Here is a 144,179-nt window from a genome sequence, read left to right as displayed (position 1 = left end):
ATCAACTTCTCAGAGCGCCTGGATATCACAGTCGGTTAAGCGTCCCACTCTTGATTTCAGTTTTGGTCGTGATCTCATGGTTTGTGACTTTGAGCCTCAAGTTGGGCTCCGCGTTGACAGTGCCCAGCATGCTTGGGATTCTTTCTCTCCTCCTCCCCACTCTCTCTCTCAAGCACTGGATCTCTGTCTCTCTCTCTCTCTCTCTCTCTCTCAAAATAATTAATTAATTAGGGGCGCATGGGTGGCTCAGTCAGTTAAATGTCTGACTTCAGCTCAGGTCATGATCTCACAGTCCCTGGGTTCTAGCCCCGCATCTGGCTCTGTGCTGATGGCTAGGAGCCTGGAGCCTGTTTTCAGACTCTGTGTCTCCCTCTCTCTTTGCCCCTCCCTGCTCGCACTCTGTATCTCTCTCTCAAAAATAAACAAACATTAAAAAAAACTTTTTAATTAATTAATTTTAAAAAAGAGTAAAACAGTTTAAAAAAATAAAGTGAATCAACTTCTCTAAGTAAAATATACAGGGTGGCCATAAAGACTGGCAACATAAATAAACATGCATACTAAATAGTTTATTGCTGTTCTATTACAATATGTAATCTGTCCAATATGTTGTTCCTCATCAACAGTGAATACAGTACCTTAAGGGAGCATTTTCATCAATCTCTGCACACGCATCTGTGATGTGTTGCTTTAGATGGCTTGTATATTAGTTTGCTAGGGCTGCTGTAAAAGGATACCACAACTAGGTGGCTTAAACAACATAAATGTACTGTCTCCAGTTTTGGAAGTAGAAGTCTGAAGTTCTGGAGACAGATTAAGGGGTTAGCAGATTTGATTTCTTCTGAGGGCTCTGAAGAGGAATCTATTTCATGCCTCTCTCTGTTCTCGTATTTTGCTGGCTTTCCCTCGCCTGTAGACACATCATTCCTATCTCTGCCTTCATGTCCAGGTGGCATTTTCACTGTGCGTATCTATGTCCAAATTTCCTCTTTTTATATAGACATCAGGTGATTAGAGCCTCACCCCACTCTGCATAACCTCATTTTGACCTAAGTAAGTACATCTATGACAACTCTATTTCTAAAAAAAAAAATCATATTTTTAAGTACTGGGGGTTAAGATTTCAACATATGAATTTGAGAGGGATGCAATTTAACCCATAACAATTGGTATGTCTAATTGTCATTGAAGAAACCTGCACCTTAAGCATATTTCAAAAGAAGCAATCAAGATGTTTCATCTATTTTTTAAAAAATCTATCTTCCTAGTCTTTGTGGCCATCCTGACTAGTGTGGCAGCATTGAGCACAGGCTTCGAATGTGTGGATTTTAATAGTATCTCAAGCACTTATAGGCAATTTAAATTTTGGCAAACCACGTAAGTGTTTTCCGTTTGTTTCCTTATTATAAAATGGGACTAATAATTTATAATTGAACACAGAATTATTGAAAATATTAAAGAAAATAATTTACATATAGCATTTATGACAGTGCTATCATCATTTTAATCATCTTGTCCCAGAAAAATTCCTGATAGAATATACGTTCTGATTCACAGCTATACCCCAAATCCCAATGCCAATTATAGTACCTACAACACAGTCGTGTCCTGTAAAGTCTTTTTGGGATGAATACCTGATTTTTTACTTGACTAATTCATACTGAATTATTGATATTTTCACATATAAACACATACAGACACACACAAAATCTGTTCAATCTAAGAGACTTCTACACACAAATCCTAGGATGTCACTGTTTTATACCAGGAATACTCAAGCATTCACTTAGAAGCCTCTAACACCATTCAAATAGAAACCGTTACTAAACAAACGTAACAGAACAATCAGGGATGAAGTAAATTGCACTTTCTTTTTCAGTAGGCTCACCAGGAAAATAAGAACCATTTTTCTTCCTCCCTCTGTAGAAGAAAAGGAAGATTTTTGTGTTCTAAAGACTTTTTGCTCTTGGATTTAACTAAAAAGAAGTTGGATTATTTTAGAGGCAGAAGGCCTCACAAAGATTAAAGAGAGAGGAGTATTGTAACTTCAGAATGAGATAAGATTCCATGGGACTAGAAAATATTCTGGAAGGAAGCAGTAACCTAATGTCAATAGGCCTGGAATGTTTGGGGACTAAGGCATAAAAACCAAGGCCTTGGAAATGTTATACAAAGTCTGAGAAGCCAAAAATGCATGCTGTCAGCCTCAGAGCCTCCAGCCATCCTATAGGCCATGTAAAACTGACAACAAGTATATTTTGAGGTATATCCCCTCTTAACTCTAAGGGAAGGGAGAATTTAATTTAGAAAAATAAAATCAGTTTGTTTTGGAACAAACATATCTGGAATAACAATGTAACAAATCCAAAGCTACTGCTTGACCGAACCTATTCTGAAACACCATTCTGTTCCCTTTCAAGTTAGATTTACAAGTCAACTGGAAATTTCCAAGGATTCCAGGTTGTCTCTCTTCTGAAAAAAGAGTAAAGAAAAATAAATACTAGGATCTGGTGGTTAGATGGAACACCATCTTGTTTACTAAACTGCAGAATTATAGAAAGATGGCATTCTTCAGCATTTAGAAAAGTGGTTTAATATGTTGCCAAAATATTTGATATAACAGATGGTAAAGCAATGTTCCTTGCTTGGTATATTGGGGATGATTCAGGTAAAAAACAAACAAACAGGAAAGAAAGGAAGGAGAAAAAAGAAAAGAGAAGACAAGAAAAGAAAATCAAAACAAAACAAAACAAAACCCAACTTTGGATGGTACTGGATAAATTCATGATACTAAATGGGAATTTTTGGAAGTAAGAAGATAGATGTTTTTCCATACCAAAAGCAACCATGAAGTGGTAGGGAACCTCTCTCTCAATCTGAAATCTCAGGACAGGATAGGCAACTGGACCAACTGGAAACAGCACACATTTCCTATATTTTTCTATTAACTTCTAAGAGAAGATGAGATATATGCCCTCTTGTGGTAGGGAATAAAAGGGAAAAACGGGGGAAAAGCCTTTAGGAATCTTAATCTATTCAGTAGATTGAATCTGACATTGAGAATTTATAAAATATTTAGACATTCTGTGGGGGGAAATTGTGTTTTATATTAATAACAGAAAAAAATGCTGAATGAATAATGATGTAGAAGAAGAAAGAGGTCAGGGGCACCTGGCTAGCTCAGTTGGTAGTGCATGTGAATCTTGATCTCAGGGTTGTAAATTTGAGCCCCATGTTGGGTGTAGAGATCAGTTAAAAATTAAAAAAAAATCTTGGAAAAGTGTCTATTCATGTCTTCTGCCCATTTCTTCACTGGATTATTTGTTTTTCAGGTGTTGAGTTTGGTAAGTTCTTTACAGATTTTGGATACTAGCCCTTTATCTGATATGTCATTTGCAAATATCTTCTCCCATTCCATTGGTTGTCTTTTAGTTTTGTTGATTGTTTCCTTTGCTGTGCAGAAGCTTTTTATCTTGATGAGGTCCCAATAGTTCATTTTTGCTTCTATTTCCCTTCGGAGACATGTCAAGTAAGAAGTTGCTGTGGCAGAGGTCAACTTGCCTGTTTTCTCCTCTATGATTTTGATGGTTTCCCGTCTCACATTTAGGTCTTTCATTCATTTTGAAGTTATTTTTGTGTATGGTGTAAGAAAGTGGTCCTGGTTCATTCTTCTGCATGTTGCTGTTCAGTTCTCCCAGCACCATTTGCTAAACAGACTGTCTTTTTTCCATCAGATACTCTTTTCTGCTTTATGAAGATTAGTTGGCCATACATTTGTGAGTCCGTTTCTGGGTTCTCTATTCTATTCTATTGGTCTATGTGTCTTTGCCAATACCATAATGTCTTGATGATTACAGCTTTGTAGTACAGGCTAAAGTCTGGGATTGTGATGCCTCTAACTTTGGTTTTCTTTCAACATTACTTTGGTTATTCGGGGTCTTTTCTAGTTCCACACAAATGTTAAGATTGCTTGTTCTATCTCTGTTACGAATGCTGGTGCTATTTTGATTGGGATTACGATGAATGAGTAGATGGCTTGAGCAGTATCGACACTTTAACAATATTTGTTCTTCGATCCAGAAGCATGGAATGTTTTTGCATTTCTTTGTGTCTCCTTCAATTTCTTTCATAAGCTTTCTATAGTTTTCACCATACAGATCTTTACCTCTTTGGTTATATTTATTCCTAGGTATTTTATGGTTCTTGGTGCAACTGTAAATGGGATCTATTCCTTGATATCTCTTTCTGTTGCTTCATTATTGCAACCGATTTCTGTACATTGATTTTATATCCTGTGACTTTGCTGAATTTGTGTATCAGTTCTAGCTGTTTTTTGGTGAAGTCTTTTGGGTTTTCCATGTACAGTATCATGTCATCTGCAAAAAGTGAAAGTTTTACTTCTTCTTTGCCAATTTGGACGCCTTTTATTTCACTATGTTGTCTGATTGCTGAAGCTATGACTTCCAACCCTACATTAAACAACACTGGTGAGAGTGGACATCCCTGTTGTGTTCCCGATCTTAGGAAGAAAGCTCTGTTTTTCCCCACTGAAGATGATACTAGCAGTGGGCCTTTTATATATGGCTTTTATGATGTGAAGTTAATGTTCCTTCTATCCCAACTTTCTTGAGGGTTTTTTTTATTAAGAAAGGATGCTTTATTTTCTCAAATGATTTTTCTGCATCTATTGACAGAATCATATAATTCTTATCCTTTTTTCTATTAATGTGATATATCACATTGATTGATTTGTGAATATTGAACCAGCCCTGCAGCCCAGGAATGAATCCCACTTGATCATGGTGGATAATTCTTTTAATATGCTGTTGAATTCACTTTGCTAGTATCTTGTTGAGAATTTTTACATCCACATTCATCAGGGATATTGGCCTGTAGTTCTCTTTAGTGGGGTCTTTGGTTTGGGAATCAAGGTAATGCTGACTTCATAGAATGTGCGTGAAAACTTTACTTCTGTTTCTATTTTTTGGAACAGCTTGAGAAGAACAGGTATTAACTCTGCTTTAAAGACGCATGAAAAGATGCTCAACATTGCTCATCATCAGGGAAATACAAATCAAAACCACACTGATTTGTCAGAATGGCTAAAATTAACAACTCAAGAGACAACAGATGTTGATGAGGATGTGGAGAAAGGGGAACCCTCTTGAACTGTTGGTGGGAATGCAAACTGGTACAGCCACTCTGGAAAACAGTGTGGAAGTTCCTCAAACAATTAAAAATAGAGTTACCCGGGGCACCTGGGTGGCTCAGTCGGTTACGTGTCCGACTTCGGCTCAGGTCATGATCTCGCGATCTGTGAGTTCGAGCCCCGCGTCGGGCTCTGTGCTGACAGCTCAGAGCCTGGAGCCTGTTTCAGATTCTGTGTCTCCCTCTCTCTCTGACCCTCCCCCCTTCGTGCTGTGTCTCTCTCTGTCTCAAAAATAAACGTTAAAAAAAATTAAAAAAAAAAATAGAGTTACCCTACAACTCAGCAATAGCACTACTAGAAATCTATCCAAAGGATACAGGAGTGAGGATTCATAGGGGCACATGTACCCCAATTTTTATAGCAGCTCTATCAACAATAGCCAAATTATGGAAGGTGCCCAAATGTCCATCAACTGATGAATGGATAAGGAAATTGTGTCTCTGATATTTCAGGAAAGTGCCAGTCACTTTATATACATCTTTGTCATTTAATCCTCTCAACAACTCCACAAAGAGTATAATTTTCCCTATTTTAAAAGAAGAAAAGGAGGCTCTGAGAGGCTGAAGAGCTTGGCCAAGTTTCCCATAGCTAGTAAGTAATACTAGAGCAGAAAACCAGGATTGAAACCTGTGTCCACATTCTTTCCAGAATGAAGTACTGTTGCTTCTTCCTCCTATCTTTCCTAGATGAATAAATAATACCCCTATTCATTCTATTTCCCAAACGAAAAAATTAGTCATTTAGTACTCTTCCTCTTCCATTATGTCTACCTCTTCTTCTCTCCCTCATCGGCCACCAGCTCTTGTCAAGTTTACCATCTCCAGACAGTTCTCATACCCCACCTGTCCTGTCTCCTTCCATTGTAAGTACTGCATCTGACGTGCTCAAATTTGCCTATTAATTACTAACTTGCATTGCTGCCATTGCTCTTTCTTAGAAAGGACCTACTCCCCTTTCTGTTATCAAGGTGATCTCTCTAATACATGCTGTTCCTTTTTTCTGCTTAAGTGGTACATAAACCCTTTCAACTGTTGTGTCCCCAGCCTTGTTCCCAGTCTCACTTCCTGTCCCATAGGACTTCTTACTAGTCCTCCTGCACTACACTCATGATGGTACTTTCAACTCAGATACTCTTCTCCTTATGTCCCCAGGACGTTTCTCAAACATCCTCTCCCCTTGGTAACCTTTCTGAGCCATCTCACCTCTCCCTAAACAGAATTTAGTGTTTCATAATTGGTCAGTTTCTGATACTTTATGCATACTTCTTTTATAGCACTTAACTAATTGTACTATGATTCTTTGTCTCCAAGCTTATTTTTCCTCAAGACTGTGTTATAGGTATTGAGCACAATTATCTTTTATAGGTGCTCAAATTTATTGTGTTTTTAAACAGAAGTTTCAGTTACCATTAAAACGGCAAAAATATCTACACAATCAGCTGGCAAAGAAACTATTAAAAAGAACATTTAATACGGGGTGCCTGGGTGGTTCAGTCACATGAGCGTCCAACTTTGGTTCAGGTCATATCTCATAGCTCATTAAGTTCGAGCCCCACGTCGGATTCTGTGCTGACAGCTCAGAGCCTGGAGCCTGCTTCGGATTGTGTGTCTCCCTCTCTCTCTGCTCCTAACCCACTAGCATTCTGTCTCTGTCTCTCTCAAAAATAAATAGACATTAAAAAAATATTAAAAATAACACTTAATACTGGAGTTTTGAAACAACAAAAATTTATGGTAATTGAAGTGTTATTTAAATAATTGCACATAAATGTCTTTGAATATACTTCCTCACAAAACTATTCAAGAATAACCATCATCTATAAAGACACAAAAAAATAAAGTTCTGATACTTTATTGCGATAGAGGACTAGATATTTCACGAGGTTCTGACCAGTAATTACAAAAGTTTGAAAATTTTATTTTATTTTTATTTTTTTTAAATGTTTTTATTTTTATTTTTGAGACAGAGACAGAGCATGAGCAGGGGAGGGGCAGAGAGAGGGGGAGACACAGAATCTGAAGCGGGCTCCAGGCTCTGAGCTGTCAGCACAGAGCCCGACGCGGGGCTCGAACTCACGGACCGCGAGATCGTGACCTGAGCCGAAGTCGGACGCTCAACCGACTGAGCCGCCGAGGCGCCCCAAAAGTTTGAAAATTTTAAATCAAACTTCTCCTAGAGTGATCCTTTGTAAGGAGTGTGTTAATGAGTCCAACTCATAAACTCTTGTAATAAATCAAATCACATAGTAGCTGGCAGCAGTTCTGTTCTATAGAAAGCACTAAATTGTTTCCTAAGAGAATAAGTATATATTAGATAAAGTATACAAAATACTCCATTAACTTAGACAGACTGCCTATGTACAAAAAGAATAAATTTAATTCCAAAGCAAAAGAAAAATTACTCCATAAAATGTTTTCAATTGTTGTTTAAAACTAATAAAGCATTGAATGCATGCAGTTGTTTCCCTATTTAAAAAAAATTGGCACAGAATTTAAAGACGTTGCTTAATAGGAATGCTTAAATACTCTAACTCAAACAGTAATTGTTTTCTAAACATTAGTTTAAGAAAGAATGCCTCTGCAAATTTTTTCAAGTCTTAAAGTATTTTACAGTCACCAGATCTCCCTCTTTTCCCTTCCCACTGGTCCTGTGGCCAAATTATATTCATGTCAAGACCCAAGAGAAAAGTCCCTCAGTAGCTTTTCCTAGCCCTCCCTGACCTGCATGCGTGAAAGCAGAGTTAATTGCCCCCCACGCAGCAGTTCCATTGCACTTTGTAGACACCATTATTATGGTTGTCGCTTTTGATTATCACGATTTATTTGTGAAGCTTTCTCCTGTTGAACTGACAGCTCCATGCAGACAAGGACCAGTCCTACTGTTAGGTGACAGGAACATAACTAAGAAAAACCTGTTTCAAGAGATCATGGTAGAGCAGCAAATTGGCAGAACATGAATGTATTGCATTGTTCGTTTACTCAGGGAAAAGTTATGACAGTGACTTTATCCTGTCACTGTAGCTTACAACTGTAAAAATCTAAGCATTAAACGAACAGTGGTATCCCAGAAGTATTTGTTGGAAATCATTGAAAACCCTAACACTGAACTCTAGTGCCCTGAAATAAAAGTGCGATGAGGGGAGGGGACATGTTGGAGGAAGCAGGAAAAATACGTCTTTTGCTAATATGCATGCTTAGGAAACATGAGGTATCCTAAAATTTGAATAAACACTGAACTTGTATATGTCCTGAAAAGCTTAGCAACTACAGGATTTCCTTGAAAAAGTATATAGTTGGGTTTAACCTTGAGCTATTTTTCTCACCCTAAGAGAGCTGCAAATGCTTCATATGTCCTTCTGAGAAATAAGTATATGCAACCTTTTCCGTCAATGGGAGGGCACTTAGTTAAGAAAGTGCTAAGATACTGCTGAACTTCTTGGGCTCAACAAAGCAATCAATGCTTTGACTGGTATCTCTTCCCTGGGAAGGAAAAGAAAAGAACCAGATATATATATCTGGCATTCCGAGGTCTCTAAAACCCATCCATCTATATGAGAGTAAAGACCCCTGAAGAAGTCAGAGGCAGCCCCCAGTAGAAGCGACCAAACTGGGGGGCTTTGAAAATAACAAGAGCAAAGATGAACTTCAGAGGATGGGTATAATCTTCCAGAGGCCAAGTGAGTCCTCTAGCAGCTAAGCTTCAGCAGTTGAGAACTGAGCAAGTGGCTGCCAGATCCTAAAAGCACTTTGGGTCTCCAAGCCAGAGGAAAACAGACCTAGAGCTACATGAAATGAGCTTGAGGTAGGTGTTTCAGAGCAGGACTCTGCTTAAATGGGGTTGCCCTGGGACAGCATCTAGCCCCATGAATAGGAATGGCTCCTCTTTGCTTTTCTCTCTTGGAGCTCTCTCTTTAAAGAGACTTTGCAGAAAGGAGTACAAGTCTTTGAAGCTAGTGTGTTTATGGTAAAGTTTAGCTCCTTCTGATGAACTCATGAGAAAGGTAAACAGGTGAATGTATTGGTCAGGATTCTCCAGAGAAAAAGAACCAATAGAATATATATACATATAAAGATATTTATTATAAGGAATTAGCAATGCAATTATAAAAGTGGAGAAGTCCCAAGATCCGTAGTCGCAAACTGGAGTCTCAAGAGAGCTGATGTAAAAGTTTGGGTCAGAGTCTGAAGGCCTGAGAACCAGGCTAGCTGATGGTGTAAGTTCCAGTCTGAGTCTCACTCGAAGGGCATGAAAAGATTGATGTCCCAACTCAAACACAGTCAGGCAAAGAGAGAAAATTCTTCTTTACTCGGCCTTTTCGTTCTCTTCTAGCCTTCAACTATTTGGATGAGACTTACCCACACTGAGAAGAGCAATCTGCTTTATTCAGTCTGCCAATTTAAATGTTGATCTCCTCCAGAAACACCCTCAAAGATACATCGAGAATAGTGTTTAATCAAATATCTGGGTACCCTGTGGCCCAGTCAAGTGGACACACAAGATAAAACAACATAGTGACCTCAAATGGAAAGATGACCAAAGAAACTTTTAGGAGAACCAATCACAGTCCAAGGCCGAACAAAAAAAGACTTCAGATGCTAATGCTGACTATTATAAATATGGTTAACAAAGGCAGTCAAGAGGGCATAGCGGTATTGTACCACTTCTCTGTAACATGAGCAAACTAAAACAACACAAACATGTGAGCTGCTTCTTAGATCTTATCTCAAAATATAAGCAAAAATATTTACATTCCATTTAAGATAAAGTATGTATTAAATGTCTATCAAGAATGCATTGCATTGACTGCCTTGCTGATCATGCTTTCTGTAAAGGACTGTTTTCTTTTTATTTCTTGTAACTTTACTTCTGGGCCATTATAATAGTTCAGGGGCTTACACAATATTTATCTTGGATGAAGTGGCCTAATTTTTGCAAAAATGTATATGTAATACTCTAACCCATCATAAGTACAGAAAATTAGAAGCTTTTGAAACTATTTGAAACCATATATATATATATATATATATATATATATATATATATATAGTTTTTTTTTAAAACTATTGCTTGGATTTTAAAATGAGCTCAAGAGTGATTCTGAGAAAATATCAAAAGTTCAGTCATTTAAGAATGCAACTATCAGTGATTTTATAGTACTTGATAGTCTTCTTATTTAGGAGTTCCAGGCACCAGAATTTGGTCAATTGGCAGTTAACTATACTAATGAAGAGGAGTAATTTTAACAACATAAATAATCTCAAACCATAGAAGATCTAAAGCATACCGTATTTGATTTTAGACATTCTGTATGTTTGAGTTGTTGGGTTTTTTTTCACATCCAGCTTTACTATGTTTCGCTGACACACACCACAGCATTCTTCATGACTATATATCAACTGAACAATGGGAGGAAATTCAGACCCTAAAACCCTACTTAATATTTGGATATTTTAAAAGGAGTCTTAGATAATCCGTGAAGTAAATAAACCTTATGCAGTTAATTTAAAATTGAATATATACAGTAAATCCAGCTTGAGAAAAATGCTGATGGTGACTTTAGTAAACTAAGGCCATGGGAACAGAGGCAAGCAGAAATATTTTCATCCCCTTTACTGTAAGTTTCCTCACTAGCATCTCCCCAATAAGACTCTTATGTACTCTGGTCGACTGCCATGCAAGGTTTTAATGGCAGAAGAGAAGAGGAATTTTTTTTTTTTTTAATAATGACTTAAGGAAAATCCTCTGAGGCCTTTCTTTATTAGGTTCTGAAGACTAGAGGAGGGAAAAAGGAAATTCAATTTTTACATCTAACAATTGAATTTATTTTTATGAACTTTTATAATATATATCCTTACACGTATTTAATTATTTATTAGGAATACCTCTGCTTTGAAGGCTGTTAAATTACACAAAAGTTCTCTTCCTAACCAGCTCCTTCTTTTCCTTCCCATTCTGGCTCCCTTTCATTTTTAGGCTATGATGCTTTCTTTCCCAGGTAACACCCATATGTCTGTCCCTTTTTGCCATGACATTCTTTGAGAAAAATCTCTCATCTGTCAAGTTTTCCTGCTTGATATCTTCCCCCTCCTAAGATTCTCCTTATAACGTCCACATTTTCTGAGGTTGTGCTCCTTGAAGTTTCCTGCAACGGGGGGCTTCTTCTTTAACTCCATTTCAATCTTGGTCCCTCAGTCAACCTCTCAAGAGTCACTTTCCAGATCATACTCTTGTAACTAATGATGAGCTAAAATGAAGAAAGGGAGGCCAGAGAAGTAAAGGAACACAGAAGCAAAAAGACAAATTAACAGCAAGTTTATTCAATACTGGCTCTGCTTCCCAGGGCAAGGGAGCTGGTAATAGGTCGCAACATCCAGAAATCACTTTGACAGTGCAACACTGGTCATGACTGAAAGCCAGGCCCTGTCTGTGCCTGGCGCCAAGTCTGTAGCACCAATTTGTACCTCCCTTTGAGGCCTCTGACTCCTGATATAATCACTGATGTAGGGCGTGCAGTGTCAGCCACAATTCATACCCACATTCACCTTCCAATCCCAGGAACTGGACTACTGACTAGTAATAAAGATTCTTTCTCCCCAAAGATTAAAACTAACTATGCTTAAATAATATTCTATAAAATCTTACTGTTTGGGCTAGAATGAGGCCAATATGAATCAGATGATTTTTAACTTGATGACAACAAAATAATTTAATCTTACCAGTAGTGTCTCTATTTATTTTCAAACTGAAAAAGCTCAAGGAAGAGAAAACAAATTTGGAGCAATAAAGGATTCGGGATTGTGAATTTTTTATTGATGAATCACTATTACTGAGTGTGGTTTTGTATTTCTTAATCTGAAGAGAATTTTGGAGAAGAAAGCAGTGATTAAGAAAAAAACAGATTGCAAAGCAGGCATTGTATCAATGGCAGAATTCCAGGGTGATTGTGAAAAACAACACTGTGACTGATTACAAAGTCAGATTGTTTTTCCATCAAAATTCTCTTTTATGAGATCTGTCAATCAAATAAACTCCATTCATCATTTTAAAGTTAGATGACCTCTAAGAGGTCCTCCAACATTACCCATCTTTTTTATTGCCATCAAATTGTAGTCTTATATGGACAAAATGTAGCCCTCACCCCATCACATAGGGTATAATATTATATAAAATTACTTTTAACAGGATATCCCTAAACTTAGGAAAAAATTTTAAATGTTGACTTATGGAATGTAAAAAGTATGATATTCATGTTTACAAAATGTATAATCCTAAATGTAGAGCATTTAGAAAACACAATATACCATGACTAATCTGAGGGTCTCAAGTTTGCAAGACTTTGGAGATTCCCTTTCCTTTAATATCCAAATATAAATCATTCAACTCTTCATCTTGCATGATTGCAGATATCCATGTCGTTTTCATATTCCTGTTTCTTAATTTTTCAGTCAACCTTGAAGAATACTTGTGCATTCTACTGGCCAATCTTGGGTGTCACTAGTCATTTCTTGCTCTTTCATGAGCCACTTTCATTATTGCTGACCAATTCATAGAATTCACAAACTGATGACATCTATTGGAAGGATGTTGTTACCTTCCCATTAACCCCAGGGAAAAACAAACAAACAAACAAACAAACAGCTACTCTCATGTCATGAGCTCAATACAACTGTGATCAAAAAATTGTCTCATAATTTCTCTCAGCAAAGTTTAATCCAGACACTAGTGATTGATAAAGCTTAAATATAAATTTAAGTATAAATAAAGAAATGAGAATAAGGAAAAAATTAACAACAGATATTATTTGAGCTCCTAAAGTTCATGGGTCATGCCCTTCCATGAGAAGTTCCCTACTTATAATCTCCCTGCTTTTTCCCTTATTCCCCGGGGTGAGCCTTAGACAACAATTCAAGGTCTTTTACTCTGTTTCTCATCATCCCGCAGTGACCCTTATCTCCTGTACCTACCATCCACCAGCCAGCAGAAGCAGAATCAGTTAACCTAACCATCTCTCAGAATTGCCTGCTTTCTCAATGAATACTGCCTTTTCATTAGATAGCATAGCAGTTTTTCTTCTTTGTGCAAACGTCTCCCAACATACTCTGGACTTTGATTTTTCATACTAATAGGGTGATTTTTCTAAACAAAAGGAGAGTCTCCACTCAAAATTGAATCCTGCTTCCTTTCAACCTTCCCTTACCATAGAATTCATAAGTAGTTGTACTTTTAAAAATATGACCTCATTAAAAACTTTATTTATTAAAAATGAATAAAATATGCCTCCACTGCATATATTAAATCACTGCAGTCTATGAAAAAATTCTATTGGGTCTCAAATGTATTAGACATCAATTTTAAAAGGAAGAAGGAAGAGAGGTTGAAATTGAGGGAAAAAGGCAGAGAAAAAGGGAGGGCAATAGTTCTAGGACTGAAAAAGGAAACATAGCCAAGAAGGGACACAGCGTCTTACAAAATACAACTGGGACTTTGGTATCCTAAGTACCATTAGGAAATTTCAGGATATTGTTGTGTGTGTGTGTGTGTGTGTGTGTGTGTGTGTGTGTGTGCATGCATGTGGTTATTTTTGTTGTGGTTATGATATACTAGGCTATACCAAATTCAGTAGAGTGTTACACATACCAGGGAAACCACATTTTTATGTCCTTAACAATTGTAATTTTAAACAAATATAAGAAATTCTCATGAATTTCTGTACAGTGAAATACCAAAAGTATATGAATCCTTCTTCCTTTTTTCTTCTATAGGTTGGAAGCAGAGGAAAGGTCAACAGAAGAGAGAGTCTCTACCCTGATATTCACCAACCCCTTACTCTAGCTTTCTCACTTTAGGGTGTAACTCCAAGGTCATTTCACCAAGTTAACTCTCAATCACTGTTGCCAGAAAATGGGGAATCTGGTCCAGAGTGCCAGAACAAGGCCAAAACAAGCTTGTAGGAGACCTAATTACCTATTTAATCAGCTAAGAAAACAAAGACAGGAGGTGAGAAAGATCATACCCACACTAAAGGAAACACAGAATTTCAATAACCTCCAACATTAAGGAACTAAACTTCTTTATGTTTGCAACACTCCGTCTGTTACCCATGCCTACTCCACCAACCCCATTTCCCGTTCCAGTCACTTTACAGACACTTCACATCTAAATATTTACAAATCAGGAAGAAATAAGGGAAATTTTAATGACTGCTGTATTACGTCAGCAAGGATTCCCCCAATGACTGACACCCAGTGGCAGCAGGAATTCCTATCGCAGAGAGGCACCTGAGGGTTTGGTAAGCCAGGCTTTTAAAAGTTTGAAACAATAAACACAATTTCACCAAAGGCATCTTACTTGGCAGGCCCAGGAACAAACACACACATGACAACAAGGAGATTTAGTTAAAGGTAAGTTTCTTCTTCACAGTGCCACATGATGCTTACAGTCATACATATCATAGAATCCTAGAACTGGGAGGATTGTCCTCCCTAGAACTGCCAATTGTCCGATGAGAAAATGAGTATCAGAGAAGATGTGCCATTTGTGCAAGGCCACCTAAATGACAAGGATTAGAACTAAAACTCGGGCCCTTGGGTTCTCAAGTTAGTACTCTTTTCAATGTACCAATGATCCTCAAAAGTTGGTATAACTGGGGTGCCTGGATGGCTCAGTCAGTAGAGCATGTAACTCTTGATCTTGGGATTGTAAATATAAGCCCCACATTGGGCGCGGAGCCTACTTAAAAAAAAAAAACGTTGATATACCTGAGAATCACCAACAGTGTTCTTTAAAAATACAAGCTCCCAGGTATCACCCTCAGAGCATCCTATTTGGTAGATCAATAGTGGAACCTGGGTATCTGTGTTTCTACTGAGAACCTTTCCCCCGCCCACCCCCCCCCCCCCCCGCACCGTGAGTCACATGCAAGAGGTCTACCCTCTGAGAAAGTGTCCTGTACCATTTGCCTGCTGAAAGAACACCAAATTTGGTTCACCATATTTATACACATTTTTATTATATCCTTGGTTAGCCTCTCTCACATTGTTCCCTTCACCAATAGGCTCATCATTAAGACTGACTTGTCAACAAATAGATGTTTAAACCCGCAATGCATTATACACTCTAGTATTTTGTGTGGGGGTAGGTGTAGAAAGGAGTCTTCCACATCAGGAGATAGTACTTCTTTTAAAGAATTATACAAGTAATCCATGAATACATGTTGATTGAAAATTTTATATAGTACAGGAGAATGTAATTAAAAAGCAAAGTTCTGCCTTTATGCCTTCCCTAATCTCACTCCCCTAACCAAAGCTTTCACTGACAACTACTGGGTGTGTACTCTTCAGATTTTTCTATATATTTACACATATAGATACATAGCTATATATGTCCTTTCTTTCCTTTTGCTTTTGGACAAAAATTCTGCTTATAAAATGATCTCGGCAATTTTTTTCATCATATAGGTGACAGAGGCTATTATCATGAGCTCAGAAGCAATCAAACCTAAGTTAAGGACACGTCAGGATAGGTGACTATTATTGATAATCAGAACATCCACTCTTGATTCTTTTAGAAATGAAGACTTCCTCACCCACCGCCTCAAACACATTTTGTTCAGTAAGTGATATTCCTCAGTCATAAAAAGTATCCGTGAGGGGGGCGCCTGGGTGGCGCAGTCGGTTAAGCGTCCGACTTCAGCCAGGTCACGATCTCGCGGTCCGTGAGTTCGAGCCCCGCGTCGGGCTCTGGGCTGATGGCTCAGAGCCTGGAGCCTGTTTCCGATTCTGTGTCTCCCTCTCTCTCTGCCCCTCCCCCGTTCATGCTCTGTCTCTCTCTGTCCCAAAATTAAATAAACGTTGAAAAAAAAAAAAAGTAAAAAAAAAAAAAGTATCCGTGAGGGTGCTAAAGGAAAAGGAAAGGGCTTGCAGTCACATTGTATAACTCGTGAATACTATTATAGAGTTCGCATGTGAGCACAAGGTGCTAAATTAATTCAGCTCATTGCAAGCCCTGCATGACTGAGAATCTGTTTCTGTGGAAAAGGTTGCATGGGGCAGGGCCAAGGGTGCAGTATGGGATGCTGCTATGCATTTATATAAAACGTACAGCATTGATTTTGCTTTCTCATATTTCAGGCCTCACAATCCAGCTGTCACTTCCATCACCCAACTGAAATGTCTCTTTTTAAGGTCACCCTAAACTCTTAACTGCTCATTCTCTTGACTTTTGCAGCATTTTTTGGTTGATGATTCTTCCTTCTGCAGATTCCCCTTCCTTTCTCTCTCCTCTGGTTCTGGTGAAACTGAGTATTTATTCTCCATCTTTACCAATTCCTCTTAAATATTCATGTACCTCAGAATTCCATCCTAGGAGTGCTTGTATTCTTGCTTTGTACCTTCTAGCAGATGGCACCCATAAAATCCTATAGCCTCAGCAATGACACCCAAACCTGCCTCTATAGCCCCATTTTACACTGAGCTCAGGGGTCATCTTCTTAATAGCATCTGGCAACTCAAACATGGCATGTTTAATAGCAAACTGGTGTCTCCCTCCCCTTCTTTCTACCAAGCCTGCTCCCTCTACCCATGTATTAGTCATACTAAAGATAAAACAATATATCAGTTCCCTGAATTAGAAACTTTTTCATTCTTTGTTCCTTCCTTTACCTTATTCTTCTCTTCAAATCCTATAGATTCAACCTCCAAAAGATTTATTTACTCTATCACCTCCTCTCTGCTCCCACTGCTATCACCCTAGTCCTTATCACCTTCACTTGGACCAAAGTCATGGCTCCCTAGCATGCATCTCTATATGAAATCTCTTTCTTCCTCCGTTCCCAAACATTTTGCACCAAAAATGTTTATGTTTCTGAAACATATAACACATATGTCACTCCTCACTTAATAACGTTAAGTAGTTTCTCAGAGCCTACAGGATACAAATTAAAATTTCTTAAGATACTTTCTAATTCTGCCCCAACCTACATTCCCAGTCTTATCTCTGGTCACAAATAACTTGGCAATTCCCCCCAAATGCCATAAGCTTCCCCATTTATGTTTTTGACCATTTAGTTCCCTCAGCTCAGAGTAACCTCTCTTAAAAACTCCTTTGGCATGTAAAATAAATTATTTTTCCTCAGTAGATCCATGACTGGCAATATCTCTTCACAACCTCCCTAAAGGCACTCACGAGTTTTTCTGTGCTCCTACTTTATATCTACCTCTATCAGGATGCTTATTCTAGCATTCATTCATATATTCTTCCAGCCAGCATGTAAGTAAGCATCCATACAGTATATCACAATAATACATATCATTTCTAAACCCTACTTGCCTTAGCAAACCTGCTAACCTAGAACTCTGTATCAACTCCATCATATAGAACAATGCCTTTACGTAAAAGGTTCTCAGCAAATGTTTAAGAGAATGGATGAATGAATGAAGCATATATTTATACTAAGTAATAGTCCTGCATGGAAATTATGTTCATCTTCTTTCTTATGAAGCTGGCAACTAGAAAGCCACAGCTTTGACCCTATTACCAGCTCTGAACCCTATCCTCAGAATTTGTTCATTCATTATTTTATTTACTCATGAATTCAATAACTATCTAGTACCTACTGTGTACTATGTATGGCTCCATGTGCCAGGAATACAACAGTGAACAACACAGATAAAATCCCTGATATTATGCAATTTATATTCTAGTGGAAAAGAAACAAACTATAGACAAATATAGAAGTAGAATATAAGGCATTCCAGTCAGTGATGAATATTAGGGAGGAAAAGAGAGCTGAAAAGGGGATAGAGAGTATGTGGAGCATGGTTAAAGGTTTGAGGGAGGGCAATTCTAAGTAGAGAAGTCAATAAATGACTTTGGGTAACATAATACAGGCTTGTACTCCAGGGGTGGCTTCTTACGAAATCCAAGGGAAATGGAATACCAAATCTACCTCCCCAGCCCTTCTCAGGAAAGAAACAACAAAAGGAGTTATAAACAGTACATAATGGTATGGTAAACAAAGAAACCTACAACTCACAAAAAGGCCTATAGCACTTCACCATTCTGTGGATTCATAAGGAGCAGGACAGAAATGTTGTTGACCCAGGCATACAACTGTAAGTGCATACCTCTCCTGGGAGAGCCTCTGGGCTCTATGAGAAAGAGAAAGCTTAAAGCCTAGTGGCTTTGGGAGGACACTGTGCTGTCAGTGCAGAGCCTGCTTGGGATTCTCTCTCTCTCTCTCTTTCTGCCCCTCCTACCAATCAAAAGATATAAACAAGAAAAAAGAAAAAATTAAAAAATGGTATGTGTATAGTTAAATATATGAAATTATGTAAAATCATTGGAAGTCGTGGAACTGGAAGCAGTTTGTGGTTGGGTTCTCTGTCTCTTGCGAAGGGGAAAACAAGATATATAAACAAAAATTTTAAATATTAATTTAAAAGTCACCCTGCCCAAGCCTACTGCCCACTTCATTTCTCCTTCCATAACTCTTAACTGTAGGCCACTTCTACTTTTCCATGCTACGAAGCCTGCCTCTACCTGATTAGAGAGTTCAAGTCCTAGACTGTCTCTGATAATGTGCCTGAGCCTCTTCTCCAAAGTCCCAATGTGGGGCTCAAACCCACAAACCACAAGATCATCACCCGAGCTGAAACCAAGAGTTGGACACTCAACTGACTGAGCCACCCAGGCACCCCATTATATATACCATTTTTTTAAATTGTGTCAACAATTTTTATGGTATAAAGCTGATGTGTATCTTTAGAAGACACTGTTTCCACAATTATTTGCATAAGGATATTTAGTACAACTAACAAAAAACATTTGAAAGGAAAGGGAATAGTCTAATGAAATTTTTAGTTTCATTAACAAAATTTAGATCCTTTAAATACCATATTTAATTGTTTTATTGACATTCTGGACTTCTCTGGGCTTCTCTAAACTTCTAATTGGCAGAAATTATCAATGGGGATACCATTACTAAAACTGTACACAAAGGTTAACTCATAAAAAAAATGGTATGCTAGAACAGCTATTTTTAAAAGATTTATTAAGTGATGAAAACTACAGTCATGTCATTTTGGAATTCTTTTTACTATTATTTAGGTTGTAAATTTCTTCTGGAAATAAAATCATTTCACAGATTTTTTTAAAGTTTATTTATTTTGAGAGAGAGAAAGAGAATGTGTGTATGTGCACAAGCTGGGAAGGGGCAGAGAAAGAGGGAGAGAGAGAATTCCAAGCAGGCTCCATGCTATCAGCCCAGAGCCCAATGTGCGGCTGGATCTCACCAAAGATGAGTTCATAACCTGAGCAGAAATCAAGAGTTGGATGCTTAACTGACTGAGCCACCCAGGCGTCCCTCATTCCACATATTTAAACACTGAAACTCATCCTAGAATGTGAGCTAAAGAATATTTTTATAGGGGCGCCTGGGTGGCTCAGTCAGTTGAGCGTCCGACTTCGGCTCAGGTCATTATCTCACAGTTTGTGAGTTTGAGCCCCGCGTCGGGCTCTGTCTGTGCTGACAGATCAGAGCCTGGCGCCTGCTTCAGATTCTGTGTCTCCCTCTCTTTGCTCCTCCCCCCCACTCATGCTCGCTCTCTCTCTTGCTCTCTCTCTCAAAAATAAATAAAGCTTAATAAAGTTAAAAAAATAATATTTTTATAATACCATATTTATGAATGGTGTTACTGGGAATGATAGCTTGCTTTAAGCAAGACAGAACTTAGCGGGTGGGACGGAGGGAGGGAGGGAGGGAGGAAGAGAGCAGCTGAAAGACTTGTAGAAATTATCTCATTTATCTCATTTTTAAAGCTGGTTACAAGCAAGCAACTCACTAGCAGATGGAGAAATGCTTTCCCTCAGTGACTACTTTTACCTTTTCCATACTTGTCAAGCTGTAGGCTTGAGAATGAAGCTTCTAATCAAAAGGAGGAGGCAAAGCCTTACCAATGACCCAGAAACCTATCATGTCTATCCAGGAGAAAGAAGACAGTGACTGCCACATTCTTAGGTTCCTTGCTCACAACTCAAGCGGATACTCCAATTTGCCTCCACCTACCTCTGACCCACCCTCCCGGAGAGGTGAAAGAAAAGAACAAAGGGAGGCCATGGCTCATAAAATTTTCAATAATATAGCCAGCTTTTTCTTGCTGGTGATATTGGTGCATATTACTCAGATGCTTTGCCTGGATTCAGACAACTTCTCATCCAGTCTGTCTGCCTAAGTCCCTGATCCCTGGTCCATTATCCCTGCCTACGTTACAAATCTCTGTGGCAGCACTGGTAGTATGCTGGAGCTGGCCCCATGATGGCTCACGAGAATGGACTGTTTAAATTTCAAAAATTTTGTGAGCCTATTGATCCCATTTTGGTAGTCTGAAATTGGTTGTGGTAGAAACATTTACACCAGGGAAGTTGGTACATGCTACAAATTCTCCTCTCCTCCCCTCAACTCCACACCTGCCTCATGACCCCTTATAACCACTACTAATCCCTTGCCTAGTTTAAACTTGCATGCTGATCCCTGTTTTACCTAATTTCCAGATGCATCATACTTACCCAATACTTTCTGTCTGCAGGTTCATAGTCCTGACTCTTAACTCACCTTGTCTTAGCAAGGCAGTATATTCTGCCAAAAGCTGCCCCATCAGGGGAGACAAATATCCTTCTCATCCAGAGTATTATCTGGTATGATCAGTATGATAGAATACAAGTAAACCCAAGTCTACAGGTGAATTGTACAGTTACTAGCTGTTTAATCCATCCCATTTCTTAAAAGCAACTCTTGTTTCTTGGCATCCCTAATAAAGGCAATGTGATATGCTTAAGAAAGCATCTTTTGGCAAATAGGTGACCATTTCAAAAATGAAAAACTATTAAAGCAGAAAAATTTTTTTCTCGTTCCTTCAAATTCTCCTACACTCTACTGTCACATCATTTGCTTAAAGTATAGATCTTATCATGACATGAAAATGCTCAACAACTTTGATGGTTCCCTCTTGCTTACCAACTGAAATCTAACCGAATAGAGTGTTTGAGATCTGATCTGATATCAGTTTACCACTCCAATTATACTCCAAGTACTGGCCTTCACAGAGTAATGTACCAGTCAAAATTTTCTACAGGCATCTGGCACTTTTAGCCATCTGTTTTTGCACACATAGTTCCCTTCATTTGGAAAATTCTCTTCTCCAAACCCAAACCTAACGTTCAGATTCTATCCTGCCTTAAAATGTCATCTCAAATAGCCTTTTTCCCATTAGACATCCCTGGTCTTCTCAGACACAAGTGATCTATAGGAATGCATTACATATCCATTGAGAGTGATGAGTTGCCCCGCCCAGAAATTCATGTGGGGTGGATTGTGGTTTTATTTTTTATTTTTTTTGGTAACTCTTCACTTTTTTAATAATTATTTTTGTAATTCTTTAAATGTATTTATCATTTCTCTTAGAGTTGCCTGAGTCTTCACTCCTTTATCTGATTTCAAAGTTTCTCCAATTCGTATATATCATCTCCCTACCCACAACCTGTATCATAATGTGGTTCAAACATTTATGTTGAGTAATTGAATGGTGGTAAATCAGGTTAAAAACCACAATTTTTAGCAAGACAGCAGACTGAACATTGCTGCAGCAATAAATTAACATTGGTTACACCTGAATTTTTAAATTAGGCATTATTATTCATTATGGGCATAGATGTATATTAATTGTTCAAGTATCCAGTTTCAAATGCAAACTCATTATAAAAAATATCCCCAAACTACATAATTATGAAAACTGGAAACTGAAATATTCATCATGCCATTCAGTAGAAGCACAAAAATTCTTCCAAGAATTTAATAAAATATCCCATAGATGTTGTACATTTAAGTCTTAAAATTTTCTTTGCATAGCTCTCACATACCTTTTGTTGATTTTTAAAGATTTTTATATTATTTTAGAAACTATTTTCAGGTATATTTAGCATACAAAAGGGACATATTTAATGTGTACAATTTGATAGGTATTAATATATGTGAATACTGATGGATCCATCAGACTAACCAAGGTAATGAACATATTCATCACACCAAAAGTTTCCCATGTACTTTTGTGTCCCTCTTACCCACCCTCCACTGGTATCCCCAGGCAAAAATTGATCTGGTTTTTTGTCACTATAGATTATTTTTCACTTGCTAGAATTTTGAATAATGGAATCATACAGTGTGTACTTTGACTGTATTTATTTGTCTGACTTCTTTCACTCCATATAATTATTTTTATAGAGATTCATCCATGATTTTATGTGTATCAATTGTTGGTTTTATTGATTGTTGAGTAATATTTCATCATATGTATATAAAATGGTTTGTTTATCCATTTACTTATTGGAAATTTGGGTTGTTTCATTATTTGGCTACTACAAAAGAAGCTGTGAACATTTGTAGCCATGTCTTTGTATGGGACATATGCCTTCATTTCTCTGAGGAGTGGAATGACCGAATCATTTGAAAAGTGTATCTTTTAAAAACTTTTTTTCCTGGAACTGTATATGGTTGATAAGGATCTTAAAATTAATATTAAATTTTATATCTCAACAATAAAGAATAATTAGGACTATATAACAATAAGCAAAATTATGTAAAACTCACTTGAAATCCAAAAGTACTAAATCTGGGATTTACTTACACCCCCTTGAATTATTAGCATCTTGCTCCTATTATCAATGGTGATTAAGAATTAAATGTAATTCTACTGAGTTTGAAATCTTCCTAAAGAATTGCACAACTACAAATTACTCCAAAAACTTTCTTAACCATAGAGTCATATCAAGGTCCTGTTAAAAAAAATTCTCTCAATTTTAAAAAAGTCTTCTGAGCACTTCTCCAGACCTACTGAATATCTACAAGGAGGGACTCAGAACATTATAACAAATGTCTTAAGTAATTTAATGATCATATACTGATTTGATATAACCTTCCATTTTTTAATGAGAAAACTGGTCTAGAAAAGCAAAATGGGTACAGCTCATGACAGTCAACTTATTAATGAACATTTCACTGGTTTATGTCATACTTGAAGACAATAGACAGAATAATTCAAGATTCATAATATATTACTTACACAATAAAAACAGATGGCTATTTTATATAGAATGGCAAACAAATGTATTAGATGAGAACACCAATATTATATGAATCACGAAAAAGAAACTAAGTAAAAGTTTGAACTATAGGCAGCATTAAAAAAGCAAACATATTTGAAGAACTTGCCTAAAAATAGTCAAATAAACAAAAATAACTGTTACATCATCTTTTATGACCTGTTTTCAGATGTCCCATATTATCCCTTCTGCTGTGTTCCATTTATTGAGGCAGTCACAGATGCCCACCAAGTTTTAAAGGTGTAGACGGAGGGGGGGGGGGGTAGAAGGCGGAGACACAGGCTCCACCTCTTGACTGAAGGTTGCAAGAGCCTGTGGTATTGGAAATGTCGTTGCTGCCACTTTTGGAAAATTCAATTGAAAACAGCAAGACCCTTGCTGAATGTACTCGGGATGACGTTTAACTCGGTACAACCGCAGATAATTTATTTTAGTCTATATAAACATACCCCAAAATCAGGCTTAATATAGCATGAAATTGTGTTAATCTAAAAGAGAAACTTAGCCAAATGCATTTTTAAAAAGAATGCTTCTAGCATGGTAAGAATATATGATTCTTGCTACTTGTTTGGTTATGTCTAATTAATAAATGGATGCATACTTTTGGTTGTAAATGTGTGAGTGAATACAAGGTAGCTATAACCACAGCCGTCTCTTTGCCTGCTAGTGTGTGCATACGTGTGTATTTATATATGCACACACAGATATATAAAATATCCTACTAAAGCTAATTCAGGAATATCTTTTTTTTTTTTTTTAACTGTTTCTTTTCCAGCAACCTCATTTCCATTTTCTGTTTAAGAGTGCGTGGAAAAAGAGGGATGCCTGGGTGGCTCAGTCGAGCGTCCAACTTTTTGGTTTTTCACTCAGGTTATGATCTCACCCTTCGGGTCCGTTGGCAAGTTAAAGCCCCGCATGGGGCTCCGTGCTGACAACATGGGGCCTGCTTGGGATTCCCTCTCGTTCTCTCTTTCTCTCTTTCTCTCCCTCTGCCCCTCCCCCTCCCACACCGCCCTGTACGCACTCTCTCTCTCTCTCAAAGTAAATTTAAAAACAAGAGTGTGTAGAAGAGCTTAAGACCACTCAGTGGTTGCTCCTACCCATTCAGTAGCTGGAGCAGTGTCGCTGCAGTCTTGAGGGGCAGGCTGGGCGCTGCACTCCAGCAGGGAACCACGGAAGAGGCCAGAGGACACCTGCAGGCCTTCACTCTCTTCTGTGACCTCAGGTTGAGTTACAGTAAATATGGGAGCCGGAGCAGTCCACTCACCCTGAAATTCTTCCTTGGTCATGGTCATTTCAGCAGCGGCCTGCTCTTCCTTTCCAATCCCTTCAGGATCTCTGCAGACACAGAGATCAAACGTGACCTCATACGGGCACCCACGCAAGACCGTGGCGCGCATGCGTAGAACTTCCCACAGCAGTAGCCACCCTATCAGACCCGCAGAGAAAGACGGCAACGTGCACCTGGTGCGAAAGAGAGTCTGTTTTACGGAGCCATGGCGGGCGGGTTAACCTAGGAGGCCACCGTGAGCAGATGGTGCTTAGACCTGGGATCAGTAACCACAGGAAGTCGCGGCTCCCAGGACCTGCCTGGATCTGGTTAGGGAAGGTTCCAGGAGCTACAGGGCCAGCCACAGGAATGGCTTCAGTGGCAGCAACAAACTTCAGGCTCGCTGGCCAGTATTCCTGGGGGCTATGACAGTGACATTGGTCAGGTTTTCAATGGCAACAATGGCACGAACTACCAGCAGAAGCATCTCTCAGGTTCTCTGCAGATTTATGAGATAATTCCACGGCTTTTTTTTTCCCCTTCCCATAATGTACTGGCTGGTGCCACATCAGTGGGTTCCTGCTGCAAGGAAATTGAGCACATCCTCCTCCTTCATTTGCAGGACATTTAGGGCTCCAGACATTGTGAAAATTTCCCTTTAAGTTATGAAGGAAACCCAGACAATGTAATAGGGATCTTCTCTGCATAGCACAGAAAAACGGGAATGTCATTTTTAAAAAAGAAAAGCATTTATATAGTAAAATTAGATTGTGGTCAATTTATATGCAGTGAAAATTTTGTAGAAGAGACACAGAATTCTAGATCTGGAAGAACTCTCAGTTCTTTACAGCTAAAGGTCACTGTTAGGGGCTGAATTGTTTTCCCTCAAAATTCGTATGTTGAAGCCCTAATTTCCAGTAGCTTGAATGTAATTGTGTTTATAGAGAGAACCTTTAAAGACGTAATTAAGCTAAAATGAGGCCAATAGCATGGACCCTAACCCAATCTGACTGCTGCCCTTATAATGAGAAATTTGGACATGCAAAGAGATACCCAGGGCCTGTGTGCACAGAGGGACACCCTTGGGAGGACACAGCAAGAGGGCAGCCATCTGCAAGCCAAGGAGAGGCCATAGAAGAAGCCAGCCCTTCCAGTCTTCAGAACTGTGAGCAAATAGATTTCTGTTGTTGAAGCCACCTAGTCAGTGGTAGTTTGTTATGGCAGCCTGATAAATTAACACAGACACTCAATCTACTATTTAAATGCATGAATGGATTTAGAAATCTCTACTTTTCTAAATATTCTACCAAGAGTTTTCTATATGCAAATTTTAAATAAAATGGGGGGGGGGGAGGAGTCTATTCTTTTTTTAAAACTTCATGTTTCTCTGAATTTCCTTCCTATACATCTGCCCCTCATGCACACATGTCTGAGGTTCTCCAGCCTTGTGTGTTTGGGATCCTTTTATATGTATGTATATTTTTATATGAAATTTATTGGGATCCTTTTATAAAAGACAGTTCTGAGTATATTCAAAGAATGCTATTACCATAATTCTGTAGGAAAAACACAAATGTGGTTTAAGAGGAGAAGTTTTATTATGAAGTCAACTGAAAATTTAAATATCATTTTGGTTATAATTTGTCTTTAAAAAAATGAACAAAGTGCAGTGGTCGGGCCAGAGTATTTGAGACTGGAGTTAATAGCCATGAAAGGCTTTTGTGCTCCTCTGTTATTATAAACACATTGCCCTTTCTGCATGATAATGATGACACTATCACATAATCATTATTTAAACATAAGCTGGCAGGAGAAATAATACTAACAGAAAGAACACCTTAGCTTCAATTAAAGAAGAAAAAGTATATTCATAGTTTTTTTAAAGTTGCAAGTGTTTGTGTCTACTTGTGTAAGCATGTTGGTTTGTGTCTGCATATCTGTGTTAATATATTAATTAGGTGAATAAATTAAGCCATTTATGAGCTGTGTGTCCCTGGATATATTCCTTAATCTAAGCCATTTTTCCCTTATCTATAAAATGGGGTTAATATATCTCCAAAGGATGTTGTTGGGGTACTAAATAAGAAAACATGAGTAAAACTTAGTGGTATGGCTGATACATGCAAGAGATCAATAAATTTAACTATATGCTTTTATTATCATAAAGCTCAGACAGACACTGAATTCCTCAAAGACCTTAGTTATCTTAGGGCCAACAATGTGCCCTAAAGGGTAGACTCTTTATGGTATTATAGGTTGAATTAAATTATTGTAGGTTGGACTGAACTAAAATAGATAGTATATTACATTTACACAATGCTTTATATTTCTGATACTTTCTAGAAGTATTCTAATAGTGCAAAAAAAACCTATCGAACGTTATTTTCCAGAGCAAAATAAATTACATTAAGGAATTTAACTCAGTTTGGGCTTGATTCTTATAAACCCAATGCTTTTAAACGATGTGTGGTAAGTAGTCATGTACTGTAAGCAGACATGTTTCAAAGAAAATTAAATAATTTTGTTGATATTCCAGTTTTCTTTGTTGGTCAAAATATGTTTTCCTTAGCTATTTAAAGTTGATGAATTTGATTTGTGATCTTAAAAAGCTTAAATCTTTGTTTCTGAAAAATGGCAAAACATTTTGCTAATTTTCAAGTTTCAAGGGTCTGAAATCAGGTCAAGGCTCAAAATTGATAGTGGCACGAGTCCACTCAATTTAGCAAAAGTGTGTTCTCTCTGTTCTTCTCTAAATGTTACAGAGAATTCAGTATCTTTTTTTTTTACATTTAAAAAACTGAAACAATAAGCCAAGGATATCAACACATCATGAGCTCATAAGAGGAAAGCCTATTTTAATTATTTTTGTCTTGCTCTTGCTGTTTACCATAACAGAGGATTTCTAGAAAGGTGTGCCATACCCACAGAACAGAGAGACTATAATGTAGTGAGATCACTGGGATGGAATTCAGGAATTCAGAATCCAAGCCTAACTTCCTACTTAAAGTCACATCATCTCTGGTAAGTATTGCTAAATTTCTCTGGATCTCAGCCTTCCTTTCTGGAAAATAAGGGGTATGATATATGTGTGTCCTTCTCTAGGAGGATATGATTATGCTTTGGAAAAAAATGGAGAACACAATTTAAATATGAGAAATTTTTATCTCATATGTCATCTACTATGGCATTCATTTTTTTTTTTTTTTTTGTGAAAGCAAGTTTTGAGTAAGCCAATGCCTATAGACCTTGTATACCTATAGATAGACCTTGTATAAATTTAATAATGTAGTTCTAATATTTACTGCATACCTACTATGCACCATTTATAGCCTGGCTATCATAAACTAGAAATCTGAAAGAAATTACTGTATAATCTTTAAAATGCCACTACTAGGTAGTCATTATTATTCTGGTTTGACAGAACAAAGCCACCAAGGGCATCAGTCCTGTATGTTTGGTCCACATGTATGGGAAAAAGTTCTCTAGTGGGACCAGGGAGCATTATTATTCCCTTTTTAAAGATGGGACTTCTGACACTCAGTAGGGTGATTTGCCCGGAGTCAAAAACAGACGGCTAGTGACAAATACAGACTCCAACACAGACAGATACTGGAAGCTTCATTTAACCTCTGGAGAAAGTGAGGCCCAGAGAGGTTAAAGAATGTGCTCTAAACTTCCCAGGTGGAAAATGGTAGAGCCAGCTTTAAACCCAGGTCTGTTTACTGAAAAGTTAATATTCTTTCCACTAAAAAATGAAACATGTTAGATAAGTGATACGTGCCTCTTCCTTTCATCTAATAAACAGCTGTAAATAAATCATTTTGTGTTTTACAGCGCTCTTGTTCACTTTCCCCTACCTCCTTGGCTACAAAGCCTCTCTCTGCTCGTCCATCTGATTTAGTTGGTCTCCAAAAGTCAAACCTGTGCTATTTTCTTTCCAGAGTGGAAAGCTTATGTAGCATTACACTTTTTTTTTTTTTTTTTTTTTTTTTTTTGCCAGCTCTGCTTATATTGCTAACAGTTCTTAGGATTATCTTCCTTAATGATGCCAGATCTTTGATGCATTAGATTTAGGAGAACTGCTTCAGCATAAGGATGAATTGACAAAAACTCTTTATTGTAGTTCAGATAGGAAAACTTTGTACCATTGCAAATCAAGATTTTAGCCAACCCTCTTTGTTCACAGTGTCCTATGGTGCCAATATCCTTTAGTGAACCTTCTCCCTAGGAAGTCTTCCTTCTTCAAATACCTTCTTTAGATTCACTGTTAGGTGCTTTAATACCTTGGCTACTTTATTTCTGCTCAATGTAAACTTTTTAGTTTCTCCTTTTCTAGTTAGCACCCTTGGAAACCAGATGAAAGACAGCTTCTCACTTTGCACTGATAGTTGATCAAGATAAACTGACAAACACAAAGGTTACAGAGATGATATTGTACAACCTATACTAAGGTCAGGTAACCAGAAACCCAGTAACTGGGATTAGGGTAAAAATCAGCGCAGATAATCTTCGGCTTCCAATGTTTGCCCTGAAAAGACTCAATGCTAACCTAACTAATTCCTTTGGTCTACATAAAAGAACCTTGTTCCGCTTTCAGAGTCCTTCATTGTCATGAAATCAGTCATTTGAACCAGAGTCCTTAAGGACATTTTCCATGCTGAGCGTACTTCTTTGAAAGGTATCTAATTATCCTATAGTCCTGACAGCTACCCAGCATGCCCTAGGATTTTACAAGTTATTTTCCACCTTTTGACCACACAAGAAAACTCTACAGTGTAAATACTGTAGTATCAGACATTAACTTACTTCTTAGTCCCTAAATTCTTCTTTTTAACAGCAAAGAATCATTAACAGATGCAGTAAATCATCATAATTAGAAGGATGGGTTTTTAGAGTCACTCAGGCACAAATTAAATCCAAAATTGGTCATTTTCGAGCTCTGTGACCTTGAGTAGTCACTTAACTCCCTGTGGCTTAATTTCCTAATCTGTGAAACAGGGTAATTGTACCCATCTTTAGCTGGATTTGATCATCTTGATTCTCTTTCTCCAAATAATGGCAATGATTAGCAACACCCTATGCATAGATGGTTTACCAACCAAAAAGTAACAATTGTGTTAGGAGTATTGCGAGGATTGTTGTATAGATTACTATGAAGATTAAATAATATATGCAAAGTACTTAGCATTTGGTAAGTGCTCCATAGATAATCATGAACTGACCTCAAGCCAATTTAATATGCACAGCTTTTAGGTTCTTTGTGGTATATTATGTGGCCACCAGATCATACTGAAAGCGAATTACAAACCAAATTTTGTAACACATATAGACCACTATATTGACAAATAGACACAACTCAGGTCATATAAAATATTCTTTAAAGTTTGATAAAGTCCTAGCTTTTTGTACAGTTAAGTGCTCTCATTAACATCTTGCATGAAATATTTACTCAAGACAAACACGTCATTAGAAATCCTCCCACACCGGTAACTGGAATCAGTCTGTTTACGGCTCAAGTCTCACGCCTCATTTCTACTGCCAAAGGCTTCAGACTTCCTTGAATTCTTATACCTTATTCCTGTCCATGCCTCTAAAGCAATTTTATCCAAACCACGTATCCTGAAGAGCTTTAATTTTACCAGTGAGCCTTTCTTACATTAATGGTGTAAGTCAATAAGCAAACATTTTCCTGCCTATTTTGCCATATAGTATGCTATTAATGAGTGATATCCGACATTCTTATTTCTAACATATTTCCAACATCTATGAATAACGTAAATGTGGATGGTATAGATATAGATAATAGAAGTACTGGCATTGATATCTTCTGGAGCATGTAACTTCTAGTTAGAAAGCTAGCTGGCCAGCCCTGGACTGAAATTCTTAAATAGAATACTTACAGCACCTGGGGGATGCACTTTCAATGATATAACACACACAATATCATCCTACATATTTTAAGGCAAAGGAAAGGTATCATAGAAATAATCAGTCCAATTTAAGCATGCCTTCTTTATAAATGAAAAATAAAGTACATATTTAAAAATCAATTGTTATGACAAAAATCATCTTACTTTTATCTACTGTCTCACACTGTGTCACCTAGAGTTTAGTTTTCAGAATAAGAAAGGTGGTATCTGGGATTTGCCATGAGAGCCTCCATAACATGGAATGGCAGCTTTGAATAGAAACAGAATAAAGCAAAGGAAGGTGGGTGAGGGTGGCTGGTGTATGTGACTAATGATGACAATGTCTAGGGCTTAGTAGCCATTTTAAGGTTGAATCTCTAAATTTTGAAAGCCCTCTCTTTCCTCAAGGCCTCTGAAGCATAGGTTGAAAACTGGTCAAGATCCCCATAACCTCTACAGATAGGGTCATTGCAAACAGTTTCTAATTGAGGGAAAACACAGACAATGAGGTACATTGTGAACAAATGTCTTTTATCCAAACTTGATAAATGGTCTTTGATAAATGGTCTGATGATGCTGAGAGAGACATGAAAAATCTGCTACTTGTCTAATTAAGTTGCACATCCACTAAAAATAAAAAAAAAAAAAAAAAGGAAAAAAAAGTATCTACAATGCTTATTTCAGACTGTGGAACCCACAATAGTAAAGTTTTCTGTTTCCTAGCCAGCTTAATGTCAAACCCATCCTTTATCACCTACCACTCCTTCAAAAAAGAAAGAAAGAAAAAAATTCCAAATATGTGAGTTTCTCCAATATTTCCTGTTTCTAGTTTTTATAGAAAAAGATAGCCAGGGGAGTTGAATTACATCTTGCCATAGAGCTTTGCAAAATAGTATATTTATCTATTTCTCTACACTCTATTAACTGTGCCATTCAAGAGTTGTACAGAAAACACTTGTCAATTAGGAAATAAGTCATGTTCAAAACTTCTCATTTAAGTGATTTGTGAAAGAACACACATTTCAAAAGAAAAATATAAAAAAAAAATATTGCCACAATTGGAGCCATGAATCTCTTTTAAGATCAGATAACTGAAAATGATAGCGTCACTGCCAAAAACACAATGTAAATTAATTTTTCTTATACACATAACAGTTATGAGACACATATGAAAGTCATAACCAGGAAAATTATGCAAAAATGTACAATTAGATGATATATTTTTTAAATGTCATGGAGAAGAGGGATCTCTGGCAAAATATTTCAAGTTGGTAGGTAATATCTCATGGTATTTAAGCATCTAAAATATATATATATTCAGTAGACCCCTATATACATAGAATATGTAGAACACACGTATCATTTAAAAAATCAATTTCAACTTTTCTTCTCTAGAAATCCTTCTCTGAATAATCTTTAAATCATTTGCTTATTAATAATAAATCACTCTTCAAAAAATAAATCACTTTTTTTCATATTTTTAAAGATCATTTATTTCAAGAGAGAGAGAGCACGAGCAGGGGAGGGGCAGAAAGAGAGAAAGAGAAAGAATCCCAAGTAGGCTCCACATTGTTAGTGCAGACACTTGAACTCACGAGCCATGAGATCATGACCTGACTGGAAATCAAGGGTTGGATGCTTAACTGACTGAGCCACCCAGGCGCCCTGATAATAAATCACTCTTTACTATAAACAAAAGTGGAATATTTACTCTTTGATCTTGATTCCTTAGAAGTTGTGCTTTTGGACTAGCCATAAAGTGTTTCATAAGTCAGTTCTGGAGAATGGAGTCTACCCCCTCATTCAAATTAGCCCTTTGTGGCCTCAGTTTCTTCATCTGTAGATTAACTGTGTAAACTACATTTATCAAAATTGCCTTATAGTTTTAAAAACTATGTGTTCACGGGTCGCCTGGGTGGCTCAGTCAGTTGAGTATCTGACTTCGGCTGAGGTCATGATCTCGTGGCTCATGGGTTTGAGCCTTGCGTTGGGCTCTGTGCTGACAGCTCAGAGCCTGGAGCCTGTTTCAGATTCTGTGTCTCCTTCTCTCTTTGCCCCTCCCTTGCTCGCACTTTGTCTCTCTGTCAAAAATAAATAAACATTAAAAAAAAATTAAAAACAATGTGTTCATGAAATAACAGCTTCTGTAATCTCTCAGAATTAGAAAATGACAAGCAAAATGTTGATATAAGTTAATTGAAATAAGTTTTCCTCTCTTATTAAAAAATAAATTTTGAGTCAAAAAATATTTGTTAAACTTTTAGTAGCCAATATAATGACATGAAAACATTGTTAACTTTTATCAAGCCCTATTTCATATTCTGTCCTAAGAATGTTCCATCAAATTCCCACAGCTTACTTTACTCTTTTACTCATCACATTGTGACCAATATCCTTTTCCCTTTCACTGAGTGAGGACTCATGTATTACAAATTAATTTTCCCATTAATTGTAAATGTAATTAAGGTTATAAAGAATGGATGGCACTCTGCTTCAAAGAGGAAGTGTTATTTGAACCAGGATTTGAATGATGAAAAGGAGATTTCAGGCAGAAAATAGGAAAAAAGCTACTCCATGATCAAGGAATAATGTGAACACAGGAACAAAGGTGTCAGAGAAAATGTTAAGTACAACATGGCTAGATGGACAGAAGTGGCTCATACAATAGATGAGTCTAGGGAGCTATAAATATTGTGGCCAAACTGTGAGGAACTTTGGATTTCATTCTCTAGATACTGAGAATCAACATACATTTATAGACAGTGAGGTGATATGACCAGATTATTACAGATGCTACTGAAATGTTGGCACTGAATTTGAAATGAACTGGAAAAAACAAAAACAAGGAGGACCATTGGTGTATCTGTTGAAATAGTTTAAGTGAAATTCTTGAGACTCTGAAGTAGGGCAGTAGATAACAGAAATAGATAATATGTCTTAAAGAAAATTATTAGTCATTTGGAGGTATTCAAAAATATTTGTTAAATTGATTAATGAATAGTACACATGAATAAATGATATGAGTTATCTCCATAAAATTTAACAATTTTAAATATGCCAGGAAATTCCTTCTCTAGGATCCATTGGATTTCTTTTCTCTCGTATTCATAACAGAATGTTTGAATAAGTTTATAACTTTAGAATTTCTTGGGGCACCTGGATGGCTCAGTCAGTTAAGCGTCAGACTCTTGATTTCAGCTCGGGTCATGATCTCATGGTTTGTGGGTTCAAGCCCCGTGCCAGGCTCTGTGCTGACAACATGGAGCCTGCTTGGGATTCTCTCTCTTCCTCTCTGTCCCTCTCCTGCTCGTGTTCTCTCTCTTTGAAAATAAATAAATAAACTTAAAAATATTTCTTGATAATCTCAATTTTTCTTTGAATCATATGGTTAATGGCTTCTTGATTACTTGATAAATGTAGAGAATAATGATCTATCTTTATTATAATTATCTCCATGGAACACTAATTCTTTTATTTTGTCAATTTCAAACTCCATTTGATATATGATCAATTTTTATTGACAACATTAAACAGAACATTCTGAGTTAATATTATAAACATTTCTAGAATTTCACAAGAGTTTAAACAATTTTTTTTATGTTTCATTCATTTTGTGTGTGAGAGAGAGAGAGAGAAGAGAATGGATGAGGGAGTGGCAGAGAGAGAGGGAGACACAGAATACAAAGCAGGCTCCAGGCTCTGAGCCATCAGCACAGAGCCTGATGCCGGGTGGGAACTGCAAGATCATGACCTGAGCTGAAGTGGGACATTTAACCTACTGAGCCACCCAGGTGCCCCAAGAGTTTAAACATTTTTTTTTAACATCCCTCTGATTTGGTATTACCCAGGCTCAACTCTTTTCAGGAATGTAATTATTTACTGTTAATTTTTAAATTGGATCTATGATTCATTTTTAGGCACAGTGTAAAGGGAAAAAATCCAACTACCAATAATTTAAGTATTTAGTATCTTTGGCAATATTTGCTAATCTTTGTTCTATAACCAAGAAAAACAATGAACTAAACAAATGGGTTTGATGATATTCCCTGAATACTAAAAAATAGGGTTACTCAAAGAATACTCCATTAACTGATGCTTTTCATCATTTTTAGGGCTGGTAAAATCATACACCTAGAAGGATAAAGGAGGATTTGCATTTTTGTAGCTTGGCAACTCCACAGGAAAGAGTTGATCTTTCCAATTAACTTTAGCAGCTAAGTCTCACAGTGGATTCTGATTGGTCCACCTGAGGCGATGTATCCCTACCTCACCAATCTGGGGATTGGACAGGCCTGGGTCATAAACTCACCCCTACAGTGGCGTTGCAGATGAGGGAAACAGAGACTTGTGAATTACAATCCATCCTGAAAGACGTGGAATCCATGTGAATTCTACAAAAGAAAGTAGGGTGCTGGTAGCAGAAGAGGAATAGCAAGGTGTGCTGGGCAGACAAAACATGCTTACCATAGTCCACATGCCTGGATTAGATCAACGCTTTTTCTACTTACTGATTGAGGGGCCTTTTAAGAAACTACTTTATCTTGTTGTCCTCAGTTTCCTTATTTATCAAATCGAAAAATTATCTCCCTTACATGATTGTTGTAGGAAGTTAGTGACATAGTATAAGCTAAGAGCCTGGCACAGTCCCTGCCTCAAGCCTGGCATCAGCAACTTAATTAGAACAGAGATTCACTATGTTCTGCTCGCTATACTTGACACTGAAGATAAAAAAATGAGTGAGGACAGTCATAGTCGGTGACTTTAATCAAATAATCATACAGACAAATGTTAAACTGCAGCTACTTTGTAAGTGCTACAGAAGAGAAGGAATTCACACTTGAGTTTATAATAAAAGCAGAGCTGACTAAATCAGAAGTTAAGGAAAGCCTGCCTAAGGAAGAGAATATAGAGGATATTGAATTGAGATCTAATGAGAATGAAAAGTTATTTAGGCAAAGAGGAAAGGGTTGAGCAAAGCGATGCAAGTGGAGTCTAAAGGAAGGAGATATGCAGAGGCTCTGAAAGGGTAAGGAACTATGAGGAACAGAGAGAAGGCCCTTGCCTCTGGAGAGGGGAGCACAAAATGAGTGGACTTTGGAGAGGTAGCAAGGGGCCAAACCCTGGAAGCCATGAAGTCTTTGCTAAGGTATGTACTGCTTTATCCCAAGAGCAATGGAAAGTCACCAAAGAGTTTTCAACAGAGGAAGTTAGTTGCATGATCAAAGAACAATTCTAATCCTTCTCCATTTCTACCTCCCCCAAAGATGGGAATGGATGGAAACCCTCTGGTCCAGCCTGGTCAAACAAAGAGATTTTAGTTTGGGGTGCCATTTTTGTAAAGAAAGGTACTGAAAATAACATGTGTGTCTAACACAGGGCAGTCACAAAATGGTGAATGAACAAGAGATGTTTTACATGCATGAGACAAGATTTACAAGACTTACTTGCTAAATGAAAGTTGTTTCTTAACAACAAGTGTTAAGCTCAAAACCAAAAACTGTTTCCAACAATTAATCAGAAACAGCATGATGGACAAAGTAGCAGTGAAAGAATGCAAGCATAGATGAGATCATCACGGAGAGACTTTCTTCCCAATGTACCGAAGTTTAACTCCCTGAACCCTGTAATGGGAAGCTACTATTTCTACAAGAAAATATTCCCCATGTCTCCTTTTCCACTTGGAGCATAGCCCTGCCTCTTGTTCACTTTTAAGTAGCTCCTAGTTTTCTTCTGCTAAGGGACTGGATACCGGCCTGTGTCTCCTCCAAAGTCCTACCTTAAAGGAAGACCTCCATCTTTCTGGCCCACTTTGGACTACCTCATGAGCTTGATGGAGAATCTTCAAATTTTATACGAGCTCTTCCTAATCTCTTTGAGATATGCTTTTTTATTCTCTTGACCTGATTTCAAATAACATGATTCTACAGCAAAACTGTGATGCAGCAATATGAAGGAAACAAAAAATACAGTTATGGATAAGAAAGTCAGTGATGATATTAATGTAGCTAGGGCCATTGATTGAGCTGTGCAGGTGGGAGGAGGAGACAGAATGGAGAGGGAAAAGAAGGGAAGGAGGGAGGGAGAGAGCGGGTGAGAGTGTACACTATAGGAGATGAATATGAGTACTGAGATGAATGACTTAGTTGAATAATAAAAAAAAAATTGACCTGAATTTATGAAAGTTTTACCCCCTGGGTTCCTTAAACCTGGTCTAATTTATTAGCCTTTCCTTCCTATTGATTTCATAAAATTAATATGGTTAGATTGATGTTTACTGAGCTTTTGTAATTCTACCGACTTCATGATTTTTGTCACGAACACGCTCCTTTAGTACTAGTTATTATTTATTTAATATTATACATTAAACTGTCTTTAAATTGACCCTTCACATTTTTTACTAAGAAACTACTTAGAGTCATCTGATGTGATATATATGTGTATTATATATATACACATTTAAAATGTATACATTTTGATTCATACTCCTCTGATAAAATAAAAATACTAATCTGTGTACCATCCTGGGAACCTTTACAGTTATGCATGTTACACTGTTATACCTATGATTTGAGACAAGGTCATATAGCCTGCAGCACGATCTGAAACAACCTTGCTCATACTCATTTCCATTAGAGTATAATAATACATTTCAGGAGTGTAGATCCTTTAGACATAATATATATGCAAGTGTTTGGAAGATTTTTTGGCATAGCAAAATTACCCCGAAGGGCTGGTTGTGTTAAGATTGGGATTACCAGGGAGGAGTCAACAATTAAATGATTGTCTAGTACTGTCATACTTGCTTCTGTTTTCAGGCTTCTTTCCACTTCTGCTTAAAATGATTTGCAGCACTATTCTGATTGAAAGTGAAAACGATCATTTAATACTGCGAACTTTCCTTGTGTCCTTTTTTTCAAACATTTATTTTCATAATTATGGAGGGGTAAGTAGTCTTCTCAGTGGGAGCTCTAGCCTCCTGGAGCAAAGCACTTGCTGAAGGCTGCATAATGACACACGAAGTTCACATTTCCAAGTCCCCAGAGTCCTTTGCCATTAAGTGAATGCAGTAGTCAGAATAATGACCCCCCAAAGATGTCAAATCCTAATTCCTGGAACTTGTGCATATGTTATGTTACATGGCAAAGGGGAATTAACATTGCAAGGAGTATTAATGTTGTTAATCAGCTAACTTTAAAATAGGAAGATTTTCCTAGAGTATTCTGGTGGACATAATGTAAGCACAAGGTCTTTGGAAGTAGGAGAGTCCAAAGGGAAAGTCAGAGTGGTTTGATGTGAAAACTCAACTCACCTTTACCGATGAAGATGAAGGAGGCTATGAGCCAAAGGATGTGGACAGCTTCTAGAAGCCAAAAAAGGCAAGACAAGGGATTCTCCCCTAGAGCTTCTGTAAGGAATGCAGCATTGCCAACACTTAGCCCAGTGAAATCCATCTTGGACTTCTGACCTTCAACGTGTAAGATAATAAATTTGTGTTGCTTCAAGCCATTAAACTTGTGGTTGTTACAGCATCCGTAGAAAACTAACACAGTGAGCCTCAACTTTTTTAAAAATTTTGTTTAATGTTTATTTATTTTTGAGAGAGAGAGAGAGACAGAGTGTGAGTGGGGGAGGGGCAGAGAGCAAGGGAGACAGAATCTGAAGCAGGCTCCAGGCTGTCAGCACAGAGCCAGACATAGGGCTTGAACTCACAAACTACGAAATCGTGACCTGAGCCAAAGTCAGATCTTAACCAACTGAGCCACCCAGGCACCCTGTGAGCTTCAACTTTTACCTAGTTTCTTGATCTCTAATGGTTATAAGTTTGGCATATTCATTTTTTAACAAAAGGACACTGAACTAATTAATGCAAATTTGGAATCCTCTCATTAAAATACCTAATTCCTAAATTTATACATTATTCTTGTTCCAAAAAACTGTTGGTGTTATGTCTGGTTACCATTTTCTTTTAAAAAATTAATAAAATGCTTTTTAATGGTCTCCAGTTATAAGAACAAATATAGAAGGGTTTTGGAGAGGCAATAAAATATTTGTTCTAAGTATTTTTTTTTAAGGGCTATATAGCCAGAGGGCTCTGGATTCCAATTAACCTGTACAATTTACTAGATGTGGTTTGGGAAAATTGACCTAAGCCTCTGTTTCATCACCTATAAAATGGGAATAAAAATGACAGGACCTACACAATAGGTTTGAGAAAAGATTTAACAAGATAATCTACAAAAAGTCCTTAGCATGGCACCCGGTATATAATTAAGTGCATTACATAATGGTGTTAGCTATTATCACTGTTTTTGCATTATTTTTCCTACTTCAAAACTTTCCCTAACAGCTTTCAAAAAGTACAGCTTTTCAAACACTTGCTATTAGAGACCCGCACATTTAATAATCTATCCCTTCTCTTTTAATGTTAATTTATTTTCTTATGTTTATTTTTTTGATTTCTAAAGAAACAACAGCAAACCATCCTGAAAATAGCATCTCCCTTAGCAATACTTAACCCTGAGTCAACAAATTTTTTTTAATTATAAACATTCATTCACCAAAGAAATTGTTAAAGCAAATAGAAGGTAAGACAATGGCCTGCTACAGATCCCAATTAAGCTTTTTTTAAATTTCCCTAAGGCGGGGCGGGGAGGGGGGTGAATTCTTTGCTAGGCACCCAGCGAACTCCTCTCGAACCGCCTGTGTAAAAGGGGGGCCTCCCAGCTCTCTCCAGCGCGCGTCTATCCCCGGGCGGTGCCAGGTGAGCCCCGGCGGAGCTGAGAGGCCGAGCTGGGACTCGCCGCGCCAGGCACGCGGCGCGAGCGGCGGCTGCAGGTTGTTAAGCTCGCGGAGGGAAGCGCCCTCGCGGCTTCCCTTTGGTGTGCGCCCGCGGCTGCCACGCCAGGGGAAGCGCCTGGCCTGATTTGTTCAACTTCGGGGGCATTCGCTGCGCTCCGGCCTCCCTCCCGGGTCTCCCCGCCGCGCCCCTGCCCCGTCTTGCTTCCCCGGGGCTCCGGAAGGGAAGGAGGCGTGTCCGGAGCAGGCGGGAGGGACCTGTATAAAAGTGCTGGCGGCGCGCCGGCCGGGGCTTCACTCGCCGCCTTGCGCCGGGACTGGGATCGCTGCGGGAAAGCACGGGCCGGGGAGGGGGCGCTGCGCTCGGGCTACCCAATGCGTGGACTATCTGCAGCCGCTGCTCGTGCAATATGCTGGAGCTCCAGAACATCTAAACGGAGTCGCCACACCGCTGCCTGGACTGGATCACAGCGCTGCCTTTCCTTATGAAGAAGACACAAGTGAGTAGGGCGCGCCGGGAGCTTGCCGGGTCTCCCAGGAAATCGCGCCCGGAGCTCGCGGGAGGCCGGCTTGTCTCGGCACCGGCTGCCGGGGCGAGTGGGCTCTGCCCGCCGCACGAGCCAGGAGGGTGCGAGGGAGGCGGGCGTGGCGTGCGCGTCCGAGCGGCTGTGGCTGGGTGAGCCAGAGAGAGTAGGAGTGGGAGCGATGAGAGAGAGCTGGTGTCAAGTTTGGAGCCGCAGCCGTTAAGTTTGGAGCTGTCAGTCGGGAACCGCAGTTCCTGTAAAATGGAAGGATCTGCTCTTTGGCCGGAGAGGTTTTGTTTTTTGTTTTTTGTTTTTTTTTTAAGTTATCACGAGAAGGCATTTCTTTGCACGGGAGATGTTTTCCCGTGGATTCCGGGAGATTGCAAAACAGCTCCCAGCGCACCACGCTCGCTCTCGAACCCAGGTTTTTGTGCAGCCCCCCAAGTGGGCGTGGGGCTTGTGTGGACTCGGGTGCAGCCGCGGGAGCGAAGCCAACGGGAGCTCCTTAGCAGCTGCGCTCGGCGGGGCGGAGAACCTGCCCTGCCCGGCCAGCCCGGGAAACTTCGCTCTGCGAGGCGTTTGCCAGGTTTGCGGCTCTGGGTGAGTTTCCAGAGAGCCACAGATGGGGTAATACCACCACACTGCACCCACCTTCTTCCATTACAGAGAAGGGTTTTTTTTGTTGTTCGTTTGTTTTGTTTTTAATAGGCACCTCTAATGATAGTTATTGAGGTAATTCCCAGTGCTGCTCAATTGTGCATTATACATAAACACTGTGGGTAAAGCACCGCCCAGGGGTACAATTAGACTTTTTTTTTTTCCCCTTGAAGCAAATATTTGACTTATCCCTTGGAAAGGACTGCCGAGGTACTCCCACCCACAGTTCGTTCTGCATTATGGTTCTTACCTCTTCTCCCTTCTCCCCTTAGGAATCTATCTGCGTAACTGCCGCGAGTTGGGTAAAACTGCCCTTTCACCCCCAAGAGGATCTCTCAGAGACTGCACTATCTGAAATATGTCCAAGGGGTGGAAGTGGTGGGGAAAAAAGGAAATTGAGAATTTGTCCACATCCTCAGTTTAGAATGAAGGCATCCGTGAGCAGAAAATGCTTTACTGAATGAGTTGCTTTGTATCCTACTTTAAATTGATATGTAGGCCTGGGAAATGTACACATTCAGAAGGAAGTAGGAAGAATTGAGCTTAGTGCACAGGTGTGGAAAGGTCGGCAGGGGGCGGGGGGAAGGGATGCTGCCTGGCAGAAAGGAGGTTTGTGCAGTCTCCAGGGCAGCCGCCCAAGACTAAGCGGAGCGCGGGTTCCTCTCGAAAGCAGGTTCATAGGCAGAGCATTGAACGCCACCACACCTGAGATCTGCACACTGTGATGTTGAAATGCAAATGTTAAAGACTGACAACAAAAGTTATAATGTAATTATTTGACTTGTACAAGCCTTCTGCTTTGTGGAATGTAAGGGCGGTGGTGGGGCGGGGGGTGAGGACCAATTCCTTGTTATAGTAGCATCTCTTCAGGTGGATAGTAGTGGTGGGATCTGGTGGAGAAACCGTTACCTTCTAGTTCAGAAAGGAAAAAAAAGCCTAAACTTTTCTATTTAAACAACACAGGAGACAGATCAGGTTAATGACCAACACTCCAAAGGGGGAGGATGTACTATCCTGTCACTTTGAGAGTCAGTAGGATTGATGATCCTTGCACCCTTGCTTTGCAAAACAAACGTGAGCTCTGTAATCTCCTTTCTCACTTTGATTAAATGGCTGTGTAAATCGGATTACATGGAATAATTCCATTGAAAACCTGAAAGAGGTCGATCTAGGCTGAAACGCTGTGGCGTCAGTGACTCAGTGCTGCCGACCAGGGACATTTGAGAGGGCTAAATATTTTAGAAATGTGACCTGCTCCAACCAAGTTAAAGTGCAAGCCCTCTGGGGATCTTGCTGATGTTAAAGGGTTTGCAGGCAAAGGAGGGCAGTGCCCTTTGTTGAATGAAGGCATTCATTGCCAGGGATTTGATGACCTTCAAGGTTTCCTTTAAGGATACTTCTAGCAATTCCACATTCTTGCCACTAAAAAAGAAGACACTTGGAAATAGCAGGAAATCGATAAAATAATCCGTGGAAATGGGGGAGGGGAGTTAGATTCTCCTTCATATTGTTAAATTTCCTAATCCAAAAGTTAGAAGTTTTCTGTGCAACTGTATGAGGATGGAGAATAGTATAAGGAAATTAGACATTAATATGTAAGGTCATTTGTTCTGGATCTAATGTTCTTGCCAGGGAGGAATATCTATTAATGCTTAACAGTTTAAATGATCATTTATAAAGATGGCATCGATACCAGAGTTCTAAGGCATATGGTTCTATATGTTTCCGTTACCCAATACCTAAAATGATAATTTATTAATTGTAATAGTTTTAACTTGAATTACAAGCTCTCCAAGAATCCCAGGGACACCAGGCATTCTGGCTTTTCACTCAAACCAAATAAGTGTGGAAATTCCATCAACAACCACTTGGGGTTTGATAAATTATTCTGTCATTTAGCATGTGTGATAAGACTTTAGTATTTGGAAAATAATTACACGGGCAGTAGTCCTTAGGAACAATTGTAACAAATTCAATCAGCCTATAGAAATGAATGCCCTTTGCATTTTTCCTATTTCTGATTGTATTTGTGTGGTTTTTACAGTTTCTGAAGAGAATTGTGGCTCTGGCTTAGAAAGAACATCTATTTCAATGTGTAATCATTTTTTTTTTTTTCAATGTAATGCTCTGTTATACTGGTATATTAAATAACAATTGTGAAGCATATTTGGTAAGGCCAATTAGAAGAGTGCTGTCAGTTTAATGGGCCTGGTGCCATGTTTATCGATGTTGTACTTGTATTTTAGTTTTGAGATGGTTTGTGAGAGTTTTTATGACTGCTGTCAGTTTTAGAAATCGTAACATAGGAAAAATTCATCTTGCAAACAGTGTACAAAGGCCATTTTAGGCACATGTTAGTTCTCTGAAAAGAAACAAATAGAATTCTTGTTAGCTTATGTTATTCCAAAGAAAATAATCCTCTTTTGTTTGTATGAAGTTTGCATCTGGGTGATAATGCAAGTTTATAGAAAATAACATTTATGAAGAGAGCATTTTAAAATTTTGTCTTTAAAATCACTCAATTTGGATTGTGTGCTTTGAATAATTCTAATTTAGATAGCTTTTAATTGATAGATTCTGCCAAGACTTTAAAAGTCAAGTGCTAAGTCAATTACATTTAATATAAAACAAGGAAAGAAACCATATGGAAATCTGAAGGCCTGAGACAAACCAATTAAAATTGCTAAATTTTATGTCTAACTACTGATTTGAAGATAGCAATTGTGAGTCACATTTTTTCTTTAATGATAAGTGGTTGAAATTCTTCCATCACCATAAATAACATTGGAGAAAAAAAAAATCCCTGCCCAAATAGCTAGTCTAAATATTGGAGGATATTTTATTGCGTGGTCCATTGAACCCACTGCTTGTGCCTTCTCCATCCATGTCTGGGGAGTGCCTCAACTATAATGGAAAGATGCTAGGATCTTGCTTTTGAAGACTTAAACTATGATTTCTGTTTTACCACTGGTAAGACAAATGACTTTAGGCAAATGGTTAAACTTCTTAGGATTTCTGTTTTATAATCTGTATGATGATAAACTAGTTATAAAGATTCTTTTCCTGATCATTGTAAAGGGCTAAACAAAATTTTGTATAGGTCTTTATCCCAGTACTGTGACTTCCTATAGTTACAGCCAGAATTTATTATCCCCCAGAAGAGAATTGCCTTGCTGGCAACTTAAAAAACAAAGAAAAACTGGCTATTGCAGCTAAATGATGCTTACCCAACAAAGCAGACAGACGAAAATTTTATAAATTTGGATCTGTGGATTCAGTGCCTCTCATTATACATGGTTATATTTTTATAGACTGTAATTAATACACCTCAAATAGGAATGTGTGAAGACAGAGGCTCTATGTGGCATGAGAGATGCTAAATTCTTTGGAATCTTTCTTTAGGGCTACCTGGGTGGCTCAGTCGGTTAAGCATCCAACTTCAGCCCAGGGCATGATCTTGCAGTCTGTGAGTTCGAGCCCCGCCCGTGTTGGGCTCTGAGCTGACAGTTCAGAGCCTGGAGCCTGCTTTAGATTCTGTGTCTCCCTCTCTGTCCCTCTTCTGCTGTGCATTCTCTCTCTCTCCTCTCTCTCTCTCTTTCCCAAGAGTGAAGCCATAAACATTAAAAAAAATAAAAATAAATTGTTTCTTTTAAAGGTAAACCTGAATGAGGGAATTAGAATTGAAAATAAAAATAGAAACTGGAAGTATTATTACCATATCTGATTCATATCCATATTTCACTTACTTTCTGAGTTCCCCTGGTAGGATTCTGAGAGTTTACTGTAGACTGAATGTACTTGGTCAGCTTCCTATCCTTGATGTTCTTTCTTGCACTTGCTCTCCTGAGGGAGGCCATGCATTCATTTCTGCAGAATGTCTTTACCGGGCAACATGCAGTGACTTTTTTTTTTTTTTTCCATTATGCAAGTTTGTGAGACTTTCCCCCTCCCCCTTTTCTCGATTACCTTAATGTTCCCTTTTGTAAATAAGGGTGTAAAGCATTTGGATATAAATCTGAGGAATGATCTTTTATCTTTGTTTTCTACTACATGAATCATGAGCAGCTGCAGGAGACCCTTTTTTGGTGTTTGTCACCTGCGTAGTTAGACCAATTTATAAAACAAATGGAGGGAACACTGGGATGCTTTTATAATAAATGCTGTTTTCAGTTATTTTGTGTAGACTTTGTCTCATAGAAACCATTGACTATACCCTTACTAATTTGTAGATGCAACAAGATGTTTTTGCCTTTTCACTTAATTATGGGTATACTAAAAACTGTTTACAAGGGCCAGGAGATTGAGAAACTGTCATTTCATCTCTACCTATTTCCTTCTGCGCAGAAAAAAAAGGAGATGGGCGGGGGTGGTGATTTTCTTATAATTAGGCCTCATGGTTCTTTTTTTAAAATCACAATGTGTGTCATCTAAAGAAAGACTGTTCTTTATGTAGCTCTCTTTCTCTTTTGGCTACATTTTACTATGTTTCTAGGCTGCCACATTGACTTGGATATTAGGGGATAGAGTTCTCTTATTAGCCCAGATAGAAGTTGTATGGCTTTGGGAAGGTATTTTAGTCTCTTTGAACGTTGGTTTCCTCAACTGTAAAGTGAGAAAGTAGGACTAGGTGATTTGTTTTTAAGTTTATTTATTTTTATTTTTTGTTTTGAGAGCGAAAGCATGAGCAGGGCAGGGGCAGAGAGGGAAAGGCTGAGAATCCCAAGGAGGCTCCACACTGTCAGTGCAGAGCAGGATATGGGGCTCAAACCCATGAACCAACAGATGATGATCTGAGATGAAATCAAGAGTCAGAGGCTTAACCGACTAAGCCACCCAGGTGCCCAGGACTAGGTGATTTCTAAGTGCCTTCCAGTTCTAAAATTCTCTCTTTCTAAGATCCTAGTAAAATAAAGGTTTGAACCACATGACTTTTGAGCTTTGATTCTGAGATTTATTGTAACCATTGCTTTGGTTTGGTGTGAATACAAATCATAACCATTGGTTTATGATTATGAACTAGCCAATGGGGAGAAATGAAGGTTTAAGTATAGACTGTCCTACTTTTAGCCATTTCACCTACTACATGCAATTTCTCTATAATAATAATAATGGTATTTACGCTTTTCCTGTTTTAGCAATATCCACAGTTGACGGGGTTTTTTTTTCGCTTCTAATCTTTAAATTCTCCAAGTGAAGAAGAATCCTAAGGCAAGGTCAGACAGCCAGAAGAGGTAAATTTACAAAAGGTAATGCAGGCCTCCCAGTATTTATTTGCTTCTCTTTGCTGCCTCTGCAGCCCCCCACATCTGTGTGCAGGGAGTGGAGTAGAAGGAGCATTTAGTGGGCAGAATCAGAGGAATGGGTCCAATGTTCACGCTTGCTCCACTGCCCATCACTGAATCTTAGTAGTCTTGGACAAGTCTTGGGCAAGTCAGGGGCAAGTCATTGGCAGATCATGGGCAAGTCACGGGCAAGTCTCTGAGTGGTAGTAGTATCTGTGCATCTCACTCAGAGTTAATCCTGAGAAGATCATGAAGTGGAGACCTGTAGCTGGAGGCACTGAAGCTGGAAAAAAGAGGGAACAGCCCTTTTGCCGCAGGGAAGAGACCTTTCCTGCGGATAACACTTAGGACACTTGCCACTTGCAGTGGCAGAGTCTCTCCTTGCCCTGGCTTTTTTGCAGTTCTAATGTGGTCTCAGTTTCTGGAACACCTCTCACCTATCTCCTTTCCTTAGCTTTCCTTAAGGACTGATACTAGCTGAGAGTTGGGGCAAGCCCAGTAACAGGCAGTCGGTTTTCCTTAACAGTCAGAAGCCATGACTGTCTTTTTTTCTTATTGTTGGCATGAATTCTCCTATTCTTCTTGTTGACCACATTCTTAGTCAAAGGTCAGTTGGACCTCTCCTCCAGCAAGAGAATGTGGATGCCTCAGAAAATAGAGCCGAGACAATGATGGTAATGCTCTTCTCAAAACGCCCGCAGAGTCAAATGTGCTGCCCATGAAAACAAAGTCAAAATTGAGTGATCCAGACAGTTAAACTAGCAGTTACCTGGATGCGGGAATTCAGTACTTGACTTTGCAGGTTGCCTTGAGGCCTTGAATACTGTGGATTAGAATGTGGTTTTAACAGGGGCAGTTAGGGTGCCTTTTCTGTGTTCCTGGTGCATAGATGGCAGCTCAAAAATCCCGCAGTTGCCTTGCAAAGAATGCCTTGCTCCCGTGGAAAAGAGCGTAAAGGGCGAGAGCGAGAGCAAACCCACCATCCGTGCTCACTTGAAAGAGCAAGCCTCCCTCTGTTTCACCTTTGAGGAAAGGGCATCCCCACTGCATAATAGGCCTCCCCTGTGGACCTGGGAGGAAAGAGCACAGCCCAGAGCAGGGCCTTGTGTTTGTCTATACTATACTATAGTATATATATGGTGTATATATATAGTATAGTATAGTATACTTTGTGTATATTATACACATGCTGTTGCTCTTTGAGGAACAGAAGTTTATCTTCTGAACAAAAGCTCTGTGGGTGCTGAGAACTTTCGCCTCTTTTTCACCTTGACATAAAATCTCTGAAGCCAGTGACCTTTCCATTGAAGTGCCTTGACTAAACTCCAGGACCAAAACTCCTCTCCTAATTGGCTTGTTTCTCCTTAATGCACGCATTTGAATGGTTGTAAACCAGGGCACTGATAGAAATGACAATTTAATAGTAGCTGTCTATTGTGAGGGACTCTCTTCTGCTGAGTTTTCCACTGTTTCCTTGGGGTCCCTTTCTAACGCCCTCCCAGGCAACTGCCTTGTGAAAACACAGATTCCTTGATTTCCAAGAAGAGTGTTGCAGAGAAAGCGGGTTGTGTTATAAAGGTCTTGAACCCCCTCCTGGGATGTGCTGTCCATACGGATGGCCCTCAAAATTTATATTCACTGCGGAACTTCAGATGGGGGGCAGGGTGGAGAGGTTTCATATGAAATGTGATTTTGAAAACCCAAGGATTGCGAAACAAACCTTGGCAGTCACACATCATTATTTATGGTTCTGTGTAAACCTGCAATTTAACGCTTCTGAAACAGTCAACACATTAGGGATTTACGTTTTTCATGACCAACTAAAACCTCCTGTGATTGCTTTAGTTGGGATCTTCTGGTGATTTTAGAAAACTGCTTTATTTATCTGGCCCTGCCCAGACATCTCTGATGTGTTCCATTATGCAGAGGCCTAACACATGTTATTCTATTGTTTGTTAGATAAATTATCACAGTACAGGGGAGTGGCTGGTGTTTTCAGCCTCCAGGTGGTCCAAAGTGGACACCAAAATGCCAAGGATAAAAGAGGAGCTAGAAAACATTCATGAAAAATGAACAGGAGGTTATTAGCATAATGTGTTTAATATTAGATGAAATAAATTCTATGTAGAAAAGCACAGAGCTGCAAAATAGGGTTTATATAATCCTTGTCTTCACAACAATTGTAACAGGCTTGTTTTTTTCATTTTTAAAACTTTTTATTTCTTAACCCCTGCCCAGGAAAATAGTTTTTAAACTTTAGTACGTGTTTGTTTATAATGTTCCATGGCCATAGTGCTGTGTCTTAACATTCAGAAAGTGGGCTTTTCTTCTCCCATTTGAAACTTAGATCTTTTTTTACTTCTGAACGATTCTATGTGCTTTTAAATCCCAAACTGATTTGACCATTGTTTGTACCTCTGTACAAATGTCACACATAAATGATTCATCTTGGGGGAAAATAAAAAGGAAATTTACTGTAGTTAAGTGTTAAATGTTTGACATTTAAATGTGTAGCCATTTTAAATAGCTCCCATCATTGTTTTTTATAAAATCAAATCATCCTGATACTAAGATCATGCCAAAATGACACTTAGTAGAACACTGATCCAAGATTAATTAATTCATAGAATTTTTCTTCTGGGAGGTAGGTGCTGTTTGTTGTTTTTTTTTTTGTTTTGTTTTGTTTTTTCCAAATCCCATTTCACAGATGAGGAAATTAAGATAAGGTCTTTTCTCTGCCAACTCCAAGTGTTGATTGCCAACACTAACACCCAAAGATATTTAGCTGGCACAACCACAGTGCATTCGTGAGGCTAATTCAGTACCTCAAAGATGCATATTCTGTTATAGAAACACTGAATCCAAAAACAATTGCAATTCAGATGTTAAAACAGCTGCCAGTGATACTAATTTGAACAACAAAAATTTCGTGATTCTAGTTCCCTACCCGAGTGGTTTATACTAGATGCTTAATAAATACATATCAAATGTTGTGGAATGAATAGATATCTGATTCAGGTTGTTAGGTACTGATATATTCTTAAGAATTTTTTTTTTGTTTTTTTTTTTAACAGAAGGCAAATTTTAACTACTATATTGAGTCTATTATACAAACACATGTGTTTGGTTGATGACTGGAAGGGTTACTCTGTTCACCATTTACAGCATTAATTTTCAGTATATATGCAATATAATTTACTAACCAAAACTGGAGACCATGCAAGAAAATAGAAAACATTGGATTGAGTTATAGCTCAGATGTGTTATTGGTTCTGCCACTTATTATTTATATGACTTTTAGTGTTTCTCTCTGAACTTTACTTTCCCAATCTTAAAATAACTGCCTATTATACTCCTGAAGAGGTAATGATTAAGTGAGATCATGTCTAAGGGCACAGTGACTTGTACGTACTAAATAATCTTCTGATTCTCTGCTAGAATAGTGAATCACAGAACATTACAGCAAACCCACATGCTATAAGAAATAAATTCATTATTAGCAATACCTGGTTTTGGCTATAGGGCTTGAATGAATAAATGAATTACAATAATCCTTAGAGATTAATTCTTTAACTGCCTTTTTTATATATTTATCTACCTTCTTTAATACTCAAGTACTCTTAGCAAATTCAGCAAAATTCCCCCCCCCCCAATTTTATCTTTTACCTTTCTTCCCTTTCTGAGAAACAGTTGTATAAAATAGGCCAAAAGACAAGCTGGTTAAGAAGAGAGACAGCAGCTAATAGAATATGGAAGTAAGACTAGTTAGTAAGTTAATAGTGTTGATTATGTACCGTGGATGAGGCACCGTGCCACAAACTGCACAGGTGGATCTCATTGGATTCTTGGGGGGGGGGGTGAGAAAATTTAAGGAGATAGTGATGTTTTTTTGAAAAACCAAGGAAACTAAAGTTCAGAGAGATTAAGAAAATTTGCCCAAGATTAAGAGGAAAAAAATGCAAGTAAGTGGAAGAGCTTGGTTTGCAAGACAAGCCTGTTTAATTACAAAGACTAGATTCCTCCTAACCGCTGCAGTAGAATGCACCTGTATTTTAAGTATGTATACACACATGTGATCCAGAGGACTTGTGTGTGTGTGTGTGTGTGTGTGTGTGTGTGTGTGTGTGTGTGTGTAGATTATGCCTTTTAATCTAATGTGGGCAAGACTGAGAGCAGGTGGGGCTGAGTTTCTGCTTAAGTGACCTGCTGCTTTTGACCCAGGAGTATAAATAGTTGTGAAGGCCAACAGGAGCCTCGGCTTGGTCCCCAGCCTCTCCCCCCAGCCCCCGCCCTTGTCTCCTTAGCCATCAGATGCATCCCTCATGTGTTGTAAGGGAGGCCCCTTAGAAACTGTAAAAATGCCTTTTACTTTACAGAATTAAGAAGTACTGCCAAATCCTTGGTGTCTTTCAAAGCAAATGGTTTTTGTTTTTTGTTTTTTGTTTTTTGGCAGAGGGCAGATTTTAAAATATTTTAAAATTGTGTTTCAAAAAACTTCTTGGAGGAACAGGGAGGCTTCAGGGATTACTTTAATCAATTTGCTCTGACCTTCTTCCGTGCTATTTTTGAAGACAGTTTTAAGTGGTTCTGATGATACTAGAAAACTATTTCATAATAATGCCCTTATGCTTATTATGTCTGGCTTTTAAAACTACCAGCCATTTAAGTTGTGACCTTTGCATTGTCATTCTTTGCCCAAGTGCAGGAGTAGTAAAAATTCATTTTCTGCATTGATGTTAGGATTGTTTAAATAAATGACAGTCACAATACCTTTATCAGCTGCATCAGTATGTGACCTAGCAGCACTTTATTGGAAATGAAAGTGTTAACTAGAAGGAATCATTTGAGTACAGGTGAAGGGAACAGAAGAGGGGTGTGATGAACCAAACAGCACCAAGTAGATGGCCTACTTTGGTTGGCTAAGCACATCACCTTGAGCCTCAGTTTCCCCATCTGCCAAACATGGGGACCAATAGTGCATTTACCCAGGGTGGTAATGAAGATTACATGAAATCCACAAAAAGCCCTTAATCCAGTGCCTGGCACATTGGCAATAATACATGTTTGCTGTTATCGTGAGCATTAAAGACGTGGTAAGTTTATCAGTGTCAATGACTTCTGTCTTAAAGTGACTTTAATTGTCAGGTCTCGACTGTCAGAATGAAAGGGAGAGTTGAAGCAGTTCACCCAGATAACTCAGGCTTCAGACTCCCTTTAGTCCTGAATAATTTGATTGTTTTCATTCCCTACTTTAACAAAAACTGAAAAAGAGTTAAATGTGCATGATTTATAATCGCAAGATAGTTTACCTAGGAGCAATTACTTCTTTCTGTCGTGTGCCCAAGGCCACAGAACTAATCCGAGGTAGAGCTGCTTCACAAACCAGCCAGTTCAGAACCAGAGTCTCTATTCCTAAACTCTGTGCTTGGAGCTGGAGGCACGGAGTAGGAGTCCTTCCCCTGAATTGGTGAGTGGTTTCCTACTTTTGCCCGTCCAGAAGGAGAAGTCGTTTTCAGCATCAACAGAAATACAGCCACCTGTCCAGGGAGAATGGGAAGAGCGTTTGCGTTAGAGGACCTAGGCCTTCCCTCCAGCTCTTGACTCCAGCTTGCCAAGGGATCTTATACAAGTTATTTAACTCTGCTTAATCTTTTCTTACCTGGAATTTCCTCCTCCATTTAAAAACCAATTTTTTTTTACATTTTATTTATTTTTGATAGAGAGCATAAGCGGGGGAGGGGCAGAGAGAGAGGGAGACACAGAATCCCAAGCAGGCTCCAGGCTCCAAGCTGTCAGCACAGAGCCTGACGTAGGGCTCGAACTCACAAACCGTGAGATCATGACCTGAGCTGAAGTCGGACACTTAACCGACTGAGCCAAGCAGGTGCCCCAAATTTCCTCCTCCATAAAATAAAATAAGAATACTTAGAGGCTTTCTTCCTCTTTCCTCCCTTTTCCTCCCTCCACCCCCCCTTCTTTTCCTTGTTTCCCCCCCCTTTTTTTTTTTTAACCGAGAAAGAGTATGTTATGTACCTGCTTTGTGATTGTCACTCATGGAATTACACTACTATAAAAAATAATTGTCAGGCTTAACACATATTTTCCTACTATACTGTTAAACACAAAATTATATGTCTGTGGAAAGTGCTTGACTCATTGGCCTCAAAGACACTTGAAGGAGAATGGACTTTGGGGTTAGAAGGAGGCCCAAGTCCTAGCTCTGTTACTCACCAAGACCGTGTGCATGTTGTTAACATTCTTTCTCTAGGCCTTGATGTCCTCATGTGTATAATGGGTTAATATAGGTAATAGTACACAATTGGAAGAATACGAAGATTAAATGACATAATCTATGGAAGTTGGCTGATGTGAAACCGATGTTTGATAAGTGGTAACTCTAATCTTTGGGGCTATACTTTATCAGCAAAGATAAGATCAGTATATGCCAGACTGTGTACTCTGTGAGTTTGTTCCATTTGTGTGATGGCTATAATAATTTAAAATCTGTTGTTGTTAAAAAGCAGAGGTTATGGGTGATGTGGGAAATGGGATTGTGTATGGTAATTGGAGATGAGTAAGGGGTCTGGCTCAGGATCCACATCCTCCTTTGTAACTAAGGATGCTGACATACGTCTTGGCTACTTCACAAGCTGTGTGTGTGTGTGTGTGTGTGTGTGTGTGTGTGTGTGTGTGTGACCATGCTGTTCCACTCAGGGGTCTAGGTCATGTTATTCTAACTCCTGAGTGATTAAAAAATTCAAACTTTCTAAATATACAAATGCTTTGTATTAATGTCTTCCAAAAATGAGCCTCAAACAACCTTATGTGTAGTATGTATTGATAGCTTTGGAGATTCCTAAATCTGGAGTCATCTCTTCAGAAGGATGACCTTGAGTCACAATATTCTGATTTTCTGATTTGTAAAACGAGGTTTACAACAGTTCTAATTCCTCAGATGGTTGTCAGGATCAAATGAGCCAGTACCTGCAATAAATTCTAGGTGCTTTTAAGCAAAGTGTGTTTTTGCTTTCAAAGCTTTTTTAAGTTTTTTTTTAATTTGACTTAATTATTTTGCAAGTACTAAATTTAATAAGTGTGTAGGGATCAATAATTTGGGAGTGTTTTCCTTGTGAATTCAGGTTCTATTTTCCTGAAGGTAATTGTGTTTAGAGTGTGAGGGCTTGATTGTCCAGGTTAATCTTCAAGTAAGTTTGTATCAATCAAACAAGCTACTTTTATCAGTCTGTTACTTCAGGTAAACAAGCATTCCATTCTTTGACGGAACATTAAACTGTTGTGTTCCTTTTGATGGAGTGCTGACTGGTTCAAAGCACTTGTGAAAGAAAACAGCTCCTGTTTCCTGACATTGTATAATCTAAAGAGCCTTTCTAGAGGTTTCTTGACTGAATCTCTTACCATTGCTACCTCGGTGATTAAATTACCAACCTAGAAATGTACGATGTGATTTTGGGGTTCAGTTCAGAGTAGATTTAACAACAACAACAAAAAAAATTGAACCAAGACTGTGAAACCAAGAAGCGAAATTTCTTTTAAATGTTAAGGGGGAAAAAAGTATAAGTGCATTATTTTCAGACCCAGAGGAGAATGGGATGGAACATTGTCACATATTATTTTTGTTAGTGGTCTAGGAGGAGAGTTGGAGTACAAGGGAGCTTAGTTTTGCATCTCGACCCCAAAATTTGTGTCCTGACATTTGAAGGGTTCTGCAGGAATGTCAGAACAAGAATTTGCCCACACAGGAGATCCATGTCCTGAATACAGTTATGTGGTCTTGATATTTTAGTCTTTCCAAGGGTGTCCATTTCATTATCCAACAAAACAAAAGGTGATTTCTGTAGTTTGAAAGAGTCTAGTGCACACAATCTAGAGTGATTAGAGGGAGTCTCGCTGTGTAACTATCCTGGTTTAAAATCCTCCCCTGCCTTTTCATTACCCGCAGGATAAAGTCCAAACCCTCAGCACACTATACAGGGTTCTCTGTTGGCTGTTGCTTATTCCCTCTGCTCCCTGAATGGTAAATTTTATTATGGTGTCATCTGACACTGTAATAAAGGTGTAGTGATGCACCTAGCACACCAGACTTGGTCTTCTGGCCCTGTCAGCCCTTCTCCATCCTCTGAGTTACTTCCTCTTCCAAGAAGCCCTCTGTGATGTTTGTTTGCTCTTATTCTTCATCCGTACTCCCCAGATCTACCCTGTGCTTCCGTAGCATTAAAAAAAAAAAAAAATCACATAGGAGCACCCTGGTGTCTCAGTCGTTTAAATGTCCGACTCTTGATTTCCGTTCAGGTCATGATCTCACGATTCGTGAGTTGGAGCCCCACATCGGGCTCTGCACCAGTAGTGCAAAGCCCGCTTGGTATTCTCTCTCTGTCTCTCTCTGCCCCTCCCCCACTCATGCTATCTCACTCTCAAACAAAACAAAACAAAACCAAAGCAAAAAATCATAGAATGAAAACAATGTTCTGAAATTATCTTCTTACCTGTCTAAGTTGCCTCATGTTCGTATCTCCAGTTAGTGGCCCAGCACCAGAATCTTGGTAAAGATTTTCTGAACCAAACTCTGATCAGATGCCGCATTCTGAGCTTGGATCTGGGTATTTATCATTTTTATGCCTGCTGACCTCAGTTGATATATGGGTTGGCACTAAGGAGAGTGATTTAATTAGGAGGTAAGAACACTTTAGAATAGTACTATTCTGCATTGGTATCAGTAAGAAGTACGTATAGCCATGCAGATAACACTGGCCCACACAAACGTATGTTGTTCAAACATAACTCTGTTTGGAGAGAGAAATGGGCTAGTTGGGCTTGTAGAAGAGAATGGAGACCATGGATTAAAACAGAGAGGAGGGTGGGAAAGTTCTGGCCATCTTTTTTTTTTTTTTTTTAAGTTTATTCATTTTGAGCAAGAAAGCGTGTACACATGAGAAACCGTGTGCACGAAGAGGGGAGGGGCAGACTGAACGGCAGACAGAATCCCAAGCAGGCTCTGCACCGTTGGCAAGGAGCCCGACACAGGGCTTGAACCCATGAACTGTGAGATCATGAACTGAACGGAAATCAAGAGTCAAATGCTTAACTGACTGAGCCACCCAGGCACCCCAAGTTACTGGCCATCCTTAAGGAAATAATGCAATAGGTCGAATATCAGGTGCCAGCAGTGTTGCTAACTAAGATGTATAGAAGGTTTAAGAGCCAGAAAAGATTTGAGGCATAATACTGTTGCTGATGAAAAAAAAAAACAAAAACATGCTTTATCTCCCCTGTCTCCATCTGTGAGAGTGCTACTGTGGATGTTCCTTTTGACAGAAGAGGAATGTGGGCTTGGGGAGGTTGAGCAAGTGACTTCGCATCGTCTATCTAGTCAGTCTACAGACCTGATCTGTTTGCTCCTAAGCCTTTGCTTTGTACTGGTATTTGTCATCTTCTTGCATTGCCTGGATAGCGTGTTTTCCTTGATATATAATACCATTAATAATCATATATAATATAACGAATACGATTGTTGTAAGTAAAGTAGGTTCTTACTCCACAGCTTACCTACATTCAAGATGCTTCCTTTTAGATTTTCTTTTCATAGTTTGTGTTACTTAATAGTTAGCCAGTGCAGTAGACAGAGACAGGGTGTTCTATACATTCTGATACTGATGTGTATAATCCCTATCTGGAAAGTGATAGACAGAAATATGACAATATGCGAAGTATTAGATGGTTCAATTTGAGTGACATTTAAGAATTTAAGACCGATGTGGTTAAGGAATTTAGCAAAAAGTGATGTTTCAGTACTTAAGATCAAAGATCTATTTACATGCAGAGGAAGAAGGTTAGAGGAGGATTAATAAGAGGTGATGTTTTCAAGTTTCATCTGTGATTAGAATACACCATGTTGGTGACTCAGGGAAGTAATAATGCTGCTTTACCATACAGTGCTAGAGTAACAATATAGTATAGGATTCGTATACTTTAAAAAATTCATAAAACTCTTTGGATGCCATGTTTTCGAAGTTCTGAACTTTTTTTTTAAAGTTTACTTTGAGAGAGAGTGTGAGAGGGGCAGAGAGAGAGAGAGAGAGAGAGAGAGAGAGAGAGAAAGAGAATCCCAAGTAGGCTCCGTGCTGTCAGTGTGGAGCCTGATGCTGGGCTCACACTCAGAAACCATGAGATCATGACCTGAGCAGAAATCAAGAGTCAGATGCTCAATTGACTGAGGCCACCCAGGCGCCCCAAAGTTCTGAAATTTTGAAGTTAGGCAACCTTGTAGCATGGTCTATCTTTTTTTCTTAATCAGGTAAGCTCCATTTGGGGTGTAGAACTAAAATGTTAACATTTCTGGAACCCATAAAACTTCTCAGATATTAAATAATTATTACCTCAAAAAGAGCAAAGTCTACCTCCTGCCCTGATTGGAAAATGAAAGCTCCAAAAAGTACCATAAATGAGAAGAGGAGATAACCTACAAAAATGAAACCATGAAGTAGATGTGCATAATTATCTGTGCGGATTTGGCACCTAAATCATAGAGCAGCTGAAGCATATCTTTTAAATTTCACTTAACTGGAGGTGCTGCCCACACAGGCCTCTCTCCACGTCCCGAGGAAGTAGATCCCCATTCTCCCAGCTATGGTGAGAGAGCCTCTGTGCTACCCAGGCAGTCCCCCTGTTTACATTTATTCCCCCCCAGCTTCCTTTAATTCCTCAGCAAAGCAGCTGCTTTGAAAAGAAACTCTCGCCCCCGCCCCCCCCCCCCCAAGGATTATCTTGCATGGCTACCCACTCACCCTCTTTCCTGACTCAAGAAGAAAGTTCGTTTTTTGTTTTTTGTTTTTTTCCTCCCGGACTTAGAGTAAGAACTTGAGGGTTTTAAAGTACATTTTTCATCTTCTTCTTTTGTTTTTTTAAACCAGGGAATATTATCAAGTAAGCTTCCAAGTCCAACTTGAGAATTTCAGAACACAAAATAGTTTACATCTACTTTGAAGACTGTTAACTCAGAATCTTTTTAAAAATTTTAAAAACCTGTGATGCCTGTACTGGTATCCTGATACACTGTAAAAGCTCGGCCTTTTAATTTCTGTTGTTAAGTCTTCTTTCTGTACTGAATTTGGAGTCTTCTCCTCCATAAGTGATATCATGGAGAATGCTAAGTATAACTTCATGAATATCATGGTGAAAAATTGGAATAAAAGGGCTGACCACTTACTATTGCATTTTCCTACTGTTAGGCATGACTGAAGCCTATGGGAGTGGGGCGGAGAGTGTCATTTGAGTTGGTGCATGAGTTTTCCAGCATGCTGTTTTATTTCTTGCATACAAGTCAAGGGAGAGGGGAGCAGTTAAAGTATGCCTGTGTTACTCTCTTGAAGAAAAGGGAGCTTTTTATATCTTCAGTCATACTAGGAATAGGTCTGGATGACAAAAAAAATAATAATAGCTCTAAGAGCTTGTTTTTGCCTGCTGTAGTAGGTCTCTAGGGATGACCTAGAGATAAGTCAACCCATGCTTTGGGAAGAGATAAGATTCGCATTTAAAAGCTTAACCTGTGTCATGCCTTCTGAACATATCTGCTCCCAAGTGAAGTCCTAGTCTCTGCAAGTGTTCCCAGTGCAAAAGCACCATGAGTAATTTTTTTTTTTTTTTTATTGACTGCTTGAGAAATCTTGATGGATTGCAGCTCACTGGGGAGACAGGGAGAAATTTACAGTTGTTGTATTCTGAATTCTAAATGAAGTGCAGAATTGTAGGATTCTCAGAGATTTCCCCTGAACTTATCATAGGAAAGTGTCTGCATTCCAGATCTGTGGGGTTTTTATTGTTGTTTTTGTTTTAATATGCTCCTGTTGGGTCAATAAAGGAAAGTAACTCCAAAATTATACTTAATCCAGGTTCTTTAGAAAGGGAATTCTGAGGGGGGTGCCTGGATAGCTCAGTCGGTTGGGCATCCATCTTGATTTCGGCTTGGGTCTTGATCTCCTGGTTTGTGGGATCGAGCCCCGCATCAGGCTCCATGTGCTGACTGTGCAAAGCTTGCTTAGGATTCTCTTTATCCCTCTCTGTCTCTGCCCCTCCCTTGCTTATGCTGTATGTATGTGCACACTTTCTGTCTCTCAAAATAAACTTAAAAAAAAAAAAAGAATTCTGAGGATTTTACAGGCACGTCAGCACCTTGGCTTAATATTGTGCTTTGGCCACATCTGCCAGGAAAGGCATTTTCTAGTAGTTCCTTATTCATTAGTTGTTTCTGTAGCATTTACTGTAAGGCACTGTGCTAGAGGCTAGAAATACTGTAGTGAAAAAAATCACCTCATTGCTGTGCTTCATGGAGCTTACAGTCTACCCCTGGTTTTATATCCCAATTTACTATTTTCATGGAGCTAGAAAAGTACTTAAAGGTACAGAGATAATGGTTAGAAGTTCAAACCAAAAAGCAGTTAGCTAATGTCACACTTTGAATAATTAAGAGAATGTGGAATATTACTTATACATGTCATTAGGATTTAGCACTCACCGGACCCTCGAGTGAGAAGTAGGACAATGGTTTATGGCCTACTGATGAGCAAAACTCTTCTGTTTGTCCTGTGTTCGTTCATTTAAAAAATATTCACGAGAGGCTTCCCAGTGCTCGTCACGGCTCTATCCATTCTGGACAAAATGGTGAGACACCGCAAACACTGGCCGGTGGTGCTCAGACCCCAGTGCAAGAGACAGATTATAAGCAAAACTGGTGGATGATGTTGCAATTCAGTTGTGTGAATCTGGACACTGGCTGCTGAGAATTGAAGCCTGCGTTATCCAGACTTCATCTGTACCCCAGTTCGTAAACCCGCGTTTGCACTCTAAGCATCATGGTCTGTCCCGTATAAGAGAAGGTTTGCGTTTTGTGGATACTTCAGTAGCAAGTTGCACCGTGTGCAACGCACACATAAGGAGCCTGTGCTGTGAGTGAGGAGCAGCTCCAGGTGCTGGAGGTAAGAGTGAAAAGCAAGAACAATAGACTTCTCATCTTCACACCATTGACATGCTTGTCAGTAGGGACAGGTGATAAACAAGTAAACTAACTGGGTAAGCAGGAGAACTTTCTGATGAAAAGTGATTCTGTGGAAATAAAACTGTGATAGGAGAAGGTTTGGAGCTGCTGAAGACAGGTCACCTTGGGAAGGTTTCTCTGAGCAGGTGGTATTTGAACTGAATCCTGAGTGACGAGAAGGACTTGCCTTTGCAGAGCCCAAGAAGAGAAAGCTCCCGGCAGTGAGTGCAAAGGGCTTATGGCAGGAATACATTTCAGGTGTTTCCGGAACAAAAAGGAGGCCAGTGGGGTTGTGGTGAGTATGGTGGGGAGAGAGGGCATGCTAAGATGGGAACATGGAGGTAGGCAAGTTTATGTTAAATAGAGCCTTTTAGGCCTTGGTCAGCAGCTCACATGTTGTTGTAAATGGAACGGAAAGGTATGCAGAGATTCGAAGCAAGCAGTGAGTACCGTCGTGTATTCCCAAAGGGCCACACTGTTGTAAGTAGCAAGCGTGAAAGCAGAGAAGGCTATTTAGAGGCCTTTGAAGGCTTCTGGGCAAGCGTGGAGACTGTACTGTAGCCGTACAAGATGAGACGGAGAGAAGTGAATGTTGCAAGATTTATTTTGCTGGTAGAACTAACAGGGCATAAGAGACTGGATATGGAAATAGGGGAAGAATCAAGGATGGTGCCCAGAGTTTTGGCTTGAAGTTTGGAAATAACATTATCCAGGATGCTTGTTCTAAGTGTTGTTGTTAACAATGGTAACTTTTACAGGGGTGTGCCTCCTGTCCGGTACCATACCAAGTGCTTTGCATATTAGTCCTCAACAGGCCTGGAAAGTAGGTTCTATTAGGCCCATGGTACAGGTAAGAAGACTAAAGCACAGAAAGATAAACTTTCCATAGGCCACAAGGCAGGTCAGTGGCAGAGTGGGGATTCAAAGTTGGGCAGTCTGATTTTAAAATTTGTTTATTTATAGAGTGGGGAAGGGGCACTTTATATTTATTTATAGAGAGGGAGAGACACCAAGCAGTCTCCATGCTCAGTGGAGAGACTGATGCGGGGCTTGACCCCATGACATGAGATCATGACCTGAGCCGAAGTCAAGGCTCGGTCACCCACTTAACTGGGCCACGTAGGTGCCCCTTGGTAGTCTGAATCACTGTCCCCCAGGCCCTACTCCACACTGCTTCTCTGTGCATGAGTACACACATTCTGTTTTCGAAAGCGGTCTTGAATTTATTTATTGCTGAAGCTCAAGCTGACTTTTGAAACTCTGTTGTTTAGGTTAACATTCACCCATGGCCCAAACAGTTCAGCCTCACTTTTACACCAGGTCAAGATGGCCACCTGCTTTGGGAGAGCTGATCCAAATCCAAACTCAGGGCAGTTTCACAAACTCTTTATCATCTTCCTGTGCTGATCTTTAATCTACAGGGAAGCAGAACATAAATGGAATGTGAAATTCACTATTAGTACAACTGTTGGTTTGGAATTCAGCATCTAAATGAGTAGTAATAATGATAAAATACCTATAGCATTGGCAGTCATGTCATGATCTGTTCCAGGCCTCTTGTCGGTGCTTTACATAATACTGTCTTAATTAATCTTTTCAAAAATCTAAAGAAATGCTATTCCCTCCCCGCCCCATGAGAAAACTGAGGCTCAGAGAAGTTACATAATTGGTTCAAGGTTATAGCATGTCAGTGACAGAATCAGGATTTGAATCCATGTCTTGCTTTGCTGATGTTCTTCTGTTCTAAACATTATCTCCTGCATCAACAATGAACTTGCTGATGAAGTGTACTGTTACCAAAGGAACATGTCCCGGGCATGTCGGAGATGGATGCTTTGCTGTGCTTTAGGTGGTAGAATTACATTAACATTCTCCGGGGTTGACCATCAAAAATTTCTCTCTTTTTTTTTTTTTCTTAAATTTTAAAGTGATCCTTATCTTACAGTTTCAATTTTGAAACACTAATGGAAAATTCCTACGGAGAGTTTAGACTAACCTTTATAAGAAGTGCTTAATAACTTGGGTTCTTTTTCTCCAAGTATTGCTTAGGGTTTAGTTGCAGATGGGATGAACCGTTCCAGCTAAACAGAGTGGGGGATATAATGAAATGTATTTGATGGCTTATAAAACCACTGGAAGGGCTAGAAGAGGAGTCTGAGCCTCCGGAATACTCTGGTTGACTGGAACCCAGTTAAATCCACCACTGTCTGTAAAACTGTTACAGCTAGTGCAGGAAGCTCTTACTGCTACTGATGGCAGGGAGTTTCTGCCCGCATTACCACCCAAGGGAGCAAAATGCATGCCCAACACCCAGCTTCTTTTCTCAAGAATTTCCTTCCCACATCAGTCATGCAGAGTTGTGCCTGATTGCCAGAACCTAAGTCACATCTGCAATTGTAGCTGACTACAAAGGAATGGAAGTTTTGCAGCCACCACAGTGTAGGAGAATATGCTGGGAGACAGATGGAGTAGGAATTGAAAGAGCCAATCCGTAGTATCCTCTACGCTCACTACTCCTACACTGTTCATTACATTTAGCTTTCCTTTTTTCAAGTTGCTCTAAATCCAGAACATCTAATATGTAGCCCTTGAACCAAATGTAACCTCATTTACCTTTTTAGACCTTTTTGTTTTCTGTAATGATATAGCACCCATGAGCTAGTACAGCCTAAAATAGCATGTCTCAGATTTTAAAGAATACCTAAAAATCACATGGAGGGCTTGTTATAAGTGCACATCTTTGTGATGCACCCTCAGAAATTTTGATTCTGTATGATGCTTAGGAATCTGAAATCTTCATAAACATCCCGGATGATTACATTGTCTTCTAAAGGTAAGACAACCAATTCCCCGCCCCCCTCCCCCCCAACGCTGTTTCCAGTTAGGGCACCTTCAGTGAAAGCAGGGAACATTTGAACAGTTTATTCAACTCAACCAAAGCAGTTGGTGTATCTAGCACACGTTGCATAATCAGGAATGCTTATGCCGTGACCTTTGCAAACTGGGTTTATCATCTGATGTGATGGAGAAAATGATCAAGATTGTGAGTGTTCTTTGAGTTTATGCCTTTAACTCCCACTGGTTTTGATGCTGTTGGAAGCAGTTAAAGTAGAGTATAAAGATTTGGTTTATTTTAATGTGGTAAAAAAAAAAAGCCCAGGTGAGAAGACCTTCAGAGATTTTCTGAGCTGCTTCCTCAGATTAAGTTCTTAAAAATTAAAAGATTACTGTCTCTCTCTGTCTCAAAAATGAATAAAAAAAAAACATTAAAAAAAAAATTAAAAAAATTAAAAGATTAAAAGCCCCTTAGAGACCCAACTTGTAAGACTCTTGGTAGCTGATCTGACAAGACATCTGAGCCCATTTAATTGCAACCATAGGACAAAACAAAACACAAGAAGGGGAGTCATTCAGTCCAAATTCAGCACATGGGATCAGATAGCAGCTGGAATCTGCATTCATTTTCCATCTCTCAATTGTTGGGAGTGCAAAAGATTTTACAAGTTTTCAAAAATTGCAGAGCTTTTGATTTACATGCGATCCCACTTTCAGAAGTGAGTCACATAGTTGAGAGAGTATAAATTACAATTTGCTTTTTTGTAGCTGTTTGTTGGAAAGCTACGACACTGGGAGTGCATATTGTGGTTTAATTTTAAGAGCAGCTAATTGACATAATAGTGAACAAGGTCCTGTGCCTGTGGAGTGTTTGAAGGTGAATATCTGAATTTCAAAACTGCCCTAAATTTTTTTTCTATGTTCCTATACTTTTGCCAATTTGGGGGCCTGTCTCTTATTTCTTTGAAAATGTATACTTAGGGGCGCCTGGGTGGCGCAGTCGGTTGAGCGTCCGACTTCAGCCAGGTCACGATCTCGCGGTCTGTGGGTTCGAGCCCCGCGTCGGGCTCTGGGCTGATGGCTCAGAGCCTGGAGCCTGCTTCCGATTCTGTGTCTCCCTCTCTCTCTGCCCCTCCCCCGTTCATGCTCTGTCTCTCTCTGTCCCAAAAGTGAATAAATGTTGAAAAAAAAAAATTAAAAAAAAAAAAAAAAAAAAAAAAGAAAATGTATACTTATATCAAAAAAAAAAAATCTGGCAACAAATATGTACATCTAGGTTCAACATTAAACTAGCACCTAGCAATTTTCTAGCATAGTTTGGTTTGTTACATATCATCCTCATAAAATTGATTAGAATTAGTCATCAACCAGCATTTCCCTAAAATACGGCAGATTATACTGCTTGGGGGAATTCTTTCCTTCTGTTTTTATATAACTGCTGTATTTATGAATAGCTAATGACTTACATTACCATTGTTTCTAATGACGTAATGTCTACTGCTGGCACAAATGCTTCTGCCTTGTACATGTCTATTCCAAGATAGTAACAGCAAAATTTGAACACCTAGGCCCTAGATTCTAGCCTGAGGTAGAAGTTCTTTGCAGGGATTTCCACAGTGGCCAAGCCTCGCAGCTCACCTGGCTGTCATGGACCACAGGGGAGTTGTTCCCAGGCACAGACCCTTTAAGAAAGAAGAAAGCTTAGTGCATCATTACAGCTCCACTCTTTCCAAGCTGTCTTTGCTTCTACCCAGACTAAAGTGAACTCTCTAGCCTTTCCAGATTACCTGTTCTCCTTCCTTTTCAAGCTGTTGTAGTATATGGCCTTGAAATTTCCCCCTGGCTCATTTACCACTGTGGTTTGATTCCTAGCTCTGTCACTCTGTGGAAACTATCCTTAGCAGCGTCAACCCCATTAGGTATTTTTCAGCAACCATCAGGTTGACCTCTTTCAGTGCTTGTTTTATTGCCCACACTTGCCCTCTTGTGCTTTCTTTTTACAGTGATTGCAGATCCCACAATCAACAGACTTGCCTCTCATGCTCCGCTTCTCATTCTCTCCTCTCCTATGCAGACAGTTCTTCTCCCCCCTTAGAGGGGTTATCCCCCCAAGGTTTTCGGTGATAACTTCCAATAATCTCCAGCTACCACTTCTCCTACATATCCTGGCTCAGTGAATAGCTCTACTTTTTACCCCGTCACCTAAACTGGAACTGGAGGTCATTTGTGACTCCTCCTCCTTTTATCCCACACACTTTCTGCCCATCACTCAAGTCCCATTCAACTTCATATCCTCTTGAACTCGTCCATTTCTCTTCACTCCCACTGCGTCTGTCCTAGTTGATGACTTCAGTGACCTCCACAAGCCCCAGTCTATCCTTCATTCTGATGCCTGATAAGCCTTTCTAAAATCAGATCTTGATCCTCCCCTGCTCTAAGATAAAGAGCTCCCCATGTCTCTAAGATAAAATCCACACCAGTTAGCAAAATTAGGAGGACCTCTGCCTATCTCTCTAGCTTCCTCTGTTTTATTATTTATTCCTTGAAATTCATTTTCCAGTCATGTCATCAATGTGAAGTTCCATGAAAATGCCCTGTTTTCTCAATTCTATGGGCACTTCCTACTTCCTCTGCCAGGTGTCTTCACCCCTGCTTTCTTTGATCTGGCTACCTGCTATTCACCCCTGAAGAAGGGGTCATCTCCCAGGAGCTATCTCTGAGCCTCTCCTTCAGTTCCCCCAAAGTCAGGTTTAGCTGTCCCTCCTGGGCCAAAGAAGACATCTGCTGTGTCTTTATCTTACATACCTATCAGGTACGCCATACGTTTTTTTTAATGTTTATTTATTTTTTAAAGAGAACACAAGAGGGAGAGGGGCAGAGAGAAAGGGAGACGCAGAATGTGAAGCAGGCTCCAGGCTCTGAGCTGTCAGCACAGAGCCCATCGCGGGGCTCGAACTCCAGAACCACGAGATCATGACCTGAGCCAAAGCCAGACGCTTAACCAACTGAACCACCCAGGCACTCCCATACATGTTTGTTAAATGAATAGGTAGCTCTTAGAAGTCTGAAAGCACTTAATTTTGTTTTTATCAGAAGGAACAACTTATCACTTTGTTTTTTTTTCCCCTCCCTCTAGCTATGCAATTTTTTAAAAACCTACAGTGAAGTGTAACTTGATTTACCTGTGCTACTTGTTTACCCAGCCTAGTAATAATTTGATATGGTGGCTTCAATCAAAAACTGATTCAGCTAAATGGACCTATACGCCATCCACAGCGTAGGTATTTTCGAAAAAATTGAATAGTTCATTAAATATAAATGAAATCAGTTTTATTATGTGACTAGCCCAGGATTTTCCTTCCTAGTATAGGGTAGATACTGGTTTAAACCCAGCTCAGGGGTTTACTAGCAGAGTGGCCATAAACAAGTTACTTAATCTCACTGAAGCATGTTTTACTAACCTGTAAAATCTGGTTGGTGGGAAGGTTATATGTAATATCTGCAAACTGTTCCTCCTGTGTGTGGCCCTTAGTAGAAGTCTATGCATGTGAGTCATTTCCTCTTTAAATAGCATTTACATTTAGAGTAAGGACTATCAATAGTGACTTTTCTCATTTTTTTCCATATATTGAATCCACTGAAATCCTTAAATTCCCTGTTTACATTAAAGCCATTGTTTGTCTTTTCATATTAAAAAATTCATTTCTAGGTTGTTCAGTTTTTGTTAGTAGAGCATATTAACATGTTTTAGCGATCACCAATACTTTAGGATCTTTTTTAGTGTTTTTTTAATTTTGAGAGACTGCAAGCGGTGAAGGGGCAAAGAGACGGGAACAGGGGACCGGAAATGGGCTCTGTGCTTGACAGCAGCTAGCCCATGTGGGGCTTGAACTCCCAGAACTATGAGATCATGACTTGAGCCGAGGTCAGACACTCAACCGACTGAGCCACCCACGTGTCCCTAGAGTATTTTTATTTCACTTCTTCACAAAAGCATCTGCATGGAGAGATATGGAAGTAGATCTTTACAAGATTCTAGTGCACCAATGTGGACTTGAAGCTGGCTTGAGTTTCACTTAGCTACCCTGTTAACATCTGCTTTCCTGAGAGGCTTGTACTAAGTGTTTACTTTGCCCCTTGAGCTTACTGGATGATCACTAGAGAAGAATTTGTGTAGGATGATTCGGTATTTTCTCTAGAATGTTTAGTGGTATATTACTTAAAGATTAGAAATCAAGGGGCACCTGGGTGGCTCAGTCGGTTAAGTGTCCGACTTCAGCTCAGGTCTTGATCTCATAGTTCGTGAGTTCAAGCCCCATGTCGGCTCTGTGCTGACAGCTGGGAGCCTGGAGCCCACATCAGATTTTGTGTCTCCCTCTCTCTCTGCCCCTCCCCTACTCATGCTCTGTCTCTCAAAAATATACATGAAAAAAATTTTTTTTAAAAATCTGAAGGAAGAAGTTCTGTAGAATTAAATGGTTATTCACTGAACCAGAATCTGTTGGTAGTTTACATTACGATTATTTTTGAAGGATATGGTTCATATGACCTCAAAAGACCTGAACTCAGGACTAATTACTATACCTGTATCTTGGTAACTTGCTTTCCTGGCTCTGGGTAGCTAAGCCAGTTGGCTTGTTTCCAAAGCACATTTGGGCTACAAGGGAACTGCCTGCTTCGCTAGCTGGCATTCCAGATTAAAGAGAAGATGAATGTTGTTTTTGGCAGCAGCTGCTGTTTTGTTCGGGGCAGACCCAATACCACTTTGTAGGTCTGTGCACAAAGAAAACGAGCTACGCAGACACCGCACTACCTTTTTGACTTTGAGAAGTCTGTAACGTGGGCCCTGGCAACACTTATTTTAAAATCGCTTCTCAAGTTCATAGAAAAGTTTGCGGGATTTTTTTTTTAAGTTTAGAAGCTAGGAATCTTCTGATTTCTCAAACGGCATATGTTCCCCTGATGTTCTTGGGCTGCAATCATGTTAGTTTCTACCAAAGGAAAGAAGTTTGCAAAGCGACTTCTGTGTCATAACACATGTTCAGATCAAGTAAATAGTTTGCTTTAGGGGGATTTTGCAGCTCCTTTTCCTGGCATGTGGCTTTTTATTGTAAGGAAGGTTCTTATGTTCAGGAAGAATTAACGAGCAGATGAATGTCCCACTGGGATCTATTGAGACTGGTTCTCAACAAAAATGAGACATCGGTCTCAGGTCTTCAGGGTCTCTGGCCTCTTCCTGTAACTTTCCCCCTCTTCTTCAAAGGATCTTTTCAGTATGATCTGCCACTATAAAAACTCCCCAGAAAAAGATCTGCTTTTCTGCCATTCATAATTAAGTATGAATGTTAATTCCCTATATTTCCCTCTACCAGAACTATTTCTATTGTATGGCTTAGTTCTAACAGTACATACAGATTTCTCTTTTTTTTTAATCATGTAAATAATTTCAAGGCAACTATTAGCAATGAAAGGGTTGTTGGAATTCTGCGTGATGTGGGGAGTATGTGGGGGACACTTTTGACGCATGCCTCCAAATAAAAAATCTAGAACTGCCGACAATAAGATTAGTTTAATGTGTCTGTGCAATGAAAGGTTATCGTGAAATGAGAGGTTATCACATAATGAGCGTGACCTAGAGAGAAAAGTTGTAGGATGCTAAAACAAAGTAGCCAAAGAAAAATGTCGTACGCAGAAGCAGAGAATGTTACAGGAAAAACAAAACAAAACAAAAAACCAGTGAGATGATTGCCCAAAGTGAAAAGATACATTTTAGAGCAGAAGTCACAAACACAGGGACATTTTGCTTCAGCATTCTATCTCCAATAGGGTGTGTGTGTGTGCGTGCACACCCCCACATTTAGGTACCCCTGTACCTTTGTTAGGGTTTCCAGAAATTAGAGAAAGAGGAAGAGTGCGAAACTGAAGATGGGGAAATACCTCACTTAATTGGAAGTGCAGCGTTAACTGAAGCTACTCTCAACACAGTTGAGAACTAAGAAATACATTGAAAAACGCGTGTGAAACCAGCACTGGTGTCAAAATATCCGTACCAAGGGTCCTATTCTTTGTTCATGAAAGATTGACTATGTAAAGTCCTTTCCCTGAGTGTTCAGTTTGAAGCCCTTCTTTCCCTGGTTTCCTTGACTATCTAAAACCTACAAACTGCACAGCAAATAATTGCACAGCACCTGTAGTTGGAAAAGTTTTTATTTGATCCCCTCACCATCGCTCCATGAAGTGCGTGAGGCAAAAATTATTGTCCTCTTATACTCTACAGACATTTGGAAGAATTAACTGGCTTACTTGAGGTCACACGGTAAAGGAGTTGAGAGGTTTTCTGGATTCATGTTCTGTTCTCTGCCATCACACCACCAGTTTTCAAAAGCATGTGTTTTTTTGTGTGTGTGTGTTTTTTTTTCTCTCTCTCTTACCCTTGGAAACCTTTGTTTAAACAAAATCTTACCCAGAAGCATGAACAAATAAAGCAGGAAAAAAGCTGAGCTGCTTTGCTTAAAGCAGGGGTTGGGGGCCCAGAATACTGACAGAGGCAGTTTATTTTCCTTACCAGAAAAGCCTGGGCATTGCAACACTATACCATTCATGCATTGATTCATTCAAAAAGTGAGTTTCTTAAGCTCTGATTTTTTTTTTTTTCTGTTGCTGCTATAACAAATTATCACAAACTTAGCCACTTAAAACTATACAAACTTATTATGTCACAGTTCTGTAGATTCAGAAATCCAAACTTGGTGGACTTACTGAGCTAAAATCAAGGTGTCAGGGCCACTATGTTCCTTCCTGAAGCCTCTGAGGTCGACTTTGTTCCTTGCTCTTTCAGCTTCTAGAAGCCACTGGCATTCTTTGACTCCTGGCCCATTTCCAGAAACGGCAAGTAAAGTCCTTACCATGTCACATCTTCCGCCTCTTCCTTTATTGCGGTTCTCTCACCAGAGCTGGAAAACATTCTTAGTTTGTGAGGAGCTGTAGCACTCTCTTGGACCCAGAAGATACGGGGTAGGCTCTCCATCTCAAGGTTCCTAGTGTAATCACATCTGTAAAGTCCATTCTGCCATACAAAGCAAAAAATTCACAAGCTCCAAGAATTAGGGCATGGCCATCTTTTTGCCAGAGTTCTGACTACCCTAGGCACCCACTGTGGTCCATGTGTTGTGTTTTGCCATTGAGACTGCAGGAGGCTAGAAACAGGCATACTAGCAGTAAACTATGTTGCAAGTAATGACCTGACAGACTGGGAGAAACTGGTAAACTGGGAAGCCAGCCGACAAAAACTAAAATAACATTTTAAAAACAGTCATTCAGTCAAATACAGTAATTTGGAGCTATTTAGGCAAAGGTCGTCACAACTGCATACCTGGAATGTTTTTTCCCCTCACCTTTATTGAGGTATAACTGACAAATAAAAATCATATATATTTAAGGTGTACAATGTGATGGCTTTGATATAAGCATACATCATGAAATGACAGCAAACTATCCCCTCATAGTTATCCTTTACAATATAGTATTAACTACAGTCCCCTTACTGTACATTAGATCTGCAGAATTTACTCATTTTATAGCTGGAAAGTTTGTATCCTTTGATCTAGATATCCCCCAGTCTCTGATAACCACCACTCTATTTTACTCCGTTACCATTATTATTTTTTCTTTCTTAGATTCTGCATGTTAAGTGAGATCATATCATATTTGTCTGTCGGGCTTATTTCACTTAGTCTCTCTTTTATTTGATGAACCTGAATCATCAAAAAAAAGTAAAGCTTAGTACTTCATCCCACTGTTTAAGAAGTCAAGGAAGTGTGTGTACTATATGTTAGAAAAATGTCTGTATTCTCTATAGAATAATACCGAAAAATTACTTTTCCATACAAAGAAATAGGCTTTGCATTTCAGCGCTCTCACGAGAACACTGATGAGGGACATTTCTCTATGATTTCTTCTCTATTGTAATGTCTAGTTTTGCCAGAGTGAACTGTTGAATTTAACAAAAGGTGACTATTCCTTACTACTAGCTAAGTATATACAAAGTTAAATTACAACGTAAGTTTATTTAACAGCTTTAAAATAAAGTGCTTCAAGAAATACAAGTTTGTCAGAGATGTGTGAATGTATTAACAGATTTAATTTTAGCCCTGAACAAATAGGCTTTTGCTCATTTTATAGGAATCTATCTTCACTGGTATTTGTATATAACTGATGCAAAAAAAATATTTTGACGCTGCCTTGGTGACATTATTTTGCAATTGTTGTAGAAGTCTGTATTAGTATATTTTTAAAAACTAATAGAACATGTTAAAAATTATGGTAATCTGAAAAACATAGAGTATTCAACTGACATGGATTATGGAACATGCTTGTCTCGATATGCTCAATATTTTAAAAATTATGACCGTTTTAGAACTGTGCTATTTGGAATTCTCACCAATGATGTGACAGCTTTGTGGGAGTACTGTGACAGTATTGGGTGGTGAAGAGCACAGGATTTAGAATTGTGGACAGACCTGGGTTTTTACCACTTAGAAGTCACCAAATCTCTCTGTAGCTCAATTTCTCCATCATTAGAATTAGAATATATGAAACTTGAAGTTTGTTTATGATCAGATCTACAAAATGCTTGGCACACATAGAGGGTAGCTGTCATTCACCGTATTGTTGAAAAATCACCCACATCTGCACTCACATTTTCGGACGTTCTGTCTGATAGCACTGGTAAACTGTATGTACTCTTACGTAAGGCCAGCCCCTGTGCTTGACGCCTAGATCTCCCCGCTTCTTGCCTTCTCAAAAACATTGCTCCAGCAATTAGTTGCCTCTCTTCTGACCTACCTCGCCCAGTTGCACCTTCCTGCTGGATCAGCCCCAGGGGCATACACACTTCCCAGTGCTCCTACCAACTTGCAGAGAAAACTCTCCCCTCCCTCAAGTCCTTGCCAATTACTACCCCACTTGTTTTTATTTATTCATTTGCTTATTGGCTCCCCTTTGAAGGACAGCTCTTTAAAAGAGCTGTCTACATTCACTGTTTCTAATTACTCCCTCATGTTCTCTGAAACCCACACCCCACTGGCTTTTTCCTGCACCTGCCTCAGTAAAACCGTTTTTGATAATGTCACCAGTGACCTGAACTCTGCCAAACCCAGTGGTCAGTGCTCAGTTCTCATCTTACTTGACCTGTTATGAGTATTTGACGTAGTTCGACCTCATTCTCCTTAACCTAACTTTTCTTTTTTTAAACTCGGCTTCCTCCTACTCCTTTGGCTTCTCCCTGAGATTCTTTTGTGCTTTCTAAATCTTCTGCCAGACCTTTTACAGTTAGAGCACTGTAGGACCCAGTCCTTTGTTCTTTTTTTTTCCATTTGTACTTATTCCCTGGATGGACTCAGCCACTCTTTGCTTAAAATTCCATTTATACATCAGAGGCTGTCATTTATGTATCTAGCCCAAACTTACCTCCTAAACCCAGATTCAAATATCATGACCTGGTATCATCAGTAAGATATCTCAAAGACATTTCAAACTTCACACGCTCAAAATCCGACTCCTAATCTGACCTCCAGACCTTCCCCACCATCAGCCTTCCCACTTCAGTTGATGGTAGTACCATCTTTTCATTTGCTCAAGCCAGAAACCTTGGAGTCACCTTTGACTCTTTCAAATCACACCCCAGCTATCAGGAAATCTTATTGGCTGAGCCCGCAGGAGACATCCAGAATCAAACCAATTCTGGTCAGTGCATTGCTACAGCCCTTTCTTGCTTGGGTGATAACGATAGCCCTTAAGTGGTCTGTTTCTTCTACCTAGTGCTACCCTAAAGTTTGTTCTCACCACAGTGAAGTGATTTTTTTTAACGACTTTTTTTTCTTTCCTTGAACAGTTTGAGGTTCACAGCAAAATTGGGAGGAAAGTACAGAGATTTCCCATATGCTCCCTGCCCCTACACATGCACAGAGTGGTATGTTTATTACAACTGATAAACCTGCATTGACACCTCTTAATCATCCAGAGTCCATAGTTCATGTTAGGGTTCAGTCTTAATGTTGCATTCTGTGAGTTTGGACAAATGTACAGTGGCCAATATCTACCATTATAGTGTCATACGGGGTATTTCCACTACCCTAAAAATCCTGTGTTCCACCTATTCATCCCTCCCCCTACAATCTCTGGCAACCGCTGATCCTTTTACTGTTTCCATAGTTTTGCCTTTTCCAGAACGTCCTAATAGTTGGAATCATACAGTATGTAGGTAGCCTCTTTGGATTGGCTTCCTTCATTTAATAATATAAATTTAAGTTTCCTCCATGTTTTTTCATGGCTGGATAGCTCATTTCTTTTTAATGATTAATGATTAATATTAATTAATATTTTAATAAAAATATACGATTGTCTGATATGCCACAGTTTATCCACCTGCTGAAGAACATCCTGGTTGCTTTCAGGAAATCATTTGCACAATTTAGTCTTCATTTCAATCCAAGGGAGACAGTGTTATGAACAGAATGACCCCTCAGTGTTCAAAGTAGCCTTAACCAAACTTAAACAGGATTACTGCTAGAATAGGTCACGATGTTAAAACAATGAAAAGGCTTAGGTTTTGTTTACAAGCCACTCTTATCTATGTAGGTAGCGTTGTACTCTCAGAAATTTTGTAAATGCTGATGTTCACTTGGTCCAGTGTGACACCTAGTTAGTGTGCAGATATTAGTTGAAAATGATCCAGTGTTTTTAAAAAGTACCTGGCTAGCTACATAAATAGGAAAGGTTTCTAGTCGTGTGCAGATGGACTTCGTGTAATTGTAAGATGCCACAGACAAATGTTAACTCCTAAAAGATTACCGTCACATTTTAAAATGTCTTCAAGGGGCGCCTGGGTGGCGCAGTTGGTTAAGCGTCCGACTTCAGCCAGGTCACGATCTCGCGGTCCGTGAGTTCGAGCCCCGCGTCGGGCTCTGGGCTGATGGCTCAGAGCCTGGAGCCTGTTTCCGATTCTGTGTCTCCCTCTCTCTCTGCCCCTCCCCCGTTCATGCTCTGTCTCTCTCTGTCCCAAAAATAAATAAACGTTGAAAAAAAAATTTAAAAAAAAAAAAAAAAAAAATGTCTTCAGATATCCATGCCTTTGCTCATGCTGTTTATTTTTCCTGGAATGCGTGTCCCTTCTTTGTCCACTCTTGCAAGCTCCTCCTTGTCCTCCAAAAGCCAGCCAGAGTCCATTTTTTTTTTTTCTGGCTTTTCTTGGCACTGTCTTCCTGCCAAGGGGTTCTCCTCCTTTAAGGCTAATTGATTAATTGCTTCCTTCTTTGTGTTCTCAAAGCATTTGTCATAGAGTGTGTGTGTTCTTTATGCACCTGCCTCTGAGTTTCAAGGGCATCTTCATCACCTTTGTTTCTCTAGTGACTGGCACAGTCCCTGTTTCATAATATGTGCTCAATAAATTGGATTTGAATTTGAAGCATTAGATAGTTTTTACTTTGGTCACTGATTCATCCAGCCAATATTTACATAAAGAGCTCTTAATGTGCAAGGTGCTCTGTTGTGTGTTATAAGGATAAAAATAATAATAATAAAAAAAAAAGAGAATCGGGTGCCCAGGTTCTTAAAAACCTAGAATCTAGTGTAGTAAGAAAAAATAAGTCCTGCATAAAAGTAACTACAAAACATGGTGGGATTTTCAAGGAGAAGTGTGTGTGAGCACACGTGTGTGTGTGTGTGTGTGTGTGTGTGTGTGTGTGTGTGTGTGAGAGAGAGAGAGAGAGAGAGAGAGAGAGAGAGAGATCATGCTAGGGTTCAGGAATGTCTTCCTCTTCACTAAGAAAATGTTTTTCCTTATTAAGTGGTTTAAAAGCTGTGATTAAAAACCATGATTCTTTTGATGTCTCTTAAATGAGGTTAAATTCTGTCCCAGATCTAAAAATACATCTCTCTCCCTCACTTGGAGTACTATCATATACTATCGGATTTAAAGCACTGCTCAGGGGTTGCTGCTACTTGCCAAACAGTCTACACTTAAAGTATAGAAAGCCTTTTTTGGTGCCTTAAGGTATGAATTTCATACATTCCTAGTTTAAAAAAGAAAACACCTTTAGTGGTAGATCCTTTATAAGTTGCTACATGTTCATTCCTAATTGCCATTAGGAAATTGGCCTTAGAAAGCTTTTGACAAGAGTTAACAATAATGTCATTGAAATGAAAATCCAAACCACATTTTAACAGACAATTTTTTAAAAATTTGGTCAGCATATTTTGAACACTCAGCATTTAAGTTATATTTAAGGCAGTAGTTTTTTGTTTGTTTGTTTGTTTCTTTTTTTTTTTTTTAATATAGATTGTCCTTTCCACCTTGAGGTATAAGATGCAATCATTTGAGTGATTACAGTTTTTCACTGGTCATCACCAGCAGTTTTTCTGTTTTCATCTAGACTTGGATTGTCACTTGCATTTATCTTCAGCTGCTCCTATTTAACCCTCTGGTCAAAACTAAAGGGCTCTGCAGGAACCGTGTGACTGATGATGTGAAAGACGTTACAAAATTGGTAAGTAAGGAATGCTTTCGATAGCTGTGAATTTTTGTTTCTTGTGGTTTTTGAAAAAGACTTCATTTTTTTCCTGTCCCAAGTTAGTATTTTTCTAAGACAAGGAGAGAAATCCTGGAGTTATTCTGAAGGGTTTATAGAGAGCAGGTAGGGAGATATTTAAGGTCATGGAGAATCTGTGGGTAAAATTGGTACATCACTGCAGTGATTTTGTTTCTTTGCTCATTTTTTCATCTCCATCACAGGCAGTGAAGGACACCGAAGAGTTCTCTTTGTGCTGATGTGGCAGCACCAGCTTGTTCCCCATTTTCTCTTTTGTGGGTTCCACAGTGTGTCTTATCCCCCTCCACATGCCTTCCTACTATTCTCTAACAAGCCTAACAAAAAAGATCTGAGATGGCCATTCTCCCCTTTCCAACAACACAAAGACCCTGTCACATGTGGGTGGGTGGGTGACCCGTGTGAGAACATAGCTGGAGGAGTGGTTTGTTACCCAAATGTTGAACGACTTCTCTCCCACATTTGCCACATTGGAACTCTTCTCTCAGCAAAAACAATTTTACACCGGTGCCCCTTGGTCACTGCCAGTTTCATGCCACCATTCTCTTAAAATGCACACCACAGAGAGGGAAATAATACAGCATCTGCAATGGATTCTTCCCAACTCTCCTGATGTAGGGGAGATTTTATGTGCCCACTTGAGCGGCAGTATGTGATTTCAGGATGAACAAACTTTGAGAAGCGTTTTTCACAAATTCCTGGTTCAAAATAGCCAAGTGGCATTCTGTTACTTGAAAACTGTCTAGAGAACAGAGATGATACAAGAATAAGGAAGAGATAAGGGTTGTGATATGGAGAAAAGAAAGTGCTATTTGTTGAGATACTTCCCTGCTCTTTGTATACGTTTCCTGGTTTATATTTGATTTGGGGGTTCATAGCCAAACTTCAAAAAAAAAGTTTAATACTAGGGTCAGAGTCTTTCTGGCTTAGGCTCAATGCAGAATTAATAACACACACACACACACACACACACACGCAATTTATGTGGATTCCTTAGAAAGATGCCCTAGGGTCCAGGCTTAAAAAGTATTCTCTGATGCAATACCTGAAGATATATCAACACACTTTATTCAAGGGGCTGGTGATCAAAGCAGTGCACCATTTTCCTGCTATCTGTCCTGCTAGATATTGGGTATAAAGATGTGGTAAGGAAAGTTGATTTTGTTTTTTAAAGAACATAGAGCATGGACCTATTCCTCAAGTTACTTGTTAATTTGTGATCCAAGAAACTACACTAAAAAGAAAATATATGCTTATTTTCTAAATTTTATATCAACAGAAGGCACTCATTAAATGTTTGTTTAGTGAATGAAGACCTGATGAGTTTTGCTGTGATAAGCATCGTGATCACCTGTGGTGCTTATTAAAATTACAGGATCTGGGCAGCACTCCAAAAAACTGATACAATGATCAGTCTGAGGAAGGGCTCCAGGCATCTATATTTTAAAGAAATTTCTGAAAGATTTAAGAACTCCTGTCCTAGATGATCTGTTCAGTCAACATTTGGAAACCAAAGTGTCTTGATCCTAGTATGTCCCAATTCTTACTATGACTAGCTTTATCTGTGTTACGTGAATTTATATGGATGTCAGATTAACATGAGTCTCAAAAACATGCTTAAAGTAGTTCATTGCTGGGAAATTACAGTTCTCCTGGGGATGCTGGTATGACCGTGGAGCTGGGGATGAGCAATGGAGACCTGCAGTGGTCTTAAGGGGCAAATGTCAAGTATATTGGCAATGAATCATAGTTGGAAGATGATTGTATATTTGACTATAGGCCAAGCACATCCGAGATTAACATGGTATTCAAGGAAAATTACTAAGCATTATTACTTGCTAAGCGTTTAAGGAATACTACTCACTAAGCACTACTTCCTGTGAAATGTCAAACTAGTATTTTGAAGTGGCCTAAGAAGGTGTTATGAGCACCTTCCAGGATTTTCTATCCTTGTCTTTAAACATCTGCTTATTCTCCGTCTGTTACCTGTCAGGTGATACAATGAAAAATGGCAAGAAGCATTACTGAGAAAGAAGTACCTGGAAAAGGGATAACTTGTTAATGTTGACACTAAAATATAGTTCCTCACCCCAAGGGCAAATGTGAAATCCTAAGACTGAAAAAAGGTGTTTGTTTTGTTTTGTTTTGTTTTTAACCCCTTCCAGCAACTGACTTGGGAAATATTTTAATTTCAAGAGTCGATTTAGTGAAATTAGTGTGTTTACTTTGGATTAATGAAAAAAAATCAAGTTAATAAAAACTTGGACTCAGATTACTCCTAACTAAGTAAAGATTGACATGATTCACAGCCCATATTTCATAGAGTAGGAAGTAGAAAAATAATCCTTGACCTCAAAATGTTCATAATCTAGTTTGGGAGATAAATCATCTCCATAAAAATATGAATACATATCATTAATACCACAATAATAAGACATGCATGGATGCCATTTAAAAGATTTCGTGGTAGGAACACCTGGCTGATTCAGTAGCGTGTGAGACTCTTGATCTGGGGGTTGTGAGTTCAAGCCTCATGTCGGGTATAGAGATTAGCTAAAAATAAAATCTAAATAGATATAATTTATTTTGTGATGTACCAACCTGTGCTGATATATTGGTTAAGGAATGGATTTTGGAATTGGTGGTAGACCTGAATTTTTTTTTATAAGTTTGTTTTGTTTATTTATTTAGAGTGTGTGTGTGTCAGAGTGAGCAAGGAGGGGAGGGGCAGAGAGAGAGCATCCCAAGCAGTCTTCATGCTGTCAGTGTGGAGCCCGACACTGGGCTCCATCTCAGGAATCGTGATATCATGACCTGAGCTAAAATCAAGAGTCAGCCCCTTAACCGTCTGAGCCACCCAGACGCCCTGGTAGACCTGAATTTAAATCCCAGTTTTTTGACCTTAGATGAGTAACTAACTACCTTTCTAAATCTCAGTTTCTATTTCCCAATTTTGTCTTATAGATTAAATAAGAGAGAACGTATGTACAGATTTTTAAATATAGTTATTGTCAGATAACTTCTTTGGGCCTCAGTTTCCTCATCAGTATTAAGATTAATAGTACTTCACAGAGTGATTTTTAAGGATTGAATCAGTTAGTAGAACAGTGTTAGGAACACAGCAAGCACCTGCTAAATATTAGCTATTAGTGGTAGTTGTGGTGTTGTGGGATCATAGGATACTGGAGCTGAGAGAGAACTTAAGAGATAATCTAGACAAACTGTTTCATAAATAAAGAAACTGAGACCCAGGAGCAGGGAAGCACAGCTCCTGGCCCCATTTACCAGTGATGTGCCTTCTACAACATTGATTTTCAAACTGGCTCCTAGAGCCTGCTCAGCCACTCTGCTTTTGTGTATCTGGACTCCCAAATAAGACTTGATTTGAAAAAAAAAAGAATTGAGCTCCTGAAAAAAATGTTGGAAAGTCACTGCTGTAAACCAGCATTTGTAGGATATCATCTGAGAATCATTCAGTCATACTTTTTTAGGGTACTTATTGAAAGTACAGCTATCAGAGCTCTACTGCAGAAATCCAGAGTCTCAGCTGGTGGAGATGGGGTGTAGGAACGGTAATGTTGCCAAGTAGCAGCCTAGGTGATAGGGTGCCAGGACTGCTGAAGCCATAATACTTGTTAAGGTTGGGTTTTTTTCATCTTTGGGCGGGGGGAGAAAGTGTTCTCATCCTTACTCATGAATTTCACTAATTCAGACAGCAACACGAGTGACTTCAGAGTTGTATGGATACAGATAGTCACAGCCTCACTCTAAAGTAGAGTGGGGCGGAGCATCTTGAAGTCAGGCGTACTGGCTTGTTTAAGCGTCAGCTCTGCTGTTACTTTGCTGTGTGATCTTGGACAAATAAATCCGGGATTCAATTTCTGGATTTTAAAACGAGGAACAAGGACATGATCAGTAGTTCTGAGTCTAGGATTCATAAACTTCGAACTCTTACAAGTGGAGCTCCAGACTGTGCCTCTGTACGCTTTATGCACATTTCTGGGAACAGGGTATACAGTTTTAATTTCCCAGAGAAGCCTGTGATACCCCTCCACCCAAAGAGAAGCACTACAAATCTTCTTGGAAGCCCTTTTCAGCTCTGCAATTCTTTCATTTCATAATGATACTTTGTGCGGTTGCACCTTTCAGAATAATTCAGTAATGCCTGGACTCTAGGAGGTTGCATAGAACAAGAGGTAATTGTTCTGCAGGTATAACCTTGGTATATTCTATTTGAGAGAAATAAAGTAGGTTGACAGTACCTTTTTACCTTTGCTCACAGTAATTTCTTTTGACTGAACTCATTTCTTCACAGTCTCTACCGATTCTGCCTCGGCATTAGGTGGCAACTTGCACTGGGGCCCACCAACCTGAAGTCTGTTTGCTTGGGGTGATTCTCATGTCACAGAAGCACATGATTTACGACCTTACTGTCATTTTTTTTTGGTTTTTTTTGTTTTTTTTTTATTTCTTCTTGGATCCTTTGTGCTGTCCCTACAGTCCCTATGGTTTTCATTTGAAATCCTTCTGGCATGTTTGCTCAGCATAATAGTTCATCTATTTACAGAACATTTTGCTTTGTTTCTAAAAAATGTTGCAAGACTTGTTTTAAATGGCAAACTCAGACCTACCTAAAGAAAAGGTCAAGTGTCTGGGAAGAGGATGAATCAAACTTTAAAAACTTGTATCTGTGGGATAATTAGGCTACAGCTTTTAACAGTTGTGTTAATATAAGGAGGCATACAAATATTGAAATAGTTCAAATTAGTTTCTCCTTTTGTTCTTCCTACTGTTTCTTTCATTTGCGATCATGGTGTTCTTCCATTTGGGGGTATTTGATTAAATGTGACCATGTTGCTTTTTAAAACCCTATTTATTTTAAAATATCTTTTGAATAATGTTTAAGGCAGGCTGCAGTCCCAGCCCCATCTTATAAAGGTGAAATTACTCTGTCTTTCAAGGTCAGTTTACAAATCAGTGTAATAGAATTAAAACACAGGAATTTATGGTTTTCCTGGTCTTGTGATAGGCACTTATTTTAACATAATAGGAGTTCAGCATAATGGGAGATCATAAAATATCTTAGATAAATTTCACTTCGGACAGTTTTGAATAATTCTGATTTTTATTCTTCAAATGCAGTGTTCTTCAAATAGAATTCTCGCTGCATAGGTTTTTGTTTTTTTGGAGCTTTGAAAAACAATGGTTTGACAACTGGATAGTTTTTAAATTTTATTAGTTTGCTATATTTAGCATTTTAATTTCTTCTCCTGTGGTCAGTAGAAATCTTCTTTTCCATTTAAAACTAAATTTTGGACTTTCAGTATTCAAAGAAAGGACAGAAGTATATTAGAAATAATATTTGTAAAACTAACAAGTATGTGGCCTGCTATATTACCAAGCATGTCCAACTTACTGTGAAGAAAAAAAAAATATTTTTTCCTTTGTAGGATGACCCACTTAGGTACTATGTCTCCTACTCCTTGACTTTTTAAAGCAGTAGTTACTGCGTGAGTATCCAGGTACCATGCAAAGCACATTGTCCCCTTTAATCATTACAACCCTAGGAAGTAATTATTTTTACCCCCTGTTTATTCATGAGGAAGCTGAGACCTAGTGATAAGTGACCTGATTATCCTTATCTGGAAATAGGAAGCTGAGTGGAGAGGTTTGAACCTGTAACTGTTTCTGGAACACAAGAACCTAGTTAATAATGTATGATGTCTTAATTTAAGCTGTAAATGTCAATAAACTGAGGGTTGATGGGGGGGTGAGAGGGAGGGGAAAGTGGGTGATGAGCATTGAGGAGGGTACCTGTTGGGATGAGCACTGGGTGTTGTATGGAAAACAATTTGACAATAAATTTCATATTAAAAATAAAAATTAAAAAAAAATGTAGATGTCAACTGCAGTTTTAAGAACTATCATTGTAGGGGCGCCTGGGGTGGCGCAGTCGGTTAAGCGTCCGACTTCAGCCAGGTCACGATCTCGCGGTCCGTGAGTTCGAGCCCCGCGTCGGGCTCTGGGCTGATGGCTCAGAGCCTGGAGCCTGTTTCCGATTCTGTGTCTCCCTCTCTCTCTGCCCCTCCCCCGTTCATGCTCTGTCTCTCTCTGTCCCAAAAATAAATAAACGTTGAAAAAAAAAAAATTAAAAAAAAAAAAAAAAAAAAAAGAACTATCATTGTAACCTCTTGAATTTTACTTCCTAAGTAGTAGTCACATGATGAGGGAGTGACTATAATCTAGATGTTCTTTTAATCTCTCTCTCTTTCTCTCTCGTTTTTGTTTTTGGAGGGAGAAGAGTCCTCTAACTTTTAGGTATTCTTCACTGAGAAACGATGACTCAGAAAAGTCTTGTAAAATTGCCATCTTAACTTTGTTTTAGTTGCTAATTGAGTTATTATCAAAAAACAAATACCTGTGAAAACCGAAGACAGTTGTCCTGGTGAATTAGATTGTTAGTATTAACAGGAGATGACTTACAAGGGAAAATTTAAAAAGCAAAAAGCTTCCTCCTGTGTTATTTCTGAAAACCAGCATTACACTAAGCTGTACATGAGTAGGCTGTGATATTTAAATATGAGCATAGATTTTTTTCCCCCCTCTACAGCAGCAACTCTTTAACTTTTCTGGGTCTGAAACTCTGGAAACTGTGGACTCTTTTCCCAGAGGCTTTGTTATGTGCAACATTTTATGTACAGTGTCAAGGGAACCATGAGTTACCACTCCTGTATTTTGATTGTTGCCTTGAACTTGGGGAGAACAACGGAGACAAGTATGTGTCTCAGCAAAGACATTTAAGAAGCCACTATTTCATAAGATTTAGAGACCTCAACAACATTTGAATTATGAGTTCCAAAGATTTTAGATTAGCGATCTAGAGAGGGCATTAAATGTTCTAACCTTGAGTTCTTTTTCTCCTGAGTCCAAACACCTTTAGGGCCTGCTATGCAGCCAGTAACAATATGGCATAAAAAAAACTTTTTCTTGGCTGAGTTTTCAGGATTTCTGCATGCTGCCCCTTATGCATTTTTTTCTTTGTTCTTCCCAGTGTCACTGAGTATGGTCAGTCCTCAAGACATCCAAAAAATACAGCCAAAGGGGCCCATCTAGTAGAGTGGGCCCATCATAAAGTGACTTGTGTTGCTGTTTTATGCATTTTACAATCTGGCATAGTACTGACATCCTCATACTCCAAATCACAAAGCTCACTGGGATAATTTGGCGTTCAGTAAAATTTTTAATCAGTTAAGTTCCACTTCATTATTTTATATTTTGCCCTGAACTTACTTTAGAAACTAGAATAGATTTGTTTTCAGAATCTACAGTTTTGATTAGTTATCTGTTTGACCCTACCAACAGGCTACTTCCCTAGATTCTAAACCTCGTTCCTGGGTTTTTGTTTTTGTTTTGTTTTGTTTTCAGCTTCCAGTCTCTACAGGAATATTTAATACATGTTGAGCACTTTCCTAGTGGTCTTCTAAACTGTTCCTGGTCTCTCTTCTGTCCTTGCTGTAATCCATCCTTGCAGACCAGTCTTTCTGAATTTACTATCCCATCCCTCCCTGCTTAGACATTTAATGCAGCACCACTTCTTCTGTGAGAAAGTTAGATCAGACTCAATTTTCAGTAACTAGTTTGTTCCCTTTATTTTAGAGACAAATAGAGGTTCTATAGAGAAGAAACGATGTGTCTAAGGAAGAAGTGACTTGCTGTAGGGTTCTGGTAAAACGTGTCTTACTGAACCTCACTGTCTCCTAGTGGGCTGCCTTCACCCAACACTCAAGTCCTTCTCTCATGTGGCTTTCCTGGCATATTTCCTACCTCTTACCTGCTGGAGCTTGATTTATCTGTCCACGATTTCCCAAATACACCTTGTGCTTTCCCATTTCTTTGTCTTTGCATACGACCTCTCCTCTAGGTAGGAAAAAATTGAGGCTAAAGTAGATTAAGGAACTTACCCAAGATCTCTGAGTTACCAGGCTGAGGGCCTGGATCCAACCCGAACAGCGTATTCCCAGCACCTGTGCAGTGACTCCTACATCAGACTAACTCAAAGGAACATCTAAACTCCGGGCCCAAGGCTCCCTCTACACTGTCACACTTCCTGTAATGATCCATGTATATCAAGCTGAATTTATCACAAGGTTATCTGTGCTGAGTGCTCTTTAACACACTCTTGTGTGCTTGGAAAGGAATACAGTAACTCATGAAGCAACCATAAGAATCTACAACTTGACTCCCTAAGTTCTCCCTAAGTTCTCTTCCAAATATAATTGGAAAGGAACCAATGTAAGCTGAGAAAATAATAAAGGGAGACTTCCCTATAGATGACTTACTGAGCCCAGCACGTGGGGCCAGGTTTGTATCCTTCCTGCATCTGGAACTCTTGAGCTCTGCTACCTGGAGACACCAATTAACCCCTCTGGGCCTCCATGTCTTCATCTGTAAAATAGACATAATAATATATGTCTCATGAAGTTGTGGCAGACTGTATATGAAAATTTGTTATGGATTATGAAGCATTTTTAGAAATACTATTACTTTTCATCCTATCAGAAATTAAATATCAGCAAATCAGTTTAATGCAGAATTTATTATTATATACCCCTTCCCCCCAAGTAATAAGGTATAGAGATTTCAGTGTGTTGGTCAGAGAACTTCTTGTAAGGTTTCTTTGACTTCTTTGAACCAATTTATATACATAAATTAATAATAAAATTAATTGACCATATCTCTTATATTTCTTCCTGCTTGTTAGGAGTATGTATATATATATATATATATATATACTCAGGTCCTAAATTTGCTGAATACGAATTCTGTCAATTTTATAAAGATGGATAGAAATAGATAATGTAAATTATCCTGAAGAAGGGGCTAGCAGGTTGTGTTCGGAACACCTGCCACTTCTTGTCCAGTTTTTCCATCTGGAATAGCTTTCATTTATAAGGTTGGTTCATAACATAATAGAATGTTGTTGCTTAGTCTAATTCCAGTTTTTACACATGTGGAAGTGTCCACTGTTTCTTTGCCAGCAGGGCTTACATAAAATGGGTAATTTTGCCTTTCAAACATGGGGATGAAGATCCAAAAGACAAAAGAAATCATGGAAGCATGGGGAGAAATTTGAGAGGAAGAATGTACCCAGGACAAATGTGCAGATAGTAGATGAAATGTGTAGTAGAACAAAGAGGCAAGGGAGGCACTGCTGTCCAAGATCTGAGTTCTAGTTCTCATCCATACTCCTCACGTCGTAGCTGTGTGACCTCTTTGAGCCTCAAGTTCTCCGTCTGTTAAATAGAGTTAATGTGTCACAGGGATCGGAAGACTAGATGTGATGAGGCAACATAAGCCCTTCATGAGCACAGTGCCTGGCACATACTACATATTCAGAAAAGGTTAGGCTCCAGACTAAGGTGAGTGTAAGACGAGTAAGATGTACCCTTGGAGGGAGAATGGTGGTAAGCACGAGGGAGCAGTCGCTCCCTTGGCTCCCTTCTGACTACTTATGCCTGTGCCTAGATTCTTTTCTCACCAAATTTTTCTCAGATTCTAAAAGCTATTGGCATGGCCAGGAAGAAACATACAGATTGTGTTACGGGAGACTTGTCGGAGGTGACCCAGTCCAGCAAACGTGAGCAAGATCCTAGCTTAATGTGGGGAAGAGCAAAGTTTTGGGAAGACGTAATAGTGCAAAACCACACTTTTCCACCATATGTTGTCTTAAGACTCCATGGTCTGAATCAGTTGTTGGCTGTATTCAGCTGGAAATGGTAATAGTGGTGGCATGACCGAGCTAGTACTGTTTGTAGGAAAGGAGATCAGGGAATCTAGAACTCTAAGACACCAGGATATATATTCTAGAAGTCAGTTGCCAATATATCTCTCAGTAAAGAATCTAGATTGTGTTTATGATGTGTTTGGCACATTCAGTTAGTTCGTACATTGACTATTTGGGCATGGGTACTTTTATCTCCATTTTATAGATGAGAGAAACCAAAGTACAGAATTTAGCTTTGGTTCCAGATCAGGTGTTTGGTCAACATATGCCACAATGACTGATAAAAATGTGTTAGATATTTTTTAAAAGCCTGTGAAAGAAGCTAGGTAAACATTTGAGACCTTTCTTAAGTCCTGGGGAAGCAGATTAAGCTCTCTCACAGAACTGAATCTTTACAAGTTAGGTTAGAAAGCTCTTGGATCTCATAAGTAGTAGTTCTTTGGAAGTTTCACTGACATTTTTTTCTAGGATCAATAAATTCTCAAACTTGCATCAAAGTCATCTAGAGAATTTGTTAAGTAAGATTCAGTAGGTCTGATGTGGTCTGAGAAGTTACATCTCTAGCAGGTTCCCTGGTGATGTTGACACATCGCTTTGAAAACCACTGGCAAAAGAACCCAAAACAAAGAAGACACATCATATTATTGATTCTGTGGTGAGACAGTAGGAAACTAGTCCTGGGAGGGAATTCCAAGACCACAGGTAAAAATTGAAATTTAGAGGTTTCCAAAATTCAATGGATTATACTTAGCCACTCATTATTGAATTTGGAGTCCAAAAGACTTGTATTGTCACTTTCTTTTTTTTTTTTTTTTTTTTTTTTTGAGAGTGCCTGTGATTACAAAGGGAAATCAAGAAAGGAAAATCACTATGTAAATATTGAAATTCAGTGGTAACTTAACAACGATATGACACGTGTGTATGTGTTTTCCTCCAAACCATTAAAAATAATGATTAATTGATATATATGAATTTTCTCATGGATTTTTTTTCCTTCTTTGTTTTTCTTCTGGTCTCTCTAGGTGGCAAATCTTCCAAAAGACTATAAGATAGCCCTCAAATATGTCCCCGGGATGGATGTTTTGGTATGTAAATTGTACATTTCTGCGTTTCTTTTTCAGAGCTGACAAAAGAGATGAGAACATTCTATTGAGACAGGAAATTATCTGCCATTTAGGAGTTTACTGATTGTTAGTATTTGAAGAAGGTATTTTTGGAATTTGACTTGCATAGTTTTGTTTCTGGCTTTTTTGAGCAAGCAAGAGCAGAGAAGGGCCAAAGAGAGAGAATCCCAAGCAGGCTCTGTGCTGTCAGCAGAGAGCCCAGTGTGGGGCTCAAACCCATGAACCATGAGATCATGACCTGAGCTGAAATCAAGAGTTGGGCACTCGACTGACTGAGCCACCCAGGCGCTCCATAAATATGTATTTTTAATGAAACATTATAAATACTACCATGCCTCTTTCCTATCTCCAGTGGTCCCCACTTTGTCTCGTACAGGCAGTTTGACTCTTAGGAACAAGTATTTTGAGCTGGAATCTTTCATTCTACCGTGTGTTTTCAAGTCATGGCCTGAGGAGTTGTGTTGAGTGCAACAGTGCATAGTAACTCTGCCTGCTCTTTCATATTTACGGCAAACTATGCACCCATACAGAAGATACTGTATTTTTTGCATATTTTCATATTTATGTTAATTACACTGTAGTACATATACCACTTTGCACCTTGCTTATATTTTGTGACATGCCTTTGACCTATAATGTGCCGATCCACGATGATTCATTTTAACTACTGGATTGTGTTCCTTGACTTAATTTAAAATCGTTTGGGTTACTCTGCAAGTAAACATCTTTCCACGATTTATGAAATGCTTATTATAAACCCACCCTGTGCAAGTTGTCTTAGGCTTTGAATACTTTTTGTGGCTTAGTCAATCAAAATGATGACCATTTTAAGTGTGTTACATCACTAAGTGCTTGTGCTTAAAAAGTCATTCAAAGACTATAAGGTTATTTTCAAGAGAATGTCAAAGGCCAATTTTCATTAAGAAAGTAAACATTTTAGCACGAGCTATCTAAAGTTCCGTAGAACTCCTTAGAATGTGTTTCTTCATGTTGAACCAGATACCCTCAAGTTTAGGTTAGTGTCTGTTCCACTGAATTAGGGGGAGTTCTCTTCAAATAGGAATGTAAAATCATAGCAGCTTGAAAGTTAATTCATCTATTCAGTCGATCACTCAGGCAGCAGGTACAGTATTTGTTAGGAAAAGTTCTGGAGCCAGCCCTTTGGCAGACATTTTAAGGAACAAACACATCAATTAGCTTTATGTGCAAAAAATTTAATAACTAGGTGAGGGGGACTATCTGGCCTTTTCATAATGCTTTTTTTTTTTTTTTAATTTTCATGATGATTTCACATATTTATTTCTTTGGATGGTTAGAAAAACCCTTCAAGGAAGGCAAGACAGCTTCTGTGATTTGTATGGGTTCTTGTTTTACAAATGACACACTGAGGTTTATAAGCATTTTGCCCAGGGTTATCCAACTAAAAAGTGACAGTCTTAAAAAGAAATCTCTAGTCATCAATAGCAAGGGAGGGTGTTCTAAGTGAAACATGTAAGTAATAAAGGTGCACCCTGCTCCTGACAGAAGCATTTAGGTCTGTGATTGCCAAACTCAAAGAAATCATGCAGCTTTTCATGTTAAATTGAAAATAACAAAATAGATTACTTTGTGCTGATAAAATCCTAGGTTGTGCTCAGTCACACATTTTAGTATGGGCTGTGGTAGCAAGAGCCAAACTTGCAAAAATAAAGCTGATTCATTGCCACGTTTTTTTTCTTGTTTCTGTAATTGAGAAAAGTCCACTATTATTTGATCTTGGCACACTGTCCTGGCACAACTGGAGAAACTTTGTTCTTGGCTACCACAGTTGGCAAGAAAAATAAGCTCGTGCATAAGGCTTTGGGTAGAAACAGGGTCTTACACTTTGTTTTACCTTTATTTTAAAATGTTAGTTTCTGCCAAGACCAGAGGAGTTTCCCAGTGGCGAGGCCAGTGATTATTTGTCAGTGGTCAGAGACCCAGCTGCGTTATATTTTGTCTTTAAACAATAAAGGGTGGAGTAGGAATCAGAATGAGCACCAGAAAGATTCTCTGGGGCCACGGCAATAAAATTCCGTCTTGAAGCACCGGGCAGAAGGTGGCTCTAGAATAGAATACGCTTTATTGTTGTAGTTTTGCTTTAAAATTCTGCTAAGTACTCCTGAAAATGGTGGGGGGCAGGGGAGGTACTTTTCTAAGGGACCTCTTAGAAAATTACCTAGCAGTTTCCTTCTCACAAATAGCAGGATGCTACCAGCCAGTTGGTATTTAAACCTGATGATAATCACCAATTCTGTCTTAAGCTCTTGAAACTGTAATATTGCCAGACTGTTAGGATTTTAAGTCACTAACCTTAAAAATCCTAAACATTTCTGATCCTTTCATTTACCACTGACGTTATTGCAGAAAGACCAAAAATTGGATTGCTGAATTTGTGCCACACATCTGCTGTTATCCCAACGTTTATAAAACGATATATATTATGACTTGCTTATGGTATTTGAGTAAAAAGAAGATTTATCCATTTTTAATTATAGATTTATCAGCTTTAACTTTTTATTTGGAAATAATTCCAAACTTACAGAAAAGTTGTGAGTATTCCAAAAACACTCACAAACTCTTTAATGCATATTCGTCTACTTTTAACATTTTGCCTCATTTACTAAAGTAAATGTGCAAGCATGTGTGTTATTGTTTTTCTGAACTCATCGAATCACTTGTATATATAAGGGATGTTTACCGCTACATACTTCAGTGTGTGTTTCCTAAGTAAAGGCTTTTCTCCTTTGTAACCACAGTATGGTTGTCAACTTCAGTAAATTTAGCAATAACTAAAATACTTAAATCTATTGGCTCTATCTTTGTAGTATTTTCCTCCAGTACAAGATCCAGTCTAGGATAATGGCTTGCATTTTTACATCAGGTGTGAGACGGCCAAATGTCTCCCAAAGATGTCCCATGCTGTGACCATATCACCTTACATGTAAAAAGGGATTTTGCAGATATAATTAAATGCCCCATCTCTAAGTCCTTAAGCTATCTGAAATTATCCAGATTGTTCTATTCTAATCACGTGAATCCTTATATGAGGGAGGCAGAAGTATCAGAGCCAGAGAGAGTGATTAGAAGATGTTACGCTATTGGCTTTGAAGATGGGGAAGGGGCCACGGGCCAAGGGACGCAGGTGGTGGCCTCTAAAGGCTGAAAAGGGCAAGGAAAATAATTCTCCTGAAGAGCCCCTTTGAATAAACCAGCCCACGTGCACACCTTGATTTGAGCCTAAACAGCCTGGAGTTGGATCTGACCTCAACAATTGTAACGTCATAAATTTGTACTGTTTTAAGCCCACCAGTCTGCTTTAAGAGTTCCTCAGCCTGCCTTTTGTCTTTATGACACTGAGATTTTTGAGTAACTCAGCCCTCCTCTTTAAGTAAAACGTGTGTCTCTGAGACACTTGATTGGTGTTTCTTGATGACTGTTATATTCAGGTTATGTGTTCCAAGCCATGAATGCTATATAAGTGATGAAACATCCTCAGGTTATCATACCCAGAGGCACACAGTGTCCATCTTCCCCCTTCATGGTGCTGTTTGGATCACCTGATTAAGGTGTTACACTGTTTCTGTGTGTTTACTCATGAGCAACTCAGAAGCAATATTTGGGGAGATGTTTTAAGACCATGTGCGGTTCTTCATCAAAGTTTATCCCATAAATTGAGTATGTATTGACGATTCTTACCTAAACCAGTCTTTCCCACATCAGTTTCTATTTTCAAAGGCAGGGTTAAACAAAGAAGCCCTTGGCAATATGTAACAATAAGCCTGCAGGCCACCTTCCCTTTAGCACCTTTAGCACCTTCACCCTCGTGTCTGGGATTCCCATTCTCAATTCTCCCCACCTTTCTCTACCCGGCCCTGCGGCCTCTGGGCTCTTCCCATCTCCCTTGCCATTTCAGGACTTCTCATTTGAGGTTTTTAAATTTTTTTTTTTTCAACGTTTATTTATTTTTGGGACAGAGAGAGACAGAGCATGAACGGGGGAGGGGCAGAGAGAGAGGGAGACACAGAATCGGAAACAGGCTCCAGGCTCTGAGCCATCAGCCCAGAGCCTGACGCAGGGCTCGAACTCACAGACCGCGAAATCGTGACCTGGCTGAAGTCGGACGCTTAACCGACTGCGCCACCCAGGCGCCCCTCTCATTTGAGGTTTTGACTCTTCTTGAGTAGACAGAGTAATTAAAAAAAACAAACACACCTGATTATTTTACCCCTCCTTCTTCATACACTTTGATGTCTGTGTGCCTGTTGCTCTTAGGAAACAGAAAAAGGAGCTCCTTAAATAACACCTTCAAGATTCTCATGATCTGGCCCCTTTCCAAGTCCTCTTTTAGCCGCACATCCTCACGTGTTTCCTGTTGTCACTGTTCCTCTGCTCACGGCTTTCTGTGTACCTGAGCAGTCCTTTGATTCCAGCAACTTCTGACTCTTGCTTTCAATTTCACTTCTTTAAGGGAGCCTTCCCCTTCTTCCTCGAAGAAGCCAAATCCTCCTGTTGGAAACTCTTTTTGTAACCTCCTTCAAAATAGCAGTTTTCCATTTATCTGCAGATTTAATTGATAACCTTCTACTTAACGCCTGTAAACATCTGTAAGGCAGGAATTTGTCGATGTTTGCTCTTATGTCTTCAGTGCGTGATGAACAATAGGCACTTAATAAATCCCTGCTGAAAGTGAAGAAGGAAGAAGTTCCCATGTCATCTCATGTAATTTCTCTAAGCAACAAATTTGACCTGAGTAGAGTCCATGAGATTATTGTGTTGAGTGCCTGTAACTCCTCACACAATACCTGCACTTCAATATTATTGCTGTCTTTTTTTTTAGATATATGTGTATTTTATTAAAAATCTTAGATATGAGGTATTCAATTTTTAAGGGTTTTTTGTATGTTTATTTTTGAGAGAGAGGGAGAGAGAGAATGTGAGTGAAGGAGGGATGGAGAGAGAGGGAGACACAGAATCTGAAGCAGGCCGGAGGCCCCAGGCTCCAAGCTGTCAGCACAGAGCCTGACACGGAGCTCAACCTCACGAACTATGAGATCATGACCTGAGCTGAGTCGGACACTCAACCAACTGAGCCACCCCACGTATTATGCAATTTTTAGGAATCATGGTTTTCTTGAGGCTTCTGTCCAACCACTTTCACTGAGTCATTTCCATATTCAAGAACATTCTCACTGTTCCCAGTAACTAAAGGCTGAAAGCCAAATTCCTGAATCTAATGTTCATAATCTTCATAATCTTGCCTCCTCCTAACCACCTCATCTTAATACCTATTTTTGCCCAACACAAACCAGCCACCCCAGCTAGATGCATCCCTGCCTCCTAAAATTACCTTGCTTATTCTCAACTCTGACTTTGCTCAGTGCTACTTCCCCTGGCCAGGGATGTCCTTTCCCCTTCCATCCAGCCATCCCAATTCTACCTGTAGAATCCTGCAGTGTCTCGCAGCTAAAAGCATCTTCTCCATGGCCTCTTGTCCCAGATCAGGGTGAGATCTACCTTTCTCACCAGGGCTAGTTCCTACTGTTCCATGCTCTCTTCCCTGCATCATCCAGTAAAACTGGCTTCACCCCTACTCTGCTTGCCTCGGGGGATGCAGTGGTCAGGAATACCAAGATGGTGTCTGATCTGTAGACTTTACCTTTTAGTTCATCATCTCTGAATTTTTATAGAACTTGTCCAGAAACCACTCATTTTGGGTACCTGATCATATTATTTCTCACCTAGCTATTTAAAATTGTATGTGTTATATATTTGTCTCAAAGTGTTGTGAGAAATAATTAAGATAGGAAAAGCCCAAGATATAAGATCTATACATTGTCAGATGCTATCATTATTATTTTCTTATGTTTTCTCTTTTTACTGTATTTTATTTGTCTAATGATTAGGGATCAAATCTTTCACTCCTTTATATTTCCTCACCTTCAAGCAGATAGTAGTTACTCAGAAACTGCTTACCAGTTAGCATTTAACTGTGGCAAAAAAAGTCTTGATTTCCAAATCTTGAAAGGTCCATCTTCATTTGTTTAGAGTTCTTTGGTTCTCACTAACAGTAATGAATTCAAACTTAATTCTAAAGAGGAAAGAAAGAAAGAAAAAGTTCCAGTTATAAGGATACTGAAGAGTAGCATTCCAAGTTAAAGGACAAGGATGCAGCCAGGCTTCATGAAGGGACTCCAGCCAGTTGTCCAATCAGTTATGGCCACAGAGCAACTTCACTAGTTGTGAGTATGATTCCTGAGGGGCAACCCTATGGTTAGAAGTACTTCCTGTAGAAATAGATGATATCAGCCAAGCAGACACTGTAGTTATCTACTTCTATCTCCCATAGAATAAGTATTTATTTAAAAAGAATAGGTATAAAATGTTAGTCAAATGAATAAAACATAACATTAAATACTAATTCTAAGAAGATTGTCTTTTTTTTAATTTATTTTTAGAGAGAGCACATAAGTAAGGGAGAGGGGGAGGGAGAAAGAATCTTAAGCAGGCTCAGCTGACTCTGGAGCCACCCAGGCATCCCAAAACTATTTTTTTAATGTTTATTTATTTTTGAGACAGAGAGAGAGCATGAATAGGGGAGGGTCAGAGAGAGGGAGACACAGAATCTGAAACAGGCTTCAGGCTCTGAGCTGTCAGCACAGAGCCCGACGCGGGGCTCGAACTCACGGACCGCGAGATCACGACCTGAGCCAAAGTCAGCCGCTTAACTGACTGAGCCACCCAGGCGCCCCCCAAAACTATTTTTAAGTGGCTCTTTTGTGTACTCAAACTACAAGCAGGGTCCATCTTTAGTGATTATGTTAAGATGCTGTTCAGAATATCTAGACCACTGCTGTCTAGTAGAAACATAATGAAAGCTATATATATAATCTTAAAAATTGTTCAGTAGCCACATTTTAAAAAGTTAAAGGTGGGGGGGGGGGGTGGGCGTGGGGCACCTGGATGGCTCAGTCAGTTGAGCGGCTCAGTCTTGATTTCAGCTCAGGTCATGATCCCAAGGTCGTGGTATGGAGCCCCTCATGGGGTTCCGGGCTGAGTGTGGAGCCTGCTTGGGCTTCTCTCTCTCTCTCTCTCTCTCTCTCTCTCTCTCTCTCCCTCCCTCCCTCCCTCCCTCCTACGATATATCCAAAATATCATTTTACCCTATCAATATAAATTAATGGAATTTTACATTTTTTCATGTTATTCAAAATCCACAGTGTATTTCATACCTACAGCACATTTCAGTGCAGACGTTAAATTTTCATCAGAAATATTTACTCCATGTTTAGATTTTCATAAAGTTTACAGTTGAAAGTGCAGATTCACAAACCTAAGATTTTCTAAATATACTTAAAAGTTTTTCAGTCATTGAATCAAGTATTGATTTTTAAATGTAAACAAATTAAAAGTAAGTAAAATAAAATGTTAGTGCTTTATACCTGCCACATTTTGAGCGATCAGTAGCCACAGGTGGCTAATAGCCCCTGTATTTTATGACCCCTTTAGTCTATGGAGAAATTGAAGCTCTGAATAGATGGAGTGACTTGACTGAAATCACAAAGTGTGTTAACAGTTAAGACTAAACACCGAACCTCTAGTTCATCCTTTCTGCCCTCACCTCTCTGTGCTGTTCCTTCCTCACTGTGCTATTTTGTGTCTGGCTCAGGGACCATTTATAGGCCATGGGAAACAACACGTATTTATAGTATGTGGGCTGATTACCATCTTAATCAGGTTAAAGTTTCTACATCACTTTAATTCAAGCAAGAAAATGCAAAGTTAGATGCCTAAAGTAAATACCGAAGACCCAAATTGTTTAGGGAGAAGACCAAAATAAATCCTGACAAAACCCGGCTCCTCCAAAAGGGAGTTAAGATTTTAGAGATTCCACACTACTAATGTGAGCACACACTGCTTTTGCAAAGTGCTTTTATAGAAATGTTTGAAATTTGCCTGCTGTGGAATGTTTGTGAGTAGCAGGGGAGTGTCAGTTCTCTAGCCTTTAAGACTAAATACCAGAAGGAGGATAAAGAAAGGCCACTAAAGGCAATTGGCATTTGCTGTTTGGTTGTGACCGTTGGCCCGGAGAAATTTATTTTCATCAGTAGACTCTGAATTCGTTGAAATGAGACGGAACCATTTCCATTCCCAAGAGATCTCTTAATTGAGTCCAAGGGCCAGTATAGTCTGGTCTAGATGTGAGACCACAAGACTCATAGACAACCTGGCAGAAGAAATGCTGCAGCTGTATGTGCTTTGTACCACTGACAAAAGAACTAAGTGAGTGCTTGGGAGTCTCGGTTTTGCAATGTTTCTGTTTTAAATTTATTGTACAACCTTGGACAAATCACGTCATTGCTCTAGGTCTTGGCATTCCCATCTGTGAAATTATGGGGCTGGACCAGGTGGTCTTCGGTATTCCTTCCAGATCCAAACTATTGTGATTCTAATGGCGTGGCTCTAGGTTCTTTTGATTTCTCAGAAGGGAAATGCTGGAAACAGGAGGGGAAACAAAGGAATGCTTTGTGCCTTGGGCATTCATACCTCTAATACTGGCACACACACATTAAAGAAAAGAAAACAAAAACAATCTAAGTGGGCGGTAATGCTAGTAATTAGATTAGTTGGAATAGAAGACTGAGTGCATGCTTCTTGTGAATATTCCTCAGAGGGCTCATGGTTATGAGCCAGTGCTGTTTCTCTGTAAGAATCCTAACAGATACATTACCCCAGCTCCTTTGTCAGGAACTCTCACAACGCAGATACCAACCTTAGACCCAGTAAGGGAGCACACAGGTATCTGTCTTCAAATAGCTACCAAATGGAAAGAAGCGCCAAGTGCTTGCATGAAGAAATTTACAGTACATTGTGTCCACTTTCACCTTCTGATTCTATAAAGCTAATGGTGACTGCTCTTAGAGACTCCCTCTGCATCCAAGATTGATGCAGAATAATGTGTCAAGTTCTTTCAGCTAATAAAGCAGAACAATTTCTTGAATGAAGCAGAGGACAGAGAAGAGAAAGTATGGCAGACTGAGTAAGTCCCCAGGATGTTTGTCTTTAAAATTTTTATTTTTTTAATGTTTATTTTTGAGAGAGAGCTCATCTGCAAGTTGGGAAGGGGCAGAGAGAGGGTGGGGAACAGGATCTGAAGCAGGCTCTGTGCTGACAGCAGAAAGCCCTATGTGGGGCTCAACTCATGAACGGTGGGTGAGATCATGACCTCAGCCCAAGTCGGATGCTCAACCGACTGAGCCACCCAGGCACCCACTAGGATGTTTTTAAAACACACAATTTCAGCCAGGGTCTCAAATGTATCAGTTCTGGGATTGCAGAGGTGTTCTATCACATATCATATGTTATCTATTTCATATATTCATATATTATGTATATTAAATATGTGTGGTTTTAGAATGTGCATGGATTTTTTCATTATTGATCTTTAGAAGCAGTAGTGTTCCTAGTTATGTTTAGAATGCTTTTAATAGTTTTTATATCTTTCATTTAATCATTTAGTTAAATCATTAACTTAGTCATGATGCTATAAACTTTAAAATCCCTTAGGGGTACCCAGATGGCTCGGTTGAGCACCCCACTCTTGATTTCACCTACTGTTGTGATCCCAGAGTTGTGGGATGGAGCCCCACATCTGGCTCTGTGCTGAGCATGGAGCCTGCTTAGGACTTTTCTCTCTCTCTACCCCCCTCTCTCCCTCTCCCTGTCCCTCCCTTCCTCTGCCCCTCTCCCCAGCTCACACACTTTAAACTAAAAAAAAAAATCACTTACAGGAGGTCCACAGTTTTTAAGCAAATCTTTAAGGGTAGGGGCATGGTAGCCCATTAAGGATATTGATGCATTATCATTGACTAACTTAGCATTCTAGAACGATATGTGTTATATAGGAATTGGAAGCATATCTTTCCAGTGGTTTTATCCAGAGTTGCTGTAATTAACCCAGAAAATGTAAGATGGAAGCTACCAAGAAAGAAGATAAGAAATTGAGAGTATGGAGTTAAGGAAAACCCAGATAGATTTTCCCTTTCATTTTTATTTTATTTATTATTTTTTTTAATTTTTTTTTGATAGAGGCGGACTACAAGTGGGGGAGGGGCAGAGAGAGAGGGAGACACAGAATCTGAAGCAGGCTCCAGGCTCAGAGCTGTCAGCACAAAGCTCCTTGAGGGGCTCAAACCCATGAACTGTGAGATCATGACCTGAGCCGAAGTCAATCACTTAACTGACTGAGCCACCCAGGTGCCCCTAGATTTTCCCTTTCAAAGCAAGGATTGTATTTCTTTTTTATGTATATAGGTGAGTCGAACATTAAGGTATATGTACTTTAAGAATTTGAAAGGTACTTTTACATCATTTCATTGAACTCCTCTGTGGCTTTATCAACTTTCCTAATTCTTCACATTCTTCTGTTAGTAAAATAGAGAACATTATTTATATCTTACATTCTTCTGATGCATGTTGTGAGTTAATATTTATATGAAACTGTTTGAGCTTAAAATTGTCTCTGAAGGCTAAGAAAGTGTGACAATAATGCCTGTTACTAAGGCAAAGGAAAAGATTACATTTGGGAACCCCATAGCCTTAAATCATCCATTTCCTAATCATAATCTTGGAATCAGTCAAAAAAAAAAAAAACAGGTCTGTCATCTCACAAATGAAATATTAGCTTACTGTATTTTGTTCTCTTTTGCAAATCATTGACCATATTTAATTAAAAAGAAAATGTGAAACTGCTTGATGATATAGTCAGAACTGGTTTTCTTTTTTGCAGGGAGACAGGTCAAAACTGGCCGATATTTGATATATTTTTTTTAACCTCAGATCTATCTTTAATAAGTCCAAGAATCCTGGGGTGTCTGGGTGGCTCAGTCAGTTAGGTGTCCGACTTTGGCTCAGGTCATGTTCTCACGGCTCGTGGTTTGTGGTTTGAGCCCCATATTGGGCTCTGTGCTGATAGCTCAGAGCCTGGAGCTTGCTTCCAATTCTGTGTCTCCCTCTCTCAGGCCCTCCCCCCCTCACACTCTGTCTCACTCTCTCTCTCTCAAAAATAAACATTAAGAAATTTTTTTTTAAATAAAAAAAATAAGTCCAATAATCCTAAAATCCTAACATGTAACTCTTTGAACAAATTAATGAAAAGATAGAACTCTGAATTGTACAGTTTTTTCCAAGAAAATTATTGCAAGAATGAATAATGAATGAAATACAACTTATAAGATGTTTAGAGATGTGTTTTTCGGCAGTGTAGTACAGAAATTTCATATTGGCTATCGATGAATTCATGTTAAAGGGGCAGATTTGGCTAAGATTAGATTGTTGGATTGCCATGATTTCACTGTAAGAAATTACAAGTTTAGGCTTGAGGATTTTCCTGGAAAAAGTTGATTGCCTCAGCTGTTGATTAGGTATGTGGACAGAACGTGGGTGGCCATGAGGGAGTCGTCATAGCTAAATGAGAACTTGAATGCAGAATGCAAACCTAGAGTTCAGCTGAAAATAGAGATAAACAGAAGTGGTAGCAATAAGCACCCCCAGAGTTCCCTGGTTTAAATATAAGAAACCTATAAACAAAACTTTTTTTCTACTTTAACCACAAAAAAGAAAAAAAGAAAAAACCTCACTTAAGGCAAAGATTGCAGAAACTAAATGAATACCTTATTTCAGGTTAAGGGAACTTGATTTTGGTTCTTCCACATCAGAAGATCTGAGGGGAAGGATAGGCAAGAATATTTATAAAGCGGAATAATGACAGAGTTTGAAGAGACCCAACACCTAAAATCTTCTTGCCACAGTAAAATTTGCACAATTACAACAGAATGAACTAATTGGGGAAGGCTTCCCTGCCCTATAAATACCCTTCAAACAGTATTTCCAGGATATGCTGTGTCCTGTATCCTAGGAAATCTGCCCCTTGCTGATAGGGCTGGCTATCTAAAAGGGAATTATCACTGCCTAAATGGTGGGAGACTTGGAGAGTGATTAAGCCCCGTAGGAAAGACTGACATCTTGGAAAAAGACGTGCGAATGATGTGAATGTGAACTTGCATGTGCTTGGGATAAGCACTGAGTAAACAAAACAAAGAATCCATTCTGAACATTCTTTGGAAACACATAGTCTTTGAGAACTTGGTTGATGAGTTGAGTGAAATGGCCTAATTGAACTAATTCCCATTTGGGGGTTTGTTTATTCTACTTTTCTGAAGCCAGAGCCAACACTCCTGAAAGTTTTGAATGTCATTTAGTGCTTCCAGGAATTGGGGCTTACCATTCTGTAGATAAACCAGTCTCCTTTTTAGCTGTGTTCTATTAATTAAAACTGTTCTGTTAAATGAATAGATGGCCCCCAAATATCCTAATTTAGGATAAATTACTTGGCCTTCCCTTAGAGATATTCTGCTAGTAGAAATCGGGTTTAGTGGTTTGATTCATTTTACGTGGCATCAGTTACTCCCTGTGATTATAATATATTTATCACAGCAGAAGTTATTTTAAATAATTTAGGATCACATAAGCTATGGCAATTGTAGCCATTCCCAATCTTTTTTCCCTCACTTGTTACATTTTAGCAGATTAAAGAAAAAAATCAGAGCTTCTACTTAAAAGATCCTTGTGAGAAAACATAACATTAAAATACAGAATATATATGAACTTAAGTAATTATTTTAAGTAACGCCGCAATAATTTAAAAAATCCTGAAATCCATTTTAATGTATCAAGGAGGTTTTTCCTAATAATCTAAACCTCTACTGGCCCAGAACCATTCAGAGCCAAGGTTGGGAAACTATGCCCTGTAGGTCAGATCCAGTCTGCACCTGGTTTTATATGGCCAGCTAACTGAGATTAGTTTTTACAGATGGACATTTGTGGTCTGTCTGATAATAGAGAATGCTGTGAGGCCCAACCACACCAAATGCTGACCCAAAATAAAGAATTCCATTAATTTTATTGGTAGACCTGTACTAAAAAAGATTAAATTTGGTTATTATGCAAAAGAAATTATATTCAATTATATTTTCTGTAATAAAAGTTTTGTAGAAATTTTCTTTCACTCTATATATGTACCTACATAATATCCTTTACTTTTGCCTCTTAGCATGCCAAGTCTAACATATTATCTGGCTCTTTACATAAAGTATAGATCCCTGACAGAGTAATTTTTTTCTTATGTATTTTTTCTTCACTCATGCATCTGTTCAGCAAATAATTTCTGAGCAACTTTCACATGCCAGACACAGTTCTAGGCCATAGGGACACCATGGGGAACAAGCTTTTATAAAAAAAAAAAAAATACTGCCTTCATAAAACTTACAAATTATGTACATTATCTCCCCATAACTACCTTGTTCCATTATTCCCATTCCCATCCAAGAGAGGTTCAGAGGATTTATGTGGCTTGCCTGGAGTTTCTCAGCCCAGAACAAACCCAGTTATACCTGACTCTTAAGATTTGAGCTTCTAACCAATGGGCAGGGCTAGCATCATGGGCAGGACTCTGTGCTTGGTTTAATGCTTTACTGTCACCATCTTGTAATTAGTCAGCTTTGAACAACTTTTTGAACAATAAATGTATTTTCATTTTGTCCTTGGACCCACAAATTATGTGGCTGGTCCTGCTGCTAAGGCAAAAGTGCTTCTCTCTCAGACCACATTCCTGCCATGATTGTTGTTTGATTTTTTTTTTTAATTTTTTTTTTTTAACGTTTATTTATTTTTGAGACAGAGAGAGACAGAGCATGAACGGGGGAGGTCACAGAGAGAGGGAGACACAGAATCTGAAACAGGCTCCAGGCTCTGAGCTGTCAGCCCAGAGCCCAGCGCGGGGCTCGAACCCACGGACCGCGAGATCATGACCTGAGCCGAAGTCGGCCACTTAACCGACTGAGCCACCCAGGCGCCCCAATTGTTGTTTGACTTTTAAAGACCCACATGAATTTATGTGTAGAAAAACCTTGAAATCTATCAAGCAGTTTGGAAAAACAGGCTATTTTTAATCCATTGCTTATTATTTCAGTTCACCAAAAGACTGCAAATTCCTTCAAGGCTAGGGCTCTCTCCTACAATTTTTTTTTTTTTTTTTTTAACTCCCTCTGTGCAAAAGCTTTTCTAAGAACAGTGAGTAAACCTTGTCAAGGGTAAGACTTGGCTCTGTCTTAGTTTACTTCCATACGAGAGCAATATTGTTCATCATCAATATTGGCTCTGATCTTTATTAATTTGCAAATTTTGAAACCGATGTTAAATCTGAGGTAAACAAAACATCTGACCTGTTCTGATATAAGGAAATTCTTTATCCAGCAGTGACTAAAACATTGATGTCTTTGAGGGGTGACTGACCATAGAGATTTTATCTTCCTTTCTTTCAATTTCTTTCAGCCTAGTCATTGTTGGATAAGCGTGATGGTGGAACAGTTGTCAGTCAGCTTGACTGATCTTCTGGACAAGTTTTCGAATATTTCTGAAGGCTTGAGTAATTATTCTATAATAGACAAACTTGTGAAAATAGTGGATGACCTTGTGGAGTGCGTGGAAGGACACTCATCTGAGGTAACTTTGTATTCCCTGGGATTCCTTTTTTACTACTTTTCTCCAAAACCTATGCCCTTTGGCAGTGGCAAGAGTGGGGTTGTCTCTATTTGTGAAGTTTTTAATTTAAAGACTTTTAATTAAAAACTCTTTTCAGATGAGCACAGTGAATAGGTGTTTGTAGTTACCCTGCAATGCTGAAATCTACATTAAGGCTTAAATGTTGTTACTTAACATAAAAATAAAATTTATTCACACCTCAACGTAAGAAAAAAAACACCTTTATTTCAGAAGGGAGTGAAGTCCTTCTAACCTACCTATTAGGTTACAGATGTTCATTTATCTTTAAATGGAAAATTACCTATAATGAACACTGTTTTTTTTTTTTTCAACGTTTATTTTTGGGACAGAGAGAGACAGAGCATGAATGGGGGAGGGGCAGAGAGAGAGGGAGACACAGAATCAGAAACAGGCTCCAGGCTCTGAGCCATCAGCCCAGAGCCTGACGCGGGGCTCGAACTCACAGACCACGAGATCGTGACCTGGCTGAAGTCGGACGCTTAACTGACTGCGCCACCCAGGTGTCCCTGAACACTCTTACTTAACCTTTTATCCATAGTAATCCTGTCACAACAATGAGGTGCATTTTCACATCTCCAGTCCAGGGCATCTGATGATTCGTTGTCACCAGCCTCAGAATGTGGTCATGGCAGTGTTTTCAGATCTGAGTATATTGAACAGGCAGAGTACAGAGATTAAAAATGAGGTGTTAGGGTTCAAATCCTGACTCTGTCACTAATTAGCTTTGTGAACTTAACCTCTCTGTGCTCACTTTCTTTATGCCTAAAATGAGGACAATGACAGGATGCATCTCACGGAATTGACATTGGATGATTTCTGATTAATGCCTTAGTACCATGTCTGGCAAAATAAATCCTAATAAATATTTCTTATTCTTATTTTAGAACACCTCATCTATAATAAGATAGGTCTTGGGAGGCCTGCTTTGGCATAGAGTTTACAGTTCAGGGTTTATCCTACAGGCCTTCTAGATGCTTAAATCTAAGGTTTTAAACATGGTTCTGTACTGTAAAACTCAAATACTACCTTCTCATCCACCTTCCAGTCACTCTCCAAGACCCAATGTCAGTCCCATTTGTGTTTCAAACTCAGAGTTCTTACCATACTAATAGCCTCCTCACTGTATTTCATCACTTCTGTGCTTTACTTTCTAATTTCTGAATAGTGTGTCTTAAAATCTACAGCCTCTTAGAGTTAACGTGTCTTTTCATATTGTTAGTACAAATAGTGTTCTGAGGGCAATGATACAAGGTCAAGGACCCCAAAAGTAGGGCATATGAGGAACAGTGTCACGGAGGAAATAAGCTCCCATTGGAGCTTGAAAGATGGAGTTAGGTGCTAGGTAAATGGTGATGTCGAGAAAAGTACTCCAAACACTGGAGAATGTACACTTACTAATCATGGCACTTTGGCAAGAACCCAGCTGGTATTTCTCAATTTTTTTGGCGATTGAGTTAATCTATATAAAGCACTTAGAGTGGTATATAGCAAGTGCTACATAGGTGTTGTTATTACCTGCTTTTCTTTATAGGTAATCATGCATTTACAAATTCCTAGACTATAGTGTTGGTTTGCTTTCTTGGGGGAACTTCTAGAAATTAATCATACTCTTTATTCTTTCATAACTTGGTTCTTTCACTTAGCATTGTTTATAACTTATATTCACTTTGATGCATACAGCTGAAACTCAGTTTTTTTCCTGCTTATAGAGTTGATTCAATATACAAATATTTATTAAACCACTCTTCTGTTGTTTGATGTGTAAGGGTTGTAGAATACTGCTGCTAAGAACTTTCTTATATGTCTCCTGGTGCATCTGTGCAAGAACTTCACTACAGTATTCACTTAGAAGTAGAATTGCTGGGTTACAAAATGGACACATGTCCTCCTTTACCAGAGGATATCCAATGTGCCAGTTTACATCATTCCACCAGTATATGGGTCCCCTTTGTTCCATATTCTTGGCAATATTTAGTATCATCAGAATTGTTAATTTGGGGCTAGTTGGAGAATGTGTTATGTAAGGGTATTTTTTTTTTGAGGAATAATTATTTTAAAGCATTTCTAGTCACCTTACTCATCCCCACCAGCACCCCATTCCTTTTATCTGGAGTTGAGCCCCAGACCTAACTGGATGGGATCACTACCTTGCAGTACCAATTGAATTATGTGTGTTAAAGCAGTTGTCTAAAAGTATCAATTTTACTTGAGTCTTTGGAGGACATATTTATAATCTATTACCTTGACGTCAGTTAAATCTGTAAATTATCTGAAAAACACAACCCTTTTTTTTATTCTTCTAGAATGTAAAAAAATCATCTAAGAGTCCAGAACCCAGGCTTTTTACTCCTGAAGAATTCTTTAGAATTTTTAATAGATCCATTGATGCCTTCAAGGACTTGGAGATGGTGGCATCTAAAACTAGTGAATGTGTGGTTTCTTCAACATTAAGTCCTGAAAAAGGTAAGACATGTAAGCATTTCTAATTTAAATGTCAAAAGCAAGCTTGAATCTTGAATGTTTAGGTAAGAATCTACTTCTGACTCAAATATATGTGTAGCTAGAGAAAGATGTATGTGTATATGTGTAATACAAAGACCTATATCAATGGCATGAAAGAAATGATCAGTTAATTTGTTGGTTTTCAAGCCACAGCAACACTCCTCATTTTCAAATATAAGAATTGTGTGTGAGTAAACAATATAGGAATTAGTCACTCATATTTTTTATCTGGTCTTTTCTAGCATTGTGCAAGTATATTATTCTTCACCTCCACTCTTCTTAATGTACCCTTTTCAAATCTTTTCCTTAAGGTCTGCCTCTGGGTCATGAATTCTGATCTTCAGTAGTTACTCTGTATTAAGAACCTTTTTTCCCACTGGGTCCCAGTATTACAAAATCTAATTTCATTGCTTTTTCTGTTTTGTTTTGTTTTGTTTTGTTTTGTTTTGTTTTTAAGACCAATTACCAACAATTTGTGTTACTCATACTTATTAACCTATGTAAGCAATGAATCCTTGTTCTATAATGTGATTGTGGTGCATTTAATAAAAATAGAACAGGACTCAGTATGAAATAAATAGGATCTTAATAATCAAGATTTGGGAAGCAGACCTAGAAAATATTCTGGTATTGCACTTCAGGCTTTTGCGGACTCTGTAATTCATTAAATCGCCATGCAACACTGACACATTATTGCTTTCTATTTAGATTCCAGGGTCAGTGTCACAAAACCATTTATGTTACCCCCTGTTGCAGCCAGCTCCCTTAGGAATGACAGCAGTAGCAGTAATAGTAAGTACATATATCTGATTTAATGCATGCATGACTCCAGTTAGCATCTATAGGAGTATTGCATGGGCTTTAAAGGAAATTTCTGCAATTACTACTATTAATACTGTTCTGTTACTGTTCTTCCTGTTATGGTCTTCCTCAGAATTAAATATTAGGCTTGTATAAGTGGGTTTCCCTATAACTGGAAATAATTTTTAGAGAATTGGGTCAAAATCTTCTAAAATTATTTTACATAAGGCATGTAATTAATTTTAGATACTTTTAAGCTTTATTCATTGTCAACTTATATTTTTATGTGAAATTTGCCTGACAAAAACGGAATTTAAAAATTGAAAGTACAAATGTTGGTTATATAGAATTCCAAGGATATTTTCAGTTTTGTTTATATTTACTGTTCACAGTATTTACTATTGTGTGTTTGTACATTTGATGATTTTATTTTACTATAAAATTATTTTAGAGGAGAATATGCTGCTTTGCCTGAAATTTCTTTCCTTTTAACCAGGAACCCAATTTTGTGCAAGTCTAATGTCCTCTTTTCAAATACAGGCAAGGTCATTATAAAGATCATTGGGTTTTACTAAATATTCTGATCCTCTAGTTTCATGGAAGCTGTAGGAGGAAGAACTTCATCCTGTGATCTTAGCTAAGAAAATCATCCCTCAAAACTTTGTAATGGGGCACTGTCATATGATCAGGGACATAGAAGAACTACCTGTAAATAAGAGTAATCAATTTAGTACCAATCCACCATAACTAATCTGCAATTCAGAAAATTTTTAAAAACTTCTAAAATCCGTTTGTTTAGGAATTTTGGCCACCAAAACTGGACCTGACCCGTGATAAGGCTATTTATATATAGTATTTTTCCTTCCAAAAGTGAATATTTCTTGATTTCACTACAGAAATACTGTGTTTGATTACAGTGTGCTACCCAGACCTCAATGAGGATATTATATACAATATTTGTAAGACAGAACTTTGTAAAATCTGAAATTTTGAATTACATAACACGTCAGATCTGAAAAGTTTTAAGAATGGACTACATGGGTTAAGATCTCTACTACCAATTTTATTAATCTTTTCAAAGATGCAACTTTTAGCTTCTTAGTTTATGTCATTTTTTTAAAAATTTTTTTAATGTTTATTTTTGAGAGAGAGAGCACGAATGGGGGAGGGACAGAGAGAGAGGGAGACACAGAATCCGAAGCAAGCTCCAGGCTGAGCTGTCAGCACAGAGCCTGATGCGGGGCTCGAACCCATGAACCATGAGATCATGACCTGTGCCGAAGTCAGATGCTCCACCGACTGAGCCACCCAGGCGCCCCTATTTCATTGATTTCTAATCTTTCTTATTTCCTTTTACTTGGGGTTGAGTTTGTTTAGCTAACTTCTAGTTTTCTTCAAGTAGAAAAATTTAATCATTGATTTTTAAACCATTCTAATTTTCTAATATAAGCACTTAAAGGTGTAAGTTTTCTTGTAAACAACTTTAGTTGCATCCCATACACTTTGATATATTGTGTTTCCATCATTTCCTCAAAAATATTTTTTAATTATCCATGTGATTTATTCTTTGATTAATGGGTAATATTAAAATGGGTTGCTTGATGTCTAAACATATGTGGTTCTTCTGGGTACCTTACTGGTTTCTAAATTCTGTTGTCAGAAAACATACACTGTAATCTTTCAAAATTTATTGAGACTTATTTTATGTGTATCATTCAAATATGGAGTGTAGCATTCTCAAATTTGATCAAAATGGTTATAGTGTTCAGATCTTCAATATCTTTATTACATTTTTTTGTCTAATTTTTTATCAATTACTGAGGGGTATTAAAAATCTTAAGATTGTGGATTTGGCCATTTGTCCTTTTGGTTATGAGTTTTTCACTTCATATATTTTGAAGCTGTATTATTAGGTGGTTATATATTGATTATTATTATGGGTTTCCTGATTAACAGACCTTCATATTGTTACTGAAATATTCCTCATTACCTCTGCTAGTATTCTGTCTTGAAGTGTATTTTATCTGCATTAGTAGAGTCAGTTTTTCTTATCCTTACTTTTTTCATGGTATATTTTTTTCTTTCCAATCTATTGTCTTTATTTTTAAAGTACATCTCTGGTAGACAGTATATAGTTGGGCCTTGCTATTTTAGCAAGTCTTTGACTTTTAATTGGAGTGTTTAATCCATTTATATTTAATACAGTTATTTTATTATTATTATTATTATTATTATTATTATTATTATTATAATCATATCAACATATGGTTGGATTTGGGTCTACCATTTTGTTTCCTATTTGCCTCATTTCTTTATTTCTCCTTTCCAGGTTGATTTTGGGTTAATTTTTTTTATTATTTTGTTTTCAATAAAATTTAAAATTTATTATTTTGTGGTTGTTTTAGGAGTTACAATATATATCTTAACTTGAAATGTTCTACTTAGTTAATATTGTAGCACCAAGAAAAAAATAGGAGAAATATCTTTTGTGCTACATAGTATATTTAATCACACACATGCCAATAACACATATATTAGGTAGGTTAATATTATCTCAGATGTTAGAGGTTTTGTTCATTGTTTTCCCTTGCCCCAATCTCTTTTCTCTATTCATCAAAATGTATAATTTCTACTTACCTGTTTTCAAGTTCTCTGACTCTTCTGCCATTTGTAAGCTGCTAAACTTTTCATCCAGTACATTTTTATTTTTTGCTATTTTTAATTTTTTTATAGCAGTTTGATTCATACAAAATGGAGGAGAAGGTACAGAGATTTCCCACACACTCCCTGCCCCCACACATGTGCAGCCTCTCCTATTATCAGCATCCCCTTCCCCGCCCCCTCCCCCAAAAGTACCTTTGTTACAACTGATGAACTTACATGGACACATCATAATCATTGGAAGTGCATATTTTACATAGGGTTCACTCTTGGTGCTGTACATTCTTTGGGTTTGGATCTAGTGCATTTTTTTCATTTCTAAGTTTGTATTTTGCATTCTAGAATTTCCATTTGATTCTTATTTTCCTGCTGAGATTTGCATTCTGCATATTCATTATGATAATATTTTCTTTTTTGGCCCCTGGAACCATGGAACAAGATGGGGTTGAACCACATGGGTCCACTTATACATGGATTTTTTACAGAACTATAAATGTATTTTCTCTTATGATTTTCTTAATATTTTTTCTCTAGATTACTTTATTGTGAGGATACAGGATAGATATACAAAATATGTGTTAATCGATTGTTTGTTATTGGTAAGGCTTCCAGTTAGGCTATTAGTAGTTAAGTTTTGGGGGAGTCAAAAGTTATATATAGATTTCAACTGTGCAAGGGAGTCGTGCCCCTACCCCCACATTGTTCAAGTGCCAACTGTAGTTAATAAAGCTCTAAAAGTTCTTGCCTCCTAATCTCACCATGTAGGTCATCTCAGGGTTAGTGTATATTGACTGCTTTTTTCTCCTGATTATGGGTCACATTTCCCTTTAAATAACTAGTAATTTGTTGAATATATGCTGGATATTATGGATACTATGTTTTTGAGAAAGCAGGTTTTGTTTCATTCCTTTAGAGACTTTTGAGTTTTGTTCAGGTAGGCAGTTCAATTACTGGCAGACTATTTTCCTTGTCAGTCTTGTTTTTAAGCTTTCATGGAGGAAAGAGGGAGAGTAGCCTTATTTCTAAGGCGTGAAATTTCTGAGATATTGAGTGCTTAGAAAATGTCTCCATTCTTGTCAGAGCTCCTTTGTCTCTGAATGCCAAGGTCATAGCTTCCCAGGTGTTGTTTATTGCCAGGTTTTGTGAAGTCTCTTTCTGTCCATGTACAGCTTATTTCTTAACTGGTGACTTAAGGAGATTCCTCCAGAGATTTCTTTTCGGCCCCGCTCCTTTCCCACAAATAAACCTGCCCCACAAACTGTGGCCACTGCATCCCTGAACTTCAGTCTCTGATACCCTATCTCAAGTGAGACCGTTGAACTTTCCTTGGGCTCTATCTTCCATACCTCCTAGCTAGAAAATGAAGACAATCGTGGGACTCACCGTGTGTGTTTTTACTCTCTTAGGGTATACATTCTTGTGCTATCTGTTGGCTAATGTATGAAAGTAACTGCCGCCTATAATCTGTCTATGATAATAACTATTTAGGTTGGGAGGGCTAATCTGCTATTATCATGGTTGGAAACAAACAAAAGTCTTTTCTACTTACCTCAAAAAACAACTGAATATAAAACACCTATTCAGTCCTGTGCCTCTGAGTCTGAAGGTATTTTTTAAATTACAAAATGAATGGTCAGTGTTCTTTTTTCTTTGTTTTGCTTTTTCTTTTTTCTTTTTTGTAAAAAATATGGATCTTGCATAATTTGCTGCTCAGACGTCACTCATCAATATAGCACTTAGATAGCCATGCACAAGGACTAGCTCTTGTAGGGCTTACATCTTTCTAAAAGACACATACATAAATAAAATACTCATAGTATTTTATCATATATACCATGTATGGATTACAATATGTATCATAATAGACGTATGTAGACGTTTTTAGTTGTAGCATAAAGGAGGTAAGACTTTTGGGGGGAATATGGCCAGAGAAATTTGAAGCAATCACACCAGTTTTCCGGATAAGAATCAAAAAGTGGCCATGCTAGCCGGAAGACCAAAGCCTATGAAGGAGTCCTGAGATATGAGTGTCCTCTCATATCTTGTATTATCCCATGATTCTCCCTTATAAAAGTGTTCAAGTTACCCAAAAGGAATTGGGTTTTCACAGTAAAAGTAATTAACTTTATATACCAAGTGAAAGGATGTTTAAGATCCTTGCAGACAGTATTTAAGAAGAATATTGGAAGAAATTCTTACTTTGACATTACCTTATACATCTTCTAAAAAGAAAGTCTTTGAGTCAGACCTCCTGGGCTTATATCCCAGCATTAGCCCTTGGATAACTGTGTGACCTTGGGTGAGTTACTTAATTTCTCTGGACTTGCCAGTCAAATGAAGGATAATAATACCTCCTTCAGAAGGTTTCTGTGAGTTTTAAATGTGTTAAGACACATGAATTTGGAGCCTTGCCTGTGAGAAGTAAGGGTGGTATTTTCAGAAGTACCAAATAAAACCTGTGCTATCTATGTATGGGGCGCTTAGGTGGCTCAAGTCTTGATCTCACAGCTTGTGAGTTTGAGCCTCGCATCAGGCTCTGTGCTGACAGCTCAGAGCCTGGAGCCTGCCTCAGATTCTGTGTCTCCCTCTCTCTCTCTCTCTCTCTCTCTGTCCCTAACCCACTCTCATTCTGTCTCTGTCTCTCTCAAAAATAAATAAACGTTAAAAAAAAAATTTTTTTTTTAAAGCTGTGCTATCTAGTTAACAGGTTTACAACCTATTGGAAATAAGTACGAACCCACACACACACACAATGGAGACCTAAACCCTTAGACATTTCACTTCCTGGTTCTTCTTACCCTCTCTGTTTTTCAGGCTTTGCAATGAGCATGTGCCAAAGAGCAAAGGGAGGAGGGACTGAAAGTCTCTGTGTCACCTCAGGGAATGTACATTTGTTCCAGTCAGACTGCTTTCTGCTTGACATGGGCCATAGGCATTGTCTGTGTCCCAGGCGGTAACCTCTATTACTCAGCCAATGAGGAACCAGAGGAAGGACTTGCATGCTAGGAAAAAAATGGTTTGCCGCAACTTCCCTGAGCGTGCCTGTCCCTCAGACACCCAATCTTGCAAGAACGTTGATTAAAGCCTCACTTCACTGTGCTCCGAGTCTCCGTGTCCCTCCTTTGATTGGGCCAGTGGGCTTATTTCTCACAATGCCTTATGTATGTGTTCATCATTAATTGTTAGAATTGTCAGGTACACGAAGCCTGTGGGTCAGTAAATGTGGCAAGCCTACAGTGAGCTTTGAATCTGAATCATGGAGGGAGACTGAGCTACAGGTTTTCTAAGCACCAAGAGATCCATGTTCACAGACATGGTGATGCCCATAAGCAGAATCATTCGAAATAGTAGTTCAGCAAAATTGTAGCGCAGTTTTTTGTGTCCTGTGTTTGAACAGATGTTGTGTATTATTAGTCAAACCAAACAAATCAGTTCCCATAAATTTTGGACAATGGACCCTTTTCATAATAACGAGAGAACCATTATAACAACAACCCAGGGATTTGGGATTACTCAAATCCTGTCCAGATGAGCCCCCTTACCTCACAAGTTTTCTGGGACAATCTTTACTAAAAGCAAAGCCTTGTTACTAGCTTGGGCTTTGACCCCAGACACCCACCATATGGGCGTTGAGGCAGACAGTTCAAATCTCATTGATCCCACATAGATAGCAGCAATAGAAATTCTTGGGAGCCAAGCTACAAAGGTGTGAACAAGCCTTTTCTTACAACATCCTTTTTCTTTCTCTGCAAGAGGGATGGCAGTATCAGTGGAGAGAACCAAAGGCTGGCTATTAAGCTCTTTGCATTAATGAGAAATAACAAAAGCAAGGTAACATTGACCCCTTAAGGAGGTGAAGCTCTCAGTTCTCCTGGTCCCTTTCTCCTCCCGGTCTTTACCAGGCCCCTCCCTCTGGCAAGTGGATTGCTTCTATGTCTTAGATGCTAAGACTTTGGGACCAAAGTCCAGGAGCAGGGAGGGGAAGGACTTTTAAAATGGTTAAAAAGTCACAATACTCTGGAAGCGTGAGGTGAGTTCTCTTTAATTAGACCTCTCCTCCAGCATGGCTTTGTTTGGAACACCTTCTTTAGGGGCCATCCTACCTGAGAAAGATTGTGAGTGGGGAATCCCAGAATGCCTCTTTCTCTAGTAGCCTGCTTCTGCTTGTTGCTGTAGTGGGCCTGGTCCTTCCTGTGGTCTGAATGGCTCAATTCAAGATTTGGCTTTTTGAAAGAAGGGGAAGAACAGGGTGTTTGGCTCCTTGATTCCAGGGCATCTGGCTACCCAAACATACGTAATGGAATTTTCCATAGCACCATCCTGGCTCATTAGTTTTCCATTGGAGTCGGGGGACAAAAACATCAGAAGCTTCCTCTGTTCTCTCTGGATACCTTCATTAGGGGATCCCTCCAGGACGTCACCTGGTCAAATCTGTCATAACTACACAGCAGTCCCAATAGACACTGTGGGCCGTAGCAGAGTGGCCCCCTGGGAGAAATCAAACTTGTTACTGGAATGCAACCACAAATAGCCAAGTTATTTACAGATAGTGATATTAAAATGCCTACAATGGCAAAAATTGCTTATAACTCTGAATCCATTTTCTGAGAGAAAACTCTTTTATAAATGGTAGTCAAATCCCAGACTAGCACACATCATCTTCTGTAACCCTTAAAATAGCTATATTATCATAATGACAGTAGTACTACTTCAATTCTACCAAATCCCCTTTTGTAACTCTGGCTTACTTTGCTGAAAGAATCCATGTTGAACTCCACTTTAAAACTCCTGAAACTTCTTTCCCATGGGGCTGTAGGATGGGTGGTGGGCCAGAAGATACAGTAGTTGAGTCTTAAGGAAGTGATTCAGGATGGATGACCCCACTTCCCTATCCAGATAGTCTCCCTGTTCCTTATGTGTAAGGGGTACCCATGACTCACTAACCCTCCCCTTAACACACACACACACACACACACACACACACAAACTTCCTATTAGAGCCTTTGGGAAACAGGAATCCTAGAATTGAACTTCCTGCTCCCAGTTTACAAATGGTGGGGAAATGGGCAATTCCTGTTCTCCCTGCAGTAGATAGCATTTGTTTCTTGCCTCTCAGGTTAAATCTGTAAGTTCATTTTCTCCTTATAAATGTTTATACACGTAACAGTGGTTTGGTTCTTTTACATTATATACTTTAGGTACTTAATATGTTAAATAGGTGACCATAGGCTGACACAGTAACCCAGATCTTGCACAATATTATAGCCCCAAATGGTCACTTTACCTTGGATTAGTTTACACTTTGTTCTTATAATTGCTGAAAATGTATAAAACCTTTTCAGGTTTGACTCTTACCAGTTGGCATGTGTGTCCGTGTGTTCTAACAGCTAAGCTGTTGCTTGTAAGGAGATACAGGAGAAGAGACCCTCGTGGGAGATGTGTTTTGTTTAATTCATCGATCATTCTGCCAAGCAGGATCAAAGCCGAGGAGGACCAATTTAATCTCACACGTTTTCTCTCTCGCGCTGTTACTTTATTTAGAGTAAGCAATGAGAGGACACTGGTTCTTTCAACCATTCTTAGTGTTTGGTACTATGGGGCTTTCCAATTTAAGTCTGAAAAATTAAACCTTTAGTCCTTAGCACCGTGTTGGGCATTCTCTGGCGTGCAGTAAATGGATACCGGAGATGTGGTGAGGCAGTGCCATGACTCTGAGGGTGAGGTACCTAAAAGGACCCTAACCACAAAGTATATTTAATGACTTAATATATGCAGCAGGCCAAACAGCATAATGCATACCGACCTTGATCCAGAATGCAACACGTCCTCTAAAATTTCTTGGCAAGATGTCACGAGTGAAAAAGTGAAAAGGTTTTAGATTTCCTTGATAGTATAAATAATTTTTAGGAAAATGTCGTCTGTGGTCCATATGTGTCAACATTAACCAAGTCAGATAACCTTCTGTGGGTTTTCTTTTCTTTTTCCTCCTACCTATTTTGGAGATGACACGGACTTGTATTGCTGTCCCAAAACAACGCTCAGCAGAAAAACCAGTTTTCCAAATATTCCAAACAGAGATAGGTCAAGAGTACGTTATGGCAACAGGTGGGGCCAACCACACACAGCATGAGAGCAAACCTCTAGCATGGATATGCCGTGTTCACCACTGTACTGTTTTCCTTACAGGGAAGGCCACAAATCCCATAGAAGACTCCAGCATACAATGGGCAGTCATGGCATTACCAGCGTGCTTTTCTCTTGTAATCGGATTTGCTTTTGGAGCCTTCTACTGGAAGGTAAAGGTTGCTACTCTTTATTTCTTGATCAAAACTTCCTGAACTTCAGATGTTTATTTGCTCATACTACATTTACATAAATGATTAACAAGCCACCCCTTTTCTGAGAAAAGATCCTACCTTAATTTAGTCTCAATAAAATCTAAATCTTAAGGCTTTGCCCTCATTCCTTATCATGCTTTGGAGAAAACCCCTCTATCTGAAAATGTACATCTAAAGGGCTCCTGTGTGGCTCAGTCGGTAAAACGTCCGACTTTGGCTCAGGTCGTGATCTCATGGCCCTTGAGTTCGAGCCCCGCGTCGGACTCTGTACTGACAGCTCAGAGCCTGGATCCTGCTTAGGATTCTGTGTTCCTCTCTCTGTCTTTCTGCTCCTCCCCTGTTCACACTCTGCCTCTCTGCCCCTCCCTCCCTTCCTCCCTCCCTCTCTCTCTCTCTCTGTCTCTCAAGAATAAAGAAATGTTAAAAAGAATTGTTTTTAAATGTACACCTAAGAAATGATGACTGGTTTTAATAGCTTGAGCTAAATGTTAAAAGGAAGAAATAGACTGAAAAACATATGATGCACTTTAAGCCAAACAGAAATGTCATTTGTATTATCTGCTATTTTGGATTTTTCTTCTTTTGTTCTCTTCTTACAGAAACCTGTCTCAGATTTTAAAATGTGCTAAATCATTACGATTCAACTTTTTGAAATGTCTTTTGAATTTGATTACCATTTAAATCTTTCTGTTTCTTCGTTGCTTTTTCACCTCCAGCACCCTGAAAATGTTAAGTCGCTAATACGGTGCATTTTTCATAACTTTTTATTGTAGAAATATTTTACATGCTACATGCTGGGAAACAAAACCCTGATGTTGGAGTTATTGACATAAAGATCAAAGTAGAGACCATTTACCTCTTGAATATTATACTGTCCGTTGATGTTTCTACAATCTATGTCCTTGTTCTTTTCCCAGAAGAAACAACCGAATCTCACAAGGACAGTTGAAAATATACAGATTAACGAAGAGGATAATGAGATAAGGTATTTTGTTTTGCTAAATATGTGCATAAGTAGGCTTGACATTGCCATTTCACTTGCCCTGCACGTGCTTATACATCTTTTAACAAGTTGTTTGCTCTCAGTGGTAGCTCCCAATGCATATCTGCAGTCTTTATCCACACTTCCTACCTCTCACACTTGCTTCAGTCCTACATCTCTGCTTCCCTATAGAATATACCTTCACGTGGTCTTCGTGACTCCTCTTAAGGTATCAATAGTGGCTGTCTCAGCTCTATTTCTGTACTCAGCAGAATCTTGCTTAAACTGCCCGTCATGGGGCTCTGGAGGCACACTTGTGCATAATCTCCATGTCCACACTAGCAACCAGGACATGCTCATTCCTCTGTCTGTCTCTTAGCGCTTTGGAAACCGTCATCCTCTTCATCCACCCCTTTATGATGTCTTGGCTGAGCTGCGGCAGGATCTTCCCCTTCGCCCTTCTAAACTGCACCTGCAACCCTGGTTCATAAGGTTACTTCCTGGTCAGGATACTTGAGTGACTTTTCTCTTGCATACTTCATGTATTTGACTTCCCTTACCCCATATTGCTCCAGCACTAGTACCTTGGTTTACCCCCCGTTTATAGTTTTCATTTGGCATGTTACTTTCTCTCGTATCATGCCTTCGTATATACAGATACACCTATGAAGTACAGATAGGCATGTTTAGTATGTGTATTTGCATATGCGAGAGAGAGAATTTTTTTAAACAACTTGGGGAAGACTGTGTTGAGGTCTTCCTTCTTCCCTTTAGAATTACTGATGAAGATAAACTTTCCACTCAGTTTTGCCATCTTTTGTTACTGTATTTACAGAAAAAAAAAACAAAAAAACCTACCTTTTACAATGCCCAGATCATGGTGTACCTCAGAATCTCTGTCCAAAAGCAAATAAGCATTTTTCTTGTTGTTTTTCAGTATGCTGCAAGAAAAAGAGAGAGAGTTTCAAGAGGTGTAATTGTGGCTTATATCAACACTGTTACTTTTGTGCCTTGGTAAGTTTTTAGAATTTAAGCTGAAAGATTAAGCAAGAACCCTACAGAATCTTAGATGCCAAAATTTAGAAACAAAATTTATTAAGTTGACTATTAAACTGATGTTGGTGTGGTAACTGAAGCTGTTACAATGAATTAGATGTGCACAATGCAGTCATGTGTGTTCTTACATTTTGAAAGGCAAACAGTGATTAGTCGTTCTGATTACTGGATTCATCCTGTGTGGAAGGGATACAAAAAATTAACAGTCAAGTGTTTACTATTTTTGAGGCCAGAAAATAAGTTAACCAAGGGGAATAGAACAAATTAGGACTAAAATAAGATAATATTAATAGAGGAAGTAAAAATAAGACTAATTTCAGTTAGGCGTGACTACCATAACGTAATAGAAAAAAGCAACTCATTTGTTAGATGCTGTAAACAAGTGCATGCTACAAATCTCTCCTTGCTATCTTAAGGAAAAGGATAAATGATCAAAATAGCTTGTAAATCAGGAGAAGAAAGTTGTCAAGGTAAAGGGCCACCTGCCCCATGACTGTCCAGAGCCAGGATGCAGTAAACCTACACCAGAAACAGATACCTGATGTTCATACCTCCTCGCCTGTCTACTTTCACAGCTGCTGAGTGGCAGACCCTGGATTAGTGTGGGGGAGGGGGAGAGCACGGGGGAGGGCACCCTGAATGGCACCCACCTGAGCCAACGTCAGTTCTGCCCTTCTCATTTCTACTTGTGCTAACAGGCTGTTAGTTTTGTTACGGCCACCGGATCTCGACACATTGATCACAGTGGTGTATGAATGTCCTCTCATCCTCCTGAGTCTTCAGTTCTTTCCCTGCCCTCCCTCATGGTCAGAAGATCACCCACTCTCCGGGGTTATGAGATACATGGTCTGTGGTGAGCTTCGCCTTTTCTTTGTAGATCACTGTCCTTCCAGTTTCATTTCTGTCCCAGGTTGAGATTTCTCTCCAGAGAGCTTTTTGCCTTCTCCAGCTCATTCTGACAGTTGGAAAACGTTTTCCAACAGTCCCAAATAAGATGATACAATAACAATGTCGCATATTTCTCTAACATTTTAACCCTGCTATTACACAGACTTCATTTCAGCCTTTAATCGTGCTCTGGATCACCATATCCAAACCATAAATAGCACTTTATTTCCCCCCTGCTCACGATCTTACCTCCTCTCTAAGGTCATGTTTTCTGTCAAATAATGTTAATGAATAGACCTTTCATTCAGTACTTTTTATTTTCTGGAGCAGTACTCTCCAAGTTGAAATCCTAGCTTTCTAAGAAAAATAATTCCTCTGCCCTTCAACCCCAACATGAGCCTAACTGTTGCTTTCCTGTCTGCCATTTCAGTTCCCTTAAGCTAGACATCCAGAAACCACACATTAAATAGTTAATTGAGTCTTAAAGGCTCAAGTAATGTCCTGGTTGGTTTTGGATTGCATCGCTGGGATCCTGTTTTGGCACACAGGTCTTTAATCATGTGGTTTTTAATTGTGGTATTTGCCCTATGACGTTTGGAGAATGGATTATGATGGGAAAACCCAGGGCACCTGTTTAGGAGGGAAAAAAATGGCATTTGAAAACAACCATGGTCAAGCAATTTCTGCATATGTCTGCTAGTCAGGGAACATTCAGGGATAGGAATTGAGCCTGTTTTGCTGTATCTCCTCATAGCAACTCAGCTTGTTGCCTATGTGTTGTAGACTCAAACCAAATACTTGTTGAATGACAGAGTGAATAAATCCTGAATGAAAGTTTAACCACTGGTAAGGAAGATAGTTCTTCTGAAGTAGGGTTTTTTATGTGCAAGATGAGTAAATTGTAGAGACCTGCTATAAAACATTATGCCCCTAGTTAACAATGCTACCATTGTGTACTTAAATATGTGGTAAGAGGATAGATCTCACATTAAGTGCTCGTACCTCAATAAAATAAATTTTTAAAAATCTTTAAGAAGGTGAAGTAGGATTTATTTTTATCCTGTAGGTGTGTGTGTGTGTGTGTGCGCGTGTGTATTTAACTTATTGATTTGGGTCAATAGGAAAGTAAAGCGTCCAAAGGGGAAATATAGTCATGAGAAATGACTATTTTTCTTAAAATGTAAAATGTTATTCATGTATACATTCAATCACATTAGGTTTAAAAAGAAGCTCTGGATCACTTAGAAATAAACTCCTCACACATTATTGAGTAGTCAATGTGAAATGGATAAGGAATGAACTGGCATTCTCCTTCATAAATATCTTACTCATCAGGTGTGCAAATCTCTCCAAGACTCAGATACCACCACCTCCAAAAAGCTGACTTCCCAAATTTATAGCCTTCTAATCCTATGTCATATGACATGTAATACTCATGTAATATTAACACATTAATAGGACTTCACAGTTACTTTTATAGTTATTTTGTGTCCACTGCTAAACCATAAGCTCTTACAGGGCAAGGTTTGTTTCTGAATTTCATTTTGGAATCCCACCAAACTCTATAACATCTACTTTGTGCATACAGTAATGAATAAATATTTGTTGGAGGACAAATGGAGAAGATGAGAATCTCAGAAAATTGCAATAATATGAGAATAAAATTTATGAAAATAAAAACAAAAATAGACCTGGAAAGGATAGGAAAAAGGAAGACAAAAGAGCCAGGTTTCATCATGAATCTGCAGACTCCAAAGTGTGAATATGTAGGTATCATTTGTTACCATTTACTGAGTACCCACTGTGTAGAGTAAAAGCCTTTTGCTTGTCGCTATACCAACAGAGGTTTAAGGCCTGATGAAGAACTTTGTAATTTGGGGAGAGGATTGTGGTGAAGGAAAAGGTTTGGGAGAGCAGAATAGGATGCAGTAAGAGGAAATTTGCTGAGAAATAAGAAAGCCGTAGTAAAAAGTACCAAGATAGAAATGTAATATGCAGTTGTTGTTATATATTTTAAATATTAGATATGATTTGGATTATAGTCATTTTCTTGGTTAACAAGGAAGGGGAAATTACAGGGAATGACTCAGATTTATTGCAAGGATTTCTCCCTCAAGTGGAAGTTTCACCAGCTAAAAAAAAAATGAAGACAAATATTGGAATACTAGAACAAAAAATGGAATAATTACTTCTTCAAATGAAATAACCTGTAATTGGAAAATGAAAAGAGGAAAGGTTTGATATTTTTAAAACAAGGAAATAACATGGAATATAAGGTAATGAACTAGAAACAAAAGAAACCGGTGCTAAGAGAAAATATACTAATCTATATAAACAGTTTAAAATCGACTTAGTTGACTGGCTGATGCCAAGTATTCATAAGTGGCATTCCACAAGATTTTTTCATTTATTAGCTTGTGTGTAGCAGTTTGAGAAAGAAAGAAAAGAGTATATTATAGGAAATTTTCACTCTTAATTCTTCCCACAAATGGGATTTCAACACACTCTAGTAGATACATTGTTGGATGCAAAGCTTAATATAGCCTACTTGTGTCCTTAAATTGCTTATAGCCTACCAAAGGAAGTAAGACATATGCATAATAACCTATTTTTAAAAGCAAACTAGAAGTTTGCAAAGTTAAAACAATGAAAGGAGCTTGCAAGGAAAATGCAATAAGAGATCAAAGGCACTGATTATGGTTGTACAGGATGTGTCCTTGACTCAGAGATATAGATGGTGATATGTATGGATAGACCTCTTAGAACTGTAGTATGCACACCCGTAAACAGTTGCTTTATCTGAAAGGAGAAAGAAATCACTAGCAATAGGAGAAAGGCTTCATCATGTAGGTGATGGAGGTGGCATTTATACTGAGCTAGATCTTGGATGACGGGTAACATTTTAATAGCAATAGGGAAGGGGAAATCCAGACACTGCAATTGGTATAAACTAAGAGAGGCCAAAAGTACAGAGAAAGTGTTCAAGAGTCCATTTGTACAGTTGGACTACAGTGGGAGGTCACACATGAAGGGCTGAAATGCTGAGAAGCAAGGATGTGGGCATCAGTTTGAAAAATTACAAATACAGGACGTGTACTCTATTGAATAATGTAAGGAGCTATGGGAGGGCTTCAAAAAAATGTGAGTAATACAATCAAAACTGAGTATTATGAAAGTAATGAAATGTTGGTGTGGCCGGATGAATGGAAGCAGTGAACTGGAGTCAGGTAGTCCACCTAGGAGGCCAATCTTCCAAACATATGTGAGAGAATGATGACATAAACTGGGGTTAGGGCCATGGAAATAGGAAAGCATGGATCTGTTTGGAGATATGCAGTGAAATAATCAACACATTCTAGTTACTGATGGAATGTGAGGCTTGACATCACAGGTAGTACTCAAGGATAATTTGGAGCCTATGAGACTAACCAGATGGCGGTGCCATTAAAAGGAAATAAGAGAAGGAGTTGTTAATAAATATTGATGGGGGCAAATGTCTTAGACTGGAAATTCAAAGAACAGTCAGGGCTGGAGGTAATAGATTTGGGGTTTGGGAGTCATCTACAAAGAATTTTAATTGAGACCTTGGAAGAAGGACTGCATCACTGAGAAGGCCCTGTTTGGTTGACAGTAAATAACATGAGTTTGTAGACACCCATTTGTCAGTGTTCTTGAGACACCCCAGCATGGTAAGTGTTGAAAGTCATTTTGGGAGGTCTTGGGTGGCTCAGTCAGTTGGGCATCTGACTCTTGATTTCATCTCAGGTCATGATCTCATGGGTCATGGGTTTGAGCCCTGCATGAGGCTCTGTGCTGCCAGTGCAGTCTGGGATTCTCTCTCTCTGCCCTTACCCCCACTTTCTCTCTCAAATAAACTTAACTTATTACAAGTAGGCTGGTGGAGAGATTCATAAAAGAAACACAACCTGGACATTTCCTGCAGATCTGGGCTAAGATAGGCGATAATAGATCCTAGATTTGGAATATGGGTAACGTTGAGTCGAATTTTTATCATTTGGCACACACAGGATTTGCCAAGATCTCTGACTCTTTACCAGATATTTCTTAAGAATTTCAGAGGATTTGCTTTTGAGCTCTTTCTGAGGACACACACATAGAGGATAAGAAGGGATCAGACTTGGGTTCAGGCCATGGCTCTGCAAATAGTTAAGCTGTAGGTTATTGGATGGGTCAGTTGTCTTTTAACCCCTGTTTTTTCAAGTTCCAGTAAGGGGATAATAAGACTCACCCTGCTTATTTCATGAGGTGGTTGCAAGGATCCCAGGGTATCATTATAAAAATTGTTGTTTTGTTTTATGGGAAAACTGTTGTCAACCTTCAAGTTTATTTTCTTTGCTAAGAGACCTGGGAACAAAACTAGAAATAGATTTCCAATCTTCTCTACTTAAGTTTAGAATTTCAAGCTATTCCTTTTTAAAAAAATATATCCTTTTGTATTCTGTGTGATTCCCTTTTGGTTTTTTAATCAAGGCTTATTTTAAAAATATCATCTACTTATATATTTTGGATTTCTGAAGTTTTCTCTTAATTGTTTCTTAATTTTCCTCTTGGGATTTAATTCTTCTTTCCCAGATGCAGGTTCTCTAGTTTCTAGAGTTCTCTGTCTGATAATTTGTCATAGTACAATTTGTAGTAAATTCATTTAGAGCGGAAAAAAATAGTGCACTTCTTACCATTTATACTGTGGAATTTTATGCAGTTTATAACCTTTGTGTTGATGTCAAATATTTAAAAACTGAGATATTTGAATTCAGGAAATAAGGACGAAGGGTATTGAGTAGGGAAGAAAAAGCAACATACGCAGTTATTTAGGGGTGGTGATTGAAGATATTGTGAAGATACAATCTTTGAAAAAAATAGTTAAGTAAGTAGAGAGACTTGATGTGAAAGTTGAAAATCTAAAAGCTGAGTCCAAAGCTCAGTGGATTAGCAGCACCAGCTCTGAAGAACTGAAACAATGTCTGGCTTTAATGTTTCAACAAGTATAAGTTATGTTAAGGCCAAATGAACCTCCCCAGAGACTTTGTCCGGATGTGATGCCAGGATTTCTTCCTTTTCTTGGCTGACAGTTTTGAAAGCCCTCTTGCTGCTGCTGTTTCCTCAGTTGGGAGAAGTGATGGCTTAGCAGTTAAGATACTGGCATTGCTCAGTGACCAGAAGGCTGCTGTTTGTTGATGGTCTCTTATTAGCTTCTCCACCGATGTCTCCTTAATGCTACTGCATTTCTCTCTAGACACTGTCTTTGTCTTTCAAAAACCCTCTCCCCTCACCATGTATATACTACCTTTTCATAGCTTGGTTAGAGAAATTCAAGGCTGCAAAATAACCCTCTTACCACAAATGGAAACAATCTATAGTATGCAAATGGGTGTGAAGGCCACTGGATATTCATTCATCCATCCTTATGTTCCAGGAATATTTACTGAATATTTCCTCTGCCAGGTATTATTCTAGGTGTTGGAGTACAGCAGTAAAAAAGATAGACAAAGGTCTCTGTCCTCATGGAGCTTACATTTTAATGAGAGGAGAGAGTCAAACAATGAGTAAGATCATTCAGATAATGTTAAATGTTACCAGGGAGGTCACGGAGAGTGACTAATCATTGCATCTAGGAAAAGATTTGTCAAGTTCTTGTAGCTTGTGTAAGTGAAGCTTGTATTTTAAGTATATTACTCATTCTGTAGTCCTATGAATTCAGCTATTGAGAATGGAAAGAAGGCAGAAAGCAGATACACCATAATCTCTCTCTTTTCTTTCCTCTCTAGGCGGGTAACAGTTCATGTTTGCTTCATAAATGAAGCAGCTTTAAACAAATTCATATTCTGTCTGGAGTAACAGACTGCATTTTTATCTGTTCTTGCTACCCATGACTCTATATGGATTATTCACAAATTGGAACAAAATGTTTTACTGTGAAACTGGCACTGAATTAATCATCTATAAAGAAGACCTTGCATGGAGCAGGACTCTATTTTAAAGACCTGGGGGACTGGTGGTCTCATTTAGAACTTGCAACTGACGTTGGGAGAGAAAGCACGTGTCCCAGATTGCATGCACCATTTTGCATGCCTCCAGAAGTGTCTAATTGCTGAAAAGTCACATAGCTTTATTTTCAGTTACAACCTGCAGTTCATAGTAATCTTGGTCTTTGCAAGTAGATTTCATCCTGTATAGTGGGGATAATTTTTCTGAAATGAATCTAGAAAAAATGTTAAAAACAAAAACTCAACAGCATCAGCCAGTCTACATTTAGAAAGCAGTAGGAACAAAATGATTGGAGTAGGCAACATGTCAGCCTTGTAGCTGCTAATTAATGGTCTGGGTCTGATCTTGGTCTCTTCTTGACATAAACCTATCTCCCACTAAACAAATGGACATGGTTAGCTGGATCTATCCATGCTTGGGAGTCAGTATTGTATTAGAACAGTGATGACATCAATAAAATGGAAAAAAGAACCTGAATGGGAGAAAATAATTGCAAGTCATATATCTGATAAGGGGCTAATAGCTAAATCTACCAAGAACTCCTACAATAATAGCAAAAAAAAAAAAAAAAAAAAAGAAAAAAGAAAAAAACCTCTAACTTAAAAATGGGAAGATCTGAGTAGATGTTTTTCCAAAGAAGACCTGCAAATGGCCAACAGGTACATGAAAAGATGCTCACCATCAATCACCAGAGCAATACAAATCAAAACCACAATGAGATATCCCTCATACCTGTTAGAATGGCTGTTATCAAAAAGATAAGAATTAAGAGGGAACCCTGTGCACTGTTGGTGGGACTGTATATTGGTGCAGTCGCTATGGGAAATTTTGAGTTTCCTCAAAAAAATTAAAATAGAACTGCCATGTTATCCAGCAGTTCCACTTCTGGGTATTTGAGGAAGATGAAAACACATTCTAAAAGATGTATAAGCCCCATGTTCATTGCATTATTATTTATAATAGCCAGGATATGGAAACAATGTAAGTGTCCATCAATAGATGAATAAAGAAAATGTGTTACATGTGTGTGTGTATAACACACATATTATACATACAGTGGATTCCGCTCTAAAAATGAAATCTTGCCATTTGTGACAACATGGATGGAACTTGAGGGCATTATGCTAAGTGAAATAGGTCAGAATGAGAAATACCATATGATCTCTCTCATATGTGGAATCTAAAACAAATTTTTAAGTAAAAAAATTAAAAATACCAAGCTCATAGATACAAAGGACAGATTGGTAGTTGCAAGGGATGGGGGTGGTTGGGAGAAATGGATGAACTGAGTTGTTTTTGTTTTGGTTTGCTTTGGTTTAAGTAAGTTGAATAAAAATGTAAAAAAAAAAAAAAAAACAAAACCACCCCCTAAAAAAAACATTGATGCCTTTGCAGAGAGGAGACTCTCCAAAGGAGTTATGGCCCAAAGAAGCCATGAACACTGAACAGCACGGTCACTGAGGAGGACATTTTGCACCCCTTTCCCCTACCACTTATAGAGTGTATAAATTGTGCTTGCAAAATATATTATGAAATGTTTATATTCTAAAACTATTACAGAGTTATGTAAAGGGACTTAAGAGAAATTGCTGAATGTATGAAGGTCTCATTTTCAATTTACATCATGAGAGAAACTAAAAATTATATTTAGTATCTAAGATTAGAAAACCACACCCACATGGTAATATGGGTATTGAAAATTAGGTTACATGGCTTTTATAAGAATGAAAGGAATCAGGAAATTTTAGCTATTTCTCGTATAATCACCATTATCAGTTTAAGGGATCCATTTATTTAAAATCAGGCACTCTATATTAATATTTATGAATTTAAAATAGCGAGCTTTATGTAGTTATGCATGTCAGTTTGCTGTTTGTGACAGCGTTTGTTGTATTAAGAGTGAATTTGGTAAGAATTCTCAAGATGGACATCATGCTTTTAAACTAAAACTTGTAAGACATTTTGTGAATTTCCCTTTGCCATTTTTTTTAATAGTCGAACATCTGACTAAAGAAATGGTTTCTTGTGGTTTAAGATTCTTTCAGTAGATCATGAACATACAGATGAAGGGATTCAAAGCTTTCTATTATAACTTAATTCTTGTTATAACATTATTGTCATGTTCTACCCCCTCAGATGATCATTTTCAATGTAGTGATACAAAAGGGCATGAAAAACTGCTAGCTTTCCTTTATTTCAAAAGTCCAAGAATTTCTAGTATAGTTGGACTTCATGTTAAAAGAGGATCCAAATACAACCCCAGTGAAGCGGCTTTTGCGCTTTTTTGTACCAAAAAGCCCAGATGATATTTCTATGATCCCTTCCTTCTCTAAAGTGCTGGGCTTCCTCAGATGGTAGTCATTTCTCTAAGATACAACCCAGGTGTTTTGGGAAGCTGCATTGACTTACTCAGGCCCTTAAATATCCCATGGATCAAACGTTTAGTAATAAAACCAGCGATCAGTTTAATTGCTGAAAGGACCTCTCAGTGTGTGATTTTGATTTTTTTTTGAAGAAACTAGATATAAGTTAGTATGAGCTATGTGTGTAGGTCAGGTGTAGATTGAGAAGATTGATACTTCTCAATTTAATAGTTTATTTCACCAATGGTTTTGATTTTCTTAGCCATGAAAAAAATGCTGTTTAATGAGCTTGAGAGTACAATAAATGCACTTTTATTCTCAAAGGCAGGAGCTGGGTTTTAACACTCAAGGACATGGTCCTAATCAATAGAGTTAAATAACAAATTCAGCAAGTTATGAAATCTGGCATCATAGGCAAGGGGTAATATATTCTACCTAATTAAATGTATTAGTTCATTGAGAGTTACTTGAATTACCAATTTTTAAAACACTAAGGTTCAATAAAATGCATGAACAGTAGAAAAAGGCTGAACATGATTTTGGATGCTGGCTGCTTGGGAATTATATGTTATATCTGCTTTGAGATGAATGTGTGTGTGTATGTGTATGTATGTGTGTATATATATATATACACACATACACACACACATTTGCTTTATTTTATCTGATATGTGTGCTGAATATCCTTCAGAAATCATGGAAAACTCACAACTGATATTATCAATCATGAAATCACCTTTTAAATTGGTGCCATGTATCTGATATCTTTTGTAATGTTCCAAAATTGCCTTTTAAAATGATCTCAGAAGTCTGCAGATTCTAAATTATACTAAAAGCTTTGCACCTCTTTGGTAGAACACAAGTCTATAAAGAAACTGGCTCTGTGATAAATGGTGCCTGCCCAGTAATATCAAAGTGTTGCCGGATTTTGTATTATAATCTAACGTGCTTACCACACTGCCATTTTTTAATGAGTCAGACAAATTTCAGTTTTTTTCAATATGATAATAGAATAAGTACCCTATTCTCTTTAAAAAGAATTAAGTATATGAAGAATGAAAACGTGTTTTTTAATGTAGTGTTTGCTTTTAGTAAGAATTAACACATTTAATTGAGTATGAAAGTACTTCGGGGAAACTTTGTGGCATATTTTGGTATTCTAATTCAACTGAGGTTTGAAATTAACAGAAAAATCCATTCATGATTCATGATTCATGGATATCTCAATATTTTTCTGCAGCTAGGTTTTGGTTTCAAAATGTAATTCCAATATGGGGCTTTTAGCCATTTCCCACGTATTCTTAGAAATTTTTCAAAAGACAGTTTGGCATAGTGAGGCAGATGTTGGAAAAAATTGTGAGAAACTTCTCTGCTATTAACTGATATTGGTAAGTCACCTCTTCTCTTTGGATCTCCATGTTTTATTTATGGTGAAGTTGGAGGTCACACCTTAGGTGTGAAACCTATTGATATCTGACTGACAAAGACAACAAAATAGATCTGAAACTATTCCATATGAGATGTTCCATTCTGATCTGTGAATAAGCAATTTGAACACAAAAAGTCATTGCTATTCTTGTTTGTAATGTAAATAGGATCCATTAGTAAAAGTAAAATTCAATCTCCTATAGGGTGAATTGGGTAACCATTTACACAAGAGATGGCTTTTTCCTTTGCTTAAGTAAACATTTTTGGATCACCTCTGAAGAATGAAAACCACAAGTGCATATTAGTCAGGAAGAGATACTATAAGATATGTGCAACATTTGGAAATGCACCAAATTAAGCATTTAAATGCTGTCATTTTATTAAAAGCTTAGAACAGAAATGTAAGATGCTTAAAGTTTTTGAGTGCCAAAAAATAATTTATAATCCATTTGGAAAGGGGTCATCCATAAATTGCATTTTAAAATTAGAAGGTGGGATAAGAATTTTAAAGTAAGCCAGCTTGTCTTTGAAACAGTATTATTTTGTAAAATTGGCATTAAAATATAAACATTGAAATTCTAACTAGTTAATTTATGATATTTTATTGCACAAATTATGGTTTTGCTGCTTTTCATTAACAAGTCTGGAAATGCCTTTGTTACAAATTAGTAATGGTACTTTTATTTCCTAACAAGATGTTTTAGAAATAATTTAAAGTGGATATTCATAATCCTAAAATGTTTCCTAAGCATTGTAAATTTATAACTGCCATCTCCAACTACATCCTTATGATGTTTTTAAAAATAAAATTGTTTTAAAAGCATAGTATTTTCAACTACTTGATTTCTCAGCTATAAGGCTCAAAATTTTTCAATAAAAATATCCTATATTCTAAGGATTAATGTGTGATTATAGTGTCCATTTGTTGCTATTTTTTAAATTGATGGACTTGAAAAGTATTCAAACATTTAGATGGATGCATAGATACATTGCTAGTTCATTCATAGATTGGAGTTTGCATATTGTAATGTAAATGTATGTCAACACTATTCTAGTTTATTATGACTGAAGTGTAATTAAATAAAAAACGTTGTAAAATGTGATGTGTATGTGTATATACTATATGTGTACTTTTTAAACTAGGTATATGTCCTGACCCTTTTTTATACAGGTTTGAATTTGAAATTACATTATATATATACATATACTTTATTGTTCTAAATAAAGAATTTTATGCACTCTCATAAGTTTGCCTTGTCATTTGATATCAAGGTTATCACACATATTTAAAAAATGGTTGAGCATATAAGCTAAAATCTAGATTTTGTTATAATATGGACGTATTTACCGGTTACTAAAATAGGTAAGGTAATCGAAGAAGATAAAGTTAACATTGTTTGACCTCAAGAGGTTTCTACCTTGGTTGGGGAGAAGATCTGAAAACGACTATAATATTTATAAAACCACACTGAAGTTATTACCTAAGTATAAAGCTGAGGTCCAGTTAATGTCCTTAGAGCATGCAGAAAGGAGGAATGGATATAGACTACATGGGATTATGGAGGAGTTGGGTGTTTGGGCTATAAGACTTACAAGGGTGAGACAAATTTTGACAGAGGAGAATTAGGCCCAGTCTGAGCAGCACCTTCCAAAGCAAGAAGCTACACAAGTTCTTATTCTATCAGATCAAATCAGTGCACCCAGAGAGATGAGAGTATGACCTTGAATGTCACAACAAGGAGGGTAGACATTCTTAGGGGCCATGGGAAACCACTGTGTGTTTCTGAGAAGAGGAATGGCAAGATCAAACACCATGGTGGCTAATGTGGTTTAGGCAATAAATCATTATCCTGCTAACCTGTGGTCGGTATTTGACTTTTCAGACCCTAGATTTATGACATAATATTTATTCACCCAACATTTCTTTTCAACTTCTTTGCTTATTCTGCCTCTTCTGTTCAGCCTTTGTATTGCAATTTCACCAATGTAAGCCTAGACAATTTTAATAACCTCCTAACTGATCACACATACCTAGCCCTTTTTCAATCAGTTCCTCAAGTTAGAACAAATAATATGGAGACATCTGATATTTTTCTCTGGTTGGAACACTTAAATCGTTTCTCATTATTTTCAAAGGAAAACCCAAATGCCTTAACATGGCTTACAAGGCCCTCCTTGGTCCATCTCATAATTTTGGGGAAGGAGAGGAGATTGCTAATTGTTTTTACTTTTAAGCCATAAACAATGTGAGGGGTAGGACCATGAATATTTATAACACTATGTTCCCCAAATTTAATATAATAAAGTGTGTAATGAAACATTTTAACTGACTAGATACTACCTATTGTAATGTCTGATAAGTTATTTTCTATAACATTTTATTATGAACAGTTTGAAATATGTATAAAAATACAGTAATGTAACCCCATGTAACCATAGCTTAGGTTCAACTTTACTCAACTACAGAATGATCTTGTATCTAAGTCTCCTATCTATACTCTTTATCCACTCCCCTTTTCATATTACTTTTAGGCCAATACCCAAAAATATTTGATCTGTAAATATGTATTTCTAAATTTAAAAAAAAAACATGATATACTTGCCACACTTAAGAAAAATGAACAATTCCTTAATATTAGAGTCAGTAAGTATTCATATTTCAATTGTCTCATCATTATACATTTCAATATTGCACTACAGCAGGCTATAAAATAAAGGCAAACGTATCCCTTCAACATTCATTGTATTTAGATCCCCCCCCACACACACACAGATGAACACCACTACTTTGTGTTAACTTTGAGAACTTTTTGGCATGAGCAAACTATATACATATATGTGAATATGTGTGTGTGTGTGTGTGTGTGTGTATACACATATATATGTATATAATGCTATTCTGTAGCCTTACATTTTTCATTTATTAGAAGAATGTGTAACATTCAATAGACCTCTATTCACTGTGCCACAATAGCCAGGAAATTATAGATGGACACTGAGACTGTAATATAATGTGTGCCCTTTGGAATTCCAAAGCCCATACTTTGCAAAATCCAATGTATTTTCAAAACTTTTCCTTCATCTTACTCAAAATTAAAATGAGTCTGTCTTCTGAGGATGTATCTATCTCTTCAGCCCTCTCATTTGGTGGCTGTGTTTCCTCCATAACAATCATAGGGTCCAGAAGTGAGTTATCTGTTCTTACTGCTTCTGTATTACTTTCTCCTCCCTCCTTCCTCCCAGATTTGAATCTCATTAGATTTTCCACTGCCACTCACTGTTCCTTCCATATATAACTCCCAGGCTCTACGGCCTCATTTCTTGATGGTGTTAGCACCTGGTTCACTGTCACTCATTTGTACTCCTGTCTTCATTCTTGGGATTTTGATAGGCACATAAATGATCCTTTCAACATCCTGTCCCGTCAGGTCCTCGAACTTTTCTCCTAATGAACCAGTCCTCAACACCATCCTAGTCCCCTAGTTTGATGGTCTTCCTGTAGCCTTTGTCATTGCCATTAATTGCAATCCATTCATCTCTTCAATTCCATGTATTCCATCTCTGACCACCACTTTGTACCTTTCCAGTTTATTCTCTTTGATCCAGTGGGCCTGTCAATCTATCGATTCTACCATTTTCCACTAATTGTCAAACTTGATGTCCTCTCTTCTCTCCTTATACAGGTTAAAATCCACAATCCAGCATTAGTAATCACTCTCCTGCATATACCTTCTATTTAATCCCTCTCATTTCCTAATATTTGCTTGTTAAATGACAACCCTGCTCAAATCCAGTTATCCATGCACTCTCTGTCTGCACTCGTATGGCTAAACACGTCTGGTGTACAACACGCCATCATGCCTACTAATTTCTCTGTAGATTCCTTCCCATCAAGTGGGTCTTAATGCTGCTCAACAATTCTATTTCTCTAGTCCATTGCTTTTCCATTCTCATAGCTATTTCATACATTATTTTCTCTTCCAAACCACCCACTACATTCCTCATTCCCACTCTTAGCCGATAATCTTGATTGCTATTTTACCTGCAAACTGAAAGAATAGAACTTCCAAAGACCCCTAATGCCTGGAGGCTGATTTTCTGTGAAGCTAAAGAAATTCAGATTTCTGGTCCTCACTTATACAGGCCCTCTATATGTCATAGAGAGGAGCTAGCAATGTATTCATATAGTAATATATTTTTGTAAAATTTGCAGCCACTTGCATTTATATTTAAGATATTAAAGTACCTCTCATGTGGGAATCGCTTCCAGAAACACTCCCGCTGGACACTGTGACAATTTACTAGGACACCATGACCTAAAAGTATATGTGAGGTTGTATCATGATGCCCTAGTGAATGTGTCTTATGGATCTGGCACCAGAAGTATGAGGGTGATGGATGAGAAATGAGTTTTGAAATGAATGGAGGCAGAATCCAGTTTGTGGGAAATTTTCACAATCATCACAGTCTCCTGATATGTAAAACTGTAAGTGGAAGACTAAGGTTTCATTAATGCCTGGTCAAAATAATAGCTTTCCCCAATCACAAAATGCTCAGTAATACAGAGTATACAATTACAAACAAAACCATACACTTTTTTTTCTCTTAGTGATGAGGAAATACAATAGAATTTAATAAAATTGCTGTGTTTATAGAACCAGAAAATCCGTATGTGAGATAACATATTTTCGGCTTCTCAATACACTGGTCTCAACAAATATGTAGTGTTGTATATCCACTATTACAGAACATACAGAATTGTTTAATTGCCCTAAAAAAAATCCCTTGTGCTTTACCTATTCAAAATCTCTTCCATTCCCCTGTACCTCTAGAAACCAGTAATTCTTTTTATTGTTGTTACAGTTTCTATGTTTTCCAAAGTATCATATAATTGAAATTACATAATGTGTAGCCTTTTCAGACTAGTTTCTTTCACCTAGAAATATGCATTTAATACTCATCTATGTCTTTCATGACTTGGATAGCCCATTTCTTTTTATCATAGAATAATATCCCTTTGTATGAATGTGTCACACTTTGTTTATCTATTTACCTATTAAGGACATCTTGGTTGTTTCCAGTTTTTGGTGATTATGAATTAAGCTGCTATAAACGTTCATGTTTTTGGAACACAGAAGTTTTCAAATCAGTTGGGTAAATGCCCAGGAGCATGATTTCTGGACCATATGGTACACCTATGTGTAGATTTGTAAGAAAACATAAAACTGTCTTCTAAAGTGGCGGTGCCATTCTGCATTCCTAGCAGCTATGAATATAAAGTTCTGCTGCTCCGCATACTCACTAGCAATTGTTATGATCAGTCCGTTGGATTTTAGCCATTCTAATAGATGAGTACTGGTTTATCATCATTGTTTTAATTTGCAGTTCCCTAATGACAAATGATGGTGAGCATTTTTTCATGAGCTTATTTGCCATCTGTTTATCTTCTTTGGTGAGGTGTCTTTTCAAATCTTTTGTCCATTTTTAAATTGGGTTATTTGTTTCCTTACTGATGAATTTTAAAAGGTTCTTGTATATATTTACAGGCAAACCCTCTGTCAGGTATGTGTTCTACACATATTTGCTAGTTTGTGGCTTGTCTTTTCATTCTCTTAACATTGTCTTTCATAGAGCAGCTTCAAGCATTTTTTAACATATTTTAAAACTTTCTAAAGAATTTTTGTGTAACAAGATGGTCTCCTAACATAAGGCTGTTGGGACATAATGACATTTTAAGGACTTGGAACTTGTAATGACTTCTAACATTGTTTTAAAGACTAACAAAAACAAAAACAAACAAACAAAAACAAACAAAACATTAGAAGAAAAAAGATAAAACTCAGACATTTAACTCCAGTCTGGAAAGATGTTTTGGAATCGTTCATAAAAATAACTGAGAAATTATAAACTAATTCAAACATATAAAATGGATATAAAGGATCCCTTTCTGTAATCATTGTATTTATTTATTAAAGACCTAGGCGTTTTAAAAAGATGGCAGAGTAGGAGGATCGTGAGCTCATCTCATCCCATGGACATACAAATATAACAGCTGCATCCATACGACTAACTCTGAAAAACCACCTGAAGACCGGCAGAACAGACTTTTCACTGCTAATTATAGACAAGGGTAGAAGAGATAGAGACATAGTTGCGAACCAAACCCCTGGTCAGACTAACCAGAAACAGGAGGGACATCACAAGTATGGAAAAGCAAGAGGATCAGACACCACACTGGGCATCTCTGGCACTGGAGACCTCCCCTGGGAAGACCGTTCCCATAGCATCTAGCTTTAAAAACCAGCAGAACTTTATTCCAAGAACTTTAAAAATCAGTGGGGCTTAACTCCAGCAGCTTTAAAAACCAATAGGCTTAACTTCAGGAGAGCCAGAGGGTGGTAGAAAACTGAGACCCTGCCCTTAAAAAGTCAGCATTCTAAATAATTTGGCCCAAGACACAGATCATAAGCAGCAGTTTGAAAAGCGTTTGGGGTATATGTGAAGGAGATTCATTGAATAATCTTAGAATGTGTGTAAGAGGGACAGGGATCTGTAGGAGATTTCTCCTGGAACAAAAGTTCTGGTGGCTGCCATTTCTTTTCCCATCCCCCAACCTAGATAGCCAGACACTTTTCTGGAACCAGTGCTAACATCTTCCATTAATCTTGTTAGAACTGCACGACTTACCCCAACGTTCCCCTGTGAACCCACTGCATCCCAACTGCCTGCTTCCGCAGGCACCCACCTCACTTGGAGCAGCCCCGCCATGACTGGCACCACACCAAAGTGGCTCATGCCCTGTTGAGGCTGGTGGCAGATAACCCCACACACCAGTGCACCTCTAGGTCCTTCAGCTGTGCCCTGCCCTTTGGTGCACCTGCTGCTGTGACAGAGAGGCTAATTGCAGAGAGCTAGGGTGAGTACCTGCCCGCTCACCAATAAGCCCAAGTTGGCCACAAAGAAGGTCCTTAATAATTTGGGGAGGAAACCCTGCCCAGTGTGCCCACAGCAAGCAACACAGATCCTTGCAACCAGCTGGGCCAAAGGCAATCACAGCTCAGTCTCAAGAGGAGGGTACATTCAGCCCACACGGGACACCCTTGGAGTGCCTGGTTCTGACGACCAGAAGGCATTGTGCTACAGGACCTCTTCTATGCAAGGTCACTACTTTCAAGACCAGAAGACATAACTGGCCTACATAATACACAGAAACAAGCACAGAGAGAAAAAATGAGGAGGCAGAAGAACATGTCCCAAATGAAAGAACAAGACAAAAATTATAACTAAATGAAGTGGAGATAAGCAATATGCCTGATAAAGAATTCAAAACAATGGTCATAAAGATAGTCACTGAACTTAAGAGTGGATGAACTCAGTGAGAATTTCAATAAACAGAAAATATAAAAAAGAGCCAGTCAGAGCTGAAGAATTCAATAACTTGAAATAACAAGTACACCAATTGAATCAACAGGGGATTAGAGAATGCAGAAGAACATATTAGCAATCTGGATGACAGGGTAATGACAAGTAACCAAGCTGAACAGCAAAAAGAAAAAAAAAGAATAAAAAAAATGAGAATAGGTTAAGGGAACTCTGTGAGATCAAGTGTAATAACATTTGCATTATAGGTATCCCAGAAGGAGAAGAGAGAGAGGAGGAGGCAGAAAACTTATGTAAAGAAATAATAGCTGAAAACATCCTAATCTGCAGAAAGAAACAGACATACAGGTCCAGCAAGCACAGAGAGACCCTAAAAATATGGACCCAAAGATGTCTACACCAAAACACATTATAATTAAAATGGCAAAAAGTAATAATAAAGAGAGAATTTTAAAGGCACCAAGAGAAAACAGTTTCATAGAAGGGAAATCTCACAAGGGTATCAACTGATTTTTCAGCAGAAACTTTGAGGGCCAGAAGGAAGTGGCATAAGGTATTCAAAGTTCTGAAAAGAAAACACCTGTAACAAAGAATATTCTACCCAGCAAGATTATCATTCATTATAGAAGAGAAAAAGGGTTTCTCAGACAAACATAAGTTAAAGGAGTTTATCACTACTAAACTAGCCTTACAAGAAATGTTAAAGAGAATTCTCTAAATTGAAAGAGAAGGTCATAACTAGAAGTAAGAAAATAATGAACAGAAAAAATTTCACAGGTAAAAGCAAACCTGTAGTAAAGGTACTAGATTAATCATTTATAAAGCCAGTATGGAGGTTAAAATACAAAATTAGTAAAATCAATTATATCTACAAAAAATTAGTCAAAGGATATACAAAATAAAAGATGTAAAATATGACATCATATACATAAAATGTGAAGTGGAGAGTAAAACTTTTGTGCTTCTGGATGTGTTCAAAGTTAAGAGACCATCAACTCAATATAGACTACTATACACATAACAGGTTATAATTGAACCCCACAGTAACCACAAGTCAAAAATCTATAATACACAAAAAACAAAGAGAAAGGAATACAAGCATAACACTAAAGAAGGCCATCAAACCACACAGAAAGAGAACAAGAGAAAAATAACAGAGAAGAACAAAAAGAATGGGCATTAAGAAGTAGAAATTTTCAGTTATAATATAAATAAGTCACAGGGATGAAAAGTACAGCATAGGGAATATAGTCAATGAAATTATAATAACACTATTTGGTGACAGATGGTGACTACACTAATTGTGATGAGCACTGTGTTATGTATAGAATTGTTGAAACATTATGTTGCATATCTGAAACTAATATAACACTGTATGTTAATTATAATTTAAAAAGTACCTACAATTAACAGAATGGCACCAAGTACACACCCATCAATAATTACTTTAGAGTTTTCTCCAGCTTTTGGGTGGTGGCCACTTCTGGGCTCTGTCTTCCGGTAGATGGAGGGCGAGGTGGCATGGACAGCAGCCCTGGCACCCCGCACCCCGCCACCCTCAGCCACCCGCCCACCTGCCTGCCTGCCTCCCCTGAGCCTGCTGAGGCCCAGCAAGCGGCCCAGATGCAGGCCATCAAACGTGTGGTGGTGTACTACAGAGCTGTAGTAAAACGTGCCTACTGATCAGTTACACAAGCAATGCATTTCCTGGAGAATATATCCCACTGTCTTTGACAACTATTCTGCCAATGTTATGGTGGATGGAAAACCAGTGAATCTGGGCTTATGGGATACAGCTGGACAAGAAGATTATACAGATTACGTCCCTTATCCTATCAGCGAACGGATGTATTCTTAATTTGCTTTATCTTTTGTGAGTCCTGTGTCATTTGAAAATGTTGGAGCAGAGCGGTACCCTGAAGTGCAACACCACTGTCCCAACACCCCCATCATCTTGGTGGGAACTAAACTTGACCTCAGGGATGACAAAGACAGGATTGGGCAACTGAAAGACAAGAAGCTGACTCCCATCACCTACCAGCAGGGTTTGGCCGTAACGAAGTTAGATGGGTGCTGTAAAATACCTAGAGTGCCTGGCTGTCACGCAGAGAGGCCTCAAGACAGTGTTTGATGAAGCTAGTCAAGCAGTTCTCTGGCCCCCTCCAGTCAAGAGGAGGGAAAGAAAATGCCTGCTGTTGTAAATGTCTGGGCCCCTCTCCTGCCCTGTCCTCGGAACCTCGGAACCTCTTTGTACGCTTTGCTCAAATATGGTGGAGCCTTCACACTCAACGCCATGTTTTTGTTACAGATTAGTTTTTCCATAAAACCATTTTGAACAAATCAGTAATTTTTAGGGTTTATTTGTTTAAAGTTTAAGACTTCAAATTTTCACATTAAAATGTATCCCTAAAATGGCAAGGTTTCTTAAAGCCTTATTTTTCAAAAGCCCTTACTCTTGGTCAGATTAAGAGTTGCCAAAATACCTTGTGAACTAAGTTGCACTATTGTGCTGCGAACCTTAAGCACTAAACTGTTTGAGACCTTTGTCTTTGAGAAGAGACTGCAGCCTCTCAAGTTCAGAAATGCAGACACCTGCTAACTAGTCTGACCGGAGAGCCATACAGGCTCCTTTCTGAAAATTGCCACCTAGCACAACCCATGTCCACCCCCGACACCGTGCTGTGTGTCCTCATGGATCGAGGGTAATGACTCAGCTCTCTGGATCAACCTTTTTTATTTTGTAGTGAGATTTTTGTTTTTTTAAGTTAGTGTATTAGCTTTGGCTGAGATTTGGAACCGCCCTCTGACTCCCTTCCCTGTGATGAAGGCTCCACTGTGGTCGTGGGCACACGGGGGCGGGTGTGTGCTTCACGGGAGGCCATCAGAGAATATTCTTACAAAATATGGAGGTTAATTTACACGACATTGTACGCATCATTATTAAACTGAGTGAAAGTGTCACGAGTGAAATCTTAAAAAGTTAGTTTCTGTCAGATGCAGTGAATGATGAGAGGTCAGTATCATCACTGTTTTAAGATTTTTTTCTTAGACCTGCCATCCCTCCTAAAATTGGGCATTTAGTTCATCTTTGAACTGGTCATTCCCATAGTTGCTAACTTAGTGCTTTTATTTTAGAATGCCTTCTTAATGAACAATATGCTTCCTTGTATTATAAAATCTTTCTGATAATGCATTAGATTATTTTTTAGATTAGTAAAAGTGCATTCCTGTTCCCTTGTTACTTTATTCAAAGCTAATAAGGTTTTCCTTAGTTTTCTAGTAATTAGGCAAAAAAAAAATCATGTGTTGCAGCTTTATAGTTTTTGAAATATTTTAGATATTCCTAAACTATGAACTTTCTTAACATCATTGTCTCACCAGATCACCAGTACTGTACCTTGACTAATGCTGACCCTCCTCGTCACCTCACTCCCCTGCCCCCACCCCCCAGACACACACAACCTTCCTGTTGCTCTGCCTAAGTTCTTTTGGGTCTGTGCAGCTCTGTAAGCCCCTGCTGCTGCTAACCAAGTTCTGTACAGTTTACCCACCAGCAAGAATATAAGGTTGGGCCTTTCAACCACTAGAACAACATTTTTTAAATTGACAGTTTCAGACTTGTGGAGTGTTTTTACATTGATCTTTTGCTAATGCAATTAGCAGTATGTTTTGCAAGTATAACTTAATAAATCCTTGAATCATAAAAAAATTACTTTAAATGTAAATGGACTAAATGAGCCAATCAAACGATATAGGATGACTGCATGGATAAAAAACAAAACAAAACAAAAACAAGAGCCATCTATATGCTACCTAACAAGTGACTCAGTTTAGACCTAAAGACACATATAGACTGAAAGTGAGAGGATGGAAAAATATTAATCATATAAACAGAGCAAAAAAAAAGGAAGCTGAGCTAGCAATACTTACATCAGACAAAAGAGAATTTAAGACAAAGACCATAACAAGAGATAAAGAAGGACATTACATAATATATGGTTCAATCCAACAAAAGTTTATAACAATTATAAATATGCATTCAACACAGGAGCACCTAAATATATAAAGCAAGTATTAACATACATAATGGGATAAATTGACAGTGATATAATAAGAGTAGGAGACTTTAACACTCTACTTATATCAATGAATAGATCATCCACACAGAATATCAACAAGGAAACAGTGGCTCTGATGACATATTAGACCAGATAGGCCTAACAGATATACACAGAACATTCCATCCCCAAACAGCAGAACACGAATTCTTTTCTTTTAAAAAAATATTTATTTTGTGAGAGAGAAAGTGTGTGTACGTGCAAGCAGGGGAGGGAGGGATGAGAGAGAGAGAGGGGGAGAGAGAATTCTAAGCAGCCTTCACACTGTCAGCACAGAGCCCACCATGGGGCTCGATCTCATGAACCAGGAGATCATAACCTGAGCTGAAATCAAGAGTCGGACACTTAACCTACTGAGCCAACCAGAAGCCCCAGAATATGCATTCTTTTCAAGGGCACATGGAAAATTTTCCAGGATAAATCACATGTGTCGCCACAAAACAAGTCTTGATAAATTTAAGAAGATTAAAAACATATGAAGTATCTTTTTTGACCATAATGGTATAAAACTCAAAATCAATTACAAAAAAAAGGTGGAGAAAACTGAAACATGTGGAGGCTAAGTAACATGCTATTATAAACCAATGAGTCAACAAAGAAATAAAAAAAATACATAGAGACAAATGAAAATGAAAATATGTGGACTAAAATCTGATACAGTAAAGACAGTTCTAAAGGGAAATGTATAGTGATACAGGCCTACATCAAGAAACAAGAAAAATCTCAAACAACATAACCTTACATCTTAGCTAGATGTACCTTAGCAACACCTTAGCCAGAGAAAGAAGAACAAAGCCCAAAGCTAGTAGAAGGAAGGAAATAATAAAGATTAGAGCAGAAATAAATGAGAGACTAAAAAGACAATAGAATGATCGATGAAACCAAAAGGTGGTTCTTTGGAAAGATAAACAAAACTCATAAATCTTTAGTCAGACTCATTAAGAAAAAAAGAGAAGACTCATATTTTAAAAAAAATCAGAAATGGAGAAGAAATAACAACCAACACCACAAAAATGCAAAGAATTATAAGAGATTATAAAAATCATATTAAAAATTGGAAGAATGGATAGAAGAAATGGATAAATTCCTAGAAACATAGAGTCTTCCAAAACTGAATCAACAGTCTTACAAACATATAGTCTTCCAAAACTGAAGAAATAAAAAAAAATGTGAATAGATGAATTATTAGTAATGAAACTGAATTGATAATCACAATATTCCTAACAAACAAAAGTGCAGGTCCAGATGGCTTCACAGATGAATTCTACCAAACAGTTAAAGAAAAGTTAAGGCCTATTATTTTCAAACTATTCCAAAAAAGTAGAAAAGGAGGGAAAACTTCCACATTTATTCAACAAGGCCAGAATTACCCCAATACCAAAACCAAACAAAGACACTAAAAAAAAAAAAAAAAAAAAGAACTACAGGCCAATACCTCTAACGAACATAATTGCAAAAATCCTCAACAAAGTATTAGCAAACTGAATCCAACAAATTTAAAAAAATCATTTGCCACAATCAAGTGGGATTTACTGCAGGGATACAAGTGTAGTTCAATATTTGCAAATCAATCATGATATATCACATTAACAACAGGAAGCATAAAAGTAATATGGTCACCTAAAGAGATGCAGAAAAAGCATTTGGAATTCATGCAATATCCATTCATGATAAAAACTCTTACCAAAGTGAGTTTAGAGGGAATATACTTCAACTTAATAAAGGACTTATATGGAAAAACCAATGGCTAACATCATTCTCAATGGTGCAAACTGAAAGCTTTGCCTCAAAAATCCTCAAAGATCAGACACATGACAAAGATGCCCATTCTCACCACTTTTTTTCAACACAGGAAGTCCTAGCTGCAGCAATCAGAGAAGAAAACGAAATATAAAGCATCCAAATTGGTAAGGAAGAAGTAAACCTGTGACTATTTGCAGTTGACATGATACTATATATATACACATATATATATATATGTATATATACACTATATACATATATACACACTATACATACTATACATATATATACTATATATATACTATATATATACACTATACATATATATGTATATATACTATATACATGGCTATATAGTATATATACATGATATACATGTGTATATATGTGTATATGTATATATGTATAGTGTGTGTGTGTGTGTATATATATATATGTATGTATATATATATGTATGTATATATATATATATATGTAAAACCCTAAATACTTCACCATAAATCTAGTAGAACTGAAAAGTTCCAATGCAAAAAGTTTCAGGATACAAAATATACAGAAATATGTTGCATTTATATACATCAACAATAAAGTAGATGAAAGAGAAATAACAACCCCATTTACAATTCTAGCAAGAAGAATCAAATGCCTAGGAATAAATTTAACCAAAGTGGTAAAAGACATACACTCTGAAAACTGTAAAAATCAATGAAAGAAATTGAAGATGACACAAACAAATGAAAAGATATTCCACACTCATGGATTGGAAGAACTAATATTCTTAAAATGTCCATAATACCCAAAGTAATCTACACATTCAATGCAATCCCTATGAAAATACCAATAGCATTTTTCACAGAAGTAGGACAAATGAACCTAAAATTTGTACTGAACGACAGAAGACTCCCAAATAGCCAGAGCAATCTTGAGATTTCAAGACGAACTACAAATCTATAGTCATCAAAACAGTATGGTGCTGGCACAAAAAAATAGACACACAGATCAATGGAACAGGATAGAGAGACTAGAAATAAACTCACACCTACAAGGTCAATTAATCTATGACAAAAGAAGCAAGAATATACAATGTTGGTGGGAGGGTGAGGGGTGGCGTGTGCCTGGGTGGCTCAGTCAGTTAAGCATCCAACCTTGGCTCAGGTCATGATCTCACGGTTGTGAGTTCGAGCCCTACATCGGGTTCTGTGCTGACAGCTCAGAGCCTGAAGCTTGCTTCACATTCTGTGTCTCCATCTCTCTCTGTCCCTACCTTGCTCGCACTCTGTCTCTCTCTCTGTCAAAAATAAATAAATGTTAAAAAAAATTATTTTAATAAAAAAAAGAATACACAATGGGGACAAGACAGTCTTTGCAATAAATGGTTCTGGGAAAACTGGCTAGCTACATGTAAAAGAATGAAACTGGACTGCTTTCTTAAACAATACACAAAAATAAATTCAAAATGGATTAAATACCTAAATTTGAGAACTGAGACCATAAAACTCTTAAAAAAGAACACAGGCAGAAATCTCTTGGACATTGGCCTTAGCAACATATTTATGGATATGTCTCCTCAGGCATAGGAAACAAAAGGAAAAATAAACTATTGGGACTACACCAAAATATAAAGCTTTTGAACAGTGAAGGAAAGCACTGACAAAACAAAAAGGCAACCCACTGAATGGGAGAAGTTATTTGCAAGTGATATATCCAATAAAAAGTTAATATCCGAAATACATAAAGAACTTATACACCAAACTCAATACCAAAAAATAACACAATTAAAAATGGCAGAGGACCTACATAGACATTTTACCAAAGAAAACATACAGCTAGCCAACAAACACATGAAAAGATGCTCAACATCACTATATGTCAGGGAAATGCAAATCAAACCACATCTGTCAGAATGTCTAGAATTAAAATGACAATATATAACAAGTGTTTTTGAGGATGTGGAGGATATGGATCTCTGAATATGTTTGTTTTATAGATATGTTTTAATGTTTGGGTCCTTTTGCACTATTGGTGAGAATGTAAATTGGTGCAATCACTGTGGAAGACAGTATAGAAGTTTCCTCAAAAAAATTAAATATAGAAATACCATATGACCCAATAATTCCACTACTGTAAATCCAATAATCTACTCAAAGAAAATGAAAACACTAGTTCAAAAAGATATCTGCACCCCTTTGTTTATGGCAACATTACTTATAATAGTCAAGATAAGGAAGTAAATGTCCATCAATAGATGAATGGATAAGATGTGAAATGTATATATAAAACAATGTTAGCCATAAAAAGAATAAGATCCTGCCATTTGCAACAACATGGATGGACCTAGAGACTATTATTTTAAGTGAAATAAGTCAGACAGAGAAAGATAAATACTATATGATTTCACTCATGTGGAATGTGAAAACAAAACAAACAAAAAACAGATTATTAAATGGAGAGAATAAACTGGTGGTTGTCAGAGGGGAAGTGAGTTGGAATGGGTGAAATAGATAAAGGGGATTAAGAGACACAAACTTCCAGTTATAAAATAAACAAGTCATAGAGATGAAAAGTACGACATAGGGAATATAGTAAATGATATTGTAGTAATGCTGTATGGTGACAGATAGTGACTACATTTCTTGTGATGAGCGGTGAGTATTATACACACTTGCCAAATCAATATGTTGCACACCTAAAACTAATATAACATTGTATGCCAATTATACATCAATATAAAAATGAAAACTATTTAAATAAAAAAATAAATACATATGAAACAAAAAGCCAATAAAAATGTGAAGAAATATATTTAAATTACTCTGATGTTAAGAATAAAACTGTAACAGGGGCGCCTGGGTGGCGCAGTCGGTTAAGCGTCCGACTTCAGCCAGGTCACGATCTCGCGGTCCGCGAGTTCGAGCCCCGCGTCAGGCTCTGGGCTGATGGCTCAGAGCCTGGAGCCTGTTTCCGATTCTGTGTCTCCCTCTGTCTCTGCCCCTCCCCCGTTCATGCTCTGTCTCTCTCTGTCCCAAAAATAAATAAACGTTGAAAAAAAAAATTAAAAAAAAAAAAAAAAGAATAAAACTGTAACAAAAATATATTACATCAAAAGCTGTAGAAGAAAATGTAAATATGCTATTATTTATCTTAAAAATGTGAAGATATTGGGGTGCCTGGGTGGCTCAGTCAGTTGAACGTCCAACTTCAGCTCAGGTCATGATCTCATGGTTCATGGGTTCGAGCTCCATGTCAGGCTCTGTGCTGACAGCTCAAAGCCTGGAGCCTGCTTCAGATTCTGTGTCTCTCTGCCCCTCCCCTGCTCGTGCATGTGCGGTCTCTCTCTCTCTCTCTCTCTCTCTCTCTCTCTCTCTCAAAACAAAATAAATGTAAAAAATTAAATTTTTTTTTAAATGGGAAGGTATTATGAATATAAGTATGTGTGTCTTTGCTCATATTTAAAACATGGAATGCTAAATCTTAAGACAAATTAATTGCCTATGGGGAAAGGAGTTCCTGCCTCTTTTGGAAGGAAAAAGCAAGAAGCTAAACTTCTCTGAATATGTTTGTTTTATAGATATGTTTTAATGTTTGGGTCCTAATGTTCACAATCTGACGAGAAAAAGTCTTTGAAGCAATTCAGGAAGGTAAAACTCAAGCTGGAAAATGGATTCTAGGGTTGTCTTTTTTTTTCCTCATGGAGTGATAATGGTATTATTGGTATATATTATATTCCTTGTCTTATGGTGCCATAACAAAATACCATAGGCTGGATGGCTTGAACAATACAAATTTATTTTTTCACATTTCTGGATGCTGAAAGTTTGAAACTGGTGTACCAGTATGGTGAGACTCTGGAGAAGGCTCTCTTTTTGGCTTGCAGACAGCTGTCATGTTGCTCTATGCCCATGTGTCCGCTTTTCTGTGTTTACATGGGAGGAGAGAGAGAGAACAAGTTCCCTGGTATCTCTTGTTAGAAGGGCACTAATCCCATCGTGAATGTGCACCCTCATGACCTCATGTAACCATAAATACCTTCCAAAGGCCTCATCTCAGATACCATCACACTGGAATTTAGGGCTTCAACATATGAATGGGGTGGGGGGACACAAACATTCAGTCCATGACATATTTAAAAAAAAAAGATTATCTTTTAGAGATATATGCTGAAATACTTCCAGGTGAAAATTGTGACAATTTCTTAGAAGAATTCAGTGGTGGTAAACAGGATAGATAAAACAAAAGAGTGTTTATGAATTAATATTGATTGTTATCCCTGGGAGATATTTAGAAGGGTGTTCATTTTTCCTTCTATCATGTCTATTTTTTCCATTTTTTTTGTATGTTTGAAATTTTCCGTAAGAAAATTAAAAATATAAAATTCATCAGATAATTTCATTGTGTCATGTTTCTTTTAATTTTGATCTCATTGTCTAACCTCCTCATGCACCTGATTATTTTCAACCTCTCATTAGATGTTAAATAAAACCAATTATAGATACAGCTTGAGTCCCAGAATAGCATTATTTTTCTTCTAAGAGGGTTTTGTTAGTCTCCTAGAACAGCTAGGAGACTGTTAGTCTGTTCTCCTAGAACAGCACTAATGACACTGTTAACTGAATAATCTTTTATTATGGAGCTGCCCTGTGCATTTTAGGATCTTTAGCAACATCCCTGGCCTCTACCCGCTAGATGCCAGCAGCATCCCCCAGGATAACAATAAAAATGTCTAAGATATGGTCAAATATAGTTGGAGGGGTAAAATCAGCCTCCCCCCCCATTGATTGCCTTAACCTAATCAGAAATTGAGATCTTTTGACACTAATTTGGGTCACTGAACAGTCCATCTGTTCCTTCTCACACCTTCAAGATCCTAATATAATGCTTGGATTTTTTTTTAAACCAGAGCTCATACTCCTTGGCAAGCAGTGAGTCCAATGTTTGCCTACCAGACCTGAGAGTGGTTGGAAGTTTTACTCAACTTCTGAACCTTCTAGCTGGCCATTCCATTATCAGTGGATATCCCTGAAAATGAAAGAAAAACATGTCCCTGAATGCCTTGCCTATCTCTCTGAGGTTTTTTGATGTTGTTTCCTCTCTAGTACCCTAAATTTTTTTTTTTTTTTTTTTTTTGCCATTTTTTCAAGTTTGCTTTCCTTATCTGGAGGGTTGATTCAGTTTACTTATGGGATCCTCTATCTTATCTTACATTCTTTGTTAAACTCACTGGGGTCTTCGTTTCCACTGAAGCTACTCTTATCAAGATTTTTTATGGAATGAATTCTAATGGTCATTTTGGAACCTTCATTTGCCGTACATTCCCTGCTACACTTTTAAAGTCTTATTTTGGCTTCTTTTGTTGTTGCTCTTTCTTACTCTCTTCCTTCTTCATCTTCCTATCCTGTCACTGAAGGAGTATTCCATGGCTCAGTCTCTGGCCTCTTCTGTTAGAATACATGTGTTTCTTTTAAATTTTTTTTTTTTTTCAACGTTTATTTATTTTTGGGACAGAGAGAGACAGAGCATGAACGGGGGAGGGGCAGAGAGAGAGGGAGACACAGAATCGGAAACAGGCTCCAGGCTCTGAGCCATCAGCCCAGAGCCTGACGCGGGGCTCGAACTCACGGACCGCGAGATCGTGACCTGGCTGAAGTCGGACGCTTAACCGACTGCGCCACCCAGGCGCCCCAGAATACATGTGTTTCTTAATGATCCCCTTCAGTACACTCTCCTTAAGTAACACAGATGCAGCAAGTACACCCAATTAATTTTTCCAGCCCAGATTCCTTTCCTCTTAGACATCTGAGTGTAATCTCAAATTTGGCATCCCAAACTGAACTTCTGATCTGACTGCAAAAATACAAACACAAAACAAAACCCATAAAACCTCTGCTTAACTGGACATTTTAGAAGGAGTTCTTTGCAGCTATTACCCAAATGAAGTCTTGGAAATATTAAAAAATTATACCTTAGGTTTATACTTTTATTAACTGGAGGTTATTTAATGACTAGTATTGATTGCTTGCTATAGTAAAAAACTATTCAATAGGATAATTTTGACACAAATAATATCTTGGCTGCCACTT

At 38.3% G+C, this 144,179-nt stretch overlaps 1 protein-coding gene and 2 pseudogenes across 7 annotated transcripts; 2 read left to right on the top strand and 1 right to left on the bottom strand.

Annotated features, from left to right (window-relative positions):
* Nucleotides 1–24,435: 24,435 nt before the first annotated feature.
* Nucleotides 24,436–25,275, bottom strand: LOC123590031 (annotated as a pseudogene).
* Nucleotides 25,276–39,196: 13,921 nt separating this feature from the next.
* KITLG (KIT ligand) lies at nt 39,197–126,105 on the top strand. Of its 7 annotated transcripts, XR_006709397.1 has the most exons (12): nt 39,341–39,837; nt 64,820–64,960; nt 74,115–74,228; nt 85,095–85,157; nt 99,606–99,776; nt 102,140–102,299; nt 103,047–103,130; nt 111,987–112,096; nt 113,056–113,123; nt 114,058–114,134; nt 120,851–121,729; nt 122,466–126,105. XR_006709397.1 is itself a non-coding variant. In XM_045465980.1 (11 exons), the coding sequence occupies exons 2-10, from the start codon at nt 64,937–64,939 to the stop codon at nt 114,095–114,097; spliced, it is 834 nt and encodes a 277-aa protein (XP_045321936.1). In that variant the 5' UTR covers nt 39,341–39,837; nt 64,820–64,936; the 3' UTR covers nt 114,098–114,134; nt 122,466–126,105. The 7 variants fall into 7 exon arrangements, 3 of the variants coding, with proteins under 3 accessions (XP_045321937.1, XP_045321938.1, XP_045321936.1); XR_006709398.1 differs by lacking the exon at nt 64,820–64,960 and having other exon boundaries at nt 39,210–39,837; XR_006709399.1 differs by lacking the exon at nt 103,047–103,130 and having other exon boundaries at nt 39,336–39,837.
* Nucleotides 126,106–133,864: 7,759 nt separating this feature from the next.
* On the top strand, nt 133,865–134,674 carry LOC123589972 (annotated as a pseudogene).
* The last annotated feature ends 9,505 nt before the right edge of the window (nt 134,675–144,179 follow it).

The sequence above is a fragment of the Leopardus geoffroyi genome, chromosome B4 (assembly GCF_018350155.1).
Source record: "Leopardus geoffroyi isolate Oge1 chromosome B4, O.geoffroyi_Oge1_pat1.0, whole genome shotgun sequence".
NCBI classification, from domain to species: Eukaryota; Metazoa; Chordata; class Mammalia; order Carnivora; family Felidae; genus Leopardus; species Leopardus geoffroyi.
The sequence above is the reverse complement of the archived record's forward strand: the minus strand, read 5'-3'. Positions and strand labels throughout refer to the sequence as shown.

What these genes read in the sequence shown, in the direction of transcription:
- KITLG (XM_045465980.1), top strand. Translation starts at nt 64,937, where the DNA reads ATGGACCTATACGCCATCCACAGC. An exon ending in ACCTATACGCCATCCACAGC is followed by an intron (nt 64,961 to 74,114) that starts GTAGGTATTTTC and finishes GTTTTCATCTAG; the next exon opens with ACTTGGATTGTCACTTGCAT. An exon ending in TGACAGCAGTAGCAGTAATA is followed by an intron (nt 103,131 to 111,986) that starts GTAAGTACATAT and finishes TTTTCCTTACAG; the next exon opens with GGAAGGCCACAAATCCCATA.